This window comes from Camellia sinensis, chromosome 7, assembly GCF_055761805.1.
Source record: "Camellia sinensis isolate YWXY chromosome 7, ASM5576180v1, whole genome shotgun sequence".
Lineage (NCBI taxonomy): Eukaryota > Viridiplantae > Streptophyta > Magnoliopsida > Ericales > Theaceae > Camellia > Camellia sinensis.
Window position 1 is genome coordinate 125,772,963 of NC_138967.1, and position 144,179 is coordinate 125,917,141.

General features: G+C 37.1%; 1 protein-coding gene across 9 annotated transcripts; it reads right to left on the reverse strand.

The window, feature by feature from the left end:
* Nucleotides 1-11,098: 11,098 nt before the first annotated feature.
* LOC114286514 (uncharacterized) lies at nt 11,099-106,800 on the reverse strand. Of its 9 annotated transcripts, none has more exons than XM_082879301.1 (17): nt 106,659-106,800; nt 106,338-106,462; nt 106,063-106,198; nt 97,732-97,796; nt 81,209-83,966; nt 52,941-53,327; nt 51,687-52,073; nt 50,433-50,819; nt 49,173-49,559; nt 47,920-48,306; nt 46,668-47,054; nt 45,415-45,801; nt 44,158-44,544; nt 42,903-43,289; nt 14,737-15,453; nt 14,509-14,587; nt 11,099-11,407 (listed from the first exon to the last, which is right to left on the reverse strand). In XM_082879301.1, exons 5-16 carry the CDS (start codon nt 83,849-83,851, stop codon nt 14,510-14,512), a joined length of 6,921 nt encoding a protein of 2,306 aa, XP_082735427.1. In that variant the 5' UTR covers nt 83,852-83,966; nt 97,732-97,796; nt 106,063-106,198; nt 106,338-106,462; nt 106,659-106,800; the 3' UTR covers nt 11,099-11,407; nt 14,509. The 9 variants fall into 9 exon arrangements, with proteins under 9 accessions (XP_082735427.1, XP_082735426.1, XP_082735432.1 ...); XM_082879300.1 differs by having other exon boundaries at nt 11,099-11,411; XM_082879306.1 differs by lacking the exon at nt 42,903-43,289.
* Between the last annotated feature and the right edge of the window lie 37,379 nt (nt 106,801-144,179).

Sequence of the window (144,179 nt, forward strand, 5' to 3'; positions counted from 1 at the left end):
TAAAGGCGGCATACTTATTCAAGCCTATTTGTATGGAAGCTAGCTAGGCTAGACGAAGGTCCCCATTCTGAAGTGGGCTCCCTCCCCTACTCTACGGTGGGCCGAGCTAAGGGTTCAGTCTTGGCCCATTCCCCACTCCGAAGTGGGAAAGGCCATGGGCTTAGCCCAAGCTCCTTTCTTCACTCTGATGTGGGTCGAGTTAAGGGTTCGACCTTGGCCCTTTTTTTACTCTGAAGTGGGCAGGGCCATGTGCCTAGCCCTAGCACCCATCCCTACTCTGAAGTGGGTTAGTCCATAACTTGGGCTCCAAGACTCTTACTCCAAGACACTTGAGCTCTAATAGATCAACTAATACCATGTGAGTAAAGGGCGCGTAGTGCCTGCGAATGAGCGAACTGCTCAACAAAGTCTTTGCTCTCTTCCAATGAGGAGTGACCTAGCATAACAAATAAGTGCCAGGTAACAGAGAGAGAAACTTGATGAGCAAGTTAAGCCTTCTCTATAAACGGTAACCTTACCTCCCTTTGCAAAAGATCGATCTCTTTAGACTTGATACACACTCGTCTTCTCTACCTTCTCACCACCAAACTCTGGTACTAACTTGACTGTCGGAAGGGTTTTTGACTGACCCCTAGTTGGGCAGCCTAACCATCTATTCCTTATGCAGGTTTTCTCCCATCGGTGCACCAAGGTTTGTCTACGAAGTTCCATCTTACTCTATTATGGAAACTAGTCCACACATTTGGCGCCGTATGTAGGAATCATTCTCTGATTGCTTTGTGACAAACTCTGGCAATAGGTATTGAAGGAACCTCGTAACTTGGGATTAAAGAGAAGACTTTGGCAATAGAGAGAACCAAAGATAAGGGTTTGGCCTTCCCTACTGGGAACAACGACCTAATGGACCACGACGGTCTGACCCTTGATACAACAGAGCAACAGCATGTCACCGCCTATCAATCATCTCAACGTCAGTTTGTTGAGAAGGACCACCGTGACCGCATCATCGACTCGATAAGTTTGTAGATTGAGGAGCTATGTTCTCAGATAAGGAAGTAGATGGTGCCTCAAGAGCAACCTAGGAGGTTTGGAGGAGGGTCGTCACAGCAAAGGAGATGCACTCCACATTCACCTCCGCGAAGGGAACTGTCCAATCCAGGATCTGCTCGTGCTAAGTGTAGCCAACTGACTCTAGTACATAGCGAGGGGGCTACCAGTAGGATAGACAATTCCAGGTCGGAGAATCTCTAAGAAGACTCTCGCAAAAGACAAAAGATCATCAGTCGTCATTTGGTAGTTCCTCCTCCTCCACGCCGTCGTGATGAGCGACCGCGTGACTTAAGGACATGGTTGAATGACAATCAGGGGGCCGATGGACTATTGAACAAAGTAGAGGTACGGCAACCGAAAAGGGCGAATGAGCATCTACATCGGTCTAATCATCAGACGGAGCGTCGTGCTCTAGACCAACTAGTCTCTTCCCCCTCTTTGCCCTGAGATTGAAGTAGTGGAAGCTCCTTGGAAGTATAGTCCACCAAAATTCATCCTCTATGTTGGAAAGTCAGATCCCCTGAATCACATCAGCCACTACCACCAAATGATGTCACTCTGGAATCAGAATGACGCATTCATGTGTAAGGTGTTCACCTCTAACCTCGGTGAGTACGGCCTTCGGCTGTACGACAAACTCCCTCCCCCAATCCATCTATGATTGGGCTTAGCTCTCTGAGGCCTTCTTAGCATGATTCGTTTCCAACAGTCGAATCCCAAAGGGGTTGGACGGAATTGAGTGCTTTACTGTCCCAACTCGCATTTTGATAATCACTTGTATCCCATTTATCAATTGGCTTAAGAATGTCAACACCATCAATGATCACAACTGGTTCACTCCACCCATAGATGACGGAATGCCAAAGTTTCTCATCAATAGATTTTAAAAATACCCTTATACAAGCTTTGCAATATGAGTAGTTTGTTCCATCAAATAACTGAGGTCTATGAGTCAAGTTAACTTCGTGAATCGAAATCATTAACACAAATCACACAAAATCACACTCTTATAGCTTTAAAAAAAGGATCAATTAAAGAATGAGTGACCTACTCTGATACCAATTGAAAAACCCTATGTGACTCATGATTCGAAATAGATTCAATTACAACAAATCCCAAACACACAAAACAAACAATCTAAATCATTTAGCACGTACGAAAGTGATTTAACTTGTTTCACAATTGATAAATTAACACAAAAGATTTAACGTGAAAAAAATCACAATTGAAGCACCTCCAATTGTGATAAAAAAATCACAGGCTAAACACTACTACACAATCCACTATGAAGATAATGAAATTACACAAGAGTACAAGCAATTACCTAACACTCTCTAGAATTGACTTTCACTCCTTGTGTCTCTTCCATTAACATCTTCACCTCAGAATTGATTAGTCCGGTGTTGAATCCACAACACCTATGTTGAATCCATAACGATGAGTTGCTTCAAACTCCTTCAAAGCATCCAAGCTCAAATCTTACGAAATCCACCGATTAAAGCTCTAAGAAGGTTGAATCATAACAAGCCCCTTGATATGTGAAATTCAATCCATGTGAGGTGACAAACTCATGAAATCATTAAGAAAAACAATAGCTAGGATCTCCAGATGAATACACAAAAGTTCTCAAGTCTCAAGTCTTAGATCTAGAAGCTGTAACCCTAAAATATGCAACTTACGCAACTTTAAACAAAACAGGGTCGTGAAGACCTCTCGAGCGGTGTGTCTAAGAGGTAGTGGAACAAAAGTGCCTCCGTTCGAGCAGTAAAAAGTTTGCTCAAGCAGTGAATGAATCCTTTCAGTATCTCAAAATAGACCTAAACTACTGGAAGGATCATTTCTTCGCTCGAACCAAGAACTCACCGCTTATGCCATCCTTGTAGATTGACACATCAACAAACCATCAAGCCAACCACAAACAATAATACAACTCAAATATGTTTGTTTGCAAAATTGACAACACAAGGGACCTAACAATCTCCCCCTTCGTCAATTCCTGGCCAAAACACTTCTAATAACGAGGCCCTAACAATACACACTCTAGACATAACATTAACACTCTAAACAACTTGTGTATGAAACACCTTCAAAGATCATAATAAGAACAACACTGACACAAGAGATAGATAGATAGACAAAAGATGATTAGTAATGAATAGATAGACCGTAATGAATAACCAACAATGCTAATATCATCAACATTACTCCACATTTTTGACTGGGAGAGACAAAAAGACAACATGCAAAATAATGGCTGAACCTCAACTAATAGCCAAAGCATGTCCCAATATCCAATTGATAACCAAGAGCACCAACACAACCTAGTATATCCAAAAACTATCCAAAAGATGATCAACCATAAACAAACTATGTCCAAAACATCAACACATCCAATAACCGACAAATAAAACATTTCCAGGAATAACAAATAGTACAAAACCATTAAGAAAGAAGTATAAAATAGATATCCAAAACATACCTAAGAGAGAAGTAGCACTAAGATAAAGGTGAAGGAGGTGGAGGTTGCTGTATCTAAAGATATGAGAGGATCTAGACAAGCTAGTAGGAGGACTGATCCATCAAGGTAGCAATATGTGGCCAGTAGTGGCCTCCAATAAATAGAGACGGTCATCAAAGGCATCCACCCGAGCATCTAGTTAATCAAATCGCTTGCTAAAGCTGACCTCGAATGGTGCGAGGACGAACTGGCTGCTCTTCTTCATTGGTAGCCCGCAGCATCAAGCTTAGCTTCCTCTTCCATCTGTTCCTCACCAACACCAGAAGGACCCGCCCTGGAAGACTCCTCCTTAACATGTGCCCTACTTTGGGAGACGAATGCGATTGATTAAACTCCTATACGAAAAACCTAAGCTTTTGATTTCATTTTATTTCGATGACAGATAAAAAAAAAAGGGAAACCCCTATTTCACAATTGCTAAAAAGCCCTTTCTTTTTGGTAAGTTTGTGTATATTTAATATCATGTATCTTACAATACAATAAAGATGCCTATATAGAGGCAAGGTAAGAAGGAGCAACAAGAAAGCTATGAAAAATATCCTAATATGATAAACTTAGTTACAACATCTAATATATATATATATATATATATAGTGAATATAATATATATATATGTATATATATCATATTCACTAACAGCCTTCCTCAAACTCAAAGTGCTTGCAAAGAGACCAACTAGAGTTTGGAAAGAAAAACTAGAGAAAATAAAATAGAGTAAAAATAATAATGTTGAAAAACAGTTTATGGTCATGCCAAACCATTATAGAAGCAACCGAGACTAATGCCGGAAGACAATTTTTGATCATGTCGGACCATTGTAGGAGCAGGGCCAGAGCTAATGCCAGGAGACAGAAAATAGTTTTTGGTGAGGTGCCAGACCGTTGAAGAAGAAGCCGATAGCAGAAGTTTGAACCGGAAAAGAACCATGTGTGCTAGGAGGAGGCTTAGGTAGTGCGCCAAGGGAGCAGCTTAGGGAGTGCGTCAAGGGGGTGACTTAGGTGGTTCGCGTGGTTCGCATGGTATGACCATGCTCACCATGATATAGGTATAATACCCTCCCTCAAACTCAAATAGATTTAAAGATAGAAACCTATTTGAAGTTGAAGCAGAGGGACAAACAAAGTGAAGAACTGCAGAGGAACTTTAAGGAACTTTGGCCCGTGATGAAGGAACATAGAAAAACCAACAAACAGAGAAGGAGATTACCACGAAGTGATATTGAAAGGAAAATATGGCAGCGGAATGGGTTAAGGTCCAGCGGACAGCCAAGGCAAGGTTACCGGCCGCCAATAAGGCAAAGAACACGAAGAGCATAACCTATAACTCTAATACCATGTTAGAGCATCTCCAACAGTACATCGAAATTTTCACCAAATTTGAGTAAAAGGTCCAATTGATATCAAGTGCTCCAGCAGAGGTATCTATCTATTAAAAATTACATCAAGAGTTTTTGTAGGTCTCTCTCTCTCTCTCTCTCTAAAAACCTCCACCCTCGGGCCTCACTTTTGGCCGGGTGACCACCGCCTTTCACTATGGCAGTCGGCTGGCCCAGCTCTCTTTTGTGTTTGTGTGCTGGTTTCTGCTTTCAATAAACTTAATTCCCACAATTTCTTTCCACTTTGGTGTCCTTTTTTGTTTCATCAAGGGGTGCTTCGATTTGTTTATTTTGTATCATCAGGGGGTTATTTATTTTGTTGTCTATTTTTGTCTCAACCTTGGGGTTGCATGTTTTGTTTCAACTGCGGGTGCTTGGTTTAAGGGTCTAAATAGAGTAGAAGGAGGTCGGTTTTGGACCGGAATAGAGGATGGTCAGATCTTGTTGGATCTTCATTCGGGCGCTCTTTTGTGAGTAGGAGTTTGAGGGATGAGCTCGGTTTCGAATCTATGGAGTTGCTTCGGTGCTTTGGTTGGAGGGAACAAGGGTGTTGTAGTTGATCCAAATTTGTCTAAGATTTCATTCGAGCACTCCTTTTCGAGTGGGAGTTTGAGGGGTGAACTTCATCCAGATGTTTGGTGATGTCTCGGCGGTCGTTCGATGTTTTGGGTTGTCAACACCGGGGCTTTTGCAGTGGGCGTGTTCGGAGATTGGAGCCGGAAAGCTATGTCCGACCATGGAAGTGGAGATGGCAGTGGGTCTTGGTCGGCTGTGGTGATGGTCATGAGTCTTGATCATCCTTGGGTGTGTTCGGTTGCAAGGAGTGCCCGGTCCCGACCATGGAAGTGGAGCTGGGTGTGGAGTTTCTCTAGCCTTGGAGCTGTTGGCTATGGAGTTTTCCAGCCAAGGAACTGTCTCGGTAGAGTGTTGTCAGGTGTGGGCTCCTGAAAAGCTTTGGTTTGGGTGGTGCAGAGTGCTTTTCATGCCTTGTTAGAGTGTTGTCAGGTGGGCTGTTGATAAGATTTGTTTTTGGTGGCATGGGTCTTGGTTTTGGTGGGCAGCAGAGTGGGTGAATAAAATATTCGGGTTGACTAGTAGTGTGTGGTTTGTTGTTAAGAAGAGTTAGCTCTTAGGTGTTGTTAAGAGGTGTGTAGCAGCTTGGGTGTTTGGTGTTGGTTTTTTGTTTTTTGGGTTGTGTGTGTTGTTTTTGTGGGGATTTTTTTTTTTTTTTTTTTTAGTTAAGTCCTTAACTTTTTTGTTTAAAAGAAAAAATTGTGAGGCCAAGTGGTTTGTTGTATGGGTGTGAGTAGCACTAGTAGGGGTATTTTGTACTTTCCGAATTTTTGTTGATACATGTCATCTTCATGTACCTTTAATTTCATGCTGTTAATGAAATTTTTCTTTGCTGATCAAAAAAGTGCTCCAACGAAGGTTTTTGAAGCTTCATCAGAACACCGGTCTACCGGACGGACGACTGGGCGTATGTTCAGTCAGTTGACCGGCCAATGTAAATTTTGCAAAAATTTTTGCCTTGAGGTGGTCATCTAAGGGGACAATCGAGCGGATGTCCAGCCAATAGAACAGCCAGTGTAAATTTTTCACAATTTTTTGCCTTGAGGTGATCATCCGAGGGGACATCCAGTGGTGAAAATCTAACGGCTATGAATAGTGATTTGTTTTTAGGCACATCCATCCTCAATCTAATGAAAGATTTGAGAAATCCTAGATTTGTTGAAAGATTTGGTGAACTATTGGAGCGGCAAAAAGTAATTTTTTTCATCAAATTTAGATTTGATGAAACAGTTGGTTAACCATTGGAGATGGTCTTACAAAATCTAAAAGAGAGAGAAAGAGAATATTATATGTATATTATGTGTATACTTAATATTATGTATCTTACAATACAATGAAGATACCTACATATAGGTTAGGTAAGAGTGGGCAACAAGAAAGTTATGGAAATTTCCTAATACGGTAAAACCTAACTACAACATCTAACATATATAGTGAATATTTTTTTTTTTTTTTTTTTTTGATCAACCAAAGAAACTTCATTGATGGTGAAAACCATACAAGAGTACAAAATACATCAATAAAGGAAAAACAAAAATAACTACACAAGCATCACAGCAAGCCACTACAGATCACAACAATGTTAACACTGCAAGGCACACCAACTCATATGCACCGTAGCTACCCACTGCTAGTGAGATACCAACAGGGCAACAACCACAATAGCTACAGAACAAAACTTACCCACCTATCCTCAGTCAGACAAAATCAACACCAACCATTACAAGCAAAATCTGGCCTCCCTAATGTTTGAGACAAGGTCATGAACAGAAAAATGGACACCTTTCAAACTTGATTTCGCCCACATTGCCACCCTTACCTTCACAAGCTCCTCAACTTTAGCAAAGTTTGGTATATGGTCATTAAATACATGCTCATTCCTTACATTCCAAACAGACCACAACATGGCAAAAGGTAATATCTTCAAAATCTGTAATTCCAATTTTCTAAACTTCACCCTCATCCACCAATTCAACAGGCCCTCCACATTGGCAGGTGGTACCCAACTAATTTCCCACCAATCCAATAGGGTTGACCATATCTTCCATACTTGGGGGTAGTGAATCAGCACATGAGATCTTGTTTCCACCTCAGATTTGCAAAAAGGGCACATGCTATCTTCACTACATCTAATGACCCTAATGTTGGGTAAGAAACCTGTTGTTTTGACCCTACCTTTCCAAGCTAACCAACCAAAGAATTTTGCTTTTAGTGGAGCTGCATTTTGCCACATCCACTTGGCTACTTTTAGCCTAGGTCCACATTTGGCTTCACGCAAATTCCTGACTGATGCAATAGAAAAAAGACCTGAAGAAACAGCCTCCCAAGACAAGTTATCAAGGCTATTTAAACTAAGATCTGGTGCTTTTGATAGCCAGCCTTGTAATCTAGCAACCTCCTCCTCTTCCCAAGCTAGAAGAGTCCTTCTAAAATTAAACACCCAACCTCTAGATCGCTATCTTCTTCAAACAAAATCCTTCAAGGTTCCTTCTTTATCCACAGATAAGCTATACAACCTAGGAAATTCCTCCTTAGTTTGAATGTTCATATGCCACATGTCAGACCATAAATGAATTCTACAACCATCCCCAATCCTTATCTTTATATTACTTACATAAAAATCATGAAGGGAAGAGTTAGACCTCACCACTTGCAATATGTCACTCCAAATCCTGGATACCTTCCTATCTTATTCAAAATTCCAATCAAGTAACCATCTTCCCCCTTGTGATCCATACTTGCTAATTAACACTTGTTTTGACAAAGCTTTGTCATCCACACCATACCTCCACCACCATTTCAATAACAAAACCTCATTCACCTCCTTAATTCTCCTAATGCCTAACCCTCCTTGCTCTTTTGACATTGACACATCCCCCTATTTAACCATATGCACCTTTCTCTTTAGATTTGACTCTCTCCCCCCCCCTCCCCCGGCGGAAAGAAAAGAAGCTTGCAACCTATCGATCACCTTGGCCACTCCTTTTGGAATTAAATATAAAGATAGATAATAACATGGTAAATTTGACAATATCAACCATATCAAAGTCAACCTACCAGGAAAAGACAAAAAAAAAAATTTCCATGATGCCAACTTGAACCTGATCTTATCAACCACTGGATTCCACATCTCTTGCTTTTTGGGCTAGCACCAAGAGGAAAACCTAAATACTTTAGAGGTAGCTTTTGACTTGTACAATTTAGAATAGAGGCAAACTCCTAGATCTTCTTATCATACATTCCCACACCACACACTACACTCTTGTGAAAATTAATCTTAAGCCCTGATATCACTTCACAACATCTAAGAATCCTTTTAATAACTATAATTTCCTCCCCCACAACTTCACAAAAGATTATAGTATTGTTTGCAAACTGAAGATGAGAAAGCTTCAACTCAGATGGCCCAATAGAAGCACCCTTTAACTGGTCTATCTCCTTCACCCTTTCTAATAGAATGTTGAGCCCTTCAGCTGCTATGTTGAAAAGAAAAGGTGACAGGGGATCACCTTACCTAATCCCTTTTTAAGGAGAAAACGCATATGTTGGAGACCCATTCACTAATACTGAAACTCTTGCCTTGGTTACACAAGAAACCATGGATCTTCCATTTATCACCTAACCCAATGTTGGACATCATATAAAATAGATAGTTCCAGTTCACAGAGTCATAGGCCTTCTCAAAGTCAACTTTCAAAACAACTCCCTTCTTTTTTGTATTCTTCCACCAATCAACCACCTTATTTGCTATCATCATCCAATAAAAAATATTTCTATCTCCCAGAAATGCTGATTGTACTTTACCAATAACATCTAGTAATACCTTTATAATTCTTCTTGAGAGCAATTTAGCCAATATTTTATAAGCAGAACTAACCAAACTAATCTACCTATAATAACTCAAACCATTGGGACTATCCTTTTAGGAATCAAAGTTATAAATGAACAATTCAAGCCTTCACAATCTTCCCATTAGAATGAAATTCCTTCACAAGTTGAATCAACCCACCCTTCATGAACTTCCAGCACTGTTGAATGAATGACAAATTAAACCCATCTAGCCTAGGTGCTTTGTTTCCATCGCAATCCGTAACTGCTTCCCAAACTTCCGTATCAAAGAACTCAGCTTCAAGTATCTCCACAACCTTTGATCGACTCACTATTGGAATAGAACCTACTAACTTGGCCTTGATGCCTAGCCTTCTTTGAACAACATAGAAAAGTGCCTTAACATTTCCTGTTTCACTTGATCAGGCCCCTCAACTCTAACCCCATCAACCTCTAGTGAATCCACCTGATTTTTGGTGAATCTTTTGTTGGCCATTAGATGGAAAAAAAAAAAAAAAACTTGTGTTTTTATCCCCATTTACTGTCCACTACAATCTTGACTTCTACAACCATACCCACTCATTTTTCTTCCTCAAATTCCAAACCAAACTTCTAACCTCCCTTCTCATTGACACCTCTTGTGGTAGTAATTCTCTTCATTCAGGTCTCAAATCAAAATCACGTAATTCATCCTATGTCATCTTAAGCTGGTGATCCACATTTCCAAATCCTGATTTCATTTTTTTAGATCACTCTTCGAAGAGTTTAGTTTGCTGACAAATCTATACCTAACCCAACCATCAATCTTTGAGTCCGCCTAAGATTTCTACATTGTTTTAAGTAAATTAGGATATAGGGTCCAAGCATTCCAGAATCTATAAATGGTCTAGGACCCCAATTCCTACCATCCTTCCTACGTAATATAAGGTAATGAACTGATACATCCCTAGGTAAACCCCACAATTGAAACTTAAACTTCTCCAACCACCTTGGATCAATTAAGAATCTGTCAATCCTACTCCACCTCTCCCCATCAAGTGAATTGCACCTTGTAAAGCTTCTCCCTACCATTGGTAAATCATCCAATTCCATTTTTTCAATGAAGTTACCAGACTCTCTCATCCCTTTATCCCTTCTAGATACTCCTTTTCCCTCAGATAAATACCTGATTTCATTAAAATCCCCTCCAGCACACCAAGGTTTTTGGAAATCATTTTTAATCCTTACAAGTGTATCCCACAACTTACCTCTACTAAATATTTGAAGTCACACACTTAAAAAGATCAGAAGTCATACCTAAGAGCACTATGAAATGCTTACTGCAGCAACACTCTGACATCATAAAAACTTCAGGGTTCCAAACACACAATAAGCCTCCAACACTCCCCATATATAGTGAATATATATATATATATATATATATATCATATTCACTAACACATTCTAGGATCTCTTTCTATGCAAGTATCTTTTTTATGGCTAAATTTGTCGCCGATCTCCATGTTGAGTCTCAGCTAACATGGACTGACAATAGTTCTCCCTGGCCTGGCTAGTTTACCCAGCCTAATTATAAAACCTATTCATCCATGTTTCTTTCAAAAGAATTATGATTATGAAATCCCAACAAAATAGCTTGTGAATTTGCTGAAAAATAAATAAATAAATACCCTGCAAGTGTATATCCCACATAATTAGCATACCTAGCATCTAAAATCATACAAATTCTATCTCATCAACAAGTCCAAGAACCAAGATAGAGTAATATGACATTACATTTAGGTTTATTACTACCAAACACACACACACACACACACACACACACACATGTATATATATATATATATATATCATTTCTTATACAACTATAGGTAGCTGAATAGTTTTGCAATAAACACACTAATGTAGTAGTATATGACAACGTAGACACAAATGACGGGAATTAGAAATCATCTAAAAATTTATTTTTTATTTTTTAACTTATTGGAAGAAACAATAAGTTTGCCATTGACTGTAGGAGGGTAATCCAGCATACTCCAATCTCAGCAACTTGAACTCGATCATATCTAACTGCACACAAAATATTGATGGAGTCAAAGTAAAACAAAATATACAATTCCTTAGAAAAAATTGTTGGAAGATGCATGGAGATTTTATAATTACAAAAAGCATTTTGAATTTAATCATTTAAGAAAACAAAATTCAAAATTTTTGATATGGACTTTTAGATTTTTCATTTGAGAAGCGATTTGTGAAAGAGACTAATGAATAAAATAAAAATTCAAATAATTTCTCTTATTGAATTAATATGTACAAGTACCTTTTGATTAGTTTTCCTTTTCAAAAAATTTTTAGTAAAAGGACTCAAATCTTAACATTATGTTTGGATTTTGAATTTTGTTGTGAGGTATATATTATTTTTTACTACATGCTCAGATTTATTGTCAAGAGTTTTTTTATGAAGGGAAAGAACTAGAACGTATCATGTCTATCTTATGTTATGTGTTTTGTTTTGTTTTCTTACTACTACTACTACTACTTCTTCTTCTTCTTCTTCTTTATTATTTTGTTTTTTTTAATGATTGGAATGATTTAATTTCTACATAGCATATTTGTCAAGAGAAAAAAAAAATAGATTAAACAAATTTAGTTTATTTTATTTCATTTTCTTCTTTTTTTTTCATTTTCTTTTTATTTGAATTCACAATCCCTCCACAAATTCATGATTTTTTAACATAGCCTACACTAAGAGAGTTAAACCTGAACTCAAGTTGCACCAAGGTAGCAGAGAGTGTCCTAATAGGAAAATGGTTTGTTGCCTACCAATGATTCTACCAATTACTTGTCTAGATATATATAAATATACATTAAAAAGTTGTTAGTGTTAGGAATTTAGCAATATTATAATAGGGTAATTGATACAGATTATTTGAGTTATTTGCAATATACATATTTTTTATTTTAAAAATGTGATAGATTATTTAGTGAACCTTTTATTTATATATATTACAAAACCAAAATAATTTAAATAAACTAAAAGCGAAAGAAGACTATTTAGGAGATGGATGAGGGACCCCCCACAAATTCATGATTTTTTAACATAGCCAACACTAAGAGAGTTAAACCTGAACTCAAGTTGCACCAAGGTAGCAGAGAGTGTCCTAATAGGAAAATGGTTTGTTGCCTACCAATGATTCTACCAATTACTTGTCTAGATATATATAAATATACATTAAAAAGCTGTTAGTGTTAGGAATTTAGCAATATTATAATAGGGTATTTGATACAGATTATTTGAGTTATTTGCAATATACATATTTTTTATTTTAAAAATGTGATAGATTATTTAGTGAACCTTTTATTTATATATATTACAAAACCAAAATAATTTAAATAAACTAAAAGCGAAAGAAGACTATTTAGGAGATGGATGAGGGACCCCCCACAAATTCATGATTTTTTAACATAGCCTACACTAAGAGAGTTAAACCTGAACTCAAGTTGCACCAAGGTAGCAGAGAGTGTCCTAATAGGAAAATGGTTTGTTTCCTACCAATGATTCTACCAATTACTTGTCTAGACATATATAAATATACATTAAAAAGTTGTTAGTGTTAGGAATTTAGCAATATTATAATAGGGTATTTGATACAGATTATTTGAGTTATTTGCAATATACATATTTTTTATTTTAAAAATGTGATAGATTATTTAGTGAACCTTTTATTTATATATATTACAAAACCAAAATAATTTAAATAAACTAAAAGCGAAAGAAGACTATTTAGGAGATGGAAGAGGGAGTGCTTTTTTATTTATTTATTTTTTTTTTTGTTATCAACTTTTAGCTTACCAGTTACACCAAACATACAGAATAAAAGGAGCTTCTACAAAACTCCTATTTTGGAGTGCACCACATGCAAGTTAAGTTATTTTTTGTGATTTTAATACAACTTTCAGTCATAAGCAGAAGGACCACAATAAATCATTATTAAATATCACTTTAGATATAACCAATAAATTCTTTGGTAAACCAAAATAACAATTACAGTAAGTCATAATTAAATTATAGCCAACATTACAACGAGTTATAACCAACACCAAAACACATCATAATCTAATATCACTTGAGGTATTATCAAAAATTTCTTCAGTTATAACCAAAATAACATCTATAATTAATTATAATTAAATAAGTCATAACTAATGACTACAAAAAGTCAGGCATATAATACATCATTTGTTAAAGTGTTATATAGAATTCCCTTATAAATATTATGAAATATGTGTATATATATATATATAATATTCGGAAATTCTATTCTTTGGTTTACACTTTTGTGTCTTTGATTATGACCTGTTATCTTGTTAGTTATGACACGTTGTGATATTGGTTATGAAATTATTTCGGTGATAATTTAAAAGTTGTTTGGTTATACCTAATGTGATGTTTGGTTATAACTCAAAAGTTTTTATTTATTTATTTTTTATATATATATGATTCCCATAGTATTGAGTTATGTCATTTGTGATAATCAAACTCACAAATAACATAACTTGTATATGGTAGCATTACCCTATATATATATATATATATATATATTGGGTAAATTAAGACGGTAGTCCCTGTACTTTACCTCTTGCGTCATTTTAGTCTTTGTATTTTCAATCGGCTCGATTTTGACCCTAAATTTATGATTTTATCTCAATTTGATTCAATTACAACTCTTAGCATTTTTTAATGAAAAATACACATATAAGTATCATGTGCCATATTCTTAAGGGTAAAATTATAAACTTACTCAACTCATTTAATTAATCTCAATCAATTTAGTGATTTTCCTTATAAAAAAAAAAAAAACTAACAATATTATTAATTGGACCAAATTAAAATAAAATTTAAAATTAGGAGTTAAAATTGAGGTAATTGAAAGCATATAGACCAAAATGACACAAGCAAAATATAGGGACCACCATCGTAATTTTATTTTTATTTTTTTTTTAAATAAAGGAGGATATCAACTTATTACATTCAGCTTATAAAATCATAACTAGACATATGATACACTTTTTTTTTAACGTGTTTATTATAAAATTTTCTTATAAATATTATGAAATTTATACATATATATATATATATATTTATAATAAAGGATGATCAACTTACTTTACTCATCTAGCCAATAAAGGTTAGAGAACTCTTCTTCTTCGATGTCAAAATCACTTTCATCCACGGTTGCGCATTCCTAAAAGAAAAGAAAGTAAAATACATATAAACAAAAAATACATATGAAGCACTCCAGTTTAGTAGTCTCTTGTAAATGTTCAAAGATAAAAGAGTTCATCAACTGACAAAAATAATTAACCGTAAATCAAGTTGAAAAAGAAAGTCTACCTCTCCTTTCAGAAGTCGTTCCTCTAAATACTTATTGAGATCTTCTGTCCAAAGGCCTTCATTGCCACGTGTACTTACAAATATCTGTGACATGCGTACTTGTCCCAAAGTAAAGTTGTGCATATCCGGACACCTCTTCAGACTAACTCTGTTTAATGATGGCAAATTAAAATTATAGTTTGCATTACAAAAACTGTTGAGGTTTGGTAGATCTTTCAGTATTAGCCACTCCAACTTTGGGAATTCAATCACATCAATCACTTCCTTGAGCCCATCCTCTGTTGCTACAATAACTTCTTCCATCACTGGACAAGACTCCAAATAAAGTACTTTAAGTTGTTGAAGAGCCATGGCGGTGGAACATGTGAATAGATTTCTCAAGAGGGAACATTTCGTAATTGTTAGGTATTGTAGGCTTTGAAGGCCCAGAATTCCATGGGGATCCTTGTTCCACAAACATGTCAATTGAGGTAATCCATCCAATTCCATCATTCTTAATTTAATTAATGGCCTAACATGTTGTCTTTCTCCAACATTTAGCCCCTCAAGTTGAAAAACCTCTGCCACCTCACTACAATTTCTCACAATTAACTTGTTCAGATTCGCTACGTCCAAGAATTTTAAACTTATTTTGCTAGCCTGAAGATTCCAAGGATGTATCTCTCTTGAGTTTACACAATTATCGAGAACTAGTGTCTTCAACTTTGGGAAAGAAACCTGCAAAGATTCATTTGGTCATCTTGTTTTAGAACAGAATGAAATAGGCTTGTATGTTGGAATTCAACGTCAGTGATGATTGATGAGACATGCTTCTCATATTGATGAGCCAAAATTTTATTTTATGCGTGGATTATGAATTTAAGTAAAGATTTTAAAAAAAAAAATTCTAAAAGCAATGTCAACAAAATATAAAATATTTTTTTTTATTTCCCATTGTCTTTCCAAATTTCTATCCAAATTTATGATCAAAATGTTCAAAATAAATAAATATATATATATATATATATAGATTTGTATATTAAAAATGATAAATCATGTAAATAATGATTAGCAAGTGAAACACGCAATGCGTGTGCAATTCAGATAAGTAAGAATAAAAATAAATAATAAAAAAATTAATATCATAATTTTTATGTTGCCTAAGTGGTAAGATTGTTCTTAATGAAACTTAAAGTCTTGGGATCAAACCTGGATCATGCTTTTGAATTACAATTTTTTTTTAATTTTAGGCTAGATAAAGCTACCACAGCATGACGTGAAGGCTTGACTAAACAAGACAAAAAATGTGATATAGATATCTCATAAAAGGTAGGTCTCACGTATATTTGGAGGTGTAAATCCTTATTATTTTTAATTATTTTAAATTTTCTAACATAATATATGATATTTTCTAAATTTTTGGGAGTGTGGTCGCCTCCCTCTACACCCCCTAGATCCATCCTTGGGGATCTCACCCTTTGTAAGATATCTATATTTCATTATGTGTTTAGTTTTTTGAGTATTATTGCTTTATTCCATTTATAGATTAAACTTAACCTTTTGTCTCCTAAAACATTGTGTGGGAGCCGAGTTTTGACGATTGCAGAAAGCCCAAGTACATACTTGGAAGCTTATTATGTGAACATCTCATTCGCCCCATCTTGCATCACTCGGAAGCCGAACATCCTAGTCGGTCGCAGAATTAGTTAAGCAAGGAGCCGAGTGGGAATTGATTCATGACAGAAGAAGCCGAGTGAACATTCACAAGGTGGATTGAAAGTGGGCCAGACCCTGAGGCCCACAGAACAAGTATATATAAAGGAAGGACAGCCAAAATAGAGGTATGAGTGAAAAAATCCAAGAAACTTAAGACTTAAGCAAACGTGAGATATATACTGACTTATCCGTCGGAGTGCTAATTCTGGCACCACCGACCGGAGTGTTCATTCCTTTTTAGGTGATTGGCTGAAGATCTCGAGTGTCACATTGGATTCAAAGAGTATTTCCAAACCACATCACCACAATTGACGCCATCTGTGGGAATTACTCCAGCACATCCATGGCGGGCGTGAAGGAAGATCCTCCGGCAGTCGCTGACAACCTTACACCACAAGTTGATACCACTCCAAGCAACCTGCTTGGACCAGAAAACGTTAACGCACGAAGAGCTTTGAACTTCGACTCAGCTACCCCGACCTCACCCTCGACATCAGTACGTGAGACAATGAAAGCAATTATGGATCAAGCGAAGCAAAACGAACAGAGGTTGGAGAACATGATGGCAAAGAATGAGCGCCTTCGACAAGATTTAGCCCTGGAGGTGGCAAAATCCCAACAGGTTGTGCACCAAGATCCGGAACGACCTCTGAGAAAGGATCGTCGACGACCTCGAATTCGGAGACAAGACAGTAGCACTGATTCTGACTTGTCATCCTCAGAATCCAAAAAGAAATGACGGGTCGTGGTCTCCAGTTCTTCCGAGGGGAGTCCGCGTCCAAGGACTAAATAAAGAAGAAATGATTCAGACGAAGAGGATCAACATGACCCCTTTGTGCGACAGATCGCAAGGGCGGTACTATCCAAAAAGTTCAAAGCTCTATCGTTCACCCTATACAATGGCAAATCAGACCCTACCGATCATATCTGTCATCACAAGCAAGCCACGACACTGCATGTAGACGACGAGGCCCTCATGTGTAGAATATTTCCCAGCAATTTGGGACCATTGGCCTTCAGATGATATTATAAATTGGAGCCGGCATCCATTAAGAGCTTCCACCAGCTCCAAAAATCCTTCAAAGCAAGGTTCATCACCAATGACGTCCAGCCGAAGCAGTCCGATTCTCTCTAGGCAATGCAAATTCAATCAGGGGAGACCCTATGTGCTTATTCGGCGCGCTATTGGGAATGCTTTAATCTCGTAGATAATCCACACAACGACTCCATGGCCATCACCGCCTTTAAATGGGGTTACACCCTGATAGTGCCCTCCGTAGCTCCTTGACCAGAAGGCCCCCAAAAACAGTCTGGTCGCTAATGAAGAAAGTAGAGGAATACTGCAAAGTAGAGGATGACATGCTGCGGGTTAAAACCGAGCACAAGGCAATCAAGACGGCCCCATCTGAGATCGTTCAGCCGATAAGTTCTGTACCCTCGTAGAGCCCTGAACGACGGAGTCGGTCTAAACGTGACAGAAGACGAGATTCACGCCGATCAAACGAACAATGTCCGCCATGGGCTAGTGAACAACTTCAAGTGGATAGCAGGCGCACCAGGCGTGCGGAGAAGAAATATATGGAGTTGTCGGAGCCGATTAGCATGGTTATGTCTAAAATTTAACATCTTTTGTTCTTCAAATGGCCATCCAGGATGGTCAGACCACCTGACACGAGGAGACGGGATTGACAGTGCGAATGTCATAAAGACCACAGACATGATACCGATAGGTGCTATGCCTTGAAAGATCATCTTGAGGAGTTGGTACAAGATGGTCGGCTTAAGCAACACGTCCGGAAGAACAGTTCCACCAAGACAATTGCTTTACGACAAGAATCACCTCCACTCGGCGTAATCCATATGATTTACACCCAGTCAACAGCTTCCGCAGTGCGTACAATTCAGTCGCATTCCGACCGCCAGAAGCAACTCACACCAGCAAAACGGCCCCATGAAGCACCGAGTATTTCTTTTGATGATGCTGATTTGGTCGGCATAACGCTCCCGCACATTGATCCCTTGGTCATCGAACTACGCATAAACCGATTCACCATTGAACGTGTTCTCATTGATCAGGGGAGTACTTCAAAAGTTATGTACTACAAGACTTTCATCAAATTCGACTTCACTGACTCAGACCTATCCCCGGTTCATTACCCGTTATTCGATTTCAACGCTAATTTAGAATACCCGTTGGGTAAAATCACATTACCAGTTCGGACGGGCTCCCGATCAGTGGATGTTGAATTTTTGGTTGTCAAGCTTCCCTCGCCGTATAATCTCATCATGGGACGAACCTGGCTACACATCATGCAAGCTATTCCAAGCACCTACCACCAACTACTTCGCTTCCCTACTGAACACGGCATTGAACAAATTCGTGGTTCCCAAAAATCGGCACAAGCGTGTTATCTTCGTGCCGCAAAAACACCAAGAGAGCTAGAAGTGAATTCTATTGAGGTACCGAATCGGGAGAGCCTCGACAATGTTGGGCGGCTCCCAAGTGAAAAGGCAACGGAAGCCTTGGACCGAGTTGAAATTGATGGGAACCCTAATAGGTTCTTCATGGTCAGCGCCTCCCTAAATAAAGCTGACAGGCAACAGCTGATTTCCATCTTACTCAGCAACTTGGATGTATTTGCATGGTCGCCGTATGAGATGCCGGGCGTGGATCCGTCCATCTCTCAGCACCGTTTAAATGTTGACCCCAAATGTAAGCCGATTATTCAGAAAAGTCAGTGGTCAGCCGCAGAGCATATTGCTGCCGTTGTTGAAGAAGTTGACCGGTTGCTTGATGCCGGAGCAATCCGGGAAGTGACTATCCTACATGGCTGTCAAATACAATGGTGGTAAAGAAGAAAAATGGGACTTGACGCGTTTGTGTGGATTTCACAGATTTAAACGAAGCTTGCCCCAAGGACTGCTTTCCCCTCCCCAGAATAGACCAACTTGTGGATGCTACAGCACACCATCAACGTATGAGCTTCCTGGATGCCTACAGGGGCTACCATCAAATTGCCATGCATCTGGAGGATCAAGAAAAGACTGCATTCCTCACCCCAAGAGGAACCTACTGCTATAAGGTTATGCCTTTCAGGCTGAAGAATGTAGGGGCAACTTACCAAAGATTAGTCACTGCCATGTTCAAAGAGCAACTCAGCCATACTATGGAGGTGTACATTGACGATATGGTGGTCAAGTCCAAAGAAGAAAAAACTCATCTAGCCGACCTGGAAGAGACATTTGGTATTCTGCGCAAGTACAAAATAAAGCTAAACGCCTCCAAGTGTGCACTTGGGATCGGATCTGGTAAATTCCTTGGCTACATTGTTAACCACCGCGGAATCGAAGCCAACCCGAGACAAATCACAGCAATTCTAGAACTCGGCTCTCCTCGGTCGATCAAGGATGTTCAAAAGCTGATGGGGATGGCTACCATACTCAACAGGTTCATCAGTCGATCTACAAATCGCTGCCGACAATTCTTTCATACCCTTCGGCAGACCAAAGCTTTCAAATGGACCTCCGAGTGCGAAGCCGCTTTGAGTGGTTTGAAGACTTACCTCCGATTAGTTCCACTTTGGATAACACCTTCAGCAGGTGATCGTCTCATTTTCTATCTGGCAGTTTTCGATCGGGCCGTCAACACCGTACTATTAAAGGAAGAACTTGGGGAGCAACGGCCAGTGTATTATGTAAGCAAAGCAATGGTTGATGCCGAAACACGTTACCTTCCATTGGAAAAACTCATCCTTGCTCTCGTCATGGTAGCAACAACACTGATGCATTACTTTCAGGGGCATACCATTGGGGTATTAACTGATTACCCCCTTCGGTCAGTACTTCGAAGTGCAGAGGCGTCAGGGCACATTTCGAAGTGGGCTCTCGAACTCGGCTAGTACGATATTCAATTTCTGCCGAGGACCTCAATCAAGGGACAAGTGCTTGCTGACTTTGTCACCGAATTCACTGGAAGCCTTGCCGAATTTCAGTCTGATCAAATTCAACCTAAGTCGAATTGGAGGTTATACATCGGGGACTTGTGGCAACTGTACTGTGACGGGGCATCCAACCAACGTGGTTGTGGGGCCGACGTTGTGATCATGGCTCCCGATGGGTCAATAATTGAACAAGCAATCAAACTCGGCTTTGAAGCATCAAACAACGAGGCCGAATATGAAGCCTTGCTAACCGGCTTACGAAATGCACATCTCCTTGGTGCTCAGTGGTTGCTTGTCTTTTGCGACTCAAAGTTGGTCATCAATCAATTGAAGGGAGAGTATGCGGCCAAAAACGACCGTATGGCAGCTTACATGAAAACGGCAAATTCCTGGCTGGCCAAATTTGACCATCATGAATTGAACCAAATAACCCGTGATCAGAACACACATGCAGACACCCTGGCTTGCTTAGCCTCCGCCATTAACTCAAAGATTAAATGGACAATTGAAGTGGGATTCATCCCTGAACTGAGTATTGGCCCTTCTGAGGCAGTCCAGGTCAATGTCATAGAAATAGGTCCGAGTTGGATGGACCCTACCGCTGCATTCCTATCTTCCGAACAACTCCCGCCGGATAAGAAAGAAGCGCACAAGCTGCGAAACAAAGCACCGCAATACTACTTGGATCCGCGAGGAAAGCTCTACAAAAAATCCCTCTCCGGTCCATACCTAGAATGCGTCCATCCAGATAAAGTCGAGGAACTCCTGGCTGAAATACATGAAGGAAGTTGCAGTGCCCATTCTGGCAGGCGCTCTTTGGCTCATCGGGCTGTGACTCAGGGGTATTATTGGTCGAAAATGAAAGCTGAAGCCGAATGTTATGTCAAGAAATGTGAACAATACTAGAAGGTTTCCCCTTTAACCCATTTGCCTGCTAAAGAGTTAAGCTCTATAACCAGTCCTTTGTCGTTCGTCCAATGGGAACTTGACATCGTCGGACCATTGCCTCGCACCCCGGGCAACAAGCGATTTTTGATTGTCGCGACGGATTATTTCACAAAATGGGTCAAAGCGGAGGCATTGACACACATTCGAGATAACGATGTGAAGCGTTTTGTATAGAGAAATATCATAACACGATTCGGCATTCCAAGGGAACTTATTTCTAACAACGGTACCCAGTTTGATTGTGGTGTCTACTGAGAGCTTTGCTGTAAGTACAGAATTCGGCCCTATTTCTCCACCCCAGCTTATCCATAGAGTAATGGCCAAGCCGAAGCCTCCAACAAAGCCATTTTGGACGGTATCAAGAAGAGGCTGGAGAAAGCTAAAGGCAGATGGGTCGAACAATTGCCGAATGTATTGTGGGCTCATCGCACTACTCCGATACGGTTCACTGGGGAAACGCCATTCGCTTTGTGCTTTGGAAATCAAGCAATCATCCCCTTGGAGATCAGCCTCCTAACCTTGAAATCAAAAACTTTTGATATGGGCTGAAACGACATGATGTTGGCATTGGATCTAACTCTGATTGAAGAATGAAGAGACTGTGCCCTTGCGTCCATGGCACCATACCAGCAGCAGCTCGCTATGTCGTATAATCAACGAGTTCAGGTACGGCACTATGTACTAGGCGAATTGGTCCTGAAGAAAGTGCTTCCAGTTGCCAGGAATCCGGCTGATGGAAAATTGGGTCCCAACTAGGACGGCCTCTATCAGATCGACTCAATCATAGGAACAGGGGCATATCGGCTCAAAGACATGTCTGGGAGGAATTTGCCACACCCTTGGAATTCCTCACATTTGCGTAAATTCTATCATTGAACCCAACTTGTGGGGCATGATACCTGTTTTGAGTGATTCACCATGTATACATTTCGCTTTTGCAATACCAAGTTTGCTAGTTACTCATTGTGAAACTCAATTCAAAAGTCTCCTGAATAAAGACTCCGGATTCGGAGTGCCCTTCGTGCATGACATGATTGGCCAAGATTAAAAAGCCTCCAAATTCAGAGCCTCATCCATGCAGGTCACGTTTGGGCCGAACAAGACTATGGATTCAGAGCGCCCTTCGTGCATGACACGATTGCCTAAGATTAAAAAGCCTCCGAATTCGGAGCCCTATCCGTGCAGGTCACGTTTGGGCCGAATAAGACTCCGGATTCGGAGCACCCTTCGTGCATGACACGATTGGCCAAGATTAAAAAGCCTCCGAATTCGGAGCCCCATCCGTGCAAGTCACGTTTAGGCCGAACAAGACTCCAGATTCGGAGCGTCCTTCGTGCATGACACGATTGGCCAAGATTAAAAAGCCTCCGAATTCGGAGCCCCATCTGTTCAGGTCACGTTTGCGCTGAATAAGACTCCGGATTCGGAGCGCTCTTCGTGCATAACACGATTGGCCAAGATTAAAATGCCTCCGAATTCGGAGCACCATCCGTACTGGTCATGTTTGGGCTGAATAAGACCCCAGATTCGGAGCGCCCTTCGTGCAATGTTATGAGTGGCCAAGACAAAAAAGCCTTCGAATTCGGAGCCCCATCCGTGCAAGTCACGTTTGGGCCGAACAAGACTCCGGATTCGGAGCGCCCTTCGTGCATGACACGATTGGCCAAGATTAAAAAGCCTCCGAATTCGAAGCCCCATCCATGCAGGCCATGTTTAGGCCGAACAAGATGCCAGATTCAAAGTGCCCTTCGTGCATGACACGATTAGCCAAGATTAAAAAGCCTCTGAATTCGGAGCCCCATCCGTGCAGGTCACGTTTGGGCTGAATAAGACTCCGGATTCGGAGCGCCCTTCGTGCATGACACGATTGGCCAAGATTAAACAGCCTCCAAATTCGGAGCCCCATCCGTGCAGGTCACGTTTGGGCCGAATAAGACTCCGGATTTGGAGCGCCTTTCGTGCATGACACGATTGGCCAAGATTAAAAAGCCTTCGAATTCAGAGCCCCATCCATGTAGGTCACGTTTGGGCCGAACAAGACTCCGGATTCGGAGCGCCCTTCGTGCATGACATGATTGGCCAAGATTAAAAAGTCTCCAAATTCATAACCCCATCCGTGCAGGTCACGTTTGGGCCGAACAAGACTCCGGATTCAGAGCGCCCTTCATGCATGACACGATTGGCCAAGATTAAAAAGCCTCCGAATTCGGAGCCCCATCCACGCAGGTCACGTTTGGGCTGAATAAGACTCCGGATTCGGAGCGCCCTTCGTGTATGTCACGAGTGGCCAAGACAAAAAAGCCTCCGAATTCGGAGCCCCATCCGTGCAGGTCACGTTTGCACCGAATTCAAATGCCCGTCGTGGATTTCACGACTGGCCGAGTTAAAATGACATCGAATTCGAAACCTCATCACTGAACAACACTTTTGGATCGAGTTGTCATTATAATTCGACACGCGTGTCCTATGTAATTAACAAGCATAAACGCATTTGATGGAAGATAGAAAAAGATTGATAATATGTTTACACATTAAATGAAATAACATGCCGACATGTCAAATAATTCACTTTATTAGATTAATAATGCATAATTCGCTACTAATCTACGAAAGAGCGTTACAATATGTTTAAATTCTATTTGGCTTCCCCTTCGTCGTCGCTCTTCTCAATTTCAAAAGCCTCAAAGGAAAAGTGACAACTCTAATATAATGTCGACGTCGAATCAACACCTTTTTCTCATAGAGCCTCTGCCATGGCGAGCTTTTCCTTAGTCTTCTCTATCCCAACTTTCCGACCATCGTGGAAGCCTTTTTCATAAGCACTGCCCTTTACGGCCTCCATCGCAAACATGCTCACCGTATCACGGTCAGCAAGTGCATAACTAATAAGCCGTTGAGTCACCCATTCTTCCACAATCCGGTTAGCTTGTCCGGTTGGTTGTGTCTGAGCGGCTTTGACCTTCCTCAGCTCACGCTCAGTCGTTTCCGCGCGAGCTTCCAAATTTCGAATACGTTCATCTTTCTTCTCTATTTCACGACGCGCGGCATGAAGGCGCATGCCAATTTCATAGGCGGTGTACAGCCCTTACACCGCTCCGTAAATGCCCTCTCGAAACACCTCGAATTCAGGTCCACCAACCATCGACTACTGGACTTCTGGCGGAAAAATCTGTCGTGCAAATTCGACTACCACGTTCGGATCGCGGATGATGGAGTCTGCCTCCGTCATCGGTTTGTTCTTGATGAAAATTGAAAAGCTCAATAGGCGTGGCGGTTCACTGGCCTGACTTCGCGAACGAGGGGGGCTCTCCCGTTGGCGCTTCTCCTTCCTCAGTGACCTGCTTCGTCGACACGGAGAGTGGCGCCTCTCACATGCTGCAGATGCCCTACCTCCCGTACGGGGAGGTTCGCCACCTCGATTCATTACTGAGTCCAGCTCAGCTAGCGTTTTACCCTCTCCCTTACAGTTAAAGAATAGTCTAGTTGACATTCACACTCCTCCGGCCGCGTCTGACGGACAGAGTTGAGTTACTTTTTGACACACAATTGGAATCTCCTACTCCATTTTTAATCACTCAGGAGTGCACCGCACTCCCGAAGCGACCTCAGCAATGCGCGCACTCCATAGGCCACCGACATTCAGCGTTCTAGTTCATAACGGGGCAAGGGTAGATTCGTTAATCTTTATGGCTACCCTTCCAGTATCTTTGCAAACTGCAAAAATACTAAAAGTTCTCAAAGACCGCTTGAGCAAACAAAGGACCGCTCGAGCGAACTAACCAAAATCTAGGCAACAATTCTATTGAAAAAAACAACTCACAACCTATTCCAAACGGAACAACGACATCTAAACAACCAAACTCAACAAGAAATAGAATGAATAAAGATATGAACAACCATTCAAGAATAGCAATCCTGGATCCAAAACAATAAACGGGTTGGGTCTAAACCAAAATCATTATAACCTTCCACCCTTAAGGAATTTCGTCCCTAAAATTTAAACAACGCCACAACACGCACATACACAATCACAACCACAACAATGCTTCCCAAAAGCCATAACACCACAAACTACACAACCATGACCACCTCCTTCTCAATAGTAATGCGATAAAGTAAAATGCGATAAAGTAAAATGAAATTCAAGCTATAACCACGCAAGGAAACTCATTAAAATCACTTACGACGCTAACACGTAACAAGGTACAAATAACACTTCAAGCGAGGAAATTCAAACACACATCACACTTAGTTATTTCAAACCCAAAAGCACCTCCACTTATAAAACCACCCTAAATACTCTATTCACTCAAAATCTTCATCTTTCCCTTCACATGACGACATAGACATTTCCAAAGAAAAACCTCTCAAAAGGCAAAATTTTAACCCACAATAACCCAACTACGCCGAGGAACACAACCACACACAAAAGAGAATAAAACCATTCCTAGTACCCATCATGAATTCTAAGTTACAACTTTTACTATATAAACAAAGCTTGCCACAACAGGCACACCAAAATTCTGGAATTGAAAACAACCAAGACCCATCATAAACTTGTGTTCCTGTTTGTCTTGTTTGCCACAAAAACAACACCACAGTTACGCCAAGACCCAAGCCACAACATCTACAAGACAGCTCCCGAAACCAACCTCAGGCTACCCGCCCACACAAATTCAAAATCTCCTTTTTACCTAGGTGCATTACACAAACCCACTACCAGCTTAAAACAACTAAATTTCCAATAAGAAAAGTTTTAGTTCCCAATTTCCTTTCCAAAAGACTTCAATTGATAACTCTCCCAACCATCACTCGACCAATGACACAATCATTTCAAAAATAAAATGGTAATCTTGTTACGACATAGAAATAGAACACGTCAAACATGACAATAAGAAGTTAAACAACAATAGAAAATCACCCGAAAATTACATTCCATTACCACAACGATGGCATCCATCAACCACTCGTAACTACACCCTTTCTAGCAAAACAAGCTGCCACAATCGTCTCCACCTAAGGACTAACAACACTGATCAAAACGCATACCCAGATAACACTCTGAACAAATGATCTTAAGATATACACAAGATTAAAAACACCTGAGGATTAATTCGCCCCGCTTCACAAGAATACCAAGAAAGGACTACACTCACTATGCACTGTGCCAAATTTCTACCCTAGGTATCGGTCACTACCTTGACTTTCCTCAATAACAACACACTTGAACTCCTTATCATCCACTACCTCAACTCACCGCCTTCCCTCAAATCCAACGCCTCTTAGAATTTCACCTCATGAACCTAAAATTCACACTTCTCAAACTTAACTAATCATGAAGGGGTCTAAACAGCTCAAATACTAACAAACCATCCACACGTTCTTATAAAGAAAGGACAACTTAACCAAGCCAAAGAAAGGAGTTTGCACTCAATCTCGAACTTACAAAGGATCCTGTCAACCTAGGACAAAAGGTCACTTTAACACGTACTCGGCTCTTATAATTACTTTTAATACTTCCCTTAATTCTCCTAGTGTCTCACTACCACTCAACTCAAAATATACCTATGATATGAACTGCTCTACTACGAACTATCATACCTCTTGATTCTAATCAAACAAGAAGTCAACATCCCAGGATCACAACCCTCATTGCATATATACAAAGTACTCCTATTCCACAGACAAAGCTTGCAAAAAGGACTCTACATTTAGTACAAGAAACACACAACCAACCACATCAACACACTCTCGCATACTGCCAATATATGATAGCTACCACAAAATGAAACTAACTGCCCTTAATAGACTAGGAAGAAATTTCGAAAAATGAAACTCAAGGCACCTTCACGTCAATCACTCTTAACTACTCCAAACACCAATACTACCAACTCCTAATGACCTGATAAGGAATTCTTAAAGATGTACTAAGGACACTTATTCATCTAACTCACTTCTTGGTATGATGACAACAACACCTTACCCTACACCGACCCATTAGACTCAAACACTTAATCTACGCAACCACTCTCCTCTCTTAGCACCAAAACAACAATATTACAACTCCAAACACTCCTATATGTGGTTCTACAACCTCTCCCGCACCCTCTTAAGTTCGAAGTGGACTTCTCGAGGCCAAAACAAACAACTCCCCTTCGCAGAACAATATACACCCCCCAACGCAAATCACATACAACCACACCACACCACACTGAAGACAGATAAGGTCCATGATAGGCTCACTACCCACACCAATCCACATGCATCCGACAATAACACTGCTCCTGTCACTACAAGACACAACCATCCTACTCTCCCAAGAAGCCTCCACTGTAATAAATTAAAACTTATACTTTTATCCTAAGCCAATAGCCAACATCAACTAAACTGAACATACTCACTGGTATAACTCCACCCTCACAATGTCCCAACTAGTCACAATGACCCTCAAAATACCTGTCTTCCATAACCAACTCTAACGTCCACCTATTCTAAATCAATTTCAACCAAACACAAATTATTTAACATAGCAAACAATCTCTAGTCAAAATAAGGCTCTCTGACCATCACATTCCCAAGTCAAAATGCAATAGTTCATACCCATCAATATGAAGATTTCCAAATTCCACAACTCATCACATTAAGGAAAACTCAAAACCACTACCTAACTCATAAAAATAAACAACCCACCATACATACGTATATAAACAAAAGTCATAATATTACAACGTTCCACACTTTACAGGTTACAAAACAAAACGATCACATAATACTTACAACCATTTGCCCTCCAGTCACAAAACAAGGTATAACCAAAACTAACTACCCAAAACAGCCATCCCTCCGCCAACACCACTATCACCTTTCTAACCAGACTGTCGAGACTGGTCATTCTTAACCCTCGAAACACTTCCAGAATTCTGACACCAAGAACAAGAGCAGCAGACGTGACCCAGCTGGCCAAACTTGAAACAAACAGTAATCTTCCCACTCTAAGGATAAAAGTTCGACCATCCAAAGGTTCTTGAAAACTGGCTTACTCGATTTTGGTATTGGCATCGCCCCTACCTGGACAGATAAGGTTGAACCCGACTAGATTGCGAAACACCCAAAGAAGTCCATGATTGCGTACAAAAATGCCTAGTATGACCTGATTGATTACACGCATAGCAAATAGGTGGTCCCCGAATACGTGACTGGTTCGAAGTCTGAACTGTTAAGGATCCCAATGACTGCTCCTCTTGTGAGCACTCGATCACGCCAAGTCCTAGTTGGCTAGAAGATCTCGTTAGTGTAACTATTGGTTAGGGCAACAACTTTGCCCTTCTCCTTTGGTTCTTATTAGGTCTACCACGACTCCAAATTGATGGAGTTGCTGATGTGGCCTCCTCCCCACCCTGTCCCATGACCAGGACTGAGGCCTTCAAGTGGGCACCGTTACCACAAGCACACGATAATTCCTATGCCAAGACTTTACAATCATTCCCCAAACGTCATCACATAACTTACTCTCAAACTCTGCACAATAGAGCTCCTCAGTTTCTACTAACTCCGGAGCAAACCTTGACAGTTTGGTAAACCATGCCTCAAATTGTGCCAAAGGTGTAATACCTTGGCGCAACTCCAAAAATTGCTTCCTCAATTCTTCCTGTGTGGAAAGAGGAAAGTCGTCACTTCCTTGCCTAAACATCCTAATCAAAACAAACATAACAAATTCAGCACACTTCTAATTGTGCCCCCCAACAAAATCTCATACACTCTAGCATTAAAAACACAATGCATTCCACAAAAGTGCTTAGCCACAAACCGGTTGTGGTAAAAACCACTTCCCACGTACCCTAAGTATTCTAACCCGATACACTCTAATACCAAGTTGTAATGTCCCAAAATAAATAGGCATTCCACTCCATTATAATATTGCTAACATGCAGAACACAACAACAACATGATTATACAACATCGCTTCCAATACATGCCTTAATACATTCTTTTAGTTCTATAACATGAATTGCACCCATAATGAATAAAACTAAATTATTAGAAGTTAATGCCTTAAAGGCTACACATTTCTAGGGCGTTGCCCTATTACAGAAAATGAGTTGCAACTCAATACAAAGAAGCCCGTGGCTTAAATTATAACAATAAACAAGAAAGCAATGAATCCGAGCCTCAAGCTCCAAGGCTCTCCCAAGACATCACCTTGGCAGAGGCACACCAGTTCACCTAAAAGTGGTTTCCATCGTAGGGTGAGCATAAAGTCCAATAGAAATAAACTTAATGACATAAAAGAAGCATAACAATGTCATAAGATGTATGCATATGAAATGTCATGATAAAACATGCAATTTTTCTTCTTTGAAACAATGGCCTCGTTTGGGAAGTGGCTATTTTAGAGGCTTTTTGGCTATTTAGTATGCTATTTTAGTTTTTGTGTTTGGGAAGATGAGATGAATTTTTAGTTGAGTTGTTGTATGGAAAAGTGTGTTGAAATGATGTTTGAATTTAAAATGACAAATTTGTCCCTAAAATTATAATTTTTTAAATTGATATAAAGGGGTAAAATGGTAATTTAGCCGTTGAAATGATGTTTTCAGGCTGTGACAGTCTAGGCGCAGCCTACACTGTCCGGGCTGCAGCCTACTTTTTATTTTTTAATTTTTTTTTGAAAAACTGTGAATAGGGCCGCTTTTTTGCTTATTTCCCATTTTAGGCTATCCTGAACCTCAGGTTCCCAAACAGCACCAATGTAATGCAAGATTTCCAAAACATCTTTCCAAATCAACAATATTCTTTCCAAACAATCAAGTGGTAAATATAATGAATAAATCTCCAGAGCCAGTGTTCATAATAGTAACTATACAAGTCACTATGCCATTTCTATCGGTATTAACCGGAAGGCTCGACACCTACCACACGGATTTTAGGTCTTACATACATTTTTCAAAACATTGAAATCTTCAATTGCAAATCCATGATATGTACAATGCAATGTATGATTTGTAAATATTTCCATTCCCTAATCCACATGCAATTTCTACAACTATCAATACAACCCTCCACCAGTTGCCAAAACAATTATCTCTAATTAAAAGATAACAACAATAATAATATTCCAAAATCATAACCAAATCAGAATCCCAATAATTTATACAAAAATCTCATGATTCCAAAAACATCATTCACACTCCTCACGTGTCTTGTGAATCTCCACCGAAAATATAAAATTTTCTCAAAACCATTCATATCGTTTCCAATAAAACCACCATTTCAAAGAAGTAAATAATACTTGGTATTTTCTTATAATTTCAAAACATTTCTCAACCAAACCACATTTCAACCAAAATCCCATAACGATTCTAATTCCATTCATTTTCATAAAAGCATCAAAAACCCTAGTTTTTTTATTAACCTTTGAAAACCCATTAAAACCAAACGTTTTCTTCAAAAATACATAACACAACAACCACCAGGTTATCAATCCCAAACCACAACTGAAAATAAGTGTTTTTTTCCCAAATTTGTGCATTAATAAATATATATATATATATATATATATCCAAATCCTTTTTCTTTTTTTTTTGAAAACTCATAACTAACAAAAATAACATATAATGAAGCTAAACAACATGCAGACCGTTAAGAAAATCCCTACCTCAACTCTAGAAGAGGAGAAAGCCCAAACGCCCCAAAACTCAACGTTGACGAAAACACGAACTTTTCAGATTAAAATGAAGCCCTAGGTGAGCTATACCTTTTTCTCTAAAGGACAATGGTGAAGAGATCAAAGGGCGAGGGTGTATTTGAGGTTTAAAGGTGAGTTTTAAAGAGAGAGAGAGAGAGAGAGAGAGAGAGAGAGCAGATCTAGGTTTTCGAAATGTTTAGAGAGAGAAAGAGATGAAAAAGTGATCCAAAAAGTAACTTTTACAGACTGATATACGCGCAGATAGCTCGAGCAACCAAAACATCGCTCGAGCGACCAAACACAAAAAGTGAGACTGTTCGGGCGAGCAAGTTACCGCTCGAGCGAACAATGACACCCTCCCAAAAGTTTTGCAGACAGAGGCTAACCGCTCAAGCATAAGAAGTGAAAATCCTAAGTGATTCGTACGAAAGTGATTTAGACTGTTGTTTTCGGAATAAACAATAAATCGACACAAACGATTTTTACGTAGAAAAACCACAATTGAAGAACCTTCAATTGTAATCAAAAACCACGGGCGAAACGCCACTAATCAATCCACTACTGAAGAAAGAAAGATTACAAAGATAACACACAAATTACCCAACTCAGTCAATTTGTCTTCAAACCTTCTGTAACTCTTTCACCAAGCCTTCGTCTCGGAACTGATTAATCTGAAATTTGAATCCACAACTTCACTTGTCGAATCAACAACTACGTACAGAATCAAACTCCTTTGAAACTCCACATTTGAATCTTCGAAATCCACCGAAGAATAACACTCTTGTATGTATTCAATCAATCTCCTTGATATGTGCTTGTCAATTCATGAGTTTAATACTCACTCAATTTAACAAGGAAAACTCACAAAAATACTCCAGAAGAAAACCTCAAAGTAGATCTAAAAAACCTAATCCTAGTTTTGGAGTAAAACAAATACTTATAGAAATCCTGGACTGTGAAGCTCGCTCGAGCGAGAACCTTGTCTCACGTGATTTCTATAAGTGGCTTCACACGAGCCACGCAACCTACGCTCGAGCGTACAATCAACTCTTTCAGGTTTTTATGCAGACGCACTTCTTTGCTCGAGCGCACATTCATCCCTTTCAGGTTTTTACCAGACGCAGTCTTCGCTCGAGCGAGCAAGACAAAATAGCACAGAAATTTACAACTCAATCACACAAGTTTGTTCGCGGGATTAACAAGACTCAGGGACCTAACAATCTCCCCCTTTGTCAATACCCGGACAAAACTTTCTAACACAATGTCCTGAACAAACGAACAAACTAAACAAACCAACTATAAAACCAGAAAAGGAAACAACTACCAAACCAATCTTGATAGGAAAACAATATGCACAAAATAAACAATCTGCACAACATAAACTTGGAGAGAATTGTTATTCATCATAAGAAACCATCAAGACTTAGCAAACATAACTATCTACATCTAACAACTTAAATTCCAATATAAACAATATAACATGTTGCCCATAAGTCCAAGTGCTGCCTACAAAAACATCATGAGTATCCCATATACATCACCCCAAAAAGATAAATCCTGCCTGCAAAAACATATGAGTATCCCAAACATATATACCCCCCAAACATATACCCCAAAAATCATACTCCCCTTTTTTGGTCCGAGAGTGACCCAAAAAAAAACAGTCATATACACCTTCACAAAAACTATCCAAGTAAATAAACCAAAACTATCCAGAAAATCATAGGCCAAAAACTAAGAATGAGAGGAAGATGGCTGTTGCAACTGAAGTATGGAAAGAATCTGAGCAAGCATGGTACTCTGCTGATCAAGTCGGCCGTCAAGAGTATCGAGTCGGGCATCCAACCGATCAAGGCGACAAGTGACGAACTGCTCAAACTACTGCAGCTGGCCATGAAATGAACGAGGACGCATCTCAGGTAGATCAGGTACACCTAATGTGGCTGCATCAACCTCTTCCTTCCCTGCGTGTGGATCATCACCTGTATCAGATATCCCAACCCCCGACACACCCCCTTTTACATGTGCTTAACTCTGAGAAACGGTTAACTTGGTGATGGGTTTAATAGAATGAGCAAACTCATCATCATCAAGAGTGGGAACACCAAGAGAAGAGAGAAAATGAGCGAGGAAACACCCATATTGAAGACCCAAAGACTTACGACCCTCATAAACAGCAATCATTTTGGAAACTATCATGGCCGGGAGATCAATGGGAAGCCTGTGATCGATGCAATACAACACATAACCCTGATCTTGGGTAATGTGTGAAGAATGGGTGGTGACATGAAGATTAGCACACACAATGATATTAAGGAGACGAAACCGAGGAATAAGCTCATTCTGTTGAATGAGTGCCTCGGCGAACCAAGTCCGGTTACAACCACAAAGTTCAGACGTAACTTGATCAAAGTCAATACCAGAACGAGTAAGGAGAGGAAACCGAAAATCCGGGACTTCAGGAAGATCAAAAAATAACCGAAAAACGTCACAAGTGATGTCTATAGGTTTCTTCCTCACCCAAGTGCGAAAGGAGGAAGGAATTTCTTTGCGAATAGAATGTATGTTGCAATAAAATTCACGGACTAAACTCAGATTTTGGGGCCCGGAAAAGACCAAAACTTGATCACCCCCTAGTGAATCAAACAAAGAGCGGATAGGGAGCAACTCAAAGACACTAGACAGGACATTCCTTTCCAGATGAACTTTCCTGGAGACATAAAATTCCTTAAACTGTCTGGACTTTTCTTTGGACTCAAACTTTTTAGTATTGAAACTGGGGCGAGACATTGTGGTTTTACGAAGCTTAGAGGGCTCAGCCATGACTAGACAACCCCAAAAAAACAAGACAATCATAGAACCCAGTAACCCACAACACAAGACACCCAATAACCATATCAGAAAACCCCCAAGAAAAAACAGAAGTAGCCAACAAAACAGATTAGTCCAACATGGTTAGAAAAGCAGGGGAACTCATAACCTTAGCATAATATAAATGAAATGATAACCAGAGTTAGAAAAACAGCTAACAAGCACAGATAGAGCAATGTATGAAAACCATTAACAGTAGATGAAAAGACGCAATCAGCAATGCAATGAAAATAGAGCACATTATCACAGGTCAATATATTTAGAAAAAAAAATCCCTAATTTAAACCCTAAAAAAAACTAGCCAAATGCGCCAAATCAGGAACCCTAGATGCAAGAGAGAGACACGAAACCATGATGAAATAACCATAAACAATAATGAAGAACCCTAGACATTAAGTCAAAAACAAAACAGACACAGCGATATACTGAGAACAAAATAACAAATAAAACAAAAACCAAAAAAAACTTACTAGTAATGAAGATGCAGGACAAATGAAGAAAAACACCCCCAAAGTGAGGGAAATCCAAGTGATGAAGCAACAATGGAAGAGTAAACGCTCAATGGGAGTAATAGAGACAACAAACAAAACTCAAGAGGGTAAAAAATGAAACGAAAAGACACAGTAACAGTATTTAAACCTCGACAGGTCGCTAGAGCGAGGACAATTATGTGCAAAAAGGGTCGCTCGAGCCAAGAACTTGTCGCTGTCGCCAAAAACGGACGCTCTCAGGTCTAACGCAGCAGCAGAAGTACGCTCGAGCGAAGAAGAGAAAAAAAACAAAACCAAAAAAAAAAAAAACTACTTTTTTTTTTCTAAAACAAAAAAAAAATAAGATACTCAATATCATGAAGCGAGACCTGTAACACAAGTAAATGATCAAATTTAGCCAAAAATCATACTAAAATGAAATAATCTACAAACCATGAAACCTGCAGACTTGCAATTGTTACAATATGACACTTGTGATCATGAGCAAAGTAGATAAAATATAATCAACGATCATAAGCTTCATGAGAATGTACAACTCAAAAATCAACATGAGAGCTCACAAAATGAAAGTGTGTGTGTGCAGTCCTTGAGAGGCCACTGAGCTAGAGTTAATCCTCGTAGTGATCGGATGGCTGGACCTCTGCCAAGAGTAACTAAACATTACAGAGAAAAGTCAAACCACTAAGAATCATAGGGTATTTGTTGAGTAAAAATGGAGGCTCCCCCTCAAACAATGAGTCCCTTATTTTTCATTTTTTTTTTCTAACTTTTCTTTCTTGTGGGCACTCACTGGTAGCATTCACGCTCAAGAGTATGGAAACCAAACCAAAGAAGAATGAAATCAAAAAGGATGGCCTGGTTGGTGCCTCTGAGGTAGCCTTTTCCTAATGCTCAGACTTCAAGGAACTGAGGGAGAAACCGTGGAAGTGAAAAATGATGGTAGATGGTTATGAGACTCAACATCACCCATGATATACTAGTATCGGTCAATTCCACTGTAAAAGTATAAGAAACACTGTTAGTAGTCCACAGAGAACTTTGATCACTTGTGCGGAAACCCCTGCAACAATTTATCTCAAGGATGTGTACAGAATGAGATTGTGAGATTAATGACCATGGGCATTCAAAATGAGCTATGAACAAAGAACAATGTGATCTTGTAAGCAGCATGAGTAGTGTACATATAAAGTTGGATGCAAGAAAAACAAGGATCAATGACAAAGAGATTATAGCATCCAAGCACACACAAAGCCAAACACTCACACCTACTCAAGAAACAAGTAACACTCTAGTGATCGAGCATGACACCCAAGGTCTTTCTAAGGAACTCAAACCGAAGAAGATCAAGGGGTTTTGTAAAAATATCAGTTTTTTGATGCTCAGTGGGAACATATTCAAGAACAACAAGGCCCTCTTCCACTAACTCTCGAATAAAATGATGACGAATGTCAATGTGTTTGGTGCGAGAGTGTTGGACAGGATTTTTTGAAATGTTATGGCACTTGTGTTATCACAGAAAAGTGTGAGAGTGTTCTGTTCTATCCCATAATCATGAAGCATTTGCTTCATCCATAGCATTTGTGCATAACAACTCCCTGCAACTATGTACTCAGCCTCAGCAGTCAAAAGAGAGACGGCATTTTGCTTTTTACTATGCCAGGAAACCAAATTATTCCCAAGGTAAAATCAACCCCCGGATGTACTCTTCCTATCATCAGCACACCCTGCCCAGTCGGCATCAGAAAAACAAGTAATTTCAGCTGTAGTATCAGTAGAAAACCAAACCCCATACCCCAATGTCCCATTCACATATTTGATGATGCGTTTGACTGCAAGAAGATGAGACTCTTTAGGATTGGCTTGGTAACGGGCACAAACACCTACACTGAAGGCAATATCAGGACGACTGGCTGTGAGGTAAAGAAGACTCCCTATCATACTCCTATAAAGGATAGGATCAACATCAATACCAGATGAATCTTTAGAAAGGTGAAGACTGGTGCTCATGGGAGTGCGAGCATGTTTGGCAGACTCAAGACCAAACTTTGACAAAAGAATTTTAGCATACTTAGTCTGAGAAACAAACATACCCGAAGGAGACTGTTTAATTTGAAGACCCAAGAAAAAAGACAACTCTCCCATCATGCTCATCTCAAACTCATGTGTCATGCAATTCGAAAAATATTTCACAAGATGATCAGCAGTGGATCCAAACACAATATCATCAACATAAATCTGAGCAACAAGAATATGAGACTTAGTATGTTTCACAAATAGAGTCTTATCCACACTACCCCTTTGAAAGTCATTATCAAGAAGAAAGGTAGTAAGTCTATCATACCAGGCCCGAGGGGCTTGTTTCAACCCATACAAAGCCTTGTCTAACTTGTAGGCATGATTTGGACATTTAGGGTCCTCAAACCCTTTTGGTTGCTCAACATATGCCTCTTCTTTCAAGTACCCATTCAGAAAGACACTTTTCACATCCATTTGATACAATTTGAAGCCAAGGAAACATGCAACACCAAGTAAAATACGAATAGATTCAAGACGTGCAACTGGGGCAAACGTCTCATCATAGTCAACACCCTCTACTTATGTGTAGCCTTGAGCAACCAACCTGGCTTTATTCCTAACCACAATACCATTCTCATCAGATTTATTTTTAAAGATCCACTTGGTACCTATCACATTCATGTCTCTAGGTCTGGGAACTAGAGTTCAAACATTGTTACGTTCATATTGACCTAATTCTTCATGCATAGCATTGACCCAACTATCATTTAGCAAGGCCTCTTTAAAATTCTTAGGTTCAATTAATGAAACATAACGCATATGTGATACCTCATCCCGAATCTGTCTTCGGGTTTTCATTCGATCTGATACACTTCCAATCACCTGTTGAGCTGGATGATTCAGTTTCACCCTTGCTGATGGTTTGAACTCAGGACTTGCGGCAACAGAAGCATCAGTAGTGATGTCTCTTTGTGCATTCTTTGGACTTTGACTTACTTGTGAGGATGGTGTTGTCTCAACTTCTTGTGCTTGGACCTCAGCTTTTCTTTGACTTTGTGGTTCAGTATCCTGGATTGGAGACTCACCATTGTCATCCTCATTTGTTGCTGGAGTAGGGAAACCTGTGTCATCTATAACCACCTTGATTGATTCCATTAAAGAAGAAGTTCGTAGGTTATAGACTCGAAAAGCCCTATTAGTTGTTGAATACCCTAGAAAAATACCTTCATCACTTCGGGAGTCAAATTTACCCAAAGGCTCTCTATCTTTGAAAATGTAACACTTACTTCCAAAAGTTTTGAAGTATTTTACATTAGGTTTCAATCCCTCCCACAATTCATATGGAGTTTGTAAAGTGTCGGGCCTTAAATGCACCCGATTTATGACATAAACAGCAATATTTAGGGCTTCAGCCCAAAACTTTGGAGGAAGTTTCTTACTAAGGAGCATGACCCTAGCCATCTCTTGAACAACCTTGTTCTTCCTCTCAACAACTCCATTTTGTTGTGGAGTAATAGGTGCAGAAAATTCATGCTTAATTCCACGCATATCACAAAAATCCGAAAACGAACTATTTTCAAACTCACGACCATGATCAGTTCGGATTCTTATGATACGCCCAATGGAAACACCCTGTTCATTTTGGATTTTAAGGACTAGAGCCTGGAAAGCATCAAACGTATCAGATTTTTCCCTTAAAAAATTTACCCACGAAAATCAAGTAAAATCATCAACAGTTAAAAAAATATATCTTTTACCTCCGATGCTTTCAGTGCGAGTAGGACCCATTAAATCCATGTGAACCAATTCAAGAGGACGTTTGGTTGTGAATTTGTTCACCTTTTTATGAGGGGCACGGGTTTGTTTCCCAAGTTGACATGGTCCACACACATGATTCAGATTCTTACCCAATTTAGGTACTCCTCTCACAAGCTCTTTGTTGGCTATCTTAGTTAGGTCTTTGAAATTCATGTGACCTAATCTTTGATGCCACAAATCAATATTACTTATGATGGCTGAGTGACAAGTGAGATCATTAGTAGTAACAATCCCATAGCAGTTATCACATGTGCGAACCCATGCAAGACAGTATTTTCCTTTTTATCCAAAATTTCACATTTCTTTTTTGAAAACAATACTTCATGATGGGAATCACACATTCGACTAATGCTCAAAAGATTTGCTTTAAGACCATTAACAAGTAAAGCATTTTCAAGCTTGAGAAGACCAGGTACACTTATAGAGCCCTTACCAATGACTCTAGAAGTGCCACCATCTCCAAAGGTAACAATTCCACCTTCATATTTTTCAAGAGAGGTGAACTAGGATTTGTTACCAGACATGTGACGAGAGCACCCACTATCAAGATACCACATGTGTGAGTCACGTGCTTTTAGAGTAGTGTGAACAACTAAACAGGTCAAATCATCTTTTCTCACCCAAATCTTTTTGGTCTTAACAAAATCTGGTCTTATGGTCTTGGTAAATGTCTTGGCGTTGTGAACACCCTCATGAATCTTGGTATTCCGCCTAGACATGTAAGGTTGTCTCCTAGCCCAAAAAGTATTCAAATTTTTATCCTTTTGAGACACCTTACCATACAATTCAAAGCAATAAGGACGAATGTAGCCATACCTACCACAGTGATGACAAATAAAAATAGGTTTTACCTCCCTTTTGTTGATCTTGCCCCCTTTAGGTGGATGAAGAGAGGGATCACCCTGGTCTACCTTCAACTTTCCCTTTGCTTGAGTCTTCAGGTCATGTGATGTAAAGGCTTGTCCCTTGTGAGCTGTTGCACCATAGCCTAGCCCACTTTTGTCACAACCCATTTGTTGAGACCCGGGGATGTCTTCTAATGATTTGGAACCTTTGTTCCATATGGCAATTTTGGCTCTAGCAATTCAGAGTTCTTCATCTTTCTGACAAACTAACTCTTCAATTGTAGCTTGTGACATCTCAAGACTTTCAAGCTTTTCTTCATATGTAGAATACACTTTCAGGAGTTCATTCCTTTTAGTTTCACAAGATAGGAGTTTCCCACATAGGTCTTGCCTGTCACTAGAGATCTCTATGACATTCTGCTTTGCTGTTGCAAGTTCTCCTTTTAGGTTGACATTCTCACTTTCACATGCTTTGAGCTTAAGAGAGAGTTTGTCATTGATTTTGGACAAATTCAGAGATTCCTCATAAAGCTTTTCGTAAGCTTGTTGTAGTTCATCACCATTAATCTCATCATTGTCTTATGATGTTTCATCATCTTCTTTTTGTTCCTCATTCTCCTTTACCTCATCCAGTCTAGCAACTAAGGCAGGAAAGGTGATAGATGGCGGTGAAGATGAATCTCCTCTTTCATGAAATTGGCTCAGAATTTCCCATGCATCTTTAGCCTTTGTGCAGTGAGCAACCCGTTGCTATTCTTCATCAGAAATTGCGCCACGAATAGTAGTCCGAACTCTCTGATTGCTTGGATTGTCAACACTTTCAACATCCTCTTCAATGGTTTGCCAGTCTTCTGGATCGAAAGCTCCCAAAAACGCCCTCATTCTAATCTTCCAATACAAGTAGTTACTCCCATCAAAGGTGGGAGCATGATGCAGGTTCTGACCACGAGCTAATTCCACTAGCTTTGGAAGAGGTTGAGTGAAAATGGACCAAAATGCCATGAAAGCACTATCTCCGTCTTCACCGGATTCAGGTTCTTCGGGTTCTTGCTCTGACCCGCTTTCATCATCCCAAGTCACTTTGTAGACTTTCTTTCGATTCTTTTTCGAAGGACATTCAAGGGCAATATGGCTAAACCCTTGACAGTCATAGCACTTGACCCCTTGCTCCTTTACAATCTTCTTTTCAGTTTTTGAAGCAAGTTTTGGTGGAAAAGTTTTTGGTTTTTCATTACTCTTGTCTTTTGAAATAGGGTCTCTGAAATTAGGCTTCTTTTCTTCAGAAATTTTTTAAACTGTTTAGTAAACATAGCCGTCATCTCAGACTCTAAATCAAACTCAGTCTCCGAAAAGCACTAGCAAAAGCCACACTATCTTTTTGTTTTTTCTTTGAAATCTGATGGGCTTCATAAGTCTGCAAGTTTCCAACCAACTGATCAAGCTTGAGGGTATCAACATTCTGAGCCACCTCAATAGCTGTCACTTTTGATTGGAACCTCTCGGGTAAAGATCTCAAAATTTTTCCAACAACTTTAGCTTCAGGGATTTTTTCACCAGGTGTGAAACAGGAATTCACGATGTCAATAAGTTTTGCATAGAAATCATCAAACGTCTCACCATCACACATAAAAAGAGTTTCAAAGGCGGAGATGAGACGTTGAAGTTTTGACCTTTTGACAGAAATAGTACCTTCTTGAATCGTTTCAAGAATGTCCCAAGCCTCTTTTGCTACCTCACATGTGCAAATACGATGAAATTCTTCAGGTGTGACGGAGCAAAAAAGGGAATTGAGAGCCTTACTATTCCAACTCGAGTTTTGGTAATCGGTTGTGTCCCATTTATCAAGGGGTTTAGGAATATCAATACCATCAACGGTGACAATAGGTTCACTCCACGATGGATTTTAAAAACGCTCTCATACGAGCTTTCCAATAAGAATGGTTTGTACCGTCGAGTAAAGGAGGTCTATGGGTTGAGTAACCTTCAAGAATTGAATCCATATCACTAGTCACAAAAAAATCACACTCCTAAAGTATTGATAAAAACAAAGAGTGACCTGCTCTAATACCAATTGAAAATCCTAAGTGATTCGTGATTAGATCAAGATTAAAATATTTCAATTTCCAATTATTCAAAACACACAATCTAAATCATCAAGCACTTACGAAAGTGATTTAGACTGTTGTTTTCGGAATAAACAATAAATCGACACAAACGATTTTTACGTGGAAAAACCACAATTGAAGAACCTTCAATTGTAATCAAAAACCACGGGCGAAACGCCACTAATCAATCCACTACTGAAGAAAGAAAGATTACAAAGATAACACACAAATTACCCAACTCAGTCAATTTGTCTTCAAACCTTCTGTAACTCTTTCACCAAGCCTTCGTCTCGGAACTGATTAATCTGAAGTTTGAATCCACAACTTCACTTGTCGAATCAACGACTACGTACAGAATCAAACTCCTTTGAAACTCCACGTTTGAATCTTCGGAATCCACCGAAGAATAACACTCTTGTATGTATTCAATCAATCTCCTTGATATGTGCTTGTCAATTCATGAGTTTAATACTCACTCAATTTAACAAGGAAAACTCACAAAAATACTCCAGAAGAAAACCTTAGAAAACCTCAAAGTAGATCTAAAAAACCTAATCCTAGTTTTGGAGTAAAACAAATACTTATAGAAATCCTGGACTGTGAAGCTCGCTCGAGCAAAGCTTCTCTCGCTCGAGCGAGAACCTTATCTCGCATGATTTCTATAAGTGGCTTCGCACGAGCCACGCAACCTACGCTCGAGCGTACAATCAACTCTTTCAGATTTTTATGCAGACGCACTTCTTTCAGAACCTTGCTTCGCTCGAGCGCACATTCATCCCTTTCAGGTTTTTGCCAAACGCAGTCTTCGCTCAAGCGAGGACTCTTTCGCTCGAGCTAGCAAGACAAAACAGCACAGAAATTCAAAACTCAATAACATAAGTTTGTTCGCGGGATTGACAAGACTCAGGGACCTAACAAGAAGGATCGCTCGAGCCAAGACCGCTTGAGTGTAACAAACACCGCTCGAGCAACGAACACTACCCTCCCAGTATCTTTGCAAACTAATACGGGAAGTTCTCAAAGACAGCTCAAGCGAACAAAGCACCGCTCGAGATAACTGACCAAAATCTGGCCAACAGTTCTATTGAAAAACAACAACTTCCAACCAACGCCAAACGCAATTACAACATCCAAACACCCAAACTCAACAAGAAATAGAATGAATGAAGATATGAACAACTATTCAAGAATAAGAATCACGGATCCAAACTAGAAACGGGTCAGGTCTAAACTAGAATCGTTATAGTTTATTTCTTATTTAGTTTATCTACATTTTCTAGGCATATCTATTTAATATTCATTTTCTGGGCATGTCTATTTAAGTTAAGATGGTAAAACAAACAAAATTATTTGAACTCGAAATATGATATCCAATATTTAAATATTTTTTTACATATCCAAAATTTAAATAATTTTTTAAGGAACTCCAAATCAAGATTAAGCAAATTACAATTTTGGACAAACTTTTAGCCAAATAAAATCATATTAAGATTCATATTCAAAATAAAAATACAGTGTTAAATTAAGAATTCATACATATTTTTGTTTGCGTAATATTATCATTTCCATCGTAGGCCCCTAGCATGTCCACCATCAAATTATTTTACTTTTATTTGGATTTGGATAAAAAGAGAATATTCAAATAAGTTTCAAATTTAAAATTGTAATTGAAAAGTAATTTTAATTTTTTTTTTTTTTTTGGGTGCACACTTTCTCATGGACAAGGTTAATAAAATAAATTAGGAAAATCAAACCTGGTGATTGAACAATGGTTGTGCTTCCGATCTTGTAGGCCACGTGTAAAAACTTTTAAGGCTCGCCAACTCCGAAAGATTAAGAGTTGTTAATTGAGGGAACGAAATGATATCATTACTGGTGGTTCCTTTTTCTTTTTCTTTCTCCGCGACTATTGCTTCCATCTTTGGACAATTGTCTACCATGAATGTTTCCAGATTTTGCAGTCGTGGGAGCATATTGAACCGAACCACATGAACCAATTTCTCACAATTATAAACCTTCAAACCTTTCAGTCGGCAGGACTTTGATTCGTTTTCTGAGGCTATGAGTAATCGCTTCTCCCATATCTCTATTATGTTAGGCAAATTCCAAATTAGCAAATTCTCCAAGACAGGGAAAGCAACCTGTAAAGTAATTTACAACACTTGCAGTTAGTGACTGTTACAAAATTGTGGATAAGCAACAATTGATAATTGTAACAGTTTCCAAATGCGTGCTCTGATCATGCATGAGTGGAAATGAAAAGCAATAGACAAGCAAATTTATAATTGCATATCTCCATATTCTTTTCAAATATTTATTATGTTGCTTAATTATTAACTATGCACCTTTTTGTTATGACCTCTTCACATTGTTTTCCATCATTCATCATTATTTTTCTATTTGCCTTAAATAATTTGTGTTCCTTAATCTTATTTGTTATTTTTTTGATAAGGCAAATTATACTGTAGATCTGAGTATTACACCTACGAAAAGGAAGAAAATTTTCTTTTAAAAATTCACCACGGTGCCATGATAATTTTTTATATTGATAGTTTCTTATTTAATTTAATATTCATTTTCTTGGCATATCTATTTAAGTTAAGATGGTAAAACAAATCAAATTATTTGAACTCGAAATATGATATCCAGTATGATATCCAATATTTAAATATTTTTTTAAGGAAACCCAAACCAAGATTAGGCAAATTACAATTTTGGACATAATTTTAGCCAAATAAAATCATATTAAGATTCATATTCAAAATAAAAATATAGTGTTAAATTTAGAATTCATACATATTTTTGTTTGGGTAATATTGTAATTTCCATCGTAGGCCCCTAGCATGTCCACCTTCAAATTATTTTACTTTTATTTGGATTTGGATAGAAAGAGAATATTCAAATAAGTTTCAAATTTAAAATTGTAATTGAAAAGGAATTTTATTTTTATTTTTTTTGGGCACGCTTTCCCATTGTTGGGGTTGAGAAAATAAATTAGGAAAATCAAACCTGGTGGTTGAACAATGGTTGTGCTTCCGATCTTGTAGGCCACGTGTAAAAACTATTAAGGCTCGCCAACTCCGAAAGATTAAGAGTTGTTAATTGAGGGAACGCGATGATATCATTACTAGTGGTTCCTTTTTCTTTTTCTTTCTCCGCGACTATTGCTTCCATCTTTGGACAATTGTTTACCATGAATGTTTCCAGATTTTGCAGTCGTGGGAGCATATTGAACCGAACCACATGAACCAATTTCTCACAATTAGAAACCTCCAAATCTTTCAGTCGGCAGGACTTTGATTCATTTTCTGAGGCTATGAGTAATTGCTTCTCCCATATCTCTATTATGTTAGGCAAATTCCTAATTACCAAATTCTTCAAGACGGGGAAAGCAACCTGTAAAGTAATTTACAACACTTGTAGTTAGTGACTGTTACAAAATTGTGGATAAGCAACAATTGCTAATTGTAACAGTTTCCAAATGCGTGCTCTGATCATGCATGAGTGGAAATGAAAAGCAATAGACAAGCAAATTTATAATTGCATATTTCCATATTCTTTTCAAATATTTATTATATTACTTAATTATTAACTATGCACCTTTTTGTTATGACCTCTTCACATTGTTTTCCATCATTCATCATTATTTTTCTATTTGTCTTAAATAATTTGTGTCCCTTAATCTTATTTGTTATTTTTTTGATAAGGCAAATTATACTGTAGATCTAAGTATTACACCTACGAAAAGGAAGAAAATTTTATTTTAAAAATTTACCACGGTGCCTTGATAATTTTTTATATTGATAGTTTCCTATTTAATTTAATATTCATTTTCTTGGCATATCTATTTAAGTTAAGATGGTAAAACAAATCAAATTATTTGAACTCGAAATATGATATCCAGTAAGATATCCAATATTTAAATATTTTTTTAAGGAACCCCAAACCAAGATTAGGCAAATTACAATTTTGGACATAATTTTAGCCAAATAAAATCATATTAAGATTCATATTAAAAATAAAAATATAGTGTTAAATTTAGAATTCATACATATTTTTGTTTGAGTAATATTGTAATTTCCATCGTAGGCCCCTAGCATGTCCACCTTCAAATTATTTTACTTTTATTTGGATTTGGATAGAAAGAGAATATTCAAATAAGTTTCAAATTTAAAATTGTAATTAAAAAGGGATTTTAATTTATTTTTTTTTTTGGGCACGCTTTCCCATTGCTGGGGTTAAGAAAATAAATTAGGAAAATCAAACCTGGTGGTTGAACAATGGCTGTGCTTCCGATCTTGTAGGCCACGTGTAAAAACTTTTAAGGCTCGCCAACTCCGAAAGATTAAGAGTTGTTAATTGAGGGAACGCAATGATATCATTACTGGTGGTTCCTTTTTCTTTTTCTTTCTCCGCGACTATTGCTTCCATCTTTGGACAACTGTCTACCATGAATATTTCCAGATTTTGCAGTCGTGGGAGCATATTGAACCGAACCACATGAACCAATTTCTCACAATTAGAAACCTCCAAATCTTTCAATCGGCAGGACTTTGATTCGTTTTCTGAGGCTATGAGTAATCGCTTCTCCCATATCTCTATTATGTTAGGCAATTTTGAAATTTCCAAATCCTCCAAGACAGGGAAAGCAACCTGTAAAGTAATTTACAACACTTGTAGTTAGTGACTGTTACAAAATTGTGGATAAGCAACAATTGATAATTGTAACAGTTTCCAAATGCGTGCTCTGATCATGCATGAGTGGAAATGAAAAGCAATAGACAAGCAAATTTATAATTGCATATCTCCATATTCTTTTCAAATATTTATTATGTTGCTTAATTATTAACTATGCACCTTTTTGTTATGACCTCTTCACATCGTTTTCCATCATTCATCATTATTTTTCTGTTTGTCTTAAATAATTTGTGTTCCTTAATCTTATTTGTTATTTTTTTGATAAGGCAAATTATACTGTAGATCTGAGTATTACACCTACGAAAAGGAAGAAAATTTTATTTTAAAAATTCACCACGGTGCCTTGATAATTTTTTATATTGATAGTTTCTTATTTAATTTAATATTCATTTTCTTGGCACACCTATTTAAGTTAAGATGGTAAAACAAATCAAATTATTTGAACTCGAAATATGATATCCAGTATGATATCCAATTTTTAAAGATTTTTTTAAGGAACCCCAAACCAAGATTAGGCAAATTACAATTTTTGACATAATTTTAGCCAAATAAAATCATATTAAGATTCATATTCAAAATAAAAATATAGTGTTAAATTTAGAATTCATACATATTTTTGTTTGGGTAATATTTTAATTTCCATCGTAGGCCCCTAGCACGTCCACCTTCAAATTATTTTACTTTTATTTGGATTTGGATAGAAAGAGAATATTCAAATAAGTTTCAAATTTAAAATTGTAATTGAAAAGGAATTTTAATTTTTTTTTTTGGGCACGCTTTCCCATTGCTGGGGTTGAGAAAATAAATTAGGAAAATCAAACCTGGTGGTTGAACAATGGTTGTGCTTCCGATCTTGTAGGCCACGTGTAAAAACTTTTAAGGCTCGCCAACTCCGAAAGATTAAGAGTTGTTAATTGAGGGAACGCAATGATATCATTACTGGTGGTTCCTTTTTCTTTTTCTTTCTCCGCGACTATTGCTTCCATCTTTGGACAATTGTCTACCATGAATATTTCCAGATTTTGCAGTCGTGGGAGCATATTGAACCGAACCACATGAAACAATTTCTCACAATTATAAACCTTCAAATATTTCAATCGGCAGGACTTTGATTCGTTTTCTGAGGCTATGAGTAATTGCTTCTCCCATATCTCTATTATGTTAGGCAAATTCGAAATTACCAAATTCTCCAAGACGGGGAAAGCAACCTGTAAAGTAATTTACAACACTTGTAGTTAGTGACTGTTACAAAATTGTGGATAAGCAACAATTGATAATTGTAACAGTTTCCAAATGCGTGCTCTGATCATGCATGAGTGGAAATGAAAAGCAATAGACAAGCAAATTTATAATTGCATATCTCCATATTCTTTTCAATATTTATTATGTTGCTTAATTATTTACTATGCACCTTTTTGTTATGACCTCTTCACATTGTTTTCCATCATTCATCATTATTTTTCTATTTGTCTTTAATAATTGTGTTCCTTAATCTTATTTGTTATTTTTTTGATAAGGCAAATTATACTGTAGATCTGAGTATTACACCTACGAAAAGGAAGAAAATTTTATTTTAAAAATTCACCACAGTGCCTTGATAATATTTTATATTGATAGTTTCTTATTTAATTTAATATTCATTTTCTTGGCATATCTATTTAAGTTAAGATGGTAACACAAATCAAATTATTTCAACTCGAAATATGATATCCAGTATGATATCCAATATTTAAATATTTTTTTAAGGAACCCCAAACCAAGATTAGGCAAATTACAATTTTGGACATGATTTTAGCCAAATAAAATCATATTAAGATTCATATTCAAAATAAAAATATAGTGTTAAATTTAGAATTCATAAATATTTTTGTTTGGGTAATATTGTAATTTCCATCGTAGGCCCCTAGCATGTCCACCTTCAAATTATTTTACTTTTATTTGGATTTGGATAGAAAGAGAATATTCAAATAAGTTTCAAATTTAAAATTGTAATTGAAAAGGAATTTTAAATTTTTTTTTTTGGGCACGCTTTCCCATTACTGGTGTTGAGAAAATAAATTAGGAAAATCAAACCTGGTGGTTGAACAATGGTTGTGCTTCCGATCTTGTAGGCCACGTGTAAAAACTTTTAAGGCTCGCCAACTCCGAAAGATTAAGAGTTGTTAATTGAGGGAACGCAATGATATCATTACTGGTGGTTCCTTTTTCTTTTTCTTTCTCCGCGACTATTGCTTCCATCTTTGGACAACTGTCTACCATGAATATTTCCAGATTTTGCAGTCGTGGGAGCATATTGAACCGAACCACATGAACCAATTTCTCACAATTAGAAACCTTCAAATCTTTCAATCGGCAGGACTTTGATTCGTTTTCTGAGGCTATGAGTAATCGCTTCTCCCATATCTCTATTATGTTAGGCAATTTTGAAATTTCCAAATCCTCCAAGACAGGGAAAGCAACCTGTAAAGTAATTTACAACACTTGTAGTTAGTGACTGTTACAAAATTGTGGATAAGCAACAATTGATAATTGTAACAGTTTCCAATTGCGTACTCTGATCATGCATGAGTGGAAATGAAAAGCAATAGACAAGCAAATTTATAATTGCATATCTCCATATTCTTTTCAAATATTTAATATGTTGCTTAATTATTAACTATGCACCTTTTTGTTATGACCTCTTCACATTGTTTTCCATCATTCATCATTATTTTTCTGTTTGTCTTAAATAATTTGTGTTCCTTAATCTTATTTGTTATTTTTTTGATAAGGCAAATTATACTGTAGATCTGAGTATTACACCTACGAAAAGGAAGAAAATTTTATTTTAAAAATTCACCACGGTGCCTTGATAATTTTTTATATTCATAGTTTCTTATTTAATTTAATATTCATTTTCTTGGCATACCTATTTAAGTTAAGATGTTAAAACAAATCAAATTATTTGAACTCGAAATATGATATCCAGTATGATATCCAATATTTAAATATTTTTTTAAGGAACCCCAAACCAAGATTAGGCAAATTACAATTTTGGACATAATTTTAGCCAAACAAAATCATATTAAGATTCATATTCAAAATAAAAATATAGTGTTAAATTTAGAATTCATACATATTTTTGTTTGGGTAATATTGTAATTTCCATCGTAGGCCCCTAGCACGTCCACCTTCAAATTATTTTACTTTTATTTGGATTTGGATAGAAAGAGAATATTCAAATAAGTTTCAAATTTAAAATTGTAATTGAAAAGGAATTTTAATTTTTTTTTTTGGGCACGCTTTCCCATTGCTGTGGTTAAGAAAATAAATTAGGAAAATCAAACCTGGTGGTTGAACAATGGTTGTGCTTCCGATCTTGTAGGCCACGTGTAAAAACTTTTAAGGCTCGCCAACTCCGAAAGATTAAGAGTTGTTAATTGAGGGAACGCAATGATATCATTACTGGTGGTTCCTTTTTCTTTTTCTTTCTCCGCGACTATTGCTTCCATCTTTGGACAATTGTCTACCATGAATATTTCCAGATTTTGCAGTCGTGGGATCATATTGAACCGAACCACATGAAACAATTTCTCACAATTATAAACCTTCAAATATTTCAATCGGCAGGACTTTGATTCGTTTTCTGAGGCTATGAGTAATTGCTTCTCCCATATCTCTATTATGTTAGGCAAATTCGAAATTACCAAATTCTCCAAGACGGGGAAAGCAACCTGTAAAGTAATTTACAACACTTGTAGTTAGTGACTGTTACAAAATTGTGGATAAGCAAAAATTGATAATTGTAACAGTTTCCAAATGCGTGCTCTGATCATGCATGAGTGGAAATGAAAAGCAATAGACCAGCAAATTTATAATTGCATATCTCCATATTCTTTTCAAATATTTATTATGTTGCTTAATTATTAACTATGCACCTTTTTGTTATGACCTCTTCACATTGTTTTCCATCATTCATCATTATTTTTCTATTTGTCTTAAATAATTGTGTTCCTTAATCTTATTTGTTATTTTTTTGATAGGGAAAATTATACTGTAGATCTGAGTATTACACCTACGAAAAGGAAGAAAATTTTATTTTAAAAATTCACCACGGTGCCTTGATAATTTTTTATATTGATAGTTTCTTATTTAATTTAATATTCATTTTCTTGGCATATCCATTTAAGTTAAGATGGTAAGACAAATCAAATTATTTGAACTCGAAATATGATATCCAGTATGATATCCAATATTTAAATATTTTTTTAAGGAACCCCAAACCAAGATTAGGCAAATTACAATTTTGGACATAATTTTTGCCAAATAAAATCATAATAAGATTCATATTCAAAATAAAAATATAGTGTTAAATTTAGAATTCGTAAATATTTTTGTTTGGGTAATATTGTAATTTCCATCGTAGGCCCCTAGCATGTCCACCTTCAAATTATTTTACTTTTATTTGGATTTGGATAGAAAGAGAATATTCAAATAAGTTTCAAATTTAAAATTGTAATTGAAAAGTAATTTTAAATTTTTTTTTTTTTTTTGGGTGCACACTTTCTCATGGACAGGGTTAATAAAATAAATTAGGAAAATCAAACCTGGTGGTTGAACAATGGTTGTGCTTCCGATCTTGTAGGCCACGTGTAAAAACTTTTAAGGCTCGCCAACTCCGAAAGATTAAGAGTTGTTAATTGAGGGAACGCAATGATATCATTACTGGTGGTTCCTTTTTCTTTTTCTTTCTCCGCGACTATTGCTTCCATCTTTGGACAACTGTCTACCATGAATATTTCCAGATTTTGCAGTCGTGGGAGCATATTGAACCGAACCACGTGAACCAATTTCTCACAATTATAAACCTTCAAATCTTTCAGTCGGCAGGACTTTGATTCGTTTTTTGAGGCTATGAGTAATTGCTTCTCCCATATCTCTATTATGTTAGGCAAATTCGAAATTACCAATTTCTCCAAGACAAGGAAAGCAACCTGTAAAGTAATTTACAACACTTGCAGTTAGTGACTGTTACAAAATTGTGGATAAGCAACAATTGATAATTGTAACAGTTTCCAAATGCGTGCTCTGATCATGCATGAGTGGAAATGAAAAGCAATAGACAAGCAAATTTATAATTGCATATCTCCATATTCTTTTCAAATATTTATTATGTTGCTTAATTATTAACTATGCACCTTTTTGTTATGACCTCTTCACATTGTTTTCCATCATTCATCATTATTTTTCTGTTTGTCTTAAATAATTTGTGTTCCTTAATCTTATTTGTTATTTTTTTGATAAGGCAAATTATACAGTAGATCTGAGTATTACACCTACAAAAAGGAAGAAAATTTTATTTTAAAAATTCACCACGGTGCCTTGATAATTTTTTATATTAATAGTTTCTTATTTAATTTAATATTCATTTTCTTGGCATATCTATTTAAGTGATGATGGTAAAACAAATCAAATTATTTGAACTCGAAATATGATATCCAGTATCATAACCCATATTTAAATATTTTTTTAAGGAACCCCAAACCAAGATTAGGCAAATTACAATTTTGGACATAATTTTAGCCAAATAAAATCATATTACGATTCATATTCAAAATAAAAATATAGTGTTAAATTTAGAATTCATACATATTTTTGTTTGGGTAATATTGTAATTTCCATCGTAGGACCCTAGCATGTCCACCTTCAAATTATTTTACTTTTATTTGGATTTGGATAGAAAAAGAATATTCAAATAAGTTTCAAATTTAAAATTGTAATTGAAAAGGAATTTTAATTTTTTTTTTTTGGGCACGCTTTCCCATTACTGGGGTTGAGAAAATAAATTAGGAAAATCAAACCTGGTGGTTGAACAATGGTTGTGCTTCCGATCTTGTAGGCCACGTGTAAAAACTTTTAAGGCTCGCCAACTCCGAAAGATTAAGAGTTGTTAATTGAGGGAACGCAATGATATCATTACTGGTGGTTCCTTTTTCTTTTTCTTTCTCCGCGACTATTGCTTCCATCTTTGGACAATTGTCTACCATGAATATTTCCAGATTTTGCAGTCGTGGGAGCATATTGAACCGAACCACATGAACCAATTTCTCACAATTATAAACCTTCAAATCTTTCAGTCGGCAGGACTTTGATTCGTTTTCTGGGGCTATGAGTAATTGCTTCTCCCATATCTCTATTATGTTAGGCAAATTCCAAATTACCAAATTCTCCAAGACAGGGAAAGCAACCTGTAAAGTAATTTACAACACTTGTAGTTAGTGACTGTTACAAAATTGTGGATAAGCAACAATTGATAATTGTAACAGTTTCCAAATGCGTGCTCTGATCATGCATGAGTGGAAATGAAAAGCAATAGACAAGCAAATTTATAATTGCATATCTCCGTATTCTTTTCAAATATTTATTATGTTGCTTAATTATTAACTATGCACCTTTTTGTTATGACCTCTTCACATTGTTTTCCATCATTCATCATTATTTTTCTATTTGCCTTGAATAATTTGTGTTCCTTAATCTTATTTGTTATTTTTTTGATAAGGCAAATTATACTGTAGATCTGAGTATTACACCTACGAAAAGGAAGAAAATTTTATTTTAAAAATTCGCCACGGTGCCTTGATAATTTTTTATATTGATAGTTTCTTATTTAATTTAATATTCATTTTCTTGGCATATCTATTTAAGTTAAGATGGTAAAACAAATCAAATTATTTGAACTCGAAATATGATATCCAGTATGATATCCAATATTTAAATATTTTTTTAAGGAACCCCAAACCAAGATTAGGCAAATTACAATTTTGGACATAATTTTAGCCAAATAAAATCATATTAAGATTCATATTCAAAATAAAAATATAGTGTTAAATTTAGAATTCATACATATTTTTGTTTGGGTAATATTGTAATTTCCATCGTAGGCCCCTAGCATGTCCACCTTCAAATTATTTTACTTTTATTTGGATTTGGATAGAAAAAGAATATTCAAATAAGTTTCAAATTTAAAATTGTAATTGAAAAGGAATTTTAATTTTTTTTTTTTGGGCACGCTTTCCCATTACTGGGGTTGAGAAAATAAATTAGGAAAATCAAACCTGGTGGTTGAACAATGGTTGTGCTTCCGATCTTGTAGGCCACGTGTAAAAACTTTTAAGGCTCGCCAACTCCGAAAGATTAAGAGTTGTTAATTGAGGGAACGCAATGATATCATTACTGGTGGTTCCTTTTTCTTTTTCTTTCTCCGCGACTATTGCTTCCATCTTTGGACAATTGTCTACCATGAATATTTCCAGATTTTGCAGTCGTGGGAGCATATTGAACCGAACCACATGAACCAATTTCTCACAATTATAAACCTTCAAATCTTTCAGTCGGCAGGACTTTGATTCGTTTTCTGGGGCTATGAGTAATTGCTTCTCCCATATCTCTATTATGTTAGGCAAATTCCAAATTACCAAATTCTCCAAGACAGGGAAAGCAACCTGTAAAGTAATTTACAACACTTGTAGTTAGTGACTGTTACAAAATTGTGGATAAGCAACAATTGATAATTGTAACAGTTTCCAAATGCGTGCTCTGATCATGCATGAGTGGAAATGAAAAGCAATAGACAAGCAAATTTATAATTGCATATCTCCGTATTCTTTTCAAATATTTATTATGTTGCTTAATTATTAACTATGCACCTTTTTGTTATGACCTCTTCACATTGTTTTCCATCATTCATCATTATTTTTCTATTTGCCTTAAATAATTTGTGTTCCTTAATCTTATTTGTTATTTTTTTGATAAGGCAAATTATACTGTAGATCTGAGTATTACACCTACGAAAAGGAAGAAAATTTTATTTTAAAAATTCACCACGGTGCCTTGATAATTTTTTATATTAATAGTTTCTTATTTAATTTAATATTCATTTTCTTGGCATATCTATTTAAGTTAAGATGGTAAAACAAATCAAATTATTTGAACTCGAAATATGATATCCAGTATGACATCCAATATTTAAATATTTTTTTAAGGAACCCCAAACCAAGATTAGGCAAATTACAATTTTGGACATAATTTTAGCCAAATAAAATCATATTAAGATTCATATTCAAAATAAAAGTATAGTGTTAAACTTAGAATTCATACATATTAATTGATTGTATATATGACCTATGTGTATATACGTTGTGTGTGTCGGAGGAGATAGGGGTTGTACTCCACTATTTAGGGGAAGATAGGGGATGGACCTCTAAACCGGCTATTGTTTGGGAGGAGATAGGGGATGGACTCCGTTGATACATATAGCGACCCCGGTCTTTTCCCATTTGATTATTGTATCCGGACTTGGGTTCCGTTTATTCTGTCATTGTATATTTGTTGTTGTCGTCCTTTATTTTCTCATTTGGAATTATCGGATGTGTTGGGCAGGTTTGTTTCAGGTTGGTTGGGTTAGTAAACCAAGTGTTGCTGTCCAGTTTTTGGATTGGTCGCTCGAGCCAGGATTTCGTCGCTCGAGCGAGGTTTGTTTTTGTGTCTTCTGGCTCGATCGAGATTTTCTTCGCTCGAGCGAGCGAAGTGTATGTTTTCGAGTTCCTTGCTCGAGCGAGCATTCTGTCGCTCGAGCGTGCTCCAGGGTTGCAGACCTGAAGCATTGCATTCTTGGCTCGAGCGAGATTTTCTTTGCTCGAGCGAGGTTTTCGTGTGTCTGGTCGCTTGAGCGACCAAGTCTTCGCTCGAGCGAGCCTGTCAGGTTTAAATAGGCAGCAGCATGTTTCAGATCAGTTTTTCATACACTTTCAGATTCCAAAACCCTAGTTACGAGTTCTCTCTCTCTCTACACACCTTCTCTCTTAGGATTGATCTACTTAGAGTGAGTTTCTACCTTAGATCCTTTATTAAAAAGATAGAGTGAGTCGAAGGCTTCCATTTAATCTGAACATTTAGTGATTTGGAGCACATTGGAATTTGGGTATTCATCTCTGTCTTCTCCATTCGGGTTATTTTCTTCGAGGTAGGGATTTCCTACTCCATCTTATAAGTTTTGTTCTAAGTTTTAGTATTTTGATATGTTGGGGGTACTTTGGTAATTTTGGGAAAAACCCTAGTTGTATTAATAAATTAATTGTATAATTAATTTAAGGAAATAGGGGAAATATGGTTAAATTCATGGAATTGGGGAATTCATTGATTAAATGGTGTAGTTGGATAATTTAAATCACTCGTCTATTGAATTGTTGATATATTTATTTTCAATTTAGAAATAACTGTTTTGGGCTATCGGTGGAGGATAGTCGTGCTTGTTGTAGACACTGCATGTGGATTAGGGATAACTGAAACTAATCATTGATTAAGTCATCAATTTTGACTGCTGAATTAATACAGACATTATGTGTATTGATTGTGTGTTGTATATGTTCTGTGTTTACATACATTGTTTTGTATGGGAGGAGATAGGGGATGTACTCCACGGTTTAGGGGAAGATAGGGGATGGACCTCTAAACCGGATTTTGTTTGGGAGGAGATAGGGGATGGACTCCATTAGCATCACTTTTATGTGTGCTTATTTATATTGAAGTGTTTTTATTGATACAGTACTAAAATGTGTATCAAACTGGAAGTATGAAGTGTTTTGATTTGAGCCTGAGTCTCATCTGTTTGTTGACATTGGAAGAATGTGAATATGATATATATAGTTCACTGTTGTAAGTTTTGCCAGGTTCTGAGCCATATTGATAAAGTTGGAAAGTAAAACGTGTCTTAGACAATAGTGTCATGAGACTGTAAAATGATGTAATTAATTATCTTGGTTAACCTTCTATTGAATGCTATTCCTTTAATCAATGCTTATATTTGGTTTAGTATATTTCTACTGGGCTGTGGCTCACCCTTTATGGGAACATCATTTTCAGGTCCAGGTGATAAGCTACCTCCAAGGACTTAGCTTGGAAAGATTTGGATTTTGAAGACTATCTTTAGTTATTTGTTTTTAGTTGATAAACATTCAAGCCTAGGGCTTTATTTGTATATGAGTTAGAACTCATATTTTTGTGTCCAAGTGTTGGCTTCGAAAGATGTAAGCCCATAGGGCATTTCATTTGATATTACATGTAATGTTTTCATTTAGTAATACTCTGATGAATGAGATAATGAATTGTTTTCTTTTAATATCGCATGCCAATGGTATATATATAATGGGTTTATTTTGAGGGCGTGACAACTTGGTATCAGAGCGTACCGGGTTTGAATACTTTGGGTACATGGGAAGTGATTAGTATCATATTGGGTTTGTCTCGTTTGATAGAGACTTAGTGTAATGTTATATGCTTATGTGATAGCATGTTTATGTGATTATGTGGGTATGGAATGTAGTTTTATAGCGATCCCGGGTTTACCCTTGTTGTACAGTGATCCGGACATGTGTCCGTGGATGTTGGTAGTTGTTTATTTTCTTGTTTGCATCCTTTTTGCTTCTTATTAAGTTATAGGATGTGTTGGGCAGGTTTGTTTCAGGTTGGTTGTGTTTGGGAGCCTAGTGTTGCTGCCCAGATTTTTGGCCCTTCGCTCGAGCGAGGAGTTGGTCGCTCGAGCGAGAGTGAGGTTCGTGTCTGGTGGGTCGAGCCAGGGTGGCTTCGCTCGAGCGAGTGTTGCGTCTGGTTCTGGACCTGAGAGTTGCCTTTCTTGGCTCGAGCGAGCTTCCTTCGCTCGAGCGGTCTTTGTTTTTCTTCGCTCGATCGAGAACTTCTTGGCTCGAGCGAAAGTTTCTGTGTCTGGTCGCTCGAGCGACAAAGGCTTCGCTCGAGCGAGCGTGTTTTATATCAGCGGACAGTAGCGTTTTCAACATCACTTTTTCACCTTCTCTTTTTGATCAAACCCTAGATCCGAGACCCTCTCTCTCTACACTTATATTCTCTCTAAGAATTGATCTCCCTAGAGTATGATTCTATCCTAGGGCCTTTGTTAAAAAGATAGAGGGCGTTGAGAGCTTTGATTTAATCTGAAAAAGTTTGGATTTGGAGCAAGTTGATCTTCGAATCTTCATCTCCTTTTTGGCTCAAACTTCGAGGTAGGGATATCCTACTCCTCTCTATGGATTTTGTCTTTAAATTTTGGTATTTTGAGATGTTGGGGTTGGTTTGGTAATTTTGTGAAAGTTTGGGGGCTTTTGTGTAATTTTACAAAAGTTGGGGTTTTATTCATAATAAACCTAGATGCATGTTTGGAATAGAGAAATGGAATAAATGTTAAATCATTGATGAAAATGGGACCTAAGGGTTGAAATGTTAATTATGGGAATTGACCTAATTACATTGTTTAATTAATTGGGATAATTAATTGTGAGAAATGAGGAAATGAAATGTTGATTGAATATCCATTTGTGCATTTATTTTTCTGTTTAGAAATAACTGCTTTGGGCTATCGGTGGAGGATAGTCGTGATTGTTGTAGACAATGCATGATGATTAGGCAAACTGAAACTAATCAATGAAGTGGGTCATGGAACTTGACGGTTGATAGAATACATTAACTATATGTGGATTGAGTGATTGTATATAGAACCAATGTGTTTGTATACGTTATGTGTAGAGGAGGAGATGGGGGATGTACTCCGCGGTTTAGGGGAAGATAGGGGATGTACCTCTAAACCGGATAGTGTTGGGAGAAGATAGGGGATGAACTCCGTAGATACAGCTCATATGCTTGTCTAAAGAGGTTAAGATAGAGCTTATATGCTTATCTTTGTGATGTGTGGATATAGCTTATATGCTTATCTATGGATATTGTGGTTATACATATCTGTTGTAGAATGTGGATATAGCTATTTGCTTATCTGAGAATGTGGATATTGTTGTTATATATATCTGTTGATAATGTGGTTAGTGCTTATATGCCTATCCGTTGAAAAAGGGAAAATGAAAGGAAACTTGGACTCAAAGGTCGTATGACATAAATGTGAATATATCAGTGTTGGCCATCTATCAATTGCTAATCTTTTAGTCATTGTTCATGGTTGGTTTAGTATATTTCTGCTGGGCTGTGGCTTACCCTTTATGGGAATATCATTTTCAGGTACAGGAAGCATGCCACCTCCAAGGACATAGCTTGGGAGGCTAGAGGCGGACATACTTTTGTCAGTTTACTTTGGATGTATTACATGTAAATTCAAGCCATGGGCTTAATGTGTATGAGTTAGTACTCCTTTTTGTGTAACCAAGTGTTAACTTGGAAAGCTGTAAGCCCGTAGGGCATTTTGCTTTTGTTGTTAACATGTAATACTTATGTAATAAAACTCTGATAAATGAAAGAATGTGGAACTTTTGAATATCAATGCATGTCTTATTTGTTGGGTTTAATGTTGTTATTTTGAGGGTGTTACAACTTGGTATCAGAGCGTACCGGGTTCGAATACTTTGGGTACGTGGGAAGTGATTAGGATCACAATGGGTTTGTCTCGCTTGACAGAGACTTAGATGTAGTATCATATGCTATGTGATTGATTGATAACATGCTTATGTGAATATGTGGGTATGGGATTTAATTTCTAGGATGCTGATTGGATCCTTGGGTTTCTGGGAGTCTTGTTGGAAAAGCACTTGATCAATGCTGTTTCTAACCGGAACTCTAGTAACGCCTCGGGACTATCATTATCCGGAAATGAAATTCGTAAGTGCTTATGTGTTTATGTGCTTATGTGGAGTGAATTACAGTTGTCCATGCATTAGGACGTGAGTGTTTAGTTTCGGCACATTTGTGAATGTGCTAATGTTCTGTGTTACCTTTATTAGGATGTCAGGACGAGGAAGAGGTGCTAGGCGTGGTAGACCTGCGAGGCAGGAGGTACCGTTACAGGGTGAGATTCCGGCAGTGCAGGAGGGAGTTGGTCAGGCCAATGTGGCCGAGCCAGTGGGTCAGCAGGCCATGGATGCCTTGGCCAGAGAGATAGCAGGAGCTTTGGGTATTCTTAGAGCTGGGAATCAGGCCACTGAGGCAGGGCCTTCTTTCTTGAAGAGGGAGTTCTTCCGGTCTAATCCGGATGAGTTTATCGGGGATCCGAAGGTTTCTGTTTGCCCGCAGAAGGGTGGGGGTCAGAGAGCTGCTCCTTCTTCAGCTAGAACGCAGAGTCAGAGTTTGGGCAGGGGGCAGCCCTTGACTTGTTATCAGTGTGGACAGCCTGGGCACCTGAAGAGGTTTTGCCCGCAGTTGAGTGCCACTTCGGGAGCGTCTGGTTCTAGGCAGACGCAGGGTTTTCAGCCAGCTCAGTCTGTGCAGGCCTCGAGGGCCAATCCGGGAGCTTCGTCATCCCAATCTGTGTAGCAGTCTTTTGCTCCGAGAGGTGAGCAGGTAGACCAGGGGCCTACGGGACGCGTGTATGCTGTTACCGCGCAGGACTTAGTACCGGCTCCATCAGTAGTGAGAGGTACTTTTCTGTTTTGCAACTCGGTTGCTAATGTGTTGATAGACACGGGTGCATCTCATTCTTTTGTATCTGCTGCATTTGCCTCTGTTTTGGAATTGGAGTTAGCACAGTTAGCATCTCCTATTTGTGTGGTATCGCCTTTGGGTGGTGAGTTGATCCTGAAACAGGGTGTTAGAGGATGTGATATAGAGGTCGCCGACTATAGGCTTCCTTTTCCGTTTGTTGTCATGCCCATGAAGGGTTTTGATGTTATTTTGGGTATGGACTGGTTATCGTCATACCGGGCTGTTATTGATTACTACCGCCAGAGGGTCACGTTATGTACCTTGAGCGGGGAGTGGTTCCATTTCTTGGGAGACCGGGTTGGTAGTGTTTTTCCACCGGGGTATGATTCGCGAGGGCGAAGTGAGCTTAGTGGTCTACTTGCTAGCTTTGAGAGTAGTGAGTGTGATGAGACCCAGATTGTGTTGCCGAGGGTGGTTTGTGAGTATTCGGATGTCTTTCCCGAAGATCTTGTTAGTTTGCCACCTCATCGAGAGATAGAGTTCTCTATTGATTTAGTGCCCGGCACGGCGCCGATTTCTATGGCACCTTACCGTTTTGCTCCAGCAGAGTTGGTTGAGTTGAAAGTTCAGCTCCAGCAGAGTTGGTTGAGTTGAAAGTTCAGCTCCAGGAATTGCTAGATAAGGGTTTTGTTCGCCCTAGTGTTTCGCCGTGGGGAGCGCCGGCCCTCTTTGTTAAAAAGAAGGATGGTGCCTTGAGATTGTGTATTGACTACCGGAAGTTGAATCGGGCTACGGTTAAGAATAAGTATCCTATGCCCCGTATAGATGACCTGTTTGACCAGTTGAAGGGTTCCCGTTGTTTCTCTAAGAATAAGTATCCTATGCCGAGTGGAAGTGGGAACACGTCACTATGGACTTCGTTGTGGGTCTTCCGAGGACTCAGCGGGGTAGTGATGCTATTTGGGTGGTTGTAGACCGGTTGACTAAGTCGGCGCACTTCATTCCTATGCGCGTGAGAGATTCGGTAGATCACCTTGCCGACTTGTACATTCGGGACATAGTGAGGTTGCACGGGGTCCCAGTGACGATCGTCTCAGATAGAGATCCTCGTTTTACTGCCAGGTTGTGGCAGAGTTTGCAGAGTGCCTTAGGCACTAAGTTGACCTTTAGCACGGCTTATCATCCACAGACTGACGGGCAGTCCGAGCGTACTATTCAGATCCTTGAGGATATGCTTCGGGGTTGTGTTCTAGACTTTAGTGGGTCGTGGGAGAGGCACTTGCCATTGGTTGAGTTTGCCTACAACAACAGTTTCCAGTCTAGTATCGGTATGGCACCGTTTGAGGCCTTGTATGGCCGACCGTGTAGATCTCCTGTTTGTTAGGCCGAGGTAGGTGATGCACCTCTGTTGGGTCCGGAGTTGGTAAGGGAAACGACTGAGAAAGTTGAGCTTATCCGTAAGAGACTTGTTATAGCACAGAGTCGTCAGAAATCTTATGCCGACCGTAGGAGGAGACCTTTGGTGTTTGAGGTGGGTGATCATGTCTTTCTGAAGATATCACCTAGACGGGGTTTGATGAGGTTTGGGAAGAGCGGGAAGTTGTCCCCTCGGTTCATTGGTCCGTTTGAGATCCTTGAGAGGATTGGCGGGGCTGCTTATCGTTTAGCTTTACCACCGCAGCTGTCCGGAGTACATGACGTGTTTCATGTGGGTATGCTTCGAAAGTATGAGCCGGATCCATCACATGTGTTGGATTGGACCGATTTAGTGGTTGATGAGGATGTCTCGTATGAGGAGAGACCGGTTCGGGTCTTGGATAGGCGGGATCAAGTTTTGCGAGGCAAAACCATCCCTTTGGTCATAGTTTTGTGGAAACATCACGGAGTGAAGGAAGCCACTTGGGAACGTGAGTTGGAAGTTCGTGAAAAATACCCGGACATGTTTATCGATTTGTAATCTTGTATTTAGATTTTGAAATATTGTTGAACTTAAGAGCCTTACATATGTCTTAAGTTGTAAAACATTGAGTATGTTTTGGTAAATGGGTGTACCTTGAAACTTGCTTCATTATAGAAGTTTAGTGTAACATTGCATATGTTGATTACATTGTTGAATGAGTTGTATATATCATGCAATTGAATATAATATGGGAATTGCTAACATTGAAAGGAATAATGCATAATAGTGATGCAGGCTGAAATATATGTTGTTTTATATACACATTATGAGATGCTTCTTGATACGAGATGAAATGACCAGTTTTGGTCAAGTTGTTTACCATTGAATTGTCATATTATAAAAAAAAAAATGTTTTCAAAAACTTATGCTTAATTTCGGGGACGAAATTCTTTTAAGGGGGGGAGGTTATAGCGACCCCGGTCTTTTCCCATTTGATTATTGTATCCGGACTTGGGTTCCGTTTATTCTGTCATTGTATATTTGTTGTTGTTGTCCTTTATTTTCTCATTTGGAATTATAGGATGTGTTGGGCAGGTTTGTTTCAGGTTGGTTGGGTTAGTAAACCAAGTGTTGCTGTCCAGTTTTTGGATTGGTCACTCGAGCCAGGATTTTGTCGCTCGAGCGAGGTTTGTTTTTGTGTCTTCTGGCTCGATCGAGATTTTCTTCGCTCGAGCGAGCGAAGTGTATGTTTTCGAGTTCCTTGCTCGAGCGAGCATTCTGTCGCTCGAGCGTGCTCCAGGGTTGCAGACCTGAAGCATTGCATTCTTGGCTCGAGCGAGATTTTCTTTGCTCATGCGAGGTTTTCGTGTGTCTGGTCGCTCGAGCGACCAAGTCTTCGCTCGAGCGAGCCTGTCAGGTTTAAATAGGCAGCAGCGTGTTTCAGATCAGTTTTTCATACACTTTCAGATTCCAAAACCCTAGTTACGAGTTCTCTCTCTCTCTACACACCTTCTCTCTTAGGATTGATCTACTTAGAGTGAGTTTCTACCTTAGATCCTTTATTAAAAAGATAGAGTGAGTCGAAGGCTTCCATTTAATCTGAACATTTAGTGATTTGGAGCACATTGGAATTTGGGTATTCATCTCTGTCTTCTCCATTCGGGTTATTTTCTTCGAGGTAGGGATTTCCTACTCCATCTTATAAGTTTTGTTCTAAGTTTTAGTATTTTGATATGTTGGGGGTACTTTGGTAATTTTGGGAAAAACCCTAGTTGTATTAATAAATTAATTGTATAATTAATTTAAGGAAATTGGGGAAATATGGTTAAATTCATGGAATTGGGGAATTCATTGATTAAATGGTGTAGTTGGATAATTTAAATCACTCGTCTATTGAATTGTTGATATATTTATTTTCAGTTTAGAAATAACAGTTTTGGGCTATCGGTGGAGGATAGTCGTGCTTGTTGTAGACGCTGCATGTGGATTAGGGATAACTGAAACTAATCATTGATTAAGTCATCAATTTTGACTGCTGAATTAATACAGACATTATGTGTATTGATTGTGTGTTGTATATGTTATGTGTTTACATACATTGTTTTGTATGGGAGGAGATAGGGGATATACTCCAAGGTTTAGGGGAAGATAGGGGATGGACCTCTAAACCGGATTTTGTTTGGGAGGAGATAGGGGATGGACTCCATTAGCATCACTTTTATGTGTGCTTATTTATATTGAAGTGTTTTTATTGATACAGCACTAAAATGTGTATCAAACTGGAAGTATGAAGTGTTTTGATTTGAACCTGAGTCTCATCTGTTTGTTGACATTGGAAGAATGTGAATATGATATATATAGTTCACTGTTGTAAGTTTTGCCAGGTTCTGAGCCATATTGATAAAGTTGGAAAGTAAAACGTGTCTTAGACAATAGTGTCATGAGACTGTAAAATGATGTAATTGATTATCTTGGTTAACCTTCTATTGAATGCTATTCCTTTAATCAATGCTTATATTTGGTTTAGTATATTTCTACTGGGCTGTGGCTCACCCTTTATGGGAACATCATTTTCAGGTCCAGGTGATAAGCTACCTCCAAGGACTTAGCTTGGAAGGATTTGGATTTTGAAGACTATCTTTAGTTATTTGTTTTTAGTTGATAAACATTCAAGCCTAGGGCTTTATTTGTATATGAGTTAGAACTCATATTTTTGTGTCCAAGTGTTGGCTTCGAAAGATGTAAGCCCATAGGGCATTTCATTTGATATTACATGTAATGTTTTCATTTAGTAATACTCTGATGAATGAGATAATAAATTGTTTTCTTTTAATATCGCATGCCAATGGTATATATATAATGGGTTTATTTTGAGGGCGTGACAATACAGCTCATATGCTTATCAGTTAATGTGTTGATATAGCTCATATGCTTATCTATGGAAGTGTGGATATAGCTCATATGCTTATCTGTTGAAGTGTGGATACAGCTCATATGCTTATCTGTTGAGATGTTGATATGGCTTATATGCTTGTCTATCGAAGTGTTGATATAGCTAGTATGCTTATCTTTCGTGAAATGGGAAATGTTTACTATGAATCACTATCTCATATAAGTTGTTGGCCAGGTTCTAAGCTATAGTTGTGAATCGTGAATTTGATAAGAAATGGAAAATGAAATGAAATACGGACACATTTGTTATACAATGAAAGTGGTGTATAAATTGGTTTATGAGAGACAAACATTTATAAATTGCTAATGTCTTAGTTACTACTCATATTGTGTTTAGCATATTTCTACTGGGCGTTGGTTCATCCTATATGGGATATCACTTTCAGGTACAGGTAGCATGCCACCTCCAAGGACGTAGCTTGGAAGGCTTGGGACTGTTGGACCGTTTTGTGTTTTGGTTGTATTACATGTATATCAAGCCAAGGGCTTTCTTTGTATAGAGCTAGTGCTCCTTTTTTGTAACTAAGTTTTGACTTGGAAAGCTGTAAGCCCGTAGGGCATTTGCTTTTGTTGTTAACATGTAATACTGTTGTAAGAACTACTCTGATGAATAGAAATGTGTTGTTTTCTCTTATATCATTGCATGCCTAAAATGATGGGTTTTATGTATTTTTCTAAGGGCGTTACAATTCCTGCGAATGAAATATCCGTGAAATGGTAATAGTAGCGCTTGTATAGGCTACGTTTACATGGGTGCCGTTTAACGATTTCCCGCGGACGAAATATACGTGAAAGGTTGTACCGGTTTGAGAATTCCCCCTTGTCTTATATGGTAAAGGACATGATTTGAGAATTGTGATATAAACTAAGCCTGGCATGGTCTTTGGGAAAGAAATGTAAAACGTTTTGACATGGGCATTGCATATGCATTTCACCCTTATATCTTTGTTAAGATTCATATATTGTGTTGGATTATTTCTACTACTCTTTGACTCACCCTCTATGGGAAAACCATTTTTAGGTGTTGGTGAGATGTCTCCGCCAAGGAAGTAGCTTGGGAGGATTGGAGCAAGAGCTTCATTTTGTTTACTTCTTGTTATTATTTTGTACTAGCCTAGAGCTTTACCTGTGTTAGATTTAAATATATTTTGATGTAACCAAGTATAGTCTTGAAAAGTTGTAGCCTTCAGGGCATTTCAATTATCTGTTTAACTTCTATTTTCATATCTTTGTTGTTGACACATGCTATAGATTCAGAGTTAGGACTTATGAATGTATATCCGCATGTGTCACCCTTTTGTACAACTGAGTCTTATGTAATGGAAAGCTATTATACTCTGACTTAGATTGTTATTTACTTATCATCGTGGATGGTTTGTTATAATTGTTTCAAGGCGTGACATAGGCAATTCCTCCAAGATGGGGAAAGCAACATGTAAAGTAATTTACAACACTTTTAGTCAGTGACTGTTACAAAATTGTGGATAAACAACAATTGATAATTGCAACAGTTCCAAATGCGTGCTCTGATGATGTAAGAGTGGAAATGAAAAGCAATAGGCAAGCAAATTGATAATTGCATATCTCCATATTCTTTTGAAATATTTATTGTATTGCTTAATTATTAACTAAATACCTTTTTGTTATGACCTCTTCACATTGTTTTCCACTGTCACGAGTTGAATCATTTGATTTATTTAATTATTTATTTTCTTGGTACCTATTTAGTAACCTTCTTAATACGTTTGCGAGTTTGGATGTTGGTTAGTATTGGATTAGTATGGATTTCTAATTTTTTTTTTTTATTGCGTTGTCATTACTACTGTAGTTGTTGTGTGGTGGACCATTCAATTTAAATTTGTGAAAAACATATTAGATTACCCTTCAATTTTGACTTTGTGAGACCTGCTTGGAAATTTCTGAGTCTTAATTACTCTTGATTTTTGGTATTGAACCTGTATATAAATTAAATTTTTTATAGCGATTCTGGTTTAAGACCCGACCCATTTGATATTATGGATTTGGGTTTCATGGTTTTGTACAGTTGTTCTAGTCTTTTTCCACTTTTCCCTCCTTGAATTTGGCTATTGAGATGTGTTGGTTGTGTTTGGAATAGGTTGGTACCTTGTTTTTCAAAAACCTTGTTGTCCAAAATTTTGCTTCTACGCTCGAGCGCCACTTCTTGTGCTCGAGCAGGCTTTATGAACTCTCAGTACTTTTGCAGGTCTGCAAAACTATTAGGACTTGTTATTATTCACTCGAGCGAAGCTTCTTGTGCTCGAATGGTGTTGTGCTCGAGCAGCCCTTTTTGCGTTCGTGCGTTGGCCTTCTATGTTTAAAACTACTAGGAGGGTGTATTCTACACTCGAGCATCACATCCTACGCTCGAGCGGACTACGTGTATATCAGTCTGTAAAAATCACTTTTTGCATCACTTTTTCATATCTCTCTCTAAACTTTCTAAAAACCCTAAGTTAAGACCCTCTCTTTCTAAAACTCACTTTCTCTCTTCTAAAACACTTGCATTCATTGATTTATCTACCCTACTTCCTTTAACAAAAAGGTAGAGCTCACTTAGAGCTCCATTTTCATCCGAGTATAGTTGGATTTCGGCTTCTTTGAGGTTTCTCCTTTCCCTTCTTGGTCTTCTAGCTTCGAGATAAGGATTCTCTACACTCTTTTATGATTTCTAACTTAGCTATTTCTTTTTATAAAACAATTTTGTGATTTTTGGGGATTTTGAGCAAACCTAGGGTTTTGGTTTGAAATAAAAAGAGAGTTTCCAATGGATGTATTGAAAATGGTTGTGGGAGTGGAAATGAGGTTGAGTTGTGATGAAATTATTGATTTTGATATTTGGAATGAATTTTGGAAGAAAAAGGATTTTTCCCTAAATGTCTCAAATATTTATTTTGTATAAATAAATGGAATTGAGGTTGGAAATGTGAAATTAGATGGATATTTCTATGGATGGTGGAGTTAGATATGTATTATCACTCACATCTTGAATTTTAGAAAGTTTATCTGTATTGGAGATTTTATATCTATTTTGGGCTATCAGTGGAGGATAGCTTTGATTATTGTAGAAATTGCATGAGGAATAGGTGAATTGAAACTAACTTCTCATGCATGTGTATTGAATATTGTTGCTCGTTTAATACATTGCAAATGTATATAATTTTGAGAAAAATTGATTAAAGTGGGAAAGAAGTGTGTATCACCAAATTAAGTTGGCCTATGTGTCCAGGGTGGAAGTCTTGAAAAACACACGTATACATGGATGCCAATTCCCACGAACGAAATATCCATAAAATGGCAATAGAGTCGCTTGTATAGGCTACGTATACATGGATGCCGTTTGACGGTTTCCAATGGACGAAATATCCGTGAAAGGTTATATTGGTTTGAGATTTGGCCCCTTGTTTTCTATTGTAGAGAACATGATTTGACAATGGTGATATAAACTGAGCATGGCATGGTCTTTGGAAAAGAAATGTAAAACATTTTGGCATGGGTATTCCATATGCATTTCACCCTTATATCTTTGTTAAGATTCATATATTGTGTTGGATTATTTTTACTGGGCTTTAGCTCACCCTATATGGGAAAACCATTTTCAAGTATTGGTGAGATGCCTCCGCCAAGGCAGTTGCTTGGGAGGATAGGAGCAAGAGCTTCATTTTGCTTGCTTGTTGTAATTATTTTGTACAAGCCTAGGGCTTTACCTATATTGGATTTAAATCCATTTTGATGTAACCAAGTACAGTCTTGAAAAGTTGTAGCCTTCAGGGCATTTCTATTATCTGTTTAACTTCTAGTTCATATCTTTGTTGTTGACACATGCTATATATTTAGGGTTAGGACTTATGAATGTATATTCGCATGTGTCACCCTTTTGTACAATTGAGTCTTATGTAATGGAAGGACATTATACTTTGATTCATATTGTTGTTTACTTATCGTCGTGGATGATTTATTGTAGTTATTTCGAGGGGTTACATTTTTGGGGTCTTATTTGATTAGACCAAACTTAATTATTTTAGTTCATATTTGATTGTGTTAATGGTGGGGGCAACCTTGAGTCTATTTAGATTATTTTATAGTTTAATCTCAGTTAGAGATTTATTCTAGATTATTAAATTTGATTCATTTTGGATCTAATTGATTGAATCGTGACTAGTTGTAATCACCTATTATTGTTGTTGTTATTATTATTATCCTTATTATCTATTTTACTACCATGAAAGAGTTACAAATATTAATGGTGTGCACCATCAAACAAAAAATATTTTGTGGTGAGAAAATATAATATCATTTTATCATTTATGTTACAAAATATTATGACGGTGTGAAAATATACTTTAATTGATATATATATATATATATATATATATTATGTAAATGAGAGGCAACCCAAGCGGGGGTTGCCCCTTCCACTCCTTTCCCTCATTTCTTTTTCTCTTTTCTTCTTCATTCTTTTCATCTCTTCTTCTGTCTCTCTACTCTCTATCTCTTGGCTGACTCTCTCTTATTTTTTTTTTTTCTTTAAACATTCATTATACAAAATCTTTGATCCACCAAAATCTATTAGGTTTTGGACCCTTGTTCTTGAGATCAAAGTGAAGAGCTGGCGAGGATTTCGTTTTGTGCAATGGAGATCAATTTTTTGGCACCATCAATTTTGGGCATTTTCTTTCTTCTCCCTTTCTAGAACTTGAGGTAGGGATTTTCTAAACATTGTGTATGTGTTTTGGCTTTATTATGTGTTATTTTGATAGTGTGATAGTTGAAAAGATCAGGGTTTTGTATGACTCATGGATGTTGAATGTTTTTTTTTTTTTTTATGAGAAATCCCCAAATTTTTAATAAAACCCTAGAAATTTAAAATATTAAGATTTAGATTTTGGGATGAGTTTGAGAAAAGCTTACAAGAGTTAAAACATATGTTTATTTAAACAAATGAGAATTTGAAAGTGGATGTTTATAGGGATGGGATTGATGAGAATGTTGTTGGTAATTGAAAGCCATTGAGGTTGTCTTTGAAAATTGTTAAATTTGAAAATATTGAACTTTTGAGAAAGATGAAAATATTTATCATGTTGAGGTATTGAGAATTGTTGAAAGGAACGTATGTTATTTTTTGCATTATGAAAATTCTAGATGAATTCTTGAGTTTGAATAAAAAGGGAAGATTGATGAAATTTCTTTTAAGAATACTATAATTTTTAATTGAGTTGGGAAAGAGTAGATTGAACATGTGATTGTTACTCTTGTGTTGAAATGGTTGAAAATATGACATTATGAGTTATATTTATCTCTTGAAATTTATATTTTGTACAGAGATAATTATTTGGGCAACCGTGGAGGGTTGTAGTGGTTATTGTAGAAATTGCATGTGAAATAGATAAATTGAAATATTTGCAAATTCATGCATGGCATTGAACATTGCATAATCTAATGATTTAATTCTCGCATTGGATTTGAGAAATTGATTTTGTTTCAAATTGATTCATTGGGAATATTTGAAATGTGTTGAGTTATGGGACAAATACGTTTGGTAAGTCTGGATAAGGGGTGTAGATTGGTATTGTTTAAGTTGGCCTAAGTGTCCAGGGTGAAAGACCGAAAACACGCGCAGAGTAAGTACCACGTGCCTTCCGGTTAGGAGCCAATAAAGTGGAGATTGGTAGTGCTAGTTATGCCTACTTGCAGACACCAGCCTAGGGATTACCAGTGTCATATTTACCACCCCTTGTTCTATCAAATGAATGATTAAATTGGTTATGTTTTTGAACAAGTGCATGGCATGAGAATTTCAAAATGAGAAAACCTATATTTTTGACATTGGCATCTCATATGCATTGCACCTCATGATATTGTTAAACTGCATGCACTTTATTTAGATTATCGCTGCTGGGCTTTATGCTCATCCCTTAGTGGAAACCATTTTCAGGTAATTGCGATGTGCCTCTACCGAAGTGAAGGCAATGAGGAACTTTTGGAGCACGAAGCTCGATTTTTATTTTTATTTTTTTCTTTTTGTAAGCAAAGGGCTATTCGTGTTTAAGTGTGAACACCACTTTTGTGTAATCGGGCAAGGCCTTGGAACTTGTAGCCCATAGGACATTATTTGGTACTTAGCTTGCTTTAAATTTCTGTCATCACATGCCATAGATTCAGATTCTAGAAATAGTAAATGTATGAATGCATGTGATTTGTTTTACGAATCTTACTAGAAAGTCATGAATAGAAAAGAAGGGGGGTTTTGGTCCTTACATTAATGAATGTAGTATTTATTATTCTCTCTCTCTCTCTCTCTCTCTCTCTCTCTCTCTCTCATGTTAATGATGGAATAATTCAGAATTAGATCATGTTATGAGTTAAATTGGGTTTATCAGATGTATATATTTTTGGGGCGTTACATCCATTTTTCATCATTATTTTTCTATTTGCCTTTAATAATTTGTGTTCCATAATCTTATTAGTTATTTTTTGGATAAGGAAAATTATGTTGTAGATCTGAGTATTAGACCTATGAAAAAGAAGAAAATTTTATTTTAAAAATTCACCACGGTGCCTTGATAATTTCTTATTTAATTTAATATTCATTTTCTTGGCATATCTATTTTAAGTTAAGATGGTAAAACAAATCAAATTATTTGAACTCGAATTATATTCGGCTCAATACAAAACAATTGAAGAATGACTTGTTATATAAATAAGTTAAAGTTGAACACATTTTGAAATTCACCAATTTTTTGAGTTTAGCTCGAACTCAGTTCTTTAAACTTAAATGGGCAATAAAATACCAAGTTGCTCAAACTCCATTCGATTAAAACTCGTTTGGGTTCGAATCAAATGGTAAAGAAGACAAACTTATATATATTTTTAAATTCGTTAAGTTTTTCAAATTAAATTTGAACAACCTATTATACGACTCGACTTGACTGATTTACAATCCTAATTCTAACCATTAATATGAGAATGACAACCTTTACACATACGGAGTGTTTGGACATCATGATGATTCTAATTTGTTTTGGCTTTAGATAAGATTTTATTTATTTTATTTATTTTAACCTTTGTGTATGAATGCTTTTTTTTTCATTCTTCAGTATTGGAACCCATGGATAGTTAAGGTCTTACTTTTTGGGGGGGTAAGTAAAAGTTTTACTTTTGATAGGCCTTGGGTCAACTTTTTTTTTTTAGAGTGATTTTTATTTTATTTTGTTGTGCTTTTGGAGATATTTTAGGTTTGTATTTTGGAGATGTTAGGTATAACTTTAGGCCATACAAAAGGTATGGCCCATTCATTCAATGTGATTCAAATGGCAATTAAAATAAGAAACTGTTAAGTTGTTGTTATTGGCAATCCTGTTTGACAAAACTCTTTTCAATTGTAATTTTATTCGATCTTTTATTTCAGTGAAGTTATGAGTATTTAGATGCGAATCCAACTCGAATTGTGTCTATGAAGAGGAGTTTGTAATCTCAATCCTTTCATGCTTGCCACTTCGCTGACTAAGAACGAGGATCGAGCTGCCTAGTTATCCAGTAGTTTTGCAGAGCGCCAAAACTTCTGGGAATAAATTTTTACCACTCGAGCAGTGAAAGTTTCGCTCGTGCAATTAGCCTATATGTTTTGCACCGCCTTTAGTCACACCACTCGAGTGGTGAAATGTGCACTCAAGCGGTCTGCGCGATCCTGTTTTTTATAAAGTGCGTTGTTCGCTATTTTCAAGGTTTGAGCCATTCAGATTTTCAGAGAGGAAGAAAAAACAAAGTGTTTTCTATTGGAGGGTGTTTTATATGAGTTTCCTTGGTGTATAGAAGTTGATCGATTGATTAACGAACAACAGGTTGTAACACATCAAGGGTTGTTCTTATTCTTTTGTTCACAAAGAGACAAGCGTTCTTCAGTGGATTTCGGATAACTTGAGCCCTGAAGCTTTGGTGGATTCCGAAGTGGCTCATCGTCATGGATTCGACATCAGTGTTGTGGATTCAACGTTGGACAAGACAATTCTGAAGTGAACACGGTGGTGCAATAAGAACATTGGGGTCGGTTCAATTCAGGCGTGGATTCGGTAGGTAGTTGAAAGTACACTTGTGTAATTCCCTTTTGTCTTCTAAGTGGATTGTTTTGTGGCTTTCACCTGTGGTTGTTTATCACAATCGGAGGTGCTCTAGTTGTGGTTTTTCCATGTTAAATCGTTGTGTCAATTTGTCTTTGATTGTTTGATTGGGATTGTTATTTATTGTTTAAAAATTGAAACATAATCACAAATCAATATCATGGGGATTTTTAGATTTGTCAGAAACTTTGAAGCCCACACGTAGATATTGTTCACAAAAGCCATTCATTCCACAAAAGTCCCGCATTGTTCTCTACTTTGGATACTAATCTGGTCATCATGTTTTAAGTTTGTTTTACTAGGGTCTTGTTTGGTTCTTTGTTACGTTGTTTTCTATTTTTGTAATTTTGTTCGGTTTTGACTATCTCTCATGTACGTTGTGATAATTGTTTTTGGTGGACCACTCGAGCGGTCATTTGGTCGCTCGAGTGAAGATTGGTAGCTCTTAGTAGTTTGACATTTTGTAGGCAAGACAGCTGAAGCGATGAAGTGGTCGCTTGAGCATAAATTTCAAGCTTCTAGTATTTTCACTGTAGCTCTACAAAACTTCTGGAACCTCTTATTTTGCGTTCGACTGGTAAAAAGGTCGCTCGAGCGATCCCTTCGAATTTGTGTTGTTCGCTCAAGCGATGAAAAGTTCGCTTGAGCGGTCTGTTCGGGTCAGCTCACTTAAAAGTCGATCTAACTCATTATTTTCTCACTTTTTCCAATTTCTCTCTCTCTATTACCCATTCCGAAACCCTAGCCCCCAAATCACTTGATTTCTAAGCATTTTTCCCTAGATTCACCCAAGATCCTTCAAGATAAGTCAAGTTCAAGCCACCGATTGTTTTGCGATCCCCTCGAATTTGTGTTGTTCCCTCGAGCGATGAAAAGTTCGCTCGAGCGATCTGTTCTGGTCAGCTCACTTAAAAGTCGATCTAACTCATTCTTTCCTCACTTTTTCCAATTTCTCTCTCTCTCTCTATTACCCATTCCAAAACCCTAGCCCATTGTGCCCTAGATTCACCCAAGATCCTTCAAAATAAGTCAAGTTCAAGCTATTCACTAATTGTTTTGAGATTTGGTGGAGGTTTTGCTTGGATTCACCACTTTAGCTTCTATTTTTGAGATAGGGGTGTTCTTAACTTGTTATACCTTTAATTTAGAACTCATATGTGGTAATTTCATTGGCTTTTCATTTCATAGATATATATATATATATATATATGTATATACATATAGATGGTGTTCACTATCCAATGATTTGGAAGGAAATGAGTAATGATTTATAATTAAGGATGGAATTATGCTTATCTTTGATGATTAGTGTTGTTGGTGAAGATATTTAGCCTCTAATTCATGAAAGAGAGGAAATCCCTAAATTTTTTTATAAACCCTAGTTTTGAAACTTGTTTTAAAAAGAGGAGTTATATTCAATTGATTCTTAGAACATGAAATTGGGGGTGATTACTTAGCTTTGAGGTTGGAAATTTTTGTCTTCTACATACATCTTGTGTTGGTGATAATGGTTGAATGAACCATGGTTAATATTGGAAAAGTGAAATAGTAAATTTTGTACATTGAAAATCATTTTAGGGAAAAAGGAGTATTTTCGAATTCATGGATCATATGCGTTACTAAATTTCTCTTGTGATTCAATGGATGGTGCAAACAGTGGAAAGCTAAAAAGGGGATAAATAGTCTATGAATCCATGTAGTGAGTCGGGTGGTTTTGAGTTGTGTATTACATTTAATACCCGCGCGGGGAGTCAAGGTACCCAATTGCCTTGTCTGCGCATATCGCCAAATAAATGTTGAAAAATATTTTTGGGTGTCCACGAGCCCGCCATTTCTAGAGTCAGGAAATGTGGAAAAACATGGTTTTAGGTGTCCGAGGCCCCGCCGTTTCTAGAGTCGGCAAATGCGGAAGGGAAAAATGTTTCTGGGTGCCCAGGAGCCGGCAAATGTGGGACTATTTTAAGTATACAAAATCTATATCTATGTATGTATTTTGAATATCAGCTCATACTTGGAAGGTCATAGTATATTTACCGCCCCATCTGAATTCAAGAAATGTGTACTTAACTTACGTTTGCATACACATGAATAAGAGCACTCATACATATACATAATACAATAATCATATGTTTTCCGACTAATGTTATAACCTGTTAAGTTCATTGCCTACTGAGCTTTTGCTCACCCCCAAAACTAACCACATTTCAGGTAATGAAGATAAAGTGCCCCTAAATGAACGTTTTGGTTTGAAGAACACTTCTTGGACATGAAAGCTTATTGTGAATCGTATTTTGTGTGTCTTAGAGACAAGTTTCTAAATGACTGTGTAGTCAGATATTTTGATGTGACAAGGATAAAGAAATTTTTGGTTAATTTTATCCTTGCTTGTTAAACTATTTTATTTTCTTTTGCAAATGTAAAGAGACAATGTTGTGAGATTTGGAAACAGTTTAAAAGGGAAGGAATGTTGTTAATGAGTATCATTTCTATTTTGTTTTGTTGTGTTGTTCATCCTATATTGGTAATGCCCGAATGAGAAAGAGAAACAGGAAGGGTTGTTGGTCAGGGCGTTACGTATTGGTATCAGAGCTAACCAAGTTGAATACCTGGAGCTCGTGGGAAGTGGCTTTACTGCATAGGGCTATTATGTTAGAAAGGGATGTTAGTTTGTCTTATGTGTCTTACCTGTTTGTGTGATAATGTAGGTATGGAGTTAATCTCTTAGGATGTGATTAGTGCCTATTGCAATCATCAAAATTCTTTTGGAAAGGCACCTGATCAATGCTTTTTTCACTAGGAGGTCCTTGAGTGCCATGGGACTAGTCGGAATTTTGAGGGAGTAACTCGTATGTGTTCTATGTGTTTATATGATTATGTGGTGTGCCTTATGTGACAGATATCTGCATAGGTGTGTGTCTAACTCGTGGGTGACGTGTATAGTGTATGAATTGTGAGTTAAATCCTTTCTCCTTATCTCTATATAGGATGTTTGGACGCGATAAAGGTCATGACAGGCCACACCGAGGTAGCTGGAATATGCCGGCTCAGCAAGATTTACCTCCCCAAGAAGAAAGGATAGGGCAAAACGATACGACCATCCCTCCGGCCCAAGATGCAATGGAGGTATTAGCCCGAGAGATGGCAAGGGCTCTTCGAGAGTCCATGGAAATACTCCGAGCCGAGCAAGCAACGAGGACAATAAAGGAGGAGACTCGAACCTCTTTCTTCAAGAAGGAATTCTTCCATTCGAACCTTGCAGAGTTCAGTGGCGGGCCTGATCCAATGAAGGCAGACGAATGGCAAGAGCACATTATTAAGTCTTTTGAGATTCTAGACATTCGCGATGGAGAACTCCCAATAGCATTGGCAGCCTACCAACTAAAAAATGAGGTGAGCCAATGGTAGAAGTCCGTTAAACATGGAATAGAGCATGCTTGGGAGGCATTCACCTATGCCTTCCAAGAGAAGTTTTTGCCTCCTATAGCTAGAGAGAGGTTGAGAAAGCAATTTGAGGAACTTCGGTAGTTGGACACCCCAATGATGGAATTCAAGGCCACATTTACTAGTCTAGCAGGTTTTGCACCCGAGCTTGTGGCAACTGAGGAGCATCGGTGTTTGGAATTTGAGAAGACATTGAGGCCCAAAATTCTAATGAAGGTGATGGGTAATATGTATCGGGAGTATGATAGACTGGTGGAGGCCGCTGCCCATGTAAAGATTATGTTAGAGGCTGAGGAAGCTAGGCAGAGACATAAGAGGCTGAGTTATGCTGAATCTAAGGGTGATACCGAATCTTCCAAGAAATCTAGGGGCTCATCTTCATCTTCCTTCCAATCTATGCCCCAGCAATCCAAGTCATCGGGGTTCGTTTATGTGAGAAGTTCTAGAAGCACAAGTCCTATCAATGTTACTTGTTTCCGATGTAGCCAGAAAGGTCACATTGCAATAGAGTGCAAGCAAAATCCTAGTCATCAACAACCAACACGTTCTCAAAGCCAAGCCCAGGGAAAGGGCCAATTGTCTACATGTTACCATTGTAAGCAATCGGGACACATGAAGGGGCCTTGCCCACAGCTAGTCGGAATGGGGAGCGCTTCTAGATCCCGAAATTCTGGGAGTTGTCAAGTAGGCCAAGGTTAGCGACAGAATTATCAATCAGTTCAGTCTGGGCAGTCAGCAAGGGCAGCACAGGGGGCCACATCAGCACAACCAACACAACCGGTTAACGTTTTGAGAGCAGGTAGAGGTGAGCAGAGGCCCCAAGGGTGAGTTTATGCAATCATTGCTTCTGAACAATCATCTGGATCATCAGTGATAAAAGGTTATGTATAACACTTGGGCCAACGTATTGATAGACACGGAAACATCTCATTCATTTATCGCATTAACATTTGCATCCATGTTAGGCCTAGCGGTAGAACAACTAGAGTCTTCGCTTATGGTTGAGTCACCAATCAGGGGTCAAGTTGTCTTGAATTGAGGGTGTCGTGGGCCCTTTTAATATGGTGATATTGGAAATGTCGGAGTTTGATGTTATTCTTGGTATGGACTGGTCATCCTCTTATCGGGCCGTCATAAATTGCTATCGCGGAAGGGTTACGGTATGCACCTTTGGCAGGGATTGTTTTTATTTTCTGGAGGATAGAGTTGACAGAGGGTTGTCACCGTTGTATGACCCACGAAGTCAAGGCAAACTTAGTTTTCTTCTTGATGAGGATAGTGCAATCTGGGGGATATTTCCTAAAATGGTTTGTGAGTATCCAGATGTTTTTCCTAAGGATCTCACTGAGTTACCACCCCATCGTGAGGTAGAATTCTCTATAGATTTGGTGCCTGGTACAATGCCCATCTCCATGTCGATAGAGGGTGTTGTTTGGGCCCATGAGGTCCATCACGGGTCCCGTTTCGAAGATCCGAACCATTTATTATAGCGATCTTGGTTTATCCTCTCTTTATTTATTGTATTCCGAACTCTGTTCCGTGGATGTGTTGTTGTCTGATTTTCATTTGAATCCTTTACTCCTTGTATTTGAGTCTTGGGTTGTGTTGGGCAGGTTTGAAACAGGTTGACTGTGCTTTGAAACCAAAGGTTGATGCCCAGAATTTGGCCTTCACGCTCGAGCGGAGCTTTTGACGCTCGAGCGGGCCCTTCGTTGTTACTTCTCTGCTCGAGCGGGAGTTTTGACGCTCAAGCGTGAATATCCACCTCTCAATATTTTTCTCTGCAGATCTTCGGACGCTCGAGCGGGAGTTTTGACGCTCGAGCGTGAATATCCACCTCTCAATATTTTTCTCTACAGGTCTTCGGACGCTCGAGCGGGAGTTTTGACGCTCGAGCGGGGACCATGTCTGCAAAACTTCTGCAGATGTGCAATCGACGCTCGAGCGGCGCTTTTGACACTCGAGCGTGAGTCTGTGTCTGACGCTCGAGCGGGGGTTTCCACGCTCGAGTGGGGCGATTTTTATAACATTCCGGGATTTCACTTTTTGGATCACTTTTTGATTTCCTTTCTCTCTCTTACTTTTTCAAAACCTCCATTGGAGGGCACCTTACTCTAAAACCTTACCTTCTCTCTAGGGATTGATCTAGTAGGAGTGATTTCCTCACCTTGGGCCTTTGAAAAAATTCTATGGATCGTTGAGGGCTATCTTTTGATCCGAAAATCTTAGGATTTGGTGCACTTTGAATTTCTTCATCTTCTTCCTTTGAGCTTCGAATTTGAGGTAGGGATTCCTACTCATTCTTATATGCTTTAACATAGATATTGAGCTATTTGTATAGATGGTTTGATTTGGGAAGTTAGGGTTTGAGTTATGTAATAATGAAAAGAGGGGTTTTATTCTTTTGGCTCATATATAATTATTTTGGGTCTAAAAATGAGGTTATTGATGTTAGTTGTTGATATTTGGACCTTTGGGTCAATATTGGAAAAATGGGGGAAAATACCATGTTTGGATATAATGGGGTCATTTAAGTAATTAATGACATTTGTTATGAGAATATGAAATTGAGTTGAATATAATGAAATTGGTTCATTATGAGATGGAATAGTGAAGTTGGATTGATTAATCGCTCACTTTTGAAAATGTTGATAAACTATCTGTTGATGCATTTATTATCTGTTTAGAAATAATTGCTTTGGGCTATCAGTGGAGGATAGTCGTGATTGTTGTAGATAATGCATGATGATTAGGCAAACTGGAACTAATCAATTGAATATGTCATCGAATATGACAATTTGAATAATACATCGAATTTGTGTATTGATTGAACATGTATATGATAGTTGTTTATATACATTGTGTTGTGTGGGAGGAGATAGGGGATGTACTCCACTGTTTAGAGGAAGATAGGGGATGGACTCCTAAACCGGATGTTATGTGGGAGGAGATAGGAGATGGACTCCATTGATACAGCAATTCTGTGTATCTATTGAAGTGTTGATACAGCAAATCCGTGTATCACTTGTGAAGTAAGGAAGTGTTTGTATGTGTTAATGATACAGCAAATATGTGTATCTGTTGAGACTTATGGAAGTATTTTGTTGTGAGTTGTTATCTCATTTGAATTATTGAAATGGAAGAACCGTTGACATGAGATGAAATCTCTGTTAAAGTATATGGCCAGGTTCTGAGCCAGGGTTATGGATTGGAAATTTGGATAAGAACTGGAATAAAACATGGACACTTGGTCATGTAATTGAAATGGGTTATGAATTGATTTATGTGAGTTAAACATTTATCGATTGCTAATGTCTTAGTTATTGCTTATATTGTGTTTAGCATATATCTACTGGGCGTTGGCTCACCCTATATGGGCCATCATTTCAGGTACAGGTAGCATGCCACTTCCAAGGACGTAGCTTGAGAGGCTTAGTGGCTAGGACATCTTTTGTGATTACATTCTTGTATTACATGTATATCAAGCCAAGGGCTTATTTTGTATAGAGTTAGTACTCTTTCTTTTGTAACCAAGTGTTGACTTGGAAAGCTGTAAGCCCGTAGGGCATTTGCTTTTGTTGTTAACATGCAATACATTTGTAAGAATACTTTGATTTATGAAATTATGCTTTATTCTCTTTTGTCTAAGCATGTCAAGAATATATGATAAATGGGTTTATTTTGAGGGCATGACATTTATTTTATCAGGCACTTCATGTATTTCATCCACACAAAAAATTTGGTCGATCTCATAATTATAACTTGTTCAATTTATTACGTTTCTCACTGAAAAAATGTATAATTTAATTTTAAAAACACAATTGTTGTCTATTTTTTTTAGTGAAAAATTAAATAAATTACAGTTATGCGATTGACCTTTTTTTTTTTTTTATTACGTTTCTCACTGGAAAAATGTATAATTTATTTTTAAAAACACAATTTTTGTCTATTTTTTTTAGTGAAAAATTAAACAAATTACAGTTATGCGATTGACCTATTTTTTTATTTTTTTATTTTTTTGGATGAAATAAACGAAATGCCCGACAAAATGAATTTTTCAAATCATCAAAATGAGACCCGTGGTGGGCCTCGCGGGCTCAAACGGCACACTCCAATTCAAAATTTGGACTGAAGGAGATCCTCTTCCTTCTCAATAAAGGTTGTTTTTTAGGGGTCCTTACTCCTATTGACAAATATTATATTGCATCTTATCAGGATAGTCGTCCTACTAATGTTTGAACCTTATTCCTTGTATATTTGTTTCGGTTTTTCTTTTGTACTTTTGATTTTATTTTATTTTTTTGTATAAATTATATATTATATTTAACTATTATAATTTATTGAGTTTTATTATAATATCAAATATTATTATTAATAATAAAAAGTATTACCATAAACAATTGACCGATCTGGCCTATTCCCACTCTTAGCATGACAATATTTCTTGAATACCCGTTTAGATAATACTATTTTAAAACATTTAGTTGAAAAAATAATAATAATAATAAATAAATAAATAAATAAATAAAAGTTAAAACCAAAGATTTTACAAGTCAGAACTAAAATAATGTCATAACTAGAGATACATATGATCTCATAAATCATAACTAAAATAATCATTTTAAAGGGTGTGTATTGTAGAATTTTCTGACTTAAAAACACATTAAATTCCACCTAGAATATTGAAATTAGAAACTTATAGAATCTCCTAAATAAGAGTATATTTTTTGGTGTCTAGGCTTGATGGTAATGTTTGAGTTTGAATCCCATTTACTTTTAGATTTTATAATAGAAATATTAGAAAATCACAATTTAAATACTATAATTCATCCAAAATGATGTGGCAAGAAAATTATGTCTTATATGACTAGATTTGTGAAAAATTAAAAATTGACACTTAATAGATCATTCCATTATTGTTGATCAAATTGAAAGAACCTTTTTAAGAGTCTCAAAAGTTTTTTATAGCATAAACGTTAGAACTTCAGAAATTTTCAAGCTACTGCGTGTATCACAACTCAGTTGGCATTTTCCATTGATACAATATATGGCTTTGTCTACTGTTGAATTTTAATTGTCTAGTTGGATATAATATTTCTCATATTATAATTAATCTTATATCGATTTAAAAATAAATAATAAAAATCACACAAGCATGCTGGCATAAGTTTTTTGCTAGGTTAATTTACCTGTCAACATAAATTTGAACTAGTTTAGAAAGTCACATTATGGTATATAGTTAGATGGACCAATATTTCTATGTAATGAGTATTTTTAACATTTAAAATAAAAAATTTAGATTACTGCTTTGGGGCTTCATCTAAATTTTACTTCATATAGATTATGGGTAGGGGGCTAGGAGCACATTACTTTTGTTTAGTAGCAAATCTAAAAGCAAACCAATCCGTAAAACTTCATTTGGAATACTTGGTGACAAAAAAAATTGATTAATTAAATTTGATGTGGAAATGAAATAATAGAAATAATTGATATGTCTCTTCATTTATAGAGGGAAGAGAGAACGAGTTTTAAAAATCAAATTTTTGTCCCCAAAATGAAGGGAGAAACATTTAGGGACTAATTTTTGTTAAAAAGTCAGAAAACATACTTTTGTATCAAAATTTTAAAAATGTGGTTAATAAAATACACTTTAAAAGAAAACAATTTGGGGCATAAGATATTCACTTTCTTAGATAAATTGTGGTCAAACGAAAAAAATAATTTATCACTAAATATCTAATTTCATCGCTAAACATACAATGACACTTTTAGCAACTCAAATATTTTGTTCTTAAAAATTAAGTTTATTCATAATTTTTTATTTTTAAAATCTTAATTTGTTGTAATTATTTCATGCTTGGCACGGTGTGACCAACCATTTGGTGATTTTTTTAGGGATTAACAATTTTGATTTTTATTGAAAATACCCTAGCACTGTTTGATTGTATTCCTAATGCATAAAACATTTTATAATAACTAGATATAATGGATTAAAGCAAATAAAAAGGGTATAGATAAAGCATACCTTTTCATTAAACAAAAATTGTGCCTGGGTAGAAGAATTTCCTTCAGATGTTGACATCTTCTCCACTTTGGGGTAGAAGCTTATGAGCTTGGGTAGATTCCAGAGATTCAAATATTTCAACTGACTGAAATTAATTACCTGACTTGAGAGTTCATCTTCATCTTTTTCTTCTTCAATTCCAACTATTGCTTCCATCATCTCACAATCAAATATTTCTAGTCTCTGGAGTCGTGGAAATCCTCTTGCACAGGACAGGGAGAAGAGATATTTCAACCTACAATCTCGAACTGTTAATTCAATTAAATTATTGAAGAACCCTGATGGAGCACCTCTGTCATGCAGCACCTCTTGTAAACCTTCAATTTTTTGCAAATGTAGTTGTTCGGCTCTCATCAACAAAACGATTAACTTGTCCATTAAGGAAACACCCGCAAGTATACACGACTTTGAATAAGTTCCATAAGAATCATAAGTTCCAGAAAAATCAAATTGCTTACCCATTACTATTTTAAATCTGATCAAGTTTTCAAAGCAGAAGTCCTTGGGCAATAGCATGACATTTGGTATCTGAATCTCTAAAGTGGTTAATTGCGTCAATTTCCCCAACTCATCAACATTCACTTTGACACTTTCCTTTCTAGACATATACTCATCATCTAAAATGTATAATTCTTCCAGGCGAGACAAATTGGATATGACACTTTGTGGAATCTCTGTGAGCTTTTTACAATTTCCCAGATTTAACAACCGAAGACGAGTCAATTGTCCCATCTCTGATGGCAAAACCTCGATATTAGAACCTCGAAGGCTAAGTATTTCAAGGTTATTATTTAGATCCTTGAGTATAGCTATGTCTCCCAACTCACAATCTTCTAACCATAACATCCGAAGGTTAACCAAATTAGCAAGAGATAATGGAGGCAACATACAGATTCTATTCAATTCTAAAATTGTAAGTTTCTCCATTCCACTGAAAAACCTATCTGGAACATTAAGCAAAGCATCTCTATGCCAGTCCCATTCCAATGCTATGGTCAAGGTGTGGAGTTGTGGACATACCAAATCATCCGGAAGCTCAAGAGTGTTGTCGAACCTTAATGACATTGCTGAGGAAGATTGGCAGGTATCTTTCTCGGGCCACTTTTTGTCACCATGTTTTACTAGAATTTCCTTGCCATCATCTTTCACAATTGAAAGAGCAACATCTCGAATGACATCATGCATTTTGACAAAGTTTTCATCGTGCCCTTCTAATAACAAACAAGCATCTTTGAGGATATCGACGGCTATAAATACTCGACGGCTTGCTCTTCTTAGTGTATTTGTGTTTTGTCCAAGCAAACTTCTCGCTATGCAGTGTCTCGCCAACACTTCAATTGAAATATTAGCATCTTCAGAAAAGAAACAACATAGCAAGAAGCATGATTTTGCATCACTAGATTCTAACCGATCATAGCTTAACTTTAAGGAAGCATACACCTTTGGGTCGATTCCCGCAATATTCTTTAGCATGGAATCTTTGAATTGATCAAGTACATCTTCCCAAACATATTTTTTCTTATCTTTCAATGCGGCTCCAACTGCAAGTATAGCGACCGGCAAGCCTCCACACTCTTTACAAACTGCATCAGCTATATCATGGAGTTCAGTAGAGTCAACAGAATTTCCCACCTTCGTCTTGAATAGGGCCCATGCTTCTTTCTCTAATAGTACTTGCATTGGAACATAACTATTAACATGCATCTTTTCCAACACACCTCGGATTCGAGACGTTATCACAACTTTGCAACAATTGTTTCCATCAGTGATAGGAATCCCTATTGTCTTCAAGTCCAATTCTTGCCACATATCATCCAATATAATGAGATTTTTCTTCCCATTGTTCAATCTATTCCACAGTTCATTTGCTTTTCCCACTTCAGTTTCCCCTTTTAGTTTCATACTTAAGCGATCAGCGAGTTGCCCTTGAATATTGCTCACATTTGCGTCCTGAGAGACAACTGCCACCACGACTTCATCAAAAAGTCTATTTTTCACTTGTTTGCCAATCTCTTCGACCATTGTCGTCTTACCAACTCCTCCTGTTCCATATACTCCAATCATTTTAACATTGGAATCTTGTAATGCCGCCATGATGTTCTCGCAAACCGATTTTCGTGACTCAAAATTTGCATAGTTTGCACTTGATGATGGGAATTGAAGTTCTTGAGCAAATGGCTTAGGATGTGCAACTGTGCTAAAATTGCCACTCTGAGTGAGATTGCTTACTTCTTCCATCTTGTTTTCGGCTTCCTTGCTCATACGGTATCGCGAGATGTAATCCGGACATGAGAATTTAAAGCACTGCATGTTTTCGTTAATAGTATTGTCATCCTTAATTTTCTGAAGTCTTTCTTCCACCTCTACTAGCCAGTTTGAAACAGGTTCATCAACTTCTTCACCACGAGTAATGGCTTCATCAACTTTTTCTTTGATTTGTTTTCTCTTCTCTTCAAGGTTTTTAATTTCAACTTCTAGTTTCTCCTGCTTCTTCTTGTACTGAAAAACAAAACCAACGTGGAGCACCACTAATTGGATCACTGGCTCAACTATTCTCCCTGTAATTGCCCCTACAATTGAAAATACACCTTGCAGGGCACTCATTTTCAATCCACCTTTTCTCTTTTTTTTTTCTTTTTTTTTTTTTTTGAAACAAATATTGAAGAAGAAACTAGTTTGAGATTCGAATTTCAGAGGATAAAGCTCTCCCAATCTGTATCTGCAGGTAAAACAAAAAGAGAGATATCAAAGAAGAGAAATAAAAAGTGAAGATAAAATTCTCTCTTTTGCTGATTAGGAAAATAAAAAAACGCGGGAAAAAAATATTAACATTAACTAGGTGGAAAGAGTTAATTACCTAAAAGTGCTATTTACAAATGTTATACTTACTCAGGTCCTATCTAAGATTTTTTAAATCAATAAATTCTATTTAGTAAAACTGAGAATATTATCAGTTTTTCCCAATTTATAAAACTAACAACATTATCAATTTTATATAGTAATGGGGAAAAAAAAAACAGAATATGGGATTAAATGTTTTTGCCCTTCTACTTATTAGTTTGATTCAACTATTTAAAAAAACCGAGAACATTATCAATTTTTTCATTTTAAATTTTTTTTTTTTTTTTTTTGCACATCAATGTTTCATCATCATGCTTCTTTATAGACACAAAATTTTTAATTTTATCCAAAAAATTAATTTAATTTTTCAATTTTTTCAAAAAAAAAAAACATTTAGTTTTTTCTTTTTAATTTATATTTTACCTTTTTTATTCCCTTTCTAAATCCCTCTCTAAATTTATGAATCAGACAGTGTTTATCATACCTTGAGCCTCTCTCTACCAAAAACTTCCTTTTTCTTTTTTTAAATTCTGAAAATATGATAAACACCAGAGAAACGCTTGGGGAGAGATGGGAAATTATAGATACTACATAAAGCATTCACAAATATTTGTACGTTAATAATCATAACAAAATAGAATCCATTTAAATGTAGGAAAAATCTGTGAAAAGCCTCTTTTCCAGAATTTGTTTAGCCATAAATATTATGGAAATAAAATGTGATCCAATAAATTCTATATATGTATGAAATTGTATATTAGAAATCCTTTTATAGAAATTAGTTGTTTTTTTATGACAATTTTATCCTTATTTTGGTCAACATGCTTATATTTATATATATATATATATATATATATATATTGATCGGTGAAAGTCAATTGTTGATTGTTAGATTAATACCTGTGAGAGTTAGCCTCTGCATTCTTTACAAAGTCAAGTGATTGCCTCTTTAATTCAACTCCCTTAAGGAGATTTAAACCTATGACCTCCCCTATGGACTAAACCCTTAAGAAAGTCATAATAGCCAACTGGGTTAGGCCTAGTTGATTAACATGCTTATGTGAAAGACTTCTTTTTTTTCTTTTTTTAATGTTTCAAAACTTTAAAATTTTACAACTTTTAAAATGAACATCTGTTTTTTTTATATATAATTTAGATTTTTTATGAGGCAAAATTTATTTTATCCCCTTGTGATTTAAGGCTAAAGCACTTTACCCTTATAATTCAAAAATAGTCAGAAAGATCTCGTCATATGATTTTGAACTAAAGTGGAACCATTAACATTAGAGATGTAAAATCACCATAATACCCTTTAATATACATAGTTTATAATGTTTAAACATTTATTCAATTAAAACACAATTAATTATATATTATGAATCATTTATTGTAATTCTTAACTTTTTATTCTAATTTTAATTTAATTATATTTTAAATTACAATTAATCTTAAATATTCAATTAGTTATTGTAATTGCTAAATTTTAAATCTAATTTTAATTTAATCATATTTTAGATCAATTTTTAATTATTATAGCGACCCCGGTCTTTTCTCATTTGTTTATTATATCCGGACTTAGGTTCCGTAGCTCCTGCTATTGTATTTTGATTGCTACCGTCCTTTAATTTCCTATTTCTGAGTTAGGGGATGCATTGGGCAGGTTTGTAGCAGGTTGGTTGAGCTTGGGAGCAAAGGGTTGCTGCCCAGAATTTTGACCCTTCGCTCGAGCGAGATCTTTGTTTTGGTCCGTCGCTCGAGCCAGGGTTTATTCGCTCGAGCGAGGATTACGTTTTGCAGTAAGACCTGATAGCAGTGGTTTTTGGCTCGAGCGAGCTTTTATTCGATCGAGCGAGATAGTTTGTTCTTCGCTCGAGCGAGAGTTCCTTCGATCGAGCGTGTGTCTGGTTACAGACCTGAGGGTTTGAGTTCTTCGATCGAGCGAGATTTCCTTCGCTCGATCGAGCTTCTGGGTTGTTGGCTCGAGCAAGGCTTTCTTGGCTCGAGCGTAGATTTTCTGTGTCTGGTCGCTTGAGCGACCAAGTCTTCGCTCGAGCGAGCCTGTCCAGTTTAAATAGGCAGCAGCGGGATTTTAATCAGTTTTTATCCTCTTTTTGATTCTAAAACCCTAGGTCCGACTCCTCTCTCACCCTACTCACCTTCTCTCTTAGATTTGATCCACTTAGGGTGTGTTTCTACCCTAGATCCTTCATTAAAAAGAGTGTGTGAGTCAAGGGCTTCGTTTTAATCTGAATTGTTGGTAGTTCGGAGCACTTTGAAGTTTGGGTCTTCATCTCCATCTTCTCTTTTGGGGCTATTTCTTCGAGGTAGGGATTTTCTACTCCATATTATAGGTTTTGTCCTAAGTTTTGGTATTTTGATATGTTGGGGGTTGTTTGGTAATTTTGGGAAAAACTCTAATTGTTGTAATAAATTAATTTGTATAATTAATTTAGGGAAAATTGGGGAATTTAGTTGAGTTCATGAAATTGAGGAATTTATTAATTAAATGGTGTAGTTGATTTGTTTAATCACTCACCTATGAAAATGTTGGAATTATATTAGTTGATATATTTATTTCTAAGTCTAGAAATAACTGTTTTGGGCTATCGGTGGAGGATAGTCGTGATTGTTGTAGACATTGCATGTGGATTAGGGATAACTGAAACTAATCATATTGGTTGAGTCATTAATATTGACTGTTGAATTAATACAGACATTATATGTATTGATTGTGTGGTGTATATTTTATGTGTTTACATACATTGTTTTGTGTGGGAGGAGATAGGGGATGTACTCCACGGTTTAGGGGAAGATAGGGGATGGACCTCTAAACCGGATTTTGTTTGGGAGGAGATAGGGGATGGACTCCATTAGCATCACTTTATGTGTGCTTATTTATATTGAAGTGTTTTATTTGATACAGCACTAAAATGTGTATCAACTGGAAGTATGAAGTGTTTTGATTTGAGCCTGAGTCTCATTTGTTTGTTGACATTGGAAGAATGTGAATTTGTTATATATAGTTCACTGTTGTAAGTTTGGCCAGGTTCTGAGCCATATTGATAATGTTGGAAAGTAAAACGTGTTTTAGACATTAATGTCATGAAGCTGTATAATGATGTAATTGATTACCTTGGTTAACCATCTATTGAATGCTAATGCTTTATTCAATGCTTATATGTGGTTTAGTATATTTCTGCTGGGCTGTGGCTCACCCTATATGGGAACATCATTTTCAGGTTCAGGTGATAAGCTACCTCCAAGGACTTAGCTTGGAAGGACTTGGATCTAGAAGACTATTTACAGTTATTTGCTTTTATTTGTTAGTACATGTAAACATTCAAGCCTAGGGCTTAATTTGTAATTGAGTTAGAACTCATACTTTTGTGTCCAAGTGTTGGCTTGGAAAGATGTAAGCCTGTAGGGCATTTAATTTGATGTTACATGTAATGTTTTTATTTGGTAATACTCTGATGAATAAATTAGTTAATTGTTTTCTTTAAATAATGCATGTCAATGATATATATATATAATGGGTTAATTTTGAGGGCGTGACAATTTGGTATCAGAGCGTACCGGGTTTGAATACTTTGGGTACGTGGGAAGTGATTAGTATCACAATGGGTTCGTCTCGTTTGATAGAGACTTAGTGTAATGTTATATGCTTATGTGATAACATGTTTATGTGATTATGTGGGTATGGAATGTAGTTTCTAGGATGTTGATTGGACCCTTGAGTTTCTGGTAGTCTTGTTGGAAAGGCACTTGATCACTACTGCTTCCAACCGGAACTATAGTAACGTATTGGGACTATCATTATCCGGGAATGAAATTCGTAGGTGCTTATGTGATTATGTGCTTACGTGGAATGAATTATTGTTGTCCAATGCATTAGGACGCGAGTGTTTAGCTTCGGCACATTTATTAATGTGCTAATGTCTTTGTTTCCTGTATTAGGATGTCAGGACGAGGACGAGGACGCGGTAGGCGTGGTAGGCCGGGTAGGCAGGAGGTGCCTGTGCCAGAAGAGATTCCGGCAGTTCAGGAGGGTATTGGCCAGGCCAATGTGGCCGAGCCAGTAGGCCAGCAGGCTATGGGCGCTCTAGCCCGAGAGATAGCAGGGGCATTCAGGGAGTCAGTAGGCATTCTCAGAGCTGAGAATCAAGCTCGGGATGTTGCTGCAGATGCAGGACCTTCCTTTCTGAAGAGGGAGTTCTTCCGGTCTAATCCGGATGAATTTGTGTGTGATCCTAAAGAGCCACTTAAGGCAGATGAATGGCTCGAACAGACAACGAAGACATTTGAGATGCTTGGCATCGAAGACGAGGGGTTAAAAGTGACCTTGGCATCTTTCCAGCTGAAGGGGGATGCGGGTCAGTGGTGGAAGTTCACTAAGGGTCGTATTGGAGGTACTTGGGAGGCTTTTGTGAATGCTTTCCAAGAAAAGTTCTTATCTCCAGCAATTAGGGAGAAGCTGAGAGACCAGTTCTGCCAGCTTAAGCAGTCGAGTTCTTCGAGTTTGAGGCTGCATTTACTAGCTTCTCCAGGTTTGCACCTGAGTTGGTGGCGTCTGAGGAACGCCGCTGTATCGAGTTTGAGAAGAAGTTGAGGCGTGGCCTCAAGCTGAGAGTTGGGGGAACTATGATTCGGGATTATGGGCGTCTGGTTGATGCTGCAGCCCACATGGAAATCATGATGCAGGAGGAGGAGGAAGGACAGAAGGGCTCCAAGAGGAGTCAGGATGGTCAGAGTGATGGTAGGAGACAGAAGGGTTTTAATCCTCAGCAGTCTCTGGGTAGTTTTTCTAGATCGACTTTTCCTGTGCCGAGTGCTAGTTCGGGGAAAGGCAGTCAGGGAGACATTACCTGTTTCAAGTGTGGCCAGCTGGGCCACAAGTCTCCAGTTTGTCCTCAGAGGGGAGGAGTGCAGAGAGCAGCATCATCTTCGGCTCGATCACAGAGCCAGAGTCAGGGTAGAGGCCAGCCACTCTCGTGTTATCAGTGTGGTCAGCCAGGGCATATGAAGAGGTTTTGCCCGCAGTTGGGTGGCACACCTGGTGCATCTGGTTTGAGGCCGATTCAGGGTCAGCAGCCAGCTCAGTCGGGTCAGGCCTCGAGGGCCAATCAGGGGGCTTCATCGTCCCAGTCGATGCAGCAATCATATGCTCCTAGGGGTGAGCAAGTTGATCAGAGGTCGTCTGGGCGCGTGTATGCTGTTACCGCGTAGGATCTTGTGCCAGCACCATCAGTTGTGAGAGGTACCTTCTTGTTTTGCAACTCGGTTGTTAATGTTTTGATTGATACGGGTGCATCCCATTCCTTTGTGTCTGCTGCATTTGCATCTGTTTTGGAGTTGGAGTTAGCACAGTTAGCATCTCCTATTTGTGTAGTGTCACCTCTTGGGGGTGAATTGATTTTGAAACAAGGTGTTAGGGGTTGTGATATAGAGGTTGATTATCATAGGATCCCATTTGCCTTTGTAGTTATGCCTATGAGGGGTTTCGATGTTATTTTGGGTATGGACTGGTTATCGTCATACCAGGCAGTTATTGATTGCTACCGCCAGAGGGTCACTTGTTGTACCGTGAGCGGAGAGTATTTTCATTTTCTGGGGGACCGGGTTGGTGATGTGTTGCCACCGGGGTATGTTCCGCGAGGACGGAGTGAGCTTAGTGGTCTACTTGCTAACCTTTCGATTAGTGAGGATAATGAGACTCAGATTGTGTTGCCAAGGGTGGTTTGTGAGTACTCGGACGTCTTTCCCGAGGATCTTGTTGGTTTGCCACCGCATCGAGAGATTGAATTCTCTATTGACCTAGTGCCCGGCACGGCGCCGATTTCTATGGCACCTTATCGTTTTGCCCCAGCTGAGTTAGTAGAGTTGAAGATTCAGCTCCAGGAGTTGCTAGATAAGGGTTTTATACGTCCTAGTGTTTCGCCGTAGGGAGCACCGGCCCTCTTTGTTAAAAAGAAAGGTGGTGCTTTGAGACTTTGTATAGATTACCGGAAATTGAATCGGGCTACGGTTAAGAATAAGTACCCTATGCCTCGTATAGATGATCTGTTCGATCAGTTGAAGGGTTCCCGTTGTTTCTCGAAGATAGACTTGAGATCGGGTTATCATCAGTTGAGAGTCAGGGAGGAGGATATTCCGAAGACGGCATTCCGTACATGGTATGGCCACTATGAGTTTCTGGTGATGCCATTTGGGCTCACCAATGCACCGGCAATTTTTATGGATTTGATGAACCGGATATTTCGGGAATTTTTAGATCGTTTTGTAGTCGTCTTCGTGGACGACATCCTTATCTATTCACCTTCTGAGGAGAAGCACAAGGAACACTTGAGAGTGGTGCTTGAGTTACTTAGAGCCCATAAGCTTTATGCTAAGTTTGGGAAGTGTGAGTTCTGGCTAGAAGAGGTCAAGTTCTTAGGCCATGTAGTTTCTGGGGAAGGAGTGTCTGTTGATACATCCAAGACTGAGGCAGTGCAAGATTGGGCACAGCCTAAGAGTGTGTTCGAGATCCGCAGTTTTCTGGGGTTAGCTGGGTATTATCGTCGGTTTGTGAAAGATTTCTCCAGGTTAGCTTCGCCTTTGACTAGATTGACTCGGAAGGGAGTCAAATTTGTATGGAGTGAAATTTGTGAAAAGTCGTTCCAGGAGTTGAAAGTTAGACTGACTACCGCACCAGTATTGATTATTCCAGAGAGAGGGTTGGGTTATGCAGTCTATTGTGACGCCTCACGAGAGGGTCTAGGTTGTGTGTTAATGCAAGAAGGGAAAGCAGTTGCCTATGGCTCACGTCAGTTGAAAACTCACGAGCAGAATTACCCTACGCATGATCTAGAGTTAGCAGCTGTGATATTTGCCTTGAAGATTTGGAGGCATTATCTTTATGGTGAAAGATTTGAGGTATTCTCGGATCATAAGAGTCTGAAATATTTGTTTACACAGAAAGATTTGAACTTGAGGCAGAGGAGGTGGATGGAATTCATAGAGGATTATGACTTTGAGTTGCATTATCATCCGGGAAAGGCCAATGTGGTGGCCGATGCCCTTAGCAGAAAACCTGTTGGTGACATAGCTAGTATAACCATCCGAGAATGGGAGATGTTGGGTACACTTGGAGAGTTTGATTTACTTCTGGGCGAATCCGTTGAGGCTGCAGCCTTGTGTTCTGTTGTTGTACAGCCTACACTCGTGACTCGAGTGTTAGAGGCTCAGAGGGGTGACCTTGAGGTAGAAACCCTCCGTGAGAAGATTTTCGGTGGGAAGGTTGAGAAGGGTTTGACGGTGTATCCCGACCTGAGTGTGAGATACCGAGACCGTCTGTTTGTGCCGAGATCTTGTCGAGAGGAGGTACTCCGAGAGTTTCATTATTCACGCCTTGCGATGCATCCGGGAGGCACTAAGATGTATCGGGATTTGAGTCGCCAGTTCTGGTGGCGGGGTTTGAAGAGAGATGTAGCAGCTTTTGTATCTAAGTGCCTTACTTGTCAGCAAGTGAAGGCCGAACATCAAAGGCCAGCGGGTTTGTTGCAACCCTTGCCTATTGCCGAGTGGAAGTGGGAACACGTCACTGTGGACTTCGTTGTGGGTCTTCCGAGGACTCAGCGGGGTAGTGATACTATTTGGGTGGTTGTAGACCGGTTGACTAAGTCGGTGCACTTCATTCCTATGCGCGTGAGAGATTCGGTAGATCATCTTGCCGACTTGTACATTCGGGACATAGTGAGGTTGCACGGGGTTCCAGTAACGATCGTCTCAGATAGAGATCCTCGTTTTACTGCCAGGTTGTGGCAGAGTTTGCAGAGTGCCTTAGGCACTAAGTTGACCTTTAGCACGGCTTATCATCCACAGACGGACGGGCAGTCCGAGCGTACTATTCAGATCCTTGAGGATATGCTTAGAGGTTGTGTTCTAGATTTTAGTGGGTCGTGGGAGAGGCACTTGCCGTTGGTGGAGTTTGCCTACAACAACAGTTTCCAGTCTAGTATCGGTATGGCACCGTTCGAGGCCTTGTATGGCCGACCGTGTAGATCTCCTGTCTGTTGGGCCGAGGTGGGTGATGCACCTCTGTTGGGTCCGGAGTTGGTGAGAGAAACGACGGAGAAAGTTGAGCTTATCCGTAAGAGGCTTGTTACAGCACAGAGTCGTCAGAAATCTTATGCCGACCGTAGGAGGAGACCTTTGGTGTTTGAGGTGGGTGATCATGTCTTTCTGAAGATATCACCTAGACGGGGTTTGATGAGGTTTGGGAAGAGTGGGAAGTTGTCCCCTCAGTTTATTGGTCCGTTTGAGATCCTTGAGAGGATTGGCGAGGCTGCTTATCGTTTAGCTTTACCGCCGCAGCTGTCCGGAGTACATGACGTGTTTCATGTGAGTATGCTTCGGAAGTATGAGCCGGATCCATCACATGTGTTGGATTGGACTGATTTAATGGTTGATGAGGATGTCTCGTATGAGGAGAGACCGATTCGAGTCTTAGATAGGCGGGATCAAGTTTTGCGAGGCAAAACCATCCCTTTGGTGAAAGTTTTGTGGAAACATCACGGAGTGGAGGAAGCCACTTGGGAACGTGAATTGGAAGTCCGCGAAAAATACCCGGACATGTTTGTTGATTTGTAATCTTATAATTAGATTCTGTTATATTGTTGAAGTTAAGAGCTTTACATATGTCTTAAGTTGTAAAACATTGTTTATGTTTTGATAAATGGATGTATCTTGAAACTTGCTTCATTATAGAAGTTTAGTGTAACATTGCATATGTTGATTACATTGTTGAATGGGTTGTATATATCATGCAATTGAATATGATATGGAATTTGTTAGCATTGAAAGGAATAATGCATAATAGTGATGCAGGTTGAAATATATGTTATTTTTTTTTATATATTGTGAGATGCCTCTTGATAAAGAGATGAAGTGACCGGTATTAGGTCAAGATGTTTATTATTGTTATATAATATCTTTGGGAGTTGAGAAAACCTTTTGTTTTACAAACTTATGCTTAATTTCGGGGACGAAATTCTATTAAGGGGGGAGGTTATAGCGACCCCGGTCTTTTCTCATTTGTTTATTGTATCCGGACTTAGGTTCCGTAGCTCCTGCTATTGTATTTTGATTGCTACCGTCCTTTAATTTCCTATTTCTGAGTTAGGGGATGCATTGGGCAGGTTTGTAGCAGGTTGGTTGAGCTTGGGAGCAAAGGGTTGCTGCCCAGAATTTTGACCCTTCGCTCGAGCGAGCAGTTCTTCGCTCGAGCGAGATCTTTGTTTTGGTCCGTCGCTCGAGCCAGGGTTTATTCGCTCGAGCGAGGATTACGTTTTGCAGTAAGACCTGATAGCAGTGGTTTTTGGCTCGAGCGAGCTTTTATTCGATCGAGCGAGATAGTTTGTTCTTCGCTCGAGCGAGAGTTCCTTCGATCGAGCGTGTGTCTGGTTACAGACCTGAGGGTTTGAGTTCTTCGATCGAGCGAGATTTCCTTCGCTCGATCGAGCTTCTGGGTTGTTGGCTCGAGCAAGGCTTTCTTGGCTCGAGCGTAGATTTTCTGTGTCTGGTCGCTCGAGCGACCAAGTCTTCGCTCGAGCGAGCCTGTCCAGTTTAAATAGGCAGCAGCGGGATTTTAATCAGTTTTTATCCTCTTTTTGATTCTAAAACCCTAGGTCCGACTCCTCTCTCACCCTACTCACCTTCTCTCTTAGATTTGATCCACTTAGGGTGTGTTTCTACCCTAGATCCTTCATTAAAAAGAGTGTGTGAGTCAAGGGCTTCGTTTTAATCTGAATTGTTGGTAGTTCGGAGCACTTTGAAGTTTGGGTCTTCATCTCCATCTTCTCTTTTGGGGCTATTTCTTCGAGGTAGGGATTTCCTACTCCATATTATAGGTTTTGTCCTAAGTTTTGGTATTTTGATATGTTGGGGGTTGTTTGGTAATTTTGGGAAAAACTCTAATTGTTGTAATAAATTAATTTGTATAATTAATTTAGGGAAAATTGGGGAATTTAGTTGAGTTCATGAAATTGAGGAATTTATTAATTAAATGGTGTAGTTGATTTGTTTAATCACTCACCTATGAAAATGTTGGAATTATATTAGTTGATATATTTATTTCTAAGTCTAGAAATAACTGTTTTGGGCTATCGGTGGAGGATAGTCGTGATTGTTGTAGACATTGCATGTGGATTAGGGATAACTGAAACTAATCATATTGGTTGAGTCATTAATATTGACTGTTGAATTAATACAGACATTATATGTATTGATTGTGTGGTGTATATGTTATGTGTTTACATACATTGTTTTGTGTGGGAGGAGATAGGGGATGTACTCCACGGTTTAGGGGAAGATAGGGGATGGACCTCTAAACCGGATTTTGTTTGGGAGGAGATAGGGGATGGACTCCATTAGCATCACTTTATGTGTGCTTATTTATATTGAAGTGTTTTATTTGATACAGCACTAAAATGTGTATCAACTGGAAGTATGAAGTGTTTTGATTTGAGCCTGAGTCTCATTTGTTTGTTGACATTGGAAGAATGTGAATTTGTTATATATAGTTCACTGTTGTAAGTTTGGCCAGGTTCTGAGCCATATTGATAATGTTGGAAAGTAAAACGTGTTTTAGACATTAATGTCATGAAGCTGTATAATGATGTAATTGATTACCTTGGTTAACCATCTATTGAATGCTAATGCTTTATTCAATGCTTATATGTGGTTTAGTATATTTCTGCTGGGCTGTGGCTCACCCTATATGGGAACATCATTTTCAAGTTCAGGTGATAAGCTACCTCCAAGGACTTAGCTTGGAAGGACTTGGATCTAGAAGACTATTTACAGTTGTTTGCTTTTATTTGTTAGTACATGTAAACATTCAAGCCTAGGGCTTAATTTGTAATTGAGTTAGAACTCATACTTTTGTGTCCAAGTGTTGGCTTGGAAAGATGTAAGCCTGTAGGGCATTTAATTTGATGTTACATGTAATGTTTTTATTTGGTAATACTCTGATGAATAAATTAGTTAATTGTTTTCTTTAAATAATGCATGTCAATGATATATATATATAATGGGTTAATTTTGAGGGCGTGACAATTATTATGTATTTTATATTCTTACTTAAAATATTTAGTTATATTTTATATTTTAAATTAATCGTTAATTATATTGTATTTTATTTTATTTTAATTAACATATTAATCTTTTTGTTGTATTAATTTCATGTTATTTTTTCAAAAAACTAAACCCATTTTAAAATATTGTGTGTAATACACCTTCCGTCAATTTGAATGAAAAAATTAACAACACTTTAATCCTCCAAAATTACTTGGGAATTTTCTAACTATATTTAAATCATAAGAGGTAAAATGAATTTAATCCCTTTTTTATAACTACTCAGCCAAATCGTTCTCAATTAAATACAAAATTATGTAAAATGAAAAAAAAAAATACACTTTTTTAGAATTTGAAATTGTGAAAAAAAAATTCACTTATAAAATTTCATACTTTTGAGAAATATTTTGTCATGAGACTCATCATCCTTGCATTATAATAGTGTGAATTTTGTAATAAGTGTGGAAGTTGTAAATCTGAACATTTATACTTTTAATTATTAAAATATTATTTAGAACTACGAAAGTTAGTATGAATGCATTTAAAAATATTCACTTCTTAAAATTTTATATTTTTCTAATTTATTGAATGTGTGAATATTTGTATTTTTTAAAAATTCCTAGGTAAATTATAATTTGCACTCCTGCAGTTTGCACCAAATTCCACTTTGGCCCTTATATATGAAATCATGACAATCAAGCCATTACACTTCTAGTCAAATCTTTTGGTCCCTACACATGAAATCGTGATAGTCAACCCTTACATTTCTAGTCAAGTATCAATGTCTCCCTTTTGTTACTCTACCATATAAATCTTTAATAAAGGTCAGTAATGCGACAAACATGTGACTACAAAATAAGAGCAAAGGAGGAAAATCATGCACATTTCATGCCTATACACATCCCAAAATTTACATCATATTTTGTCTATATTCGATTAAAACAAAACATAAATTATGAACAATTAAAGAGACATATTAAGATTTTTTGAAGAAATAGAAATCACAAAACTCTGTTTTTCACAGTAACGATAGAATATTCCTCTTCCCTTTTTTAATTTCTCTGCTACCTTTATTTATTTGAAAAGAGTTATGTTTTCTTTACTTTTTGTCCTAATTTTCTTACATGTTTATCACGTGAGACAAAGTATGTATTGGTGAAAAATAAGGATAATTTTCTTCTCTTATCCTCATTTTGTAGTCACATATTTATCATAAGACTGAATTCCTATTAAAGACTTAAACAATATTGTAACAGAATGGGACATTGACACTTGACCAAGTGCAAGGAGTTGATTGACACAATTTCATGTATAGGGACCAAAGTAGAATTTGACCAAAAGTACAAGGGGTTAACTGTCACGATTTCATATGCAGGGATCAAAGTGAAATTTAGTGTAAAGTATAGGGATGCAAAGGGTAATTTACTCGTGATTTTTTGTGATTTTCAATATTAATCCTAACAAAATAAGACAAACTTTTAATTGGCGAATTGAAAATAGAATAATTTCAAATTATTTATCCAAAAAAATAAAAAAGAACAATTTGAAATTAAAATTGGTTTGTTCACCCTCTTGGCGGAAAATCTATTGACTCCAATATTTCATAATTTTGTATTCTATGGTCATTACCAAATTAACATTATATTTTCTTCTTCGTGATTTGAGATTGGAACATTTTAGCTATCCTATTGTTAAAATATAGTTAGAAAGGCCCCATCTAATTTTGGACCAACACATAACCCTTAATTTCATTAATTATAAATATGAAATGATTGTAATAATCTTAAATCTTATGTTTTATATATATATATATATATATATATTCTTTTTTCCCTCTCTCATATACATAATTTATAATTTCTAAAATCAATTCAATTAAATCATAATCAATCATAAATTGTTAATTATTTATAATAATTCCTAATTTTTTACTCTAGTTTTAATTTAATTATATTTTAAATCAAAATTAATCGTAAAATCCTTAATTATTTATTATAATTCCTATTTTTATCTAATTTTAATTTAATTATAGTTTAGATCACAATTAATCATACATCCTTAATTATTTATTGTAATTCCTAACATCTTAATCTAATTTTAATTTAATTATATTTTAGATCAATCCTTAATAATTATTTATTTTATATGTTAATTTAATTATATTTTAAATCACTCTTTCATTATATTTTATATTTTAGGTCAATCCATAATTATATATTTATTTTATTTTAATTACATCTTAATTTAATTTTAGGTTTGGAGAAGATTGAGATAAAATTGTCTCTTTATTGTGTTAATTTCAATTTATTTTTTTATAATCAAGTCACTTTAAAAAACAGTGTGCGTGATACACCTTCCGTTACTGTGGATGGAAAAATTAACAATTGTATTTTAATCCAAAATCATACAGAACCTTTCTGACCATATAAATGAATTTTGTCTTTAATCCAATTAGTTGATCAAACATAGTTTGGAACTTGTGCATTTAAGTTTGAGAACAAGAATTGAAGATTACAGTAGACAGAAGTTACCTTTATTTAAAGAAATTGTAGAATACATTCACCAAATCATGAATTGAGATAAGCTTGCAAGAGATCTGTTTGTCCACAACAACAAAAATTAATGAGTAGATACATTTTTATGAGATAAGCTTGCAATCTATCTTGGGACAAAAACATATGTGGGAGAATTTGGTGAAATGTATTTCCACATACTACCTAGATATCACCTAAAAATACATATATGGTTCAATATCACTAGAATTGAGCAAATCCAAAATGCTCACGAATCTATTACACAAACCTAGAAAAATGAGCTTGAAATAATGCAGAAACAGAATCTCACTACATGAATATTGTTGCAGTAGAAGGCAACAAAATTAAGAGTTATTATGTTAACAATCACAATAAGAGAGTTTTTGTTATTTCTTGAGCATATGAGTATTTTTTATTAATATAGATTTTATTTTGCTAATCAAAAAATCGAGTTATTTGATCGTTGATGTCAAAGAAGATAAGCCATAATTCTATAACTTTTGCTCCACGTTATATGGATTCTCAACCCCCTATTGTACTCATGTCCATATATTAAGATGTAAGGAAGAAGTCAAAAAAATTATTAGAAGACTGATAAGTGTAGCAAAACGAGATCAAAAAAAAAAAAAAAAGTGTATCAAACAAAATAAATTTAACTTTTATAAAAGAGAAATTTACTTACATTAATTATTAAACAATCACAAGAAAAATGAATAAATGTAGGAAAAATTGGTCAACAATCCCGCTCATTGATTGTTTTGTGGCAGAGATCCAAATTTTGGTTTTTCTTAGTTACAAGCTGACATGCACAACACTTTCTCATTTGCAAGTCTAAACATTTTATGGCAAAGAATTTTTTTGACATATTTACCTTTTTATGTGTAGTGTTCATAAAATTTTAAGATGTTATAACTTTAACTAAATATATCAATTTTTAATAAAATCATATTTTTGGGTATGTTTGGTCTGTGTTTGTAAAGTAATTTTTGAGATAAAAAGTACGAAAACTTGTTTGGTTTGTCTTTTTTCAGAAATGATTTTGGAAAATTATTTTGGGGAGAGAGTTTTAAAAAAAGTGATTGATTTGATATGTATGAGAGAGAGAGTGTGTGATTTTGGAAAGTAGATAACCAAACAAAATTTTGAGATTTTTTTTGAAAAAAATTGTTTGGTTTGATTACTCTTGAAAATTTGTTTATAGAGAATTTTTCCCAAAAATTTTTCTGAAAAACAAACCAATTGTGTTTGTCTTTTCAAGATCTTTAAAAAAAAGATCAATATTAAAAATAAAAAATAAATTTAAAAAAAAACAACAACAACTAAACCTATAGAAAAATAATGAATAGATCTATTTCGAAGCATGTAAAGGCCAAGGAAATTCATGACAATGCAACTATGTAGTATCATAAAAATTATAGATCAATACCATAGAATTGCAATTTTCCCCACCATGGACCAAATGACATGATTTTTTAATGAAATTGTGAAATTCCTTGGCCCAGTATTCTAACTCATGCTCAAGTTGAATCCTTTCATTAATTCTGACTAGTAAGAGAACTCCGTTGATCAACTTTGGTTGGTAAAAAATCTTAACTATGTGATCCAGTTGAAATTTCAACATGAGACAAATCATTCCTTTTAAAGATGTAAGAGCATCTCCAACGGTAGTAGGCATTTTACCTATCTAAATATTCCTATAAAGTATATATTTTATTTTGTCTATCAACTGTTTTATGTTTTTACTCCAACCATACTCTTTATTTTAGCTATTTATCCAAATACTACTAATTTTATAGAATGACACGTCAACAACAAAGATGGAGGGAAATGATCCTAATGATTGAATACATTTTGCCTAGCGTTGAAGGCTAGCTACATGTAGCTAGTGAATATGAATTGAGCCAAAATGCCTAATCATATGCCTAGTGCATTGGAATTGAAAAAAGTGAATCACACTAGGCATTTTAACTAACAAGTATTGTATGCCTAGTGCATTGGAGATGCTCTAAGCCTGCAGAATAAAAAAAAATGATACTACTGAGATTCCAAGATTTTAGCACCGTGAGCAATGTTAGGCATACAAAAAGTTTACCAAAGATTTAACCACAAGAAGGGGTGAGATCCACCCTCATGTGAAACCCATCTAATGTGAATATTTTGTAAAAAATTAAGTAAAATATTTAGCGTTTCTAACATTTTAAATTTGGATATAGAGTGACAGGAGTACGAGCATTGATCGAGTTGGTGGATTAATCGGGACTAGCAAGACGGCTCATGGAAAGATTTGGGATAAGTTTGGGGCGAGAGAAAAAGACGTATAAAGTGTGGATCTCAGCTCTCAAAATTTAAAAGAGATGAATTTTCTCTGGTTCATAATTTGAATTGTATGGAACTAGTCTAGATTGTGAAGTGCATCAAGTGTATTGGTTCAATTATTCGAATAGTTCATTTTGTTCGACACTTCTTATATCATTTTTTTTTTTTAAATAATTAAGTTGATCCGATAATCATAATTTATTCAATTTATCGTGTTTGTCAACAAAAAAATGGACAACAATTGTGTTTTTAAAATACTTCATTTGTTTTTTTTTTATTTATTCATTACAAAAGCAAAAAAAAATAATTATCAAATCGATGTAATTTTTTGTATGGGTAATGTACATGAAGTACCTAATAAAATGAATGGTTCGACGTTGAGATGGGATCCGTAGTCTCGAACAATGATTTCCAATCCAAATTATGGACGGGAAAAGAAACTAGCTCCCAATTTAATAACCAAGGGACTTAAATTTTGAACATCTTTTTATATGGACTTGATCTAATATGAATTTATTCTAACAAATTTGTTTAGCTCCAATTTTCTAAATTCATTTTTTTTTTTTAAATTGAGTTTTTTATTTTTGTGTTTTTTATTTTTAATGAATTTTTTTAATATTTTAGGTAATTATATTAGATGCACCTAAAAAATAAAATATTTGTAAGAAAATATTTAAATAATCAATAAATACATAAAAATATTAAAATATACTGAATTTTTGTATTTTTTTATTTTTGGTATTAATTTTTTATAATTTTTTTCATAAATATTATACTTTTTAATTGCATTTATATTAAGTGTATCTAAAAAGTAAAAAATTTACTTAAAATATTGAAAAAAAAGTTATTAAAAACAAAAAAATATAAAAATATAAAAAAATCAATATCTAAAAAATTGAATTTAAAAAATTGGAACCAAAGAAGATAAAAATTTTCAAAGAGAGAGTGCAGTTACTATTACAATATAAGATATAAATAAATGTTCAAAATATGCTTCTGTACATATCCCTTGACATCTCTCTAGTCATCTAAAGGATTATAGGATTACACCGTCGAATTTTTGGTTTGTGAGCCCCCCTCAACTTCCGTTTCGTTAATTTGAATTATTTATTTTTAAGTACTTGTGTTTAGATTATTCTTGAAAAAATCATATTAATTCAATAAATATAATTATATAATTTTAATGTATCCATCTTAAAAAAATTAATGATATATTTTTTAAATTATATTTGTTATTTATTTTTTAAAAAAATACACAGAAATTATGTGACTACGTTTTATCAATAAATTTATTTTCTTTTTTAAAACTTATCTACACAAAAATACTTAAAAGTGAACTTTTGGAATCCCAAACATAGAGCTTATCGTGGCCTTCCAAAACTTGATAGTCTTCAGAGCCCATTTGCTTTGGGAGACAAGTGTGGGATTGAGATCGGAAGTGAAACGCACTATATGTTATATTTGTTTTGAGAGATGAAAAGGAAATTCATAATCCTATAACCCCGTTTGCTTGGAGAGTTAGAGGGAGAATTGGGATTAGTAGTGAGGTGGAACCTACTAATATTGTGTTTGTTTTGAGAGATGGGGAGGGGATTGATAGTGAGCTCCGGATTAGGATTGGGCTCCCCAAGGAGAGTTGGAGGGGCCTCCAAGACTTAGTATTAGAAAAATAGTCCGACGGACTAGAAATTTTTTTTTATTTTATTTTTTACATGTCAGGCATTTTTTTTTTGAACATTAATGTTTAATTTTTTGTATTTTTTGTTAAGTAAAAATCATTATTTTATTTGTTTTATTTTTTTCTAGAAATTTTTTATTTTATTTTTATTTTTTTAAAATTTTTTACATGTTGGGCATTTTTAAAAAAAATAATTAATGTTTAATGTTTTGTATTTTTTATTTGTTTTATTATTTTATATTTATTTTATATAAAAATAATTTAACAATCCCTACACTACCAACTACCATCGAAACAAACATAATTTTACTTAATCCCCTCACTATTAATCCCCTCACTAACAATCTCTTTATTATTAATCCACTCACTATCAATCTCCTCCATTCTACCTCTAAAAATTAGGGTGTTGGGATTGAGATAAAAGAAGTGGAGATGATGTTAGAAAATTAGTCCCATGGAATTAGATTTTTTTGTTTTTTATTTTTTATTTACATGTTGGGCATTTTTTTAAACATTAATATTTAATATTTTTGTATTTTTTTAAAGTAAAAATCATAATTTTATTTGTTTTAATATTTTATATTTCTTTTCTAGGGTAATAATTTAACAATCCTCACATTAACAACTACCATCAAAGCAAACATAATTTTACTTAGGCCTGGTTTGGGAACAGGCTAATTTAGTAACTTTTTGACTATTTGGCTAAAAAGGAAGGAAAAAAAAACTTATATGCTTGGTATGACTTTTTGGCTAATTACGAAAAGATGTGCAAAAAGAAGAGAGAAAAGTGAATCTTTGACTTGTTGGTATGAGTTGTTGGCTTTTTGGCTAAAATGGTAATTTTTTGACTTTTTGGCTAAAAAGGTAAGTCCCCAAACGGGGCCTTAATCCCCTCACTATCAATCACTTCCATTCTATCTCTAAAAACAAACGGGACCTCAAATCTATATAGCACTCATTTGGCATATAGTTGGGTTGGATTTTTGGCTAAAATTGTCCCCAAAAAAAAAAATAAACTAAAAAATCAATAAGACAAAATATCACATCCAAATTATAATCATTTCATTTTTTCTCTCACAAAAATCAAAAAAGTCAAAAAGTCCATCCCAAACTAGACTTTTTAACTCGAGGCCAAAAAGTCAATCCACATCTCAAACAAAACCTAATATAGCAAGAAAGTTTTTGAAAATGTACAAAATGTACCAGAGATATATTTTGTTTCAATGATTCAGATTGTCTCATCCAAAATTCAATCGTTGAGATGTCTTTATTTTTCGCCCAAATGCTCTCACTCTCTCTCCTCTTAAATCATCACTCAGCAAAACCTCTTTGCTCTCTCTCACCTCAAAATCTAAGCCCAAACCTCTCTCTCCTCTACCTCTCCCCTCTTTGTCCTCCACCTCTCCTCTTGCGACGCTCCCACCAACTACCACAACCACCAACCACCCCACCACCACCGCCTCTCATTTTCTCTCGCTCTCATTTTATCGTCTCTCTTCTCTGGTGGCTGTTCATCCAGCAAAATGAAAATGGCCTCATCCCCATTCTCTCTCTCTTTTCTCTCTGAAATCTAATCTCTCTCCCTATACATCACCACTCTTCATTCTTTTTATTAAACCCATCTTATTTGCTACCCATCTCATTTTCTCTCTCTCAGATTTCCATTCTCCCAAATCCATAATTATTTTTTTAATCACAACCCGTCCTCCACAATTGATTAATTAAACCCATCACCCTTCCCAAATTTTTTTTTTTTTTAATCACACTCATGTTGTTCTCTCTCCCACCACACTTATCTCATTATCTCTCACAGGTCATTTGTTTTTTTCTATCTATCCAAGTTAAGACCCAAACGCGAAGAGATGCCCTACCTCTTTCAAACCCACAACACTTTTTTAATATTTCAACCTTTTCTTTTTTCTTTTTTTTCTTCACCCCACCTAGGCATATCTCTCACGAGTCCGGATCCTCTCCAGCTTTCCTCTCCTGCCTCCCTATCGGGCAACGGTCTAGATTGGACCACAACATCCCATTCAAAATGTGCGGCTGAGATTAGTTTTAAAAAAAAAATTAACTCACTGACAACACGTCCCACCATTCTCTCTCTCTCTCTCTCTCTCTCTCTCTCTCTCTTATTTCTAATAAAAAATTAAAAAAACTATTTTAATTTTTTTATTTTATTTTCATAAGATATACTTCTTTTGTCCCAAAATTTAGTCCCTTCTTTTATTTTTTATTATCTCAAAATATTAGTCTACTTTCAAAAATTAAGGACAAAAATAATATAAATTTTCTATTTTGTCATTCTTTTAAATTCATTAATAATATAAAAAGTATAATTATGACAATTAATATTCTCTAAAAAAATATACTATCAAAGGGCAATTTTGAAAATTTAATTTTTTTAAGGTGCAATAATTGTACTATCAAAAAAAATTAAATTCTTCAAAAGGAACTATTATTTTGGGACGAAGAGAGTATATATATAATCTTTAATATGAAATTTTGATTTTATCATTTCTAATAAAAAATTTAAAAACCGTTTTAATCGTTTTCATTTTATTTTCATAAACATATATATATATATATATATATATAATTTTTAATATAAAATTCTAATTTTATAAAATTAGTATCATTAAAAATATACAATAAAGAAAAAGTGTATTTGGTTTGCACCTATACATAGATTAAATTTGTGTTTTAAAGAAAATAAAAACATATTTGATTTGCACCTATGCACAGATTGAATCTGTTTTTTTTATTTCCTTTAAAAAAAATTATAAACTTGTTTGGTTAATAAAATGGTGGGACATGTTGTTAGTGAGAGAATGGTGGGACATGTTGTTAGTGAGTTAATTTATTTTTTTATTTTTTAAGCTAATCTCATCCGCACATTTTGAATGGGATGTTGTGGTCCAATCTGGATCGTTGCGCGACGTAGAGGCAAGAGAGAAAAGCTAAAGAGGTTCCGGACTCATCTCTCACGAGTCATTATTTTTATTTCTATAACCCGGGCAATTACCACTTGCATGTAACTCAATCACCTTATCCCACCATTTTTTTTTTTTTTTTTTGACAAATTATTCACCTACTTTTGTCTCCTCATATTTACCCCAACTTTTGTCCCACCAACTTTTGAAAAGTTGAAGCTTCAACTCTCTGCTGGAAGCAAAGAGTTCAATGTACAAAACCCAAAACAATAATGCAAGCATGACTTCGAGCAATGTGTGGTGGCCCAAAACAATAATGCAAGCATGACTTCGAGCAATGTGTGGTGGGGGTGACAGATCCCACGGGAGTTTTGTCTCCCTACAAAATGTTTTATTTTATATTATTCAATTTACTAATTGCTAACAATAAAATTTATAATATCTTAAAATTTTGTAACAAAAATCATAATTTTATCTCACCATAAATCATAAATTTAAATAATGTTGAATAAAATTGAGATATTTATTCACAACTTCTTTTTTATCTATTTTGTTTAAATTATTTTTTTATATTCCAATAAATCTTATGAACGACATAGTTACTAAAATATTCTTAATAATAATAAGGTAAAGTGCATTAATGTTAACAGTGTGAATGTACCGTAATATAAATATTCACACTATTCACACTGTCAAATATAAATGTTCACATCACTAAATTGTTAAGGGTTTAAAAAATCTTTGTAAGTGTACAATTGTTCAAAAAATACCTTAAATTTGAGAATTATGATTTAGTGAATCAAATGTCCAAATAATAAGACTTAGAATACAAGAATATGTCATGTATTAATTAGAATACAAATACTTCAAATAAGATTTCCTAATAAATTTCCCAACTAAATTTTGAGTATATATTTATCGTATTATTCGGTCCAGACACACAACTACACCCATTTTCATACTATCAATGTAACAAAAATGATTTAGACCTCTAAAAGAAGAGCTCTAATAGAGCACTAATTTGTCTTTTTCTTCCCTCTTTTTTGTCTTTTACTTCACTATTTTTTTTTTTTTTATTGGTTGACAGCTCATTAGAGCTGTCCTTTTGCAGCTCTAATTAGAGCTCCGGAGCATGACCCATCAATGTAATATACTAACATAGCTTTCGTTGAATGAATGCAAATTTCAAACAAGGAAATAACACTGTATTTGGATATAGATTTCAATAGAAATTTGAAAATAAAAGAGAAATGAAAAAAAAAAAAAATTAGCTTATATTTTATTAACAATTGTCTCACCTTTTCCTTTTTTTCTTTTTTTTCTTTTTCTAAATTCATACCTAAATCTATGATTCAAAGAGATTGATTTGAAAAAGAAAAAGGAACTTAGGTAGATTTTTACCTCTCAAATGATGTCAAGAATAACCCGATCTAGATATGAATGATAAAATTCCAACACCATCAATCTTACTCAATCTGGAGTCATGGTGAGATAGAGAGATTCAACTTTGAATGAAGGGTGTACAGAAAAGAAAATTCTGCACAAATATAAAAAAAATCATGGAGGAGGTAACACTTTACTTTAATCATGTATTGATGCCAAGAAGATCTATGAAAATATTCATAGAAAAGAGTACATAATTTAAATAAATAAGTCCGCAAAATAAAAAGAAATACCTCTAAGATCTCAAGATTTTAGCACCATGTGAGATTTTAAATATCTTTCCTTGTCACCAACAAGATTCACAAGAATTTCCAAATCAGTATTCTTCAGCTTTGCATAGCTTAATGTCTTACCAAACCTTAACAATAAAAAAATTGAAAACTATAGCTTTTGCAAAATGTATTTATCAAATTGAAACAGAACATGATCAACCCATGAAAAAAGAGAAATGAAACAATAACTATCAGTCAAAGTTTTGATGTAAAAGTTTATAGTGGTTTGTTTAAACGAAGGATGAGACGAAACAACAATAATTTAAGCAAAGAATAGCTCACCTTATCTTTTTGCTCACCTATCTGCAGATCTTGCAAATTGTAAGTAATGAATAGAAGAAGAAATATATATATCGCACGTTTGTTTTAAGAGATAGGTTGACTGAGATTGTTAGGAAGAGGTTAAAAAAAATTGTGTTTATTTGATAAATAGTAGATTAATAATAGTTTCTATTTATTTTATGAGATAAGAATAAGATTAATTATGTAAAATTTTAAAAATACCCTTATTGTATTATTATCAAATTTGGATTTATACAAATTAATAAATGCATTAAATATTTTAATATTAAAAATTATATTTCATATATATATTTTTTTGGGTACTATTTTATTATTTTTTTAATATAATTTTTTTTGGTATAAATATTATTTTATACTATTATATTTTTATATTAAAAATTATTTTTATATTAAATTATTTTGATATAAAGAATGGAGTAAAAAATAGTGGAATAAAAAAAAATAGTAAAGAAAAGACCAAATTAATCAAGTAGAATAAATAAATTAGGTAGGATAATAGAGGGCAAAATAGTAAATCCTCCTCTAATTCCAAGGGATTGTTTTTCTAATATCATCTCCCATGAAAAATTATTAATCTCATCCATAGACACCTATCATAGTCCCAAAGTATTGTGAATCTCCTTCCCCATTTCGTAAACAAACACAATATTAGTGGACCCCACATCCATCTTAATCCGATCTCACTTCCTATAACCCCAAAAAAGGGGACCATGATATACTTAACATTTATCTAGAGCCAAACACGCTCCTAAGTTAAACTTCACTTAGGATATCTAAACTCAATTCCAAACTTGATTGTAGGTGTGACCAAACACCACCTTTAAAAAAAAAAAATGCAGATCTTTATTTTATTTTGTCTTCATTCTTCTCTCTCTAACTTCTCTATACCTTTCTCTTATTTTCCCTTACTTTCTTGTTGGCCAAACACCTCACATTTGCTCCACCCTTACACCATCACCTCAACCCACCATCTCTACCACGGTCGGCCATGTTACCTCATCGGAAAAAGCTCTGATCATCCACTTCTCTTTCTTCAAAAATAGCACAATAGAAGTTCTAACTCTAAAATTTTCTTAACCTCTTGGACGATCAAAGCTTGAATTTTCTTTTCTTGAGGGATTAGAGGCTTTTAGGGGCTATTTGGCATACACTATATAAGTCTACTTATTTAGATAACTACACTTATTGGATCACATTACCTCTTTATTTTTCTTCACATATTTTTGTAAAAAGTCAAAAAATGTACTTATTTAAATCATCTCAAATACCCCTTTAATTGATAAGAATATCTCTCTAAAAGGTTTAATTTAATGTTTTACATTTTTAGAGTTTGAAATGGTGATTTCTAGATTTATGGTGATTTAGTTTTAGTTATTGAGTTTTATACTTGTATTTAGGCCTCATTTGAAATGTGTCATTTTAATAATTTTTTGATTTTTTAACTAAAATATGAGATTAAAAAAAAAACACTAATATGATTGGAAATAATTTTTTAACATTTTAAAAAAAAAAGTCAAATAAAATATTTTATGAAATCAAAAAATAGGTAAATTGACAAGATAGACGGAAATGGGATGCATCAAGTGGGACTTCGGTTGTTGAGAAACCATAAATATCGGACTTCGCCATTTTTTTATTCCCAAAAAATCCTAGGCAGTTTATGTGTTACAATTTTATTCAGGTTCCAATTTTTGGAATGCAATAATTTTATTCAAATTTTTTTTGAAAAAATCTTTTTAAAATTCATAACTAATTTTTTTTTAAAATTTCATTCAAAATAAATATTTCAAAACTCCATTCCAAAACTTTTTTCAAAACTCATAACCAAACTCTCTGCAATACTCTATTTTTCCCAAAAAAAAAAAAAAGAAGTAAAAAAACTATAATTTTAATTTTGTTCTTTCAAATTAAATTTTTTCTACTTTTGTGGAATCTTATTTTTTGCAAGAAATATTTTTTTGGTCTACTATTTATGAAGAAAAATCTTTTTTATTTAATTTTATTCAAAAAAATATTTTCTTATTTTTGGCCAAAATTTGTTATGATTTTTGTATTAGCCAAAAAATATGTACCCAACTCTTGAATAAAATTAAGAAAACTTGTAAATATTTTAAAAAAATTATTGAAAAATATAATTCAAAACTTTTTTTAAAACTCTCGAGGAAACTTATAATCAAACAAGTTTTCTCCTAAAAAAAATCATTTGAAAAATTATCTTTTAAAATATAACTCCACACTCAAAATTTCAATTCAAAAACCAAACGGAGAGCAAAATAAATAAATAAATAAATAATTTGTTCACTTTAATTATTATTTTTGTATTCCTCTATATTGGTTTTGACATTAAAAAAAATTTTTAAAAAAAATAGAGACTGTGTTTGGTTGTATTCTGTAAATGTATTTTCACCCCTCCATTTCAATTTTATGTATGGATAGAGTTTTCAAAATATAATTTCACTACACATTTGAAAATGTAATTCTCTTTCTCGCTTGGCAGATTCCTCTCCGTTTCATTTTCTCCACTCTTCCCAACGTACATATTCTCTCTCTTTAGTCTTCTCCATTTCTAAAAAACTTCACGTTGAAGATGCTTCAGAGCTGATACGTATATCCTTCAATAGATCTGGTGTGGAATAACTAAGAAGGTGGAATGAGTTTTATGATTTAAGCAAAAATAGCTGAGCCGGTCGTCCACGCGGACTTCTGGCCAATCAACCGCCACTCTTTGATAGATGATAAACAAGCATGTCTTCAGTCCCTGAAGCTTTCATCAAAAGAGAAACAGAGAGAAAGAGTACAGTAGTAGAAATGGTGTAATGTCCCACTCATTCATAACCCAACTTCGCTTCTTCTATTTTGGTACTTGGAAAACTTCAAACCCCTCTACACTTTGCCTTGTCTGAAGAAACTCTACACTCTCTGTTTCTCTGTCTCTATATATGTATCTGTATATCTCTTTCTTATATTAACAACACATCAACACTTTGAAGAGAGGTAGAGTCAGAGACAATGGGTGTGTTGTTGGGCAGAGAGCCCACAATTTTATATTAGAAACTAGCCTATCACCCGTGCTATACACGGGATAATTATAGATATTTATATTTGTTTTAATTTTTTTTAATATATAAATTATGTTTTTTAAGATTTTTTATAAAAATAATTTAACAATCTTATTACTAACCATGGTGTATATGAGAAATTAAAAAGGCTACTGCAGTAACTATGCACAGGTTGTATCTATAATTATTTGTATGAGGAGATTTTAAATGCTGATTAGGGATTTTGACCAAATCAATAAATGCAGGTATGTGGAAAGACATGTGGATTGAAAAAAAGTTAATAAATGCTGATCAGAAGATTTTGACCAAATCAATAAATGCTGAGTTTTTTTTTTAAATAAAAAATTTAGAAAATTAAGGTTGGGAGATTGGAGCTCTATGTGAATTGTGATTTTTAAATTTATTTATTTATTTATTTATTTAAATGTCTTCTTTTTTTCTTTTTTTATATTATATTAAAGTTTAATATTTTGATAATAATCATATGTTTTGGACTTTTCAATGAATTAAATGTCTTTTTTTTTATTATATTATATTAAAGTTTAATATTTTGATAATAATCATATGTGTTGGACTTTTTAAGAATTTTTTTTTTTATACTTGTTCTTAATGCATTAAAGTGTTATTATGAGATATAATAATCATATGTGTTGGGACTTTTCAAAGAATTTATATGTGTTGGATTTCAAAGAATTTTTTTTATGCTTGTTCTTAATGCATTAAAGTGTTATTATGAGGGTAAGACTTGGAAGTTGGAAGAAGTTAATAAATGCTAAGATTTTTTTTTTTTTTAAATCAAAAAATTAGGAAATTTAGATTGGGAGATTGGAGCTCCCACAAGGCTTAAGGTTAAAAACCCCCTTTTGCTTAATATATAGTACTAACATATCACCCGTGCTATGCACGGATTGTGTTTACAATTATCTATATATGTAAATTGTGATTTTTAAATACCTTCTTCTGCTTTTTTTCCTTTTTTATATTATATTAAAGTTTAATATTATGATAATAATCATATGTGTTAGACTTTTCAAGAAATTAAATGTCTTTTTTTTATTATATTATATTAAAATTTAATATTTTGATAATAATCATATGTGTTAGACTTTTCAAAATTTTTTTTGTATGCTTGTTCTTAATGCATTAAATTAAAGTGTTATTATGAAGGATAATAATCATATGTGTTGCGACTTTTCAAGAAATTCATGTGTTGAATTTTAAAAAAAAAAATTATGCTTGTTCTTAATAGATTAAAGTGTTATTATGAGGATAAAACTTGGGGGTTGAGAGAAGTTAATAAATATTAAAGTTTTTTTTTTAAATCAAAAAATCAGAAAATTTAGATTGGGAGATTGGAGCTCCCACAAGGCTTGGGATTAAAAACTCTCTTTTGCTTAATATATAGTAAGTACTAGCATATCACCCGTGCTATGCACGGATTGTGTTTACAATTATCTATATATGTGAATTGTAATTTTTAATTTTTTAATTTTTTTTTAAATGCCTTTTTTTTTTTTACTTTTTTATATTATATTAAGTCGTTTTGGGAAGAGCACAAAAACGCTTGCGTTTTTGTTGCTATGGAAAAAAGCTGAGCCAACTAAAAAAGCAATTGTTGCATTTGGGATGTGCTAAAAGCGTTGCCTTGTCAAATTACATAAATACCCTCTATGTTAACAAATTATGTAGATTTCCAAAGTTTGGCAGGGTTATTTTGGTCATTTTATTTTGATTTGATGCCATAAACAAATATTAACTAAAAAAGTCAAAAGCTAGCTTTTTACCAACTTCTCAAATCATTTTCTAAAAAAGCCAAAAAGCTTAGTAAAAAGTTAAAAGTCAGCTTTTTACCAACTTCCCAAAACACCCTTAAAATTTAATATTTTGATAATAATTATGTGTTAAGAGTTTTCAAGGAATTAAATGTTTTTTTTTATAATTATATTATATTAAAGTTTAATATTTTGATAATAATCATATGTATTGGGCTTTTCAATAAATTTTTTGATAATAATCACATGTATTGTGATTTTTCAAAGAATTCATATGTGTTGGATTTCAAAGAATTTTTTTTATGCTTGTTCTTAATGCATTAAAGTGTTATTATGAGGGTAAGACTTAGGAGTTGGGAGAAGTTAATAAATGCTAAGGGTTTTTTTTTTTAAATCAAAAAATCAGGAAATTTAGATTGGGAGATTTGAGCTCCCACAAGGCTTGGGTTAAAAACCCCTTTTTGCTTAATATATAGTAAGTATAGATAGATAGATCGGATGACCAAAATACTAGAAATCGGATGAAATTTTTTTTTTTAAATTAAAGTAAAAACATTTTGAATAAAAAAATATAATGAAATAGCTTTGTTAATGCATGATTTTCTTATATGTATTTATTATTATTATTTGATAATTTTTTGGTTATGTTGATGATTTTTTTAATATTTTCAATTAAAAAAATTGATTAATGTTATTTTTCATTAATAATTAATTTTTTTAATTGAATTTTAAAAAAAGTTTAGTTATAAATGTTGATCAGAATTTTCAATAGAGTTTTTAAGTAGTGTGTTTGGTTAATTATAACAATTTGAGTTAAGTTTTGAAAACTCTTTTCAAAACTCATAACTAACCAAATTTTCTCATTTCACACGTCACACCAAACATTAAAAACTCAATTTTAAACTCTTTTCAAAACTCATAACCAAATAAATTTTTTACACTCAAATCATAATTACAAAACTCACAAACTCAAAATACAACTATATTCTCAAATCATATTTAGAAAATTCTACCAAACGCTACTAGAGTTTCTCTATTAGTGTTGTGTTGCCTTGTTAAATGAATTATGAAGCCCATCCCTCTCTTTACTCATCTTGTTTGATGTAACAAGTCTGTTGAAGTGTTGCAGCTGAACTCTGCTTAAATCAATCCATCAATTGTAGGTTTTGACATAAATGAGGGGTAAAAAGGTCATTTTATCAAACCTATTGCAGACACCATGTGATTTGAATTTTATAAATAGGTTTATAGGGTAAGATAGTAGGCTTTTTTGGTTTTTTAAGTGATTTTTTGACTTTTAGGTTAAAAAGTTGTGTGGTCAAACGAGACCTTAAGAGTTATCTGGAATGATCTAAATAAGTATATTTTTTGACATTTTATAAAAAGATGTATATAAAAGTATAGAGGTAATGTGATCTAAATAAGTGCACTTGTTTAGTTTATGCCAAACAAATAGCAAGTTCGGTACGATGGAATGGGTTGCAATGAAATGTCCATTACAGCTTTGCATTCCCTTTTTCTTATTTGGTACATCTTATCTAAATGAAAATATGAATGACTATTGCAACGAAATGTGGGAATGCCTATTCATTCCTCCAACTTAAAGAATGACTATTCCATTCTATCATGAAATTAATAAAAATAATAATAATAATAATTTTGACACTTAAAAAATATATTATTATTTAGCTACTACCACCATTCCATTTTCCTACTACTGCTACTATTACTACCACCGCAACACCACTACCACCATCACCACAGTCGTCACCTCAACCACCACACCACCATACTACCACTGCTCCTCCTATTATTACTACCTCTGCCACCACAACCACTACCTTACCACTACTACTACCACTTTCATAAACATCGCACCACCACCATCACCATCACGAGTAGGGCTGTGCAAGATACGGCCCAATCCGCTAAAATTGAACCAATCCGCATCAATCTGCATCGCTCTAACTGCTAAACGTGGTTTAAACTTTAAAATTTATAATTCGCTAACCGAACCGCTTGTAGACGTCCCCGAACGCCCCGGGAGGGTGAGTCCCGTTCTGTTCATTAAAGGGGTCACTACAGCTCGGACTCGATTTTATGTCGCGGTTCTTAATCTTGAACCAAAGAGTCCAAATCTGGCAAATCGTTTTGAGAAAACAGATTTTAGGAAAGAAGTGCCAAACATGGACTGCTTTGCCAGATACAGAGTCGCCACCTAAATATTTTTTATGGGGGAATTTAGGAAACCCTGACTCGGTGCCGAAGGCCACATGTCCGTCATCACCGGAGCTGTCTCGGCTCGGGAGCTTGGGTACGATCGGGAAAGGTCAGCTATGAGCACCCCCTTTCGCCCGGTCCGAAGACCGGTCTCTACTAACCGTGATATCTAATTTTGAAAACGTTATGTGTTCTTATTCCGATTATTAGCCTAGAATTACTATGTTATGCGCACAGCAAACAAGTATAGACTAGATTGCCTAATTTGGAAACAAGCATTGCACATCCGTTGGTTTTGAAAAGCGCTTTGGAATTTGCTACTCGCAAGTAGGCTAAAACACAGATTTCAACGAGTTTTTCCAACTCAAACAATCCAACCTTCACCCATAGGCATTCAAACAGTTTATCTCATATAAGCATCTAGCCGCATGGCAAACATACTGTTATGGTAGCATTCACACGTATGCGACATGCTGAAGCATAAATACTTACATCGTACTCCGTGCTAAAAACAGGAACATGTTAGCAATCAATGCATGATCCAAGTCCATGTTAATTGCCTAATGCAACGCATACAGAATGTCGCTAGAATAGGCTCGGCTAACCTAAGCATGGCATGTGAAATGCAGTCAATTGATGCACGTATTCAATTTGGAATTGAAGTACAAATGCAATTAGCGTGATGTACCGAGCCCGATGCATGTAAAACAAATGGATGAATGCACGCATGCATAGCATAAGGTATGCTAATTTTAAATATGCCCTAATACTAACCATCAAAACAGGTAAATAAAAGGAAAGAAAGAATTGGGGATTGGAAGACATACACACACTCACCCACACTTATTACAGATTTGCCCTCGCCCGGAGGGACCAAATAAATAATACAAATTAATTAACTACGCAAGCTAATTAAATATTACAATTTGCCTAATCAATTAACAAACTAACTAAGCTAGGAAAAACAGATAAATCGCCTCGGGAGGAGAGCTCGATGGAATGCATGCTCGGTCTTGCTCGGAAGTGCGCCGCCATGCATAGTCTGCCTCTGTTTTCCCTGCTCTGCTCCTCTAGAGGCTACCAAAACCTCAGGGATGTTTCTCTGGATACTGGGAATCACCACCGGCTGAGTAGAACTACCACCGGCAGTGGTATGTGGTTACCGGCACAAAATGAAGCCATCGGCAGAAGTATAATTGCCGGTCGGCAATGTATACTGCCGGTCGGCCAAGAATGCCTGCAGGACCTGCAACTCACAGCAGCAGAGGACAGAACTTGCATGGCAATACAATTCAAGTAATGTATGCACTAATCATGCCCCCTATCATGTTTGTGACTCAAAGGGGCATGTGTCTCGATTCTTGGACCGCCAATCACGCATTTCCATGCATGACGGCCCAAAGAATCAAGTGTGCAACTTTCATGTCAAATGAAATGCAAACCAAACAAACAAACCAAGGCCCAATTCCTATCACCGAGTCAAGGAACAAGGCATGCATGCAAGATGCAATGCAACCTAGGCATGCAAGCTAAGGATACAACATGGCATGGCAAGACACTTATGCAAGCATGCAAGCAAACATGAGGCAATGCAAATTTATGAAAAGGTGGGCTTATACATGATTTAGGCAACCCTAAATAGGCCTAAAACAATGACCAAAGTGCTATAATAAGGGACCAAATACACATGCACACATACACATGATTAAAGGCCAACACTTAGGCACAAATTGGACAACTCTCAAGCACACTTGAAAATGGATATCATGGACAATTAGCATGCAACATAAGCTCTGAAAATCATGTTAAAACATGGTGTCAAACCAAGCAACAAATCAAGCTAAACATGCAACAAATGGCCTAAGTGCTTGAAGCAAGTCAAAGGGGCTTGAACCATGACCAAGCCAACCAAGCCTCACAAGGCTAAGAGGACTTAAAATAGGTTCAAGGCAGACCTAGACCATGCAAAGGGGACCCCCTAGATGGCATCTAAGTGGCTCAAAATCAAAGGCATGTATAATGGCCAAAACATGGAACATGCTACACATGCTTTCAAAGCTTCAAAGAGGTATCTAAAGTAAGCATGCAAGCATGCTATAAGGTCTGAAATTATGCTATAAATGATGCCAAATCATTAGAATAAAGCAAGTAATGCATGCTATATACTCACACACTTGAGGCCAACAAGCCAAAATGCAAAGGGGGTATATAATGCATGCCATGGCCGACCCAAACAACCATGGACAGACCTCTAACATGGCAAAATAAGCACAAAAGCTTCACAAAACGAGACCTAAAACATGCTCGAGCAAAGGCTAACAACCTAAGGCATATTAAGGCAATAACAAGGCATTACATGGTAGGTATGCTAAGCATGCATGGTGTACCAAAACCAACACACAACAAGGTTATATCATGGCATAATAGGCATGGAAAACAACCAAGACATGATCAATACATACTCTAACATGATGCTCTCTCAAGAGGCCAAAAAGGGTCCCTTTCAAGGACAACAAGGAGAGGGGGTGGCCCTCCCCTTTTGGAGACTTCAAGGCACCATCTCCACCACTGAAATCCCTCAAGATTTCAGTGGTGAAGAGGCCCAAACACCAAAGTCTCGAAACTTGCACAAAATAGCACAAAATGGGGCCTTCCAAGGCCTAAGAGGGGTCAAACACCTCCAAACCACAAAACACTCTAAACAAACAATTAAGAGGGCTAAAAAACAGAACTTTTTTGTATTATACACCAAGCTCAAAAACGATTTTAAGACAGGTAGAAATACAATGCAAGATTGGGAAATAAAGAGGCAAAATTGTTACCCTTGAAGACCCCTTCAACAATGGTGCTCCAACAGCTTCTTCTAGGTTGAAAACAGCTCCAAAACTTCAAAACCAACCTCTTAGAAGCTCAGTAGCTAAGTAAAGGTGAAACACTATGTGTTTATGTGCAATAGTAAGACACAAATGCACTTAAACACACACAAGAGAGAGATATAGAGATAGAAAGTGTATGGTTTCTAACCCTAGAACTCAAAACCCTAAAAATAGCTGTCTAAAAATATCTAAGGTCTCTCAAGTGTCTCACCTTAAAGCCAAGAGAGAAGGCTTTCTCTTATAGAGCCTTTGTCTTGTAAAGCTTACAAGACAAGCTTCTAAAGAGAGAAATCCCTCCATACACGTGTATGGAGGGGAGCCAACTACAAGACAGCTGTGACAAAATATCTGCAAAAGCAGATGCACAGTAGTCGGCCGGCCAAAAATGCCATTTTGGCAAAAAGGAGTGCCGACCGGCAACAAAAATTGCCGACTGGCAACAAAAAGTGCCGACGGCAGCAAAAACCAGCCGGTGACCTCTAGCCACTGCTGGTGGTGTGTGGGGATGCCTCACAAGGCATTCCCTGCCCCTCCAAGGAAAAACACAAGTGTTTGGTGCAAAACCAGATACTAAACGGTCGAGTTCGGAGATCTTGAGGCAGGGCGCGTAGCCGAGACCTCCGGAAACTCCAAACGAACACAAACATGGATGATCACCGAGTGTTCAAACGGTGACGTCCAAGTCTTGAGGACGGTCAAAAATGGGATGTCTACAGTTGCCCCTCTTTGACAGAACTCGAAAGTCATAACAATGACGGGAGTGAATGTCAAAGCCCAGAGACGACCCATTTTTGACAAGGCCGAAGACTCAGACCAACAGGCAAGACAAACAAGGTATGCGCCCGAAGGCAGGGGCAAAATGCAAGACAATGCACAGAGCCAGACACAACTTATGATAATGCAATATATACAAAACAATGTATATGAAGATGCAAATGAAAATGAAAATGCAATGCAATTGAAACAATGCAAACTATATGCAAAGCAATTGAATCACGATCCAATCACGAGTGGTTCGAGACCACACCTATGTCAAATAGATTGATGGAGGTAACAAGTCTGTCTACCATAGAACGGTCTACTGAACTATGAGCATCGTAGACAGACACAAGAACAAGTATTGGGGGGGGGGGGGTTGACACAAGTGGGGAAACGACCCGCTGGAGAAAGGACAATGATCCTAAAGCTGAATGCAAAAATTACACTACAATGCAATATATATATAGATATGCTGGGGAAATGAAATGGATATGGCACGCGGGCCAAACCAAATCTTGCCTAGGTAAGGCAAGTACGCATACAAGCCACGTCTAACATAGAACGGTCCACTGAACTATGTTTCGACACGAGAAGTATGGGCACATACCAGACCAAGCTCAACCTGAAAAGGCGCAAGCCATAGGCGGAGGTGATGCAATGAATGCATGCAGGCTACAATGCAATGGAAATGGCACGCGGGCCAAACCAAATCTTGCCTAGGAAAGGCATGTACGCATACGAGCCATGTCTAACACAGAAAAGGTGCCGCAACCCTCAAACCAACATACCAACGTGGAATAGGCGCATACACATGCAAGATTGTGCTTTAACATGAAAAGTAAGGGCACATACCAGACCAAGCTCAACATGGAAAGGCGCAAGCCATAGGCGGAGGTGATGCAATGAATGCATGCAAACTACAATGCAATGGATATGGCACGCGGGCCAAACCAAATCTTGCCTAGGAAAGACATGTACACAAACAAGCCATGTCTAACACAGAAAATGTGCCGCAACCCTCAAACCAACATACCAGCGTGGAATAGGCGCGTACACATGTAGGACTGTGCTTTAACGTGAAAAGTAAGGGCACATACCAGACCAAGCTCAACATGGAAAGGCGCAAGCCATAGATGGAAGGTGATGCAATGAATGCATGCAAACCACAATGCAATGGATATGGCACGCGGGCCAAACCAAATCTTGCCTAGGAAAGGCATGTACACAAACAAGCCGCGGCTAACATAGAACGGTCCACTGAACTATGCTTTGACACGAGAAGTATGGGCACATACCAGACCAAGCTCAACATGGAAAGGCGTGAGCCATAGGCGGAGGAGATGCAATGAATGCATGCAAACCATAATGCAATGGATATGGCTATTTACAAAATGCATGACAATGCAGTATGATGCGATCTACTGGGGAAAATGCAATGGATACATGCAAGCTACAATGGAAATGCATGACAATGCACTATGATGCAACGGCTATGATTGCAACTTTCTCTATCTTACCGACAGGGCGATATACTAGGTTGGTTCAGTATCCAGAACTGAGGCGTAGACATGCCGCCTCAATCTATGGGGCTTCCATACAGATTTCAAGCCGAGGGTACACCCCTGGGTATTTAAACCAGACTTTAGTCTCGGAACTCCCGAACCTTTGCGTTTTAGGCATAAGCCGTTCGAACTCTAGTTTCCATCATCCCAGTTGGTCTTCTAGGAACTCACCGCAAACATAGGCAGGTGGCTTTACCAGACCACCGAAAGTCGTTCGGGCACGACAAACACCAAAGGAATTGCACCTTCAGAGGATTTAGGGTCTCCTAGACCGTGGAGATTGCACAAGGAATGCATAACAATGTAGGTAAACTGTACACATCAATGCACCGGAGGTTTCGCACCTCCCAAGGATTTAAGGTCTCCTAGACCGTGTGCGATTGCACAAGAAATGCACCGAAGGTTTCGCACCTCCAAAGGATTTAAGGTCTCCTAGACCGTCTAGACGTACCTGTGCGGTTCGTCTGGTCGCTCCAGCCTCAAATGAACCGTACATACAATATCGTGCCTGAAAAGAAAACAAACTTAACAGGTACAATGTCGTTAGCAACATGCATGACAATGCAAATGAAAGCGAGACAATGCGGGTCGCAAGGAATGTAAGACAATGCAAATGAGGCACGCATGCTAATGCAACGATGCGAATGAAACAAATGAGACGCGCGTGCCTCATAAGGTGCAAAATGATGCAAGTGTGACACGCATGCCACACGGAATGTAAAATGATACAAATGAGACACGCGTGCCTCATAAGACGCAAAATAATACAAATGAAACACGCATGCCTCATAAGATGCAAAATGATGCAAGTGTGACACGCATGCCACACGGAATGTAAACTTTGACAATTGGACTTATACGCCACGCGAAGCCGGTTTATATTCAAAACAATGCAATGTACTAACAAGTACAAGTGAGGTGCGCAAAATAGCGCGATAGGATACATGCAAGATGCAAGTAAGGTGCACAAAACAGTGCGATGCGGTGCGCAAAATAGCGCGATTGAAATGCAATGCACAAAACAGTGCGATTGAAATGCAATGCACAAAACAGTGCGATGCGCTAAACAGCGCGAGTGATTTTGAAATGCACAAAACAGTGCGATGCGCTAAACAGCGCGAGTGAAATGCAATGCACAAAACAATGCGGTGCGCTAAACAGCGCGATTGAAATGCAATGCACAAAACAGTGTGGTGCGCTAAACAGCACGATTGAAATACAATGCACAAAACAGTGCGATGCGCTAAACAACGCGAGTGAAATGCAATGCACAAAACAGTGCGATACGCTAAACAGCGCGAGTGAAATACAATGCACAAAACAGTGCGATGCGCTAAACAACTCGATTGAAATGCAATGCACAAAACAGTGCGATGCGCTAAACAACGTGATTGAAATGCAATGCACAAAACAGTGCGATGCGCTAAACAGCGCGATTGAAATGCAATGCACAAAATAGTGCGATGCGCTAAACAGCGCGATTGAAATGCAATGCACAAAACAGTGCGATGCGTTAAACAGCGCGATTGATATGCGATGCACGTGGGACAACTTTTGAATTTCGTAAAAGCCAAAAGGATACGAAAAGGATACACCTTGCACGAGTTCGAGCGCCACGCACAGAAGACACGACCCGGGGTCAAAACGGAGGCCGGTTGAGCGTCGGAGATACACTTTCTTGTACTTTCTTGAGCTATGAAGACCAAAAACTACTCATATGGCCTAAACCAGGCTGTGGGAACACCACCGGCTGGGAGGGGAAGCCACCGGCTGCCCATCGGCTGAAAAATAATCCCATCGGCACAATATTCTGCAGGCCAGCACAAAATGTTGCCGACGGCAAAAAGTTCCTGAGTCGGGGCAGATTCGACATTTCACCACGGGTGTTTTAAAATAGGGTTTCTAAACCCTATTCTTCACTTCCTTCTCCGCCGAAAACCCACACTTTCTCTCTCTAGAGTGTTTTCCTCTCCTCTTTCTTCCGTTTCTTCGCGTTCTACGCCCGTTTCGTCGTCAGATTCGCGATTTTCTTCCCGTTTCGGACATTTTCAACCGAACAAATCTTTGTTTCGGTGCCTCTTTTGCTGTACCCACCTTTTTGGGGTTTGTTCCCCTCGCTTTTCTCTTGATTTCCGTGCCCTTTTCACATCCCGGCCTTTTCAGTCATTTTCGGCCTTCTCGGGAGTTGACTTTTCGGTTGACTTTCCATATTCTAGCCCGGTTTTCCTTCCTCCGGCTATTTTCTCAACATTCTTGATATGGCGGATGACATTCCACGCGGTGGGACTCCCCCGGATCATGAGATGGATCCCGGGGTCGAGCTCCTACCCTTGAGCGAGCGCCCGTTCGACCCAGCGACCTGCCGGCCGGCGATTCATGTTCTACCCCCCGACGGACTGCGCCAGTTTCGGAGCTTTGAGAGGCACATGCCGCCCGAGCTATTACTGCGTGAGCCTACCTCCCACCTGTCCTTCGACACTTCCGAGGTAACTCTCTTTTCTTTGCTTTACTTTCTGCAATGTAGGATACAAAACTGTCGTAGTTAGTTGTGCTCTTTAATTGCTTTAGCTCAGATACCCTGTATACTGCAGTTGATTGCAAACATTCGTACGACTGATATCTGCTTGAGACTGACACATGCACACACACTGCACTAGCCCTGAATCATCCAAACACACGGCGCACATTGTATTTCACTGCACACACGCTGGTACCCCGTATTTGCTTGAGTCTGGGAACACGCACACATGCTATACTGTACTGAACTACCCAAACACGCTGACGCATCACACGTTGTAGTTCACTATAAGCACATCGGCACCCGGTATTTATTTAAATCTGTCAAACTTGCACGCATGCTACATCTATATACTGCTTAGAACTGCATTTTGAATATTGCCTTGCAATTATTGTTTTCAGTTTACAGGGGGATTCCCATACCATCCGTGGGTATGGGAACACCGGCACCCGGGACTAGTACGCCGAGCTTCCCGATGCGGTCCGTCGCATCGTGGACCAGGCGGGTTTCGGCGCCTTTTGCAGAGGACTCTCCAGGCTCACTACATGTAGACCTCTTCTCCCCACTCTGGTGGAGAGGTGGTGGGACACCACCGATTCATTCCATTTCTCTGCGGCAGGGGACATAACGATGACCCCTTACGATTTCTCGATGCTCACAGGCATCGGGGTGGGGGGTGATCCGATCCCCTTTGATATCGACATGGACGAGTGGACTGCCGCGCAGATCTACTTGCTCGGTGAGGTGCCACTCCTCGCCCGTCCAGGCTATGTCCGATATTCCTGGTTCGAGGTGCAGTTCCGGGTCCAGCCCACCCTTGTTGATGCAGCCCCGATGACTCCGGAGGCCGGGGAGAGGTACGCATGCGGCTTCCTCATGTTCTTGTTTGGGACGACCATCTTCGCCGACCGGGTGAACACCGTGCCTCTCTGCCTGCACAGCGCACTGGTGGACGTCAAGCGGATCTTGCATTATGACTGGGGTGGTGCCGCTCTGGCCACTCTCTATGGGTTTATGAGCTCAGCTTCCCGCGGCAGCGGACAGTTGCTCGGGGGCTATTGGCGTGTTTGGGAGGTACGTTTCTTCTCCACTTTTCATTTCTGTTCTATACTTTCTGTACTCTGTACACTGCACACACACTGTAGTCTGCTTTATACCTGCTGTATACTGTACACACGGCACACACATACACTCTGCTTTACACTGGCTGTACATTGCTCACATTGCACACTCTGCACCATACACTGCACAACACATGGCTCTGCCATTTCTGCTTTATTCCATATTCTGCTTTTTTTGATAAATGCACTGGTATTTGCCTTGCAGTTATGGGTTTACGCCTACTTTCCTAGGCTCACACCCGTACCGGTCACGGAGACCCCTCTAGTCGTCCCCTTTTCGCGTCGCTTTGACGGGAGATGCACCCGGAGGCCGCGAGAGACTTTCAGCTTTTTCCGCCGCTTGTTCGACACCATCACCCCCGCGGAGGTATGTTTTACTTGCAGTTCATTTAAGCTTCGCCTTTCCACTGCATATTTCAATAACAGTAGATAACGGGTTGTATTGCATTTTCAGATCACCTGGCAGCCTTGGGCTCCTTTGCCAGCCGTGACACGGGATCGGTTTGCCGGTGCCGATGAGACCTCGCGTTTCCGGATCTTGTTGGAGGGCCCGGTCTGTCGGGCTTGGTACCTGGGTGAGCGTTTCTTACGCCAGACCCTAGGGTTACCGGAGCAGATAGTCCCGGTTCACCCTCCCGAGGATATGAGGGAGACCGAGAGGCTCACCACTGAGCAGATGGCCGACTATACCATTGGTTGGGAGGCGACCTGCTTCAGAGGCATCGGCGACTACCGAGAGTATGTACAGACGTATCTTATGCGGCCTCTGAGCGGCGGCCGTCGAGCTGAGGGAGTTAGACCCGTGGCACCAGTAGCGAGGACAGGAGCGGGAGCTGGAGCTGGAGCGGGAGCTGGAGCTGGAGCTGGAGCTTCGAGGAGGGCCCGAGTCCGTGGCAGGGGCGGAGCTCAGGGGGGACGGGGGACCGGTTGGCCTGTTCTGCCCACTTCATTGACTTTCCGAGGGCAGGGTGGGGTGACCTATCAGATCCCCTTCGCCCCTCCGCCGGCTGATCACGAGTTTGTCGGTGTCCCCGACTTGCCTCCGGTATGCATTACTGCATTTTTGTACAGTCATTTCATTTCAGTTTATTTGATATTCCATAGAATATTGATGCATCTGATATTTTTGTAGGCTTCTTCTGAGTATACCCGGCAGTCATTGGAGATGAATGCCTCCATGATGGGGATGCTACAGCGGACCTTTGATCTCCTGGCCCTCTACAGCATTCCGGTATGTTTTTCTGATCACGGCCTCAAATCACTCACAAGCTGATTCACGTAATCTGATGCACGGCACAACACCTGATGCACTGATCTCACAGCATCTGATACATTGCATACACTGCATTCTACACTGTACTCTGCACTGATAAACTGCTTACGGCATTCACACACTGTACACTACATTTTGCACTGATAAACTGTTCACGGCATTCAGACACTGTACTCTGCATTCTGCACTGATAAACTGTCCACAGTATACTGATGCATTTGTTTTTTTGTGTACTTTTTCAGCCTCCCTTCCAGATTCCCGTGGTAGGAGGTGCTCTAGCTGGACCTTCCGTCCCTGCCCGAGGGAGAGATGAGGAGGGCAGAGTATTCCCCCACTCCAAGGCGGGGCGCACTCATGCCGGGAGTAGTTCGCGGGCTCCCGTTCCTGACGATGACGATGATGATGATGACGAGTCAGAGGCGGAGGCAGAGTCGGAGGCGGAGTCATCGGAGGAGGAGACCGGAGGCGGCACTAGCTCAGGCTCTGACGACGGTGCTGATGATGCTCCTAGGCCTTCGTCCAGGAAGAGGACTAGGACAGACCGTTAGCCCTCGGAGTCGCTTGACATAGATTTTGGTTGTTTTTCGTCTCCTCTCTTTCTTGTACTTTTCCTTTTGTTGGTAGTTAGGATACTTTGTACTGCCGCAGGCAGATTTTTGTTTTCAAAGCTGTGTACTTGAAAAAGATAATGAAATGAACAAACTTTTTGCTTAAAAAGTGTTACATTTACATTTCTTATGTATTGCATCGCATCACATCATGTTACATCTCAATGTAAATGGAATATGATTTGTGGTATGAATGTTGAACACTTGCACTGTGGTAATTAGATAATTAAACAGCCAACAGCAAAATAGCCCAAGCAACCCACTGCCTGATTCTGGATACACAGCCCTTACTCTACTGGGGATTAATCTGTATACAGCCCAAAACACAGCATTCGGTTCATTCTGCACACAGCAAACTTTAAACGAAACAGCCCAATCTGACAAGACAGCCTACGGGGGTGAAACCAGCTGGAGTTGAAGCACGCTCAAATATAGAGAATGGCATAGCATTCTAAGCATAAATGATTTTTGAAATTGAGTAAGGGTTTTTCAAACCGGGGTATCGAGCCTACAACTAAGCACAGCGGGAAAAGACAAAAAGGTACACGACCTAAACACAACGAGACACGTTCGGAAGAAACCTAAAGCAAAGGATGAAACCGACAAATCAAAAGACACGACACACAGACGCGTCAACGAAGACGGGGGACCTCAGATCACGAGGAGCCAGTTTCACTGGGTATTGTTTCCCACCCTTTCTGATTTGTGATTCTCACATCACTCGACCCTCAAGCTCGGATTTTCTCTCAAAACCCTTTTCCTCACTTTTCTCTCAACTCACACCTCTCTATTCTTCATTCTCTCATTTTTCGTCCCTCCCCAAGGTGATTAATGAAGGAATAAGAAGTTGCGGGTTCATGCCCGATGCCGTTAGCTCACAACTATTTCTTCTGGTGGGTAGAGTGCCCTTCTGGCAAGTACGTTGACGACGGGGGGAGGCAGAGCGCCTGGCTCAACTGTGCCCCTAGTTCATCATTTTAACCATTCTTTGTTCTTACTTTCTACTAAAACAGTTTTGATCAAAATGAGAGTCGGATTAACGTACTTGTTCGATTTTTGAATTGAAAGCCATGCAAGTCAGGCTATAAGCACTGAAAATTTTCCCTTTTGGGTCCAAGAAAATGGTCCAGTTTTGGAAAATGGAATAGTTTTCGAGAAAATAGTCAACCTCAGTAAAAATTTTCAAAAACTATTTTTCAAACAGTCAATGCTCAACGAGCATGGAACTTACTCTTCGAGATGCGCAACCTTAGATCGGAGGCAATGGAAAATTGCCCCTGGCTTGAAGGGGATGGATGGCAACGGAAAGTTGCCCCTGGTTTGAAAGGCGGCTCACGGCAACTCGTGGCAACGGAAAGTTGCCCCTTGTTTGGATGGTGCCACAGCAGTCCGTAGACAGTCTTCATTGGCGGTGGTCGAGCTCTTGGACACAGAGGTGACGAAGACGGTCACAACAAATATATGGACACAGTCACCTTGGAGGGTGTTGGCGACTGGACTTTGAGACGATATCGAAACCATTGCATGGACTGAGACGCTATGAAAGCGTCGGGGGCTGAACTTCATGATGAAGTTGCCTACGTATCCCAAACATGGGAATCAAGCCTTACGTAGTTCCTGTTAAGGTACACTCGGGTATTTGAACCTTCACTTTTCAGGCTCTAACTTTTGCCAAGGCGCCCGATGCAGGTTTTCGACCTTGCGAGCTTTTCTTTTCTTTTTTTTCATTTCTTTTTCTTTTCTTTTTTTGTATTTTCTTGCTTCTTCTTTTTTTTTTTTTTTTTTCTTGCTCTAACTTTTGCCTGGGTCGCCCTTCCGGGTTTTCGACCCAGCAAGCCTCTCAAAGGGTAAAAGTGTAACAAGTCCATGCCAAATGGTTTTTGGAGTTGAAGCCTCTCTGTATTCAGGAGAACGGATGTTGCAATGATTTATAGGAGACTCCGTCATGGCTGCTCCACGAGCTCTTTCAGGTGAGATCTACTCTTTTGATTTGACTTTGGTGCCTCTTGTTCGAGGGCTGCTTCTGATCTGGCCATACAGACCTTGCATGATGTTTGACCGTTGAACTTTCTGAACGGGTTCAAGATTCGAAATGGACGGGTTGAATCTTGAGGCTGAGAGCGATCCTAGGCTGCGCGATCTCAAGAGCGATTCCACACAGGTCTTCACAGGGCCGTGTAAAACATTTGTTTTTGAAAGTTTTTTAAAAAAAAAAGCGACCAAGCGCTCGCGCCGAAGATAGTGTGGAACCAATCTGGATCCAGCCAGGGTCCTTCCCAGTACTCACGCCGACAAGCGTGGTTTCATTCATAAAAAGGCTTAGCATGCTTCTCTTTCTCTCAAAATGATCAAAATTTTGCAAAACCCGAGGAATTCCTTCTTCTTCGTTTTTATCACCACAGTGTTCAAAAGGGGTTTTTGAAAAACTTGGGTTAATGCAATGAGTTTGGCGCGCAGGAGAGCAGGCGAGATGTACTATCAGCCCAATCAAATTCTCTAGCACTTACACTGAAAGCAAGCATGAAAGTGAGGTAGCAACAGCTGTTTCATTCAGATTTGTTGGCATAACTGGCCCCTTGGCAGAAACAGACTAAAAAATGAACAAAAACAGATAATTACAAGAAAAAACGGTGTTTGGGACAACAATCCCAGAATCACCTGGTATTCTATACAAAGGGGACTGACTCGCTACAACAAGACAGACCCTTAAGCAAAAAGACTGACTCAAAAAAAAAAAAGAAAAGACAGACTCAAAACAAGAGACTAACTCGATACCCAAGCCAGAATTTACAAAGCCAGCGTTCACAGCCGCTCAAAAATGCGTGCCAGACGCCACGTTCAAAATATACTAGATGCCGCCCGCAGGTGGTTCACCTTCTGATTACATACTCGCAGTATCTGTGTCCTCGAAATCCAATAACTGGGTGGTAACGGACTTGGCAGAGGTGGGCGGGAGGATATCCTCGTTGTCAATCAAATCTTGGACCTCATGACGGAGGCGGAAGCAATTGTCAGTTGCATGGCCCGTCTGCTGGTGGTACGCGCAGTACTGAGCAGCATCATGCGTAGCGGGGAGATTCTTCGGGAGAGGCCGAGGCTCCAAGGGTTTAAGGTGCCCCCTCTCGGCAAGGATTTGAAGTGCCTTGGACAGAGGCATGTAGAGAGCATGAAAGGTCCTGCGCCCTCGGGGCAGGTACTTCGGAGTCTGAGCGCTCTTACTAGCTGCACAAGAAAAAGGGTCGACAGGCGCCACCTTAGCTTTCTGATCTTTCCCAGGTGCAGGGACGGGAATAGGAGGAACTGTTCTGGCATGACGGGGCCTATCCCGATTTTCTGACTGGCTTGAACTACCCTCAGGTGGAGTGGGGAAAGCATCCTCCACAGTTTTCGTCACAACTGCAGATATCTGTTGCTTGTTCATCCCCGCGGCTTTCAAAGCCTCGACTGCCCACAGCAGTTGTTCAATGGGATCGGCATCTGCCTTCATTTTGTCTTTTCCTCTGGCCTCAGCCTGATCGAGGGTTTGAGTTGATGTTGATATGTCATTGCCATAGCTGGAGGCCATCTCCGGTTGGCTAAGTTCAATCACAATTCGCCCCAACAGCGGGGGCTCCTGGGGTACAAAACTCCTGGCATATGGTGCGGCTGGAGGTGAAGCTGACATTCCATAGGCGAGATCCGCCACAGACCTCTGGAGATCACCTATCATCCCCATCAGTTCAAATGTAGTAGGCTCGCGAGCCTGGTATAGTTGGGGGGCCCAGACCGGGTGCGCAACAGGCGACCTGGGTGGATGTGGCATATCAATGTTGGTCTCACTTTGCAGAGTGATCCCCTGCTCCAATGCAGCCGTCATAATCACGATCTCTTCCGAATTCTGCGTCATCGTAAGCCCTGCCTCGACAAGGGGGAACACTAGCTATTCTGTACTGGCTCTGGACACTCTGAACTAAAAGGAGAAACAAACAGCATTTCAGCCCAAACAGATCAAACACGGGTGTAGCTGAACACCTGTACTCTACTGCTGATCACTGTTCCCAGAAATCACTGTTCCAAAAACTGAACCTGATACCTGCAGATAACTGATTTCTCAACAACACTGATACTGGTGCCCTCAGGCCCGATACTTAGACTTGCAAACTGACATGTACTTTCCTGTAGAGCAACACCCTAAAAGCACATAGCGAATAAAAAGAGCCAAAACACCCCTATGTTGGGGTAGGGTTTCCCTGTCCTATTTTGTCAGGAGCTAGGGTTTCACTATGCACGCAGCAGTTTCAAACAACCTAACATCGGGTAAGCAACCTGTCCTAACTTGGAATGGTCACTATGGATTTCGAATATGCACTAGGTCGAATGGTCGAAAAGGGTGCCCCGGTAAAACCGGGGTTTGTGTTCCCATGCTGTCAGAGCCCATAACCGGTCAGCCTTATGGTCATGCCTTGACAAGACAAGCCTCCAGCAAACCGTTCAAGAATGCCAGATGGCAAACACTGTGTTCCTAGGCACACCAATGCTTATCACGAGTTCGAGTCAAGCTCTCTAAACTCCCCAGCAGAGTCGCCAGAAACTGTAGACGTCCCCGAACGCCCCGGGAGGGTGAGTCCCGTTCTGTTCATTAAAGCGGTCACTACAGCTCGGACTCGATTTTATGTCGCGGTTCTTAATCTTGAACCAAAGAGTCCAAATCTGGCAAATCGTTTTGAGAAAACAGATTTTAGGAAAGAAGTGCCAAACATGGACTGCTTTGCCAGATACAGAGTCGCCACCTAAATATTTTTTATGGGGGAATTTAGGAAACCCTGACTCGGTGCCGAAGGCCACATGTCCGTCATCACCGGAGCTGTCTCGACTCGGGAGCTTGGGTACGATCGGGGAAGGTCAGCTATGAGCACCCCCTTTCGCCCGGTCCGAAGACCGGCCTCTACTAACCATGATATCTAATTTTGAAAACGTTATGTGTTCTTATTCCGATTATTAGCCTAGAATTACTATGTTATGCGCACAGCAAACAAGTATAGACTAGATTGCCTAATTTGGAAACAAGCATTGCACATCTGTTGGTTTTGAAAAGCGCTTTGGAATTTGCTACTCGCAAGTAGGCTAAAACACAGATTTCAACGAGTTTTTCCAACTCAAACAATCCAACCTTCACCCACAGGCATTCAAACAGTTTATCTCATATAAGCATCTAGCCGCATGGCAAACATACTGTTATGGTAGCATTCACACGTATGCGACATGCTGAAGCATAAATACTTACATCGTACTCCGTGCTAAAAACAGGAACATGTTAGCAATCAATGCATGATCCAAGTCCATGTTAAGTGCCTAATGCAACGCATACAGAATGTCGCTAGAATAGGCTCGGCTAACCTAAGCATGGCATGTGAAATGTAGTCAATTGATGCACGTATTCAATTTGGAATTGAAGTACAAATGCAATTAGCGTGATGTACCGAGCCCGGTGCATGTAAAACAAATGGATGAATGCACGCATGCATAGCATAAGGTATGCTAATTTTAAATATGCCCTAATACTAACCATCAAAACAGGTAAATAAAAGGGAAGAAAGAAGTGGGGATTGGAAGACATACACATACGCACCCACACTTATTACAGATTTGCCCTCGCCCGGAGGGACCAAATAAATAATACAAATTAATTAACTACGCAAGCTAATTAAATATTACAATTTGCCTAATCAATTAACAAACTAACTAAGCTAGGAAAAATAGATAAATCGCCTCGGGAGGAGAGCTCGATGGAATGCATGCTCGGTCTTGCTCGGAAGTGTGCCGCCATGCATAGTCTGCCTCTGTTTTCCCTACTCTGCTCCTCTGGAGGCTACCAAAACCTCAGGGATGTTTCTCTGGATACTGGGAATCACCACCGGCTGAGTAGAACTACCACCGGCAGTGGTATGTGGTTACCGACACAAAATGAAGCCATCGGCAGAAGTATAATTGCCGGTCGGCAATGTATACTGCCGGTCGGCAAAGAATGCCTGCAGGACCTGCAACTCACAGCAGGAGAGGACAGAACTTGCATGGCAATACAATTCAAGTAATGTATGCACTAATCATGCCCCCTATCATGTTTGTGACTCAAAGGGGCATGTGTCTCGATTCTTGGACCGCCAATCACGCATTTCCATGCATGACGGCCCAAAGAATCAAGTGTGCAACTTTTATGTCAAATGAAATGCAAACCAAACAAACAAACCAAGGCCCAATTCCTATCACCGAGTCAAGGAACAAGGCATGCATGCAAGATGCAATGCAACCTAGGCATGCAAGCTAAGGATACAACATGGCATGGCAAGACACTTATGCAAGCATGCAAGCAAACATGAGGCAATGAAAATTTATGAAAAGGTGGGCTTATACATGATTTAGGCAACCCTAAATAGGCCTAAAACAATGACCAAAGTGCTATAATAAGGGACCAAATACACATGCACACATACACATGATTAAAGGCCAACACTTAGGCACAAATTGGACAACTCTCAAGCACACTTGAAAATGGATATCATGGACAATTAGCATACAACATAAGCTCTGAAAATCATGTTAAAACATGGTGTCAAACCAAGCAACAAATCAAGCTAAACATGCAACAAATGGCCTAAGTGCTTAAAGCAAGTCAAAGGGGCTTGAACCATGACCAAGCCAACCAAGCCTCACAAGGCTAAGAGGACTTAAAATAGGTTCAAGGCAGACCTAGACCATGCAAAGGGGACCCCCTAGATGGCATCTAAGTGGCTCAAAATCAAAGGCATGTATAATGGCCAAAACATGGAACATGCTACACATGCTTTCAAAGCTTCAAAGAGGTATCTAAAGTAAGCATGCAAGCATGCTATAAGGTCTGAAATTATGCTATAAATGATGCCAAATCATTAGAATAAAGCAAGTAATGCATGCTATATACTCACACACTTGAGGCCAACAAGCCAAAATGCAAAGGGGGTATATAATGCATGCCATGGCCGACCCAAACAACCATGGACAGACCTCAAATATGGCAAAATAAGCACAAAAGCTTCACAAAACGAGACCTAAAACATGCTCGAGCAAAGGCTAACAACCTAAGGCATATTAAGGCAATAACAAGGCATTACATGGTAGGTATGCTAAGCATGCATGGTGTACCAAAACCAACACACAACAAGGTTATATCATGGCATAATAGGCATGGAAAACAACCAAGACATGATCAATACATACTCTAACATGATGCTCTCTCAAGAGGCCAAAAAGGGTCCCTTTCAAGGACAACAAGGAGAGGGGGTGGCCCTCCCCTTTTGGAGACTTCAAGGCACCATCTCCACCACTGAAATCCCTCAAGATTTTAGTGGTGAAGAGGCCCAAACACCAAAGTCTCGAAACTTGCACAAAATAGCACAAAATGGGGCCTTCCAAGGCCTAAGAGGGGTCAAACACCTCCAAACCACAAAACACTCTAAACAAACAATTAAGAGGGCTAAAAAACAGAACTTTTTTGTATTATACACCAAGCTCAAAAATGATTTTAAGACAGGTAGAAATATGATGCAAGATTGGGGAATAAAGAGGCAAAATTGTTACCCTTGAAGACCCCTTCAACAATGGTGCTCCAACAGCTTCTTCTAGGTTGAAAACAGCTCCAAAACTTCAAAACCAACCTCTTAGAACCTCAGTAGCTAAGTGAAGGTGAAACACTATGTGTTTATGTGCAATAGTAAGACACAAATGCACTTATACACACACAAGAGAGAGATATAGAGATAGAAAGTGTATGGTTTCTAACCCTAGAACTCAAAACCCTAAAAATAGCTGTCTAAAAATATCTAAGGTCACTCAAGTGTCTCACCTTAAAGCCAAGAGAGAAGGCTTTCTCTTATAGAGCCTTTGTCTTGTAAAGCTTACAAGACAAGCTTCTAAAGAGAGAAATCCCTCCATACACGTGTATGGAGGGGAGCCAACTGCAAGACAGCTGTGACAAAATATCTGCAAAAGCAGATGCACAGTAGTCGGCCGGCCAAAAATGCCATTTTGGCAAAAAGGAGTGCCGACCGGCAACAAAAAGTGCCGACGGCAGCAAAAACCAGCCGGTGACCTCTAGCCACTGCCGGTGGTGTGTGGGGATGCCTCACAAGGCATTCCCTGCCCCTCCAAGGCAAAACACAAGTGTTTGGTGCAAAACCAGACACTAAACGGTCGAGTTCGGAGATCCTGAGGCAGGGCGCGTAGCCGAGACCTCCGGGAACTCCAAACGAACACAAACATGGATGATCACCGAGTGTTCAAACGGTGACGTCCAAGTCTTGAGGACGGTCAAAAATGGGGTGTCTACACCGCTCCACTCCACTATAGTTAATATATATATATATATATATATATATATTTTAACTTCCCATGAAATATCAATGTAAAAATGAGTATGAGGGAGATTTAAAATATGAAATTTATTACAAATTAGTGGTTATATATATGAAACATATTATGTAAAATTACTTTGTGTTATATATCTAAAAAATATTATACAAATTAGTGTTATATATTATGCAAATGTATGATAATTAGTTAGAATATTCTTCAATCCTCCAATCCGTCAAAAATTGCCCAAATCACAATTTGTCAATCCACTAATTTGCTAACCCGCAATTCTATTTGTAGTTTTACTCTCAAACCGCTTAAATTGCACCGTGTATACCTCTAATCACGAGAACCACCACTCTACTACAGCTGGTTGCCGTCACTACCACCACCATCGCAGCCATAATACCACCTTACCACCACCACTAAGACCACAACAACCTACTACCACCATTCTACTATCATTGTTATCACCACCACCGATTCCACCACCACCATCACTACAACTCACACCATCACTCTCATAAGTATTAACTGTTGGAACAATCTTCTGTGTAAATAAAATAACTTGAAATAAATTCAAACAAAATAAATAAATAACATACCAGATTTATTTATCGAACCGAATTAAAATTAAGACCAAGTCGAGTGTGTGACACTCTGTCCTTAAGACAAATTCGCCCCGCTATGGTGCTTACGGTTGAATGGCGTCTATCTCCCAAGATACAATGATCTTCACAAATTTATAGAAGCACTTCAAATAAATTTGTTCGGCGAACCAAACCTGTGATCTAAACTCACTTTTAATTTATTCTAAAACTAGAATGTAGAATAATGCAAACAAAAATAATTTGGACAGCAAAATGAGACAGTTTCAGACTGAATTTTGGATCCTCTCGGACTGCTAGAAAAGGATTTATATTTATAGGCAAACCAAGTCTCCGAACAGGTGCAACCAAATTAAATGAACAGATGCCTTTAGACAAAGCAGAATAGGTGCAAAAGTTGTATTCAATTCATTCTAGCGGTTGAACCAAAATTCAAAAAATGTCCGTTGGTCAAACGCACAGTTTGGAACTATAGGTTCATTTATTATTTAAATTATTTCAAATATAAATATAAATATATATATATATATATTAAACTATTGAAATAATTAAATAAATAAATAAATAAATAAAGAGGTACAAACTTTAGGAAACTTATAAGGAACCTAAAATTTAAATTTAGAATTAAATTAAATTCTCACAATTACAAATTTTAGGAAACCACTTAGGAACTCAAAATTTAAATTTTAGAATTAAATTAAATTCCCACAATAATTTTTATTGAAAAAATTCAAAAGAATTTTATCTAAATAAAAATTAATGTTAGACCCGAAAACGACGTCAACTTCCCATTCACTCATAAATGGTTTTGACGTTCCGTCTTCACCGTGTGACTTGCTACGCGGCAAGGAACACGTCACCTCTTCGGACCCACCCCAAAAAAACGTTTGGGGCCCACTCAAATTGAGCTAAAAAATATGCCTATATTAAACCATTTTTCCAACAATCCCCCACATGAATGGAATTTGACGGAGAGAAAATGCAACAACATGATCTAATGATAGAGAATACATAAATTGGAAATATTCTGCAAAGGATAGGTAGCTTTTGGCTTTGAACCTTCCCTTGTGAGACACTATCGGATTTACTAGCTAAATAGTGAACATGATGTCTTGAACTGTTCAGCCGTTTGTGTAAACCAAGACAATAGAACTCACACAGTATATCCCCAGACACAGTTTAGTTCTCACTATTGTGTTCATTTTGGCCCTGAACAACCTGGTCTTCATGAGTGCTCTAAAGACTTGTAGCCCTTCACAAATCTTATAGAACCGGCCCAGTTCACACTCACATAGGTGATTCTTATGAAGAGTATCTTGCCATACTCCACTAGGTTTACCTAGATATAAGAATTATTAAAAGTATTACTTAACCTAAATCGCTGCAGACATCACTTATTTCATCATAGAAATGGGTAGGAGTTGGACTCCACAGTGATCCTTCTGAGTCAATCACAACTCGGTTGTCCCTTTGAACCTAGATCTTGGGATCTCCAGTCAACTAGGTTGGGTTTCCGTTGTGGTAACTCTTATTTCATAGGCTTAAGTCCCATTCCCCTCGATGAATTCTCAACTAACTCTCTTGCTAACCCTTTGGTTAGTGGATCCGCTATGTTGTCTTTAGACTTAACATATTCTATGGAAATAATTCCATTAGAGAGTAGTTGTCTTACGGTATTATGTCGACGACGAATGTGTCGAGACTTACCGTTATACATATGACTCTGTACTCTACCTATTGCTGATTGACTATCGCAATGTATGCATATAGCAGGCACCGGTTTTGGCCAAATTGGAATATCTTCAAGGAAGTGGCGAAGCCATTCTGCCTCTTCCCCAGCTTTGTCTAAAGCTATGAATTCAGATTCCATAGTAGACCTAGCAATACAAGTCTGTTTGGAAGATTTCCAAGATACAGCCGCCCCACCAAGAGTAAAGAAATACCCACTAGTGGACTTCGAGTCTCTTGTATCCGATATCCAATTTGCATCACAGTATCCTTCAAGTACTGCTGGATATCTAGTATGATTCAGCCCAATGTTACGAGTAAATCGGAGATATCTTAGAACCCTTATAATTGCTTTCCAGTGTTCTACTCCCGGATTACTCGTATATCTACTTAATTTACTTACTGCATAAGCTATATCTGGGCGAGTGCAGTTCATCAAGTACATTAAGCTTCCAATAATTTGGGCATACTCTAATTGAGAAATACTTTCTTGTACATTTTTAAAAAGATACAAATTAACACCTACAGGTGTTCTAGCTAGATGATCATCATCTTTGCTGAATTTGTCAAGTATTTTCTCAATGTAATGAGATTGTGACAAAGCATATCCTTCTGATGTTTTGGTAATTTTCATACCAAGAATTACATCAGCAATGCCCATGTCCTTCATGTCAAAATGTTTATTTAACATTTTCTTGGTAGTTTTAATCATATCATTATTACTACCTATGATGAGCATATCATCTACATAAAGACATACAATGACATAACCTTTATCTGTGTTTTTAATATAAACACATTTGTCACACTCATTAATTTTAAATCCATTTGACATCATTGCCTTGTCAAATTTCTCATGCCATTGCTTTGGCGCTTGTTTTAAACCATATAATGATTTAACCAATTTACACACTTTCTTTTCTTTTCCTGGAACAGAAAACCCTTCTAGTTGTTCCATGTAAATTTCTTCATTTAACTCACCATTTAAGAAAGCGGTTTTAACATCCATTTGATGAATTTCTAGATTGTATAGAGATGCAATGGCAATTAGCATTCTAATGGATGTTATTCTAGTAACCAGTGAGTATGTGTCAAAGTAATCTAGACCTTCTTTTTGTCTAAAACCTTTGACTACAAGTCTTGCCTTGTATTTGTCTATTGATCCATCCGCTTTCAATTTTCTTTTGAAAATCCACTTGTACCCAAGAGGTTTACAACCTGGTGGCAAATCCACCAATTCCCAAGTGTGATTTTGCAAGATGGATTCAACTTCACTGTTAACAGCTTCTTTCCATAAAGGAGCTTCAGGACTGGACATAGTCTCTTTAAAAGTTAAAGGCTCATTTTCTAACAAATATGTTAGAAAATCTGGACCAAAAGATTTTGAGATTCTAGCACGTTTACTATGCCTAAGTTCCTCTTCCTCATTTTGATCTAACTCTTGTTCTTGATCATGTTCTTGATCCTGACTAGTAATAGCATCAAAAGATCTTTTATTAGTACTAGTCTCTTGTCCAGTCTTCTTTGGAAATACAAGTTCAAAGAAAGATGCATTCCGAGATTCAATAATAGTATTTACATGCATTTCAGAATGTTCTGATTTATGAATCAAAAACCGATATGCACTACTATTCTTGGCATAGCCAATGAAAATGCAATCAATGGTCTTAGGACCTATCTTAGTCTTTTTAGGACTAGGAATAGCCACTTTCGCCAAACACCCCCACACTTTGAAGTATTTGTAGGATGGTACTCTACCATGCCACATTTCATAAGGTGTTTGATTTATTTTCTTTCGGGGTACTTTATTAAGTATATAATTAGCAGAAAGTATTGCTTCCCCCCACAAGTTCTGAGGTAATCCAGAACTGATTAACATGGCATTCATCATTTCTTTTAAAGTCCTAATTTTCCTTTCAGCAATTCCATTTTGCTGAGGTGAGTAAAGAGCGGTGGTTTGATGAATTATTCCATGTTCTTTACAAAATTCACCAAAAGGTGATTCATATTCACCACCTCTATCACTTCTAAGTTTCTTGATTTTCTTACCAAGTTGATTTTCAACTTCATTCTTATATTGAATGAAAGTTTCCAAAGCTTCATCCTTGGTTCGAATTAAATAAACATAACTATATCTAGTATAGTCATTTATAAAAGTGATAAAATACTTTTTCCCACCTCTAGTTTGAATTGATTTAAAATCACAAATGTCACTATGAATTAATTCAAGTGGTTCCGTACTTCTTTCAATTGAATGAAAAGGAGTTTTAGATAATTTTGCCTCAACGCAAATTTCACATTTATGATTTGAATCAATGTTAAATTTAGGTAAACATTCCATATTAATTAATCTACGCAAAGATCCATAATTAACATGTCCTAGTCTACCATGCCATAAATTTGAAGACTCAAGCAAGTAAGAAGAAGATGTAGTATTATTAATAACTGAGGGTACAATAGTCATTACATTTAACTTGAAAAGACCATCAGACATGTAACCTTTTCCTACATACATCCCGTTTTTGGTAAGTACAAACTTGTTACTTTCAAAAACTAGCCTAAACCCATTCTTACTCAACAAAGATCCGGAAACTAAATTCTTGCGAATGTCCGGTACATGCAACACATTGTTGAGAGTGAGCTCCTTTCCAGATGTCATCTTGAGTATAATCTTTCCTTGTCCTTCAACTTTGGAAGTTGAGGAGTTGCCCATAAAAAGTTGTTCACCATTGTCCACTGAAGAATAAGATGTGAACATCTTTTTGTCGGCACAAATATGGTGAGTAGCACCAGTGTCCACCCACCATTCTTTAGGATTTCCGACAAGATTTGCCCCGGAAACAACTGCAGAAAGATTGATATCATCTATACCATTGGAAATATTGTCCACTTCAGTCATGTGGGCTTGAGTAGGCTTCTTGCTTGTTCTTTTTTTGCTTTTGCCTTTGCTACGGCAATCTTTGGTCCGATGTCCCTCTTTGTCACAGATGTAACATTTGCCATTAAACTTGTACTTTTTATTATCCCCCCCCTTTAGAGCCTTGTGATGAACTTTCTCTAGAAGACTTTTGTTTCTTGGTTTTTGAAGCATGTTCCACCACATTTGCCTTAGACTCCATAGAAAGCTTACCAGCCCGCTTTTCAGAATTGCGGTTGTCCTCCTCAATCCTCAAACGCACAATTAACTCGTCCATAGAAATTTCTTTGCGCTTGTGTTTGAGGTAGTTCTTGAATTCCTTCCAACCTTTTGGTAATTTTTCAATTAAGGCTGCAACTTGAAAGGATTCACTGAGAGACATACCTTCTGCGTGAATGTCATGCAGAATGAGTTGGAAATCTTGAGCTTGGCTGATCACAGTTTTTGAATCAACCATTACAAAATCCAGGAATCTGCCAACCACAAATTTCTTTGAGCCAGCATCTTCCGTTTTGTACTTTTTCTCCAACGATTCCCAAAGTTCCTTTGCTGTTTTGATTGGACTATAGACATTGTATAATGTGTTGTCAAGTCCGTTCAAGACGTAATTCCGGCAAAGGAAATCAGCATGTTTCCAAGCATCAACCGCAGCAACCACTTGCCGGTCGGTTTCATCCTCTTTCAGGATAGGAGCATCTTCACGGAGGAAACGAGCCAGGTTCAGAGTTGTAAGTTAGAACAACATTTTCTGTTGCCATCTTTTAAAGTCAGTTCCTAAGAACTTCTCTGGCTTTTCTCCATGATTTATTGGCACTGTCACCACAGGAGAGGGGGTTGGCGTCATTGCAACCACCACAGTAGTACTTGTTTAGGCATTAGTTTCAGTAGCCATCAATTCTAATATATAGAACAAAATTATAATTAGAATTTACACTACACAGAAAATTTAAACCAAATTCACAGAATTAAATTCTGTAAAAATAAAAGAAACAAGAATGTAACTTTTATTTTCCAATTAATTTGAAAATAAAATAAAATTTTATTTAAACAAATTAATTCCACACAGAAAATTAAATTCTGTAAAATAAAAGAAATAAAACTATAACTTTTATTTTTCAATTAATTTGGAAATAAAATAAAATTTTATTTAACCAAAATAATTCCACACAAGAAATTAAATTCTGTAAAATAAAAGAAATAAGAAAATAACTTTTATTTTTCAATTAATTTGGAAATAAACTAAAATTTTATTTAACCAAATTAATTCCACACAGAAAATTAATTTCAGTAACACTTCAATAATTAAAGTACTGAAAACAGAATTTTAATTAATGAAAACTCAGAAAATAATTTCTAAAAAACCAAAATTAATTTCCTGACAAAATTCCACAAAAATATATTCTGAATTGTTAATGACACCAGTATCGTACTACTAGTTGTCAAAGAAAAGAGACAGTATATTACTACTATCTGTCAAATAGCATATAATCACTATTTGTTTTTCCAACCAAAATATTATTTTGTAAATTCACAGAAAATAATTTTCTTCCGAAATTATTTACGAAGAATAAAAAAGGGAAACAAACGAAAAATTCTGTAAACAGAATAATTCGGATTTGTCTTAAGATTGTTGGAACAATCTTCTGTGTAAATAAAATAATTTGAAATAAATTCAAACAAAATAAATAAATAACATACCAGATTTATTTATCGAACCGAATTAAAATTAAGACCAAGTCGAGTGTGTGACACTCTGTTCTTAAGACAAATTCGCCCCGCTATGGTGCTTACGGTTGAATGGCGACTATCTCCCAGGATACAATGATCTTCACAAATTTATAGAAGCACTTCAAATAAATTTGTTCGGCGAACCAAACCTGTGATCTATACTCTCTTTTAATTTATTCTAAAACAAGAATGTAGAATAATGCAAACAAAAATAATTTGGACAGCAAAATGAGACAGTTTCAGACTGAATTTTGGATCCTCTCGGACTGCTAGAAAAGGATTTATATTTATAGGCAAACCAAGTCTCCGAACAGGTGCAACCAAATTAAATGAACAGATGCCTTTAGACAAAGCAGAATAGGTGCAAAAGTTGTATTCAATTAATTCTAGCGGTTGAACCAAAATTCAAAAAATGTCCGTTGGTCAAACGCACAGTTTGGAACTATAGGTTCATTTATTATTTAAATTATTTCAAATATAAATATAAATATATATATATATATATATATATTAAACTATTGAAATAATTAAATAAATAAATAAATAAAGAGGTACAAACTTTAGGAAACTTATAAGGAACCTAAAATTTAAATTTAGAATTAAATTAAATTCTCACAATTACAAATTTTAGGAAACTCTTAAGAACTCAAAATTTGAATTTTAGAATTAAATTAAATTCCCACAATAATTTTTATTGAAAAAATTCAAAAGAATTTTATCTAAATAAAAATTAATGTTAGACCTGAAAACGACGTCAACTTCCCATTCACTCATAAATGGTTTTGACGTTCCGTCTTCACCGTGTGACTTGCTACGCGACAAGGAACACGTCACCTCTTCGGACCCACCCCAAAAAAACGTTTGGGACCCACTCAAATTGAGCTAAAAAATATGCCTATATTAAACCATTTTTCCAACATTAACATTATCATGATCTATATATATTTTAAATTTATTTGTTACTAGCTTGTTAAAAAAGAAAATCATAATAATAAAAACTTATTCCATTCTATGAGATAATAGGCATAACCAAACATAAGAATGACAATTATCATCATATTACTATATCATTCCATGTTGGCAACCAAACAATAGAATGAGAATGTACATTTCATTCCATTCAACCTTGTATTTCATTCTCACTCTCATTCCATTCCTATTTCATTTTATTCCATCATACCAAACTTGTTCTTAGTTTCTATTGATATTTTTGCATGTATAAAAATTATTAATTTGATGGATGTTGTAGTTTTCATTGAAAGTATTTCCCTAATTTTGGATCTTATTTGCTAATTGTTAAGATTAGAGGAAGGCGTCTCTACACCTTTTGGGAATTAACTCGTAGAGTTTCAAATCTATATTTTTCTTCTATTTTGGAGGTGAATATATCTTAACATGGAAAATATTACCTCTATTTGAAATACAAAATTTGAGAATGAATTAAATTACATGTGTTATCATGATATTAATATGTATTGAAAAATCTATAAATTTAATGAGGTCAAAAATCGAGTTTAAAATAAAGGATTTCATTTGAATAATGAAGCATCAATTTTTCTATGAAAATTTATTTAAGTTGAATCTTTCAAATTTGATGATGATGATGATGATGATGATGATGATGGAATGGTAATGAAACATTGTGGTATTTTGGTAAGTTGGTAAAAAGTCAACTTTTTAACTTTTTTTTGTGCTAAAAAGGCTAGTTTTTGCGGCTTTTTTTGTGACTTTTTTAGTTAACAAAACTAAAAAGCCAAAAAATTAGGTTTTTTGGAATGTTCCCAAAACACCATTATACGAAATTACTTCTTTTTGTTGATCATATAACCAAATGTAGTATATGGGGCCACAAGGGTCGAAATGTTTTGAAGTCCTAGAACCGAAATGTTTTAAGCACCATAAGGATCGTTATACATAAAGGGTCATGGAGACTAAAATATTGAAATAAGAATTGAAATAATTTGATAACATGAGTTATGTTCGTATGGATATATTTTGGGTAGCGGTACTATTACCATTTAAGTCGCGAGGTAAGCGATCCTAAGACTATGTAGTGTGTCGGAAAAAAAAAAATTTGCTTTGATTTTCTTGTTCAAGTGTATTTTTTCTCATTATTTTATTCTTTGAAAATTTTTAATAATGGTTTATGAAATTTTTTTGCATAATTTTTTTTTTTCTTTAGATTCCTAGACTATAGCTAGCTCGCCTCAATTTGGAAGTTTAGATTTTCTGGAGGATCAAATGTAAAAATAGATTCATGTTAGTGTTTTTGGATAATGGTGCAAGAGAACTAACTTTGGCTGGAACATTCTATTTTAGTATTTTTTTAATTTTTTGGCTAATATTTGAGGTAAAAGAAATAGTATATTTAGAATGATTTTTTAATTTTTTATGAAAAATGTGTAAAAAGTAAAAAGAAAAATAAATTTTAACTTTTTAATATAAATTATTGACTTTTAATTTTTAAATTAAAATATTAAATTGTTAAACGAAACTTTAGTGGCATGATAATATTTTATAAGAAAAAAGATTGGAAGCTCTAAATTAAGAATGATTTTAATTAATGTGTGAATCTCATATAATGTGACATTTTAGTTTTAATTTTTTTAAATTTTTTTTTCATATTATCAATACTCTTTTAAAATTTTTAAATTAGAGGAGTGTGTCATTTTTATATTTGATAATTGAATGAATCAATTAATATAAGGTGATTGATTGAAAGATTCAACACTGTTGGTGATGTAAATATAAAAATTCTACATGTATAATTATTGTGTACAAATGTTGCTGTGCTTGAGATTTGACCGCTCAGCGAAATTTTGGGTCTTTCATAATGAGTCCAGATCGTCTTTAGCTTTTTCTCCAGCTCTTTCTTCGGTCAACGGGCAAGATTTGACCACGTCAGTCATGCCAAAACTTACGATTGGGATTAACTATAAAAAAAAAAATATTGAATTCACTCCGCACACAGGCATTCTGACAATCTGTCCCGTCCACCACTCTCACACACACTATCTATCTATCTCTCTCTCTCTGAATAAAAAATTAAAAAAACTATTTTAATCTTTTTAATTTTATTTTTATAATATATATAATTTTTAATATAAAATTTTAATTTTATAAAATTAATATCATTAAAAATATACCTTTAAAATGAGACTAATATTAAAGGACGGTTTAAAATGTTCTAAATAAATGTACTTTTTAAGGTCAAGTTTTGGAACTTGTAAAAAAGTCAAAAAGTCAAAAAGTTACTCAAAAAGTTAAAAAGTTAACACTATTCACCAAAAGTTAACAATTACGGCTGGACAACTCCCAATTCGAATTTTTTTCTACAAATCAATTTTTACAATTTTTTATTACACATTTTTCCATAAAAAGTCAAAAAGTTAACCCAAACATCCATATTTTCAACCTCAATTTTTTAGTCCAAAAAGATAAAAAATGCACTTATTTAGAACACCCCAAACAACCCCTAACTTTTTATAAAAAGATGTGTAGAAAAGTAAAGATGAGATGTTAATCAAAAAAATTAAAATAAATAAAAAGTAATTACTATATTTAGTTATGTTTTGAAATTATTATTTTTTAAATATAAAAATTAATTTGATGAAATAAACACACAAAAATTAAAAATTCTCAAAACAATCTTCATCAAAAAAAATCATATGAAAATAATTTTTTAAAGGAAATAAAAAACACACAAATCCAATCTTTGCATTTAAACAAAAAGGGAAAGGGGTCGCCGCTGTGCTTAAAGCACAGCAGTGACTGTGGTGCCTTTGTTTGAAGTGTATTATGGCCTTATTTTTATGATCCAAACCGTTTATTTTGTAGGATTTGTTGAGTACTTCATGCGTACCAAAAATCATATTAATCGGATATCAATAACTATATGATTGGATTGCATATTGTTTATGCTATTTCTCAAAAGAAAAACTTATTATTTATTTTTTTGATTATCGATCATATAGTTGTTGATATCCGATTAATATGATTTTTGGCAGGCATGAATTACTCAACAAACCCTACAAAATCAACGGTTTGAATCATAAAAATAAGGCCATAATACACTTCAAACAAAGGCACCACAGTCACTACTGTTCTTTAAGCACAGCAGTGACCCCTTTCCCAGAGATAATAGGTAGAGAGACAATGGCCTTGTTTGGGAAATGAGTTTTTGATTTTTTTTAAGTTAAAATTTATAAAAGAATAAAATAAATTAAAATAATTAATAAAATAAAATATTATATTAAATTTATAATTATTTTATAAATATCACATCTAATTATAAAAAATTAACTATCTTCTTAAATATAAAAATTTTAAATAAATATAATTAAAAATTAAAACAACCTATTAAAATAACTAACTTTCCTAATGAGGC

Excerpts from the sequence above, each read along its gene's own strand:
- LOC114286514 (XM_082879301.1), bottom strand. The coding sequence starts at position 83,851 with ATGAGTGCCCTGCAAGGTGTATTTTCAATTGTAGGGGCAATTACAGGG. Across the intron at positions 44,545-45,414 it reads AGCCATTGTTCAACCACCAG|GTTGCTTTCCCCGTCTTGAA; the intron begins GTTTGATTTTCC and ends ATTACTTTACAG. Across the intron at positions 43,290-44,157 it reads AACCATTGTTCAACCACCAG|GTTGCTTTCCCTGTCTTGGA; the intron begins GTTTGATTTTCC and ends ATTACTTTACAG.